Below are 144179 nucleotides of genomic sequence, written 5' to 3'. Positions count from 1 at the left end.
TGCATTTTGCAATAAAACTATCTTATTGCAAAGGTAGCAATGCATTTCAAAATGCAAGATAGACGTGCTTTTTACTAAATGTTGTAACTTTTGCAGCAATTCAGCTCACAAATAGTTCGTGAAATAATGACGATGCAAATTTTACTTTTAAAACCTGCGTCGTATTAAGTTGGCTATTTCGCAGTTAATACTGGTTGAATTTAGGTCCGATCACAAGTAATCAACTAGGTTCCGCTGGTGAAATAGAGATTAGAAATTTCAATTTTTATAGTTTCTGAGCATTTGATGAGCCTTCGCTTGATGTTTGGATATCCCACACATTAAAACTTTAAAAAAAAAAAAAAAAAAAAAAAAATTTTACCCTTTTTAAAATTTGCTAAACGAAAAATAATAATAATAATAATAGATTTTAAGGATTGCAAATAGTACTCTGACCGAAAGATAAACCATTGGTATTCTATGGGATGAGAATGATGAAATCTGCGAAAAGATTGCAAATCTTAAATAATCTATTATTGAACTAATATTATTAATACATATGTCATAGAACTAACTTTATTGTTTCCACACACACACACACACAAATCCAGTTACCCCCAAAATTAGTAGAGTCTTGCAAAAAATTGTTCATATGCTTTCAAAACGTGTTTTTTTTTTTTTTTTTTTTTTTTTTTTTTTTTTTTTACTAGAATTGCTTTTTTTTTTTTTTTTTTTTTTTAGAATTGCTTTTTTTTTTTTTTAATTCGCGAAGTATTGCAGTATAATTCAGTCATTATTTATCTTCCAATGCTTGTGTAAACATTGGAGAATGTGGTTTCAAATAGCTGCAGTGGGTTCCCTGAAACGTTCATCCATATTCTCTAATTAATGTACTTGTATATTATAAATCGCATGCAGTTTGCAAAAAATAGTAAAAATGCAGTTGCAAAAAATAGTATTAGTAAACTATCTTCGACGTTTTATTTTTTGGGATTAATGGCTGGGTTACGATTAATTCAATTGTACCAGAAAACCGAATAAGTGTTTTAGACACCTTTTTACCAACCAACTGAAACTGAAATTTGACAGAACTACAATTGTAGTCACAAATATATGAAATTTGGCATGTCATTTTAATTAATTGTGTATGAGTTATTATATTTTACTTTCTTATGAAAGGACAGACCAACAGAAAATTAACCCCTTGGCCTCAAATCCGATACATATGTGTACCAAATTTTATCTATTTAGCTCTCTTCGTTTTGTAGTTATCGTTGTTACTTATATTCGAGCAGCCATACAAAAACTTCTTCGCGATGAATTTCGCTCAAATCATAGAATTTGGTGTTAATTACAGGTACCAAATTCCATTCACAGACAGACTTCATTCCAAAAATTTGCTTTTAGAACTCTGAGAAGTCTGAAGATATGTCTGTTGAGATATGTCGAAATCTCGATTTCGATTTTTTTTTCTTTCCCCCACGATTACAGTATTTTCTTTTTGTATACGATAAAGTTAAAAAGGCTTCTCATTTCATTTGTTTTGTTATTAAAAATATATCTTTAATCATTTTAATGAACCAAATTAATGGTTGGTTATATGTTTAGCATTATAAAAATAATTATATTTAAATCCTCCCAGAATCAAATACTTCATAGATAATGCCCTTTTTTTTGTTTGTTTATAACAGAATTTAGAGACAAACCATTTTGGTCTTACGTTGAAGAATTAAAATGACAGAATCGTTTTATTCTGAGATACATAACTGAATAGGGATAGTTATATTTAAAAAAATTCTTACATTTAGTTATAGATGATTATATTCATATTCTAATTTCAGCTTAAACAAAACATTTGTTTTTATATTTTTGGGTAAATCTATAGAAAATATCACTGAAATTTATCTGAAAGCAAAGGAGAATATTCTAAGCTAAAAAACTTCAAAATAAATTAGTATTTCAATTTATAACCAATATTTTTTGAAAGAAATTATTATTATTTTTTTATGATGAAAGCTCCTTAAAAAAAATATATATATATATATATATATATATATATATATATATATATATATATATATATATATATATATATATATATATATATATATATATATATATATATATATATATATATATATTTCCCAACGCATTAACTAAAAATTCCAAAGAAATAAAACCTTTTTTTATTCGAAAGAAGCAGATCACTAACTTAAACGGACACTAGAAGATAGTTTTATTTCTCCGAATGAATCTCACTTTCTGAAATTAGAAAGCCTGTATAAAAGCTTCATAAACAATTCTTCAACAGATGACATTGATTTGTCCTTAAATTAAGGGGTCCCTACAGCAACAATGACTTATATTCTATTATTTATACTATCTAAACTTATATAATGGAATTTCGTTTATAAACTTGGTCTGAGATGGTTTTTCTATTTCTAATGTTATTGTTCTTTTATTATTTGCTGTTATTGTTTTTATTGTTCTTGTTACCATATATTTTCCTTTTCTGCTTCACCAATATAAATTTTGAGACTTGTTTTTTCATGTACTACCTATGTATTTGTTATACTGAATGTTGTTACCTGCTTGTCAATTCATTTCGTTTTTCTTGAAATATAAGTAATAAAAAGAATTTGTATAGATATTTGATCTTTAGCTTTTGCTAAACGATGTTGGTATTCATAATTGGATTCTGAATATTAAATTTTCATATTTTATCAAATTTTGGAGCTTATGCTGCACTGCTTTATACATTGACTGCTGCGTCACCCTAATTTAGGTGATAGCAAAAGTTCTTATTCAATGTAGAATTTGATGCGATAGAACACGCCTATGTTGAGTTTATATCTCCTTGTTTTGGCAAACTGTTCACTCTGTGAATCACTTCGATCGAGTGATCTACGGCCGTGTTTTTTTTTGGGGGGGGGAGGGGTGCTATTAATCATTGGCATACGATGAAGACAAGTACCGTAAAATTCTATGCATTTTGGATTTTTTTTTTTTTTTTTTTTTTTTAGATAGACTGAAATTAGAATTTGGCATAGAACTTTTGTAGACGCAAGACCACATACGAAATTTTATTTATTTAAGTTTTTTTCGTTTTTGACTTATTGTGTTAACATGTATGAGAGAGCACTGATAGATATTGCTCCAAATTCGATACGGGTCTACATTTGAAAAATTAACCTGCGTACCAAATTTCACCCATCTATCTTTCTACGTATCGGAATTATTTTTCTTATTTATTACAGGATGGTAAACTTTTAATTTGCTTTCTATCACTATAACTGAGGTACAGTGCACTGCAGAAGCATATGTAGGAGCATTGGATTTAATAACCGTGTTCAAAATTTCTTGACATAAATCTGGGGATATGGGTTTGAGGTGATCTGTCTTTTTGACCTCAAACATTTGACAAATCTGTCTTGAAATAAACGTCATCAAAATATCTTTCTGAAAATAGAATATTCCAGTCTTAATACGATAAATAAAATTTTCACAGTTCAAGGTAGTTTAGTATTGCAACTTTGGACAGAAACAATAGCTGTAACTGCCTCTACGTGTAGCATTGAAATATTAACTTTTAAAATCCTAGAATTTTCTTTAATAGTTAACATATTTCTTTCAGGATTGATATACTATTGTATTTTCAAAGACTTAGTTATGAAGCTGTTAAGAAAATTACGTATTCAATGTGCATTTCGTAGCCATTTTAATTGAAGTTATTTTACAAGTACCATCGAGCACTACCGGGTAGCACCCTATAGTGGAAATGAAATGTTTCTGTTTTCCGTTAAATGTATGGGGTCGGTTCTCGTTTCCCTGGTGAGTAGAGCTTTAAGATTGTGCTTCTTATATCCACTCTGATGACGGGATATACCTCCGCTGGGTTGATTTGCATGGTGACCTGTGATCGCCATTAGGACTCAAACAACGATCTCATCAGAGTGCTGTCTCGACGATGATGATCATTCAGCTTATTTCGGATTCAACTACGGCAAAACGAAGGAAACTACTTTTTTTTTTTTTTTTTTTTTTTTGTGGTTACAAGTTCCATCGTTTAACATCTAATTGACCCTAAAACTCGATTAAATTATGTGAAAAAATTGATAGTAGGTAAATAATAGGTCAATGGTATTTATTTATTTATTATTTTGGGCATTTATTAGAGCTAGGGGATTTTGTGAGAAATAATTTCCTTTGTATGCGAGTTGATAAGCTGTTAAATTAAATTTTCTTTATAGTAAAATAAATTACCTCAGCTATTCTAAGTACCTACTTGTATATATTACATTTAGAGCCCAGTTATTCACAGAATCAGACAATTGAGGTTTGCGAATGATAATGTGCATTAAAATGCCTCCAAATGCTCTCTAAGTTTTAATTTTAAATATAACAAAATTAGGATTATTTATTATTTACCAGGATCAATTGTATTTATTGATACAAAGGATGAAATTTAACTGTCTCTAAGCCAAGATTTCAATTAATTGTAATTTCTAATAAATTCTCTAGGTGGCCAAGGAAACTTAATCTTTAGTTTAAAGAACATCAATTTTCAATCCGATTTTCCAAAAGGACGCTATAAGAGTTCGAAATCTCGTAAGTTATCCTTAATGAACCAGCTTCAATTTCATATGAAATTATAGAATCGCAGTCTTCTATTACCATAGGTATCATCGTCTTATATAGACGCCATCCAACAATGAACTTTTTTTTTTGTTCCATATAATGTCGCTCACAACTTATTTATCTTATATTTCTGAGTTACAGATATAAATACAGAACATTCTGTAGCTCTAAATCATTGTATGGATTAGATAAACTTAATTGACAATATTTTTAAAAAATGAAAAGCCTCGTTCTCTTCCCAGGTTAAATAATCGACCTTCCTCGCAAAGAAGCAGGATGATTAAAAGAGCCTTAAAAATTGCAGTAAAATCGGCCGAGTTTATTAACCAATGAAAACGCTTCTATTTCCATCAGACTTTTCCCAAAATATTTCAGGATCAGATACTAAAGAAACTTAATTTTTATGTACTTTAACTAGACAACTCAAAAGTAATATATCGTAAATTAAAATATAATTCGATTATTCTAAGATCTATATTAAATTATTGAAATAAACTCATTTTACAGGCTTCAGGCAGTAAAGTCTAACGGGTTAAATGCTGTCTGAACTTAACCTTTCCGTTGAATTGTCCGCTATTACAGATCTGACAATGTACAGATCATTGACTTAGTTGTAATTAAATTACAATTAAATCATTCCGTAAAAGTAGACCAAGTAGACCAAATGCAATACCTAATATTTCAATATTCTAAAGTGGAATGAATGAAGAATGAGATGCAGCAACGCTGGTTGATACCCCGAAAAGAGGTTTTATGGTATGTGTAAAGTTTTTAGTTGCTCAAAGGGGCTAATGGTTTCCCGTCTAATTGAAATAGTTTCAAATTCTTTACTTGTAACGAGCGTTATTATGTTACTTGTGTTATTTAAAACCAAACAAATAGTTAGTTTTAATAATGTCCAAAATCTATTAAATATATTAACTATATATAAAAATGGACCAAAATATATAAATTTTATAAATGATCAACACTTATACGCCTTTGCCACGAAATTATACTGGTAGATTGTTTTTCCAAGAAGTTTCGCAGAGAATTCGTCAACAGATCGATAAATCCCGGGTTTTGTACCTCAAAATAATATACATCTAAATGGAAGCTTAAGTCGCCCACGTGCGCGGCACGTGTCGATCTCGATCAATAATTTCCAGATGCCGCTTATTTTTGAGAAATCAAAACTAACACCATCCCACGATCTGCAGATTGAGTTCCTATTGGCCGAAGGGTTGCCATAAGGAAACCTTTCCAATAGCCCGTTGGTTGTTCAACAGGGGGTAGAAATTGTTTTCGAGTGGAACTGCTCCAGTTTTTTTTTTTTTTTTTTTAGTTGTATTAATTTTTATTTTATTTAGTTTGTGCTGATCACTTTCTTGCGAAATTCAAAGATGGCTTCCTAAATCATTAATACATTGATGATGTTTTAGAAAGGAAAGCGCGTGGCACCCCCACAAATAGAATTTGTGGACAAAGCGTGTGGAATAAACAAGATATTTGATATAGTGTTGAATTTTACAAAGAAAAGAAGTACTAAAATTATCCAAAAAAAAAAAAAAAAACTGCTCACAATTAAATTGAAAAGATTAAAACAATTTTTTCCGTATCAAAGTACTGTGATATTAAGCAAACAAAACCTTAATAGTAATATCAAATTTCAGACTAACACATTCATTTGCGTACTGATAACTCCACACATTTATTAAGTTCATACGTCGCATGCAGATTTAATTCAATTTTTAAACCAAACGTAACATTTTTAAAAAGTAAAAATTTTTAATGCTTCGTTTAGATTTTCGTATTAACCTCAATTTACACAAAATAAGAATGCTAAAAAAAGCAACCATAAATATATGCTAAAAATACATATACATAAAAAATATATGCTAACTAAATATCTTAAGTTAATAAATCTTCATAATCAAAAATCAGAAAAAAAATTCTTTAAAACAAAATAAAATTATATCATCTTTTCAATTGTAAAACTTTCAACTGATCGACATAATTTTAAAACAATGATAGAAAAATAACGTTAGTTTTTTTCCAAATTGTGAAAATTATTACAATCAATAATTAAAACAAATTCTTAACTCTATAAGTAATGAAAGACCCCTAATATCCGTCAAACGAAACGACAGCAGACGTCAGAGATGCTTGAATATTACTGCAAAATCCTTGCCCTTTTTGTAAGTGTGATTGATTGAATAACCGAGATGCTTACTTTATTCGTTACTCGCCCAGATAATTTTAAGACGGTTAGGACTTCGGATAGCTCTCAAAATATGTCCAATCATTCGCTTAACAGCCATCAGTTAAGCGGGCCTTCTTTTGTATATCAACCCTTTATGAATAAGGGCTATCAATTCGGTTTTAAGGGAGGAGAAAAATTTTCCTTATCTTTGAAAGATGAAGTTCGGCATTCCAGTTCTCTGAGGAAAATGAATTCAAATGAAATTCGATTGGAGTGAAAGGATCAGTAATAGAACCTAACTAATTCTATATACTAATGAGCAGCTGCATTTTTAAATATTGCTTTTCTAACAATATGATTGAATTTCATATTATAAAGAGGCACTTATTGATTTTTTTTTTCACGTGTTAACCAGCGAAAGTGGTCTCCAAGAAACTTTCTCGCATACTCTCAAATAAATGTATTTGTGTAGTACGAAACACATGCAATTACCGAACAATAGTAATAAAGGACCTTATTAGCTATGATCTTACACGATTAATAGTTGGGATGTGGTTAATACACAAATACCAAAAAACCGGAATATATTCTCAATGATTTTTTTCCCGCCAGACTGAAATAAATTGACACAGAACGCAATTATAGTCACAAGATCACTTATCGAATTTCATTTAGTTAAGTTATTACGTTTTGGAGTTATCGCGCTAAAATGCATAAGAAAATACAGATTCACAGACAGTCAACCCCTTGCCGGATTTGATTCTAAATATAATACACATTTATATTTTAAATGCTTAACCAGTGTACCAAATTTTATCTATCTAGCTCTTTACATTTTATAGTTACCCTGTTCATTTGTATTAAGACTACTGGATGAACAGACTTACTCTGAATAAATTTTTTAAAAAAAATGTAGAAATCCCCAAAGTTGGTGTTAATTACATATACCAAATTTCACGTATCTAACTCAAGGCGTTCTCATGTTACCATGACCAGAGAAAGACAGGCATGGTTTCTAAAATGTACTTTTCTGACTCAGGAAGGTTTGAAACGCGGAGATTCTTCAAAATCTCGTGTTCGAATGTTCGAATCTCGTGTTCGTGTCTCGTGTTTGGCGATTACAATACTTTCTCTTTGTATATTTCGTATACGAGAAATTAAAAAGTTAATTCTATATCCTTTTAAACTTTAATCCACATGAGAAACCCATATAAAGAGATTACAATTCTTTTCAAAAATGATCTGTCTTAACTATTCCACCCCTTTATAAAATAATACTAATAGAGACTGGAAAAAAAACATCTACTTGACTGAGAAGAATAATTTATCAGACATATGAAAGATTACAGCATTTTTCTTTCGCTATATCAACGCAAAAAGGTAAAAATCTAAAGATAAGAAAAAAGGGGAGAATCTTTTAACGTGGGATGTCATCCTCGTTTTCATTTGCGTATTCAGCATTTTTAAAGAGCCACGGAATAATGTCTGACCCTGGCAACCGCTCTTAGTCAAAAACATTCCAAGAAGACTAAAATGAACCGAATCAAATTGCTGAATAGATCAACGAGAAAAAATATTCATCGCATTCTGATAACAATTTGCTAAAGCAGCATTTTAGTACGACTCACGCTACCACTTCAACCACGTGATTTATTTAATAGTCATAATAACATCAACAGCACAGCAGAGCACTGGAAGCAAGATGTAATTCTTTTAGTCCCGATCAAAATCAAGTAGAAATGGCGTACAGGGAGTGAGTGATATTGTATTGTTGAACTCTCATTATTATAGGTTATAGGTGCATTAAATTTTGTCGCCGTGGCGCCTCTTAAGCCATCTTCCAGGACAATCTGTACTTCCAGTTGCTTTGCCACTGAATAGCATGAAATGACTTGAATCGTTTACATGTTAAACGCTGAGAAATTAAGAACACTGATATATAAGTATTTACTGAAATGTTTTCTCCTAATCATACACAATTAATCTCATCTAATTGGGAATCTGCTAAATTCTTTGTATTATTTTTTAAAGATTTGAAATTTCATTTCTGCAGACTTTTATTAAATATTTTAAGTAGTATTTTTCATGTCTTACGAACCATTATAGTTAAACAATATTAAATGAAATAGTAGCAGAAATGGTACTGATAAGAGAAAATGGCTATTGACCTTCAAAAGATATTTAGCAATGTTAACACTGACAACAAAGGTCAACCATAGCAACATACTCTCTTTTATCCATCGTAAATGGAGCACATTTTATGACCGATACCACAGTCTGGCAGTTTAATGGAAGCAAAGTTACTGCTGATAGGAAACTCCAATATCTCTTAATATTTTCACAAACAAGGTGTCACGAGCTATCTGCACGCGTAAAAATAAATTGCTGTTGCTATGTATCCGCTTATCTTCTTTTTGCACCAATCTGTTTTGACCCAAGTCAGGTAATATTTTTTTAAAGATAAACGGGCTGTGAATTATTAATGCCATTCACACGCTAATTGCTCAGAAAATGAAGGTGTATTTTCAAGAAGCCAATTGCACCATCTTATTTTCCTTGTTCTAAGCAAACATAAATATATGCCAGTATTATCTGTGAAATATTCTGCCACTTATAAGAAGCAAATTGCAGTTGCTGAAGTCTTTTATATCGAAGTAGAGAATATACATCGGAAAAGAAGCATGTACATAAAATTATCGCCTGGTGAATGCATTCTGTTTTTTGCCAGGAGCAATTTCTTGAAAATACATTTTATACATTTTTTGAAATACATTTCTGAGAAATTAATGCAAGAGTTATATGAATTATTCATAGCCCATTCAACTTTAAAAAAGACCCCTCTCGATTTTGATCAAAACAGGCTGGTATAAGGAAAGTATGGAAATTCAGTGCAGCGGCAAATTTTTTCTATGCGTATAGATAGCTCTTGACACCTTGCTTTTATGAATCACTGGCAATTGCACTTTGCCATAACTCTACTTCCATTAAACTGCCAAATGATGATATCGGTCAAAACAATGCTTCATATATATATATATGCGTTCGTAATGCTTGCAGCAAGTTGAAATGGATTACCCTTTGTAGTCGGTAATAGTATTACTAATTTCTTTTGATGGCAGAAAATAATTTACTTATCTAGCTGTTTTCTCCAAAATTAATTTCACTTATATTGTTAAATTACTACGATTTATAAATTAGGCGGAAAAAACTGAAATGAATTTTTCTGAAATAAAACCGAATCTGGTCACTTAATCAGACCAGACAAAAAGCTGAAACAAACTCTGATGTTAAAGGATCGAAAGGAAGATCGATAATGAGTGCTTAATTTTCAACAAATTAGTGATGAATTCATTTCCTCACGCTTATTTTATGATTAATGTTTTTAGTGAGCTAAAAAAACTTTAAAAAAACCGAGCTGTTTCTACTCTCTCTCTCTCTCTCTCTCTCTCTCTATATATATATATATATATATATATATATTACTTTTTTAATTTCTGTATCTACTTCTAAGTAAATCAAGTGAGAGCTCTCCCTCTGTCATTTTCATTGCATATTTACTATAAGCACACATGCTAGACTCCTAAAATGAGTCATATTACAGTGATGTGAACATATTACAGTGATAATTCGTTCTGCTATAAAAAGCCTATACTTTTGTGTCAAGTGGAATATGTAATTTTTACACACATGCCTTTTTATCGCATTGGTCTAAATTTTAGCTAAAAATGTCTTTATTTAAAACATCAGCTTTTATTTTCAAACTTAAAATTAAAACTTCCTATTTTCATTTTAATTTGTTAATTTTTTTTCGATGTGTTTTAATAAAAAAATCAGAAAGAAGCAATTTTGAATTACTTGTATTTGAGAATTAGTTTTCAATTTAATTTTATCACTTTTTGGAGATTTTTTTTTTTCATCTTTTTAAAAAAATAAAATTTTAAAAATATGAACATAAAAAAAATGAAAAGAAATTGATGCGAAAGTACATTGATGATGAGTTTGTAATCTCTCAAATATATGCTGGCTATTCAGCCGCTTTGCCTCTCGAAAGCTCATTATTTACTTTCCGGTGAAGATTAGCAAGATGCTTGGAAGTTGCATTCGAACTCTAAAAGGTCAAAGCTCAGAATATAGTGATTGATTATCAAACAGATTAGTTGTTTTTGAAAAATTAAGTTCCTCATAATATTTGCTTTCGGCCGCAAATAAATAAAGCTGCATTCGTTGATAAAATTAATTCAATAGTTTTATAAACAAGACTGACTCTGTTACAGTCCGCAGATAAGTTAGGGACAGAGCGTCTGAGAACAAGTATCATTTACGAGAGCTTAAAAAAAGTATCTGCTGTTTTCCGTATCCATTTTTTTCTACATCGCTGACTTAGAGCTGCTTATAAAAAAGGTGAGATTATTGGTATTTTGTTGTGTCTTATCGTGATTTTTCTGATAATTTAATTTGACTTGTAAAATTGTTTTGTTAATAATAATCCAATCAGTTAAGAATGATTTTAAGTCGGTATGTTTCGTTTTGCCTCAATTAATAAACAGTACACAGAATTATGATACGAAAAAAGATGTCGTGGGAGATAAAAATTCTTATGCATCTCTTTTTAAGAATTTATACTATATTGTACAATTCTTAACATATACATTTTAATTTTAGCCCGGTAACAGCTTTTTTTTTTTTTTTTTTTTTTTTTATCGAACCTGCATTGTAAATGATGATTAAAAACATCAAAGTAAGTATTTCAGACACATATATGTACAATATATGTATGAATTTCTGCGCATATGTAGGTAAAGTCAAACTTTGAGGAAACAATATCTTAATTTATAACCTGCTTTGTTCAAGATCAAATTAAGGGTAATTTTAATTAAAAAAGTACTTATTATTAAATAATCTATTGAGTTATAAATAATTTAATAATTATAAGACTCTGATAGATGTCCAATTTGAATCATTAGATTACCAGTTAATTGTCTAAGATGCACCGAAATCAAGCACTGAAATAATTGCAGCCTTCATTTGCATTCTTGCGCGAACGAAATTAAATAAATATATTTTTTATACGTTTCAATGTCCTTTTATTTATTAACCAATAAATATAGACTAAAAAGTTTGTAAATGTTTTGGATGAAAAAATCTTTGAAATTTTAATTTTATTTATTTATTTATTATTATTATTTTTTTACTTAAATTGTATGCAGGCCATATTATCAAACAGGCAGTTGCCTATTTATCCCGTAAATTACAGGAACCCATTTTACCTGATTTTGGGGGTCCTGGAACCTTACCTTATTCTTATTATTGGGGACTCCAAAGCCTAACCGATTCTCACTTTTTTGGGGGGGAGGGGCAATCGAATTTTAGGTATTTTTTAATCTTATTTTACTCTTCTTTAACATTATTTTTCTCTAAAATTAAACCTTTTTTAACATTATTTTTTAGATAATTTAATTTAGTGCTTTTATATAATTTGTAAGAATTCGAATTTATTAAAATTAAAATTAAATATTTTAAAAAAAATTTCAATATAGACTTTATTTTTTTTTTATGTTTTCAGATTCGCGCGCAGATCAGTATTGTCCATCTTACGTTGGCTGACTGACTCAGTAGTTCAGGTAATTTTTATATTAGACTGAGATTGAGGAGGAATAAATGTAATGTTTAAAAATCAATTTTAAAATTTAAATCTCATTTTTATTTATGAACTATGGAAATCTAATCTCACGAATTAGCCCTGAATTAAATATTTTGTTATTTGAATTTGTCTTAATGTTTGTCATTTAAATTACTTATATAGAGATGGGATGGAAAATAATAAAAAAAATTATTTTATTCTCAAATTTGGGAAAGTAAGCTTATATGTCTTTAGACTCCTATATGTCTAAATCCTGTTCAGACTGTAGGCTATCTTAAATTTTCAAACCAACATATTTTATATGGACCAGTGTTTTTAAAAATATATCCATAATTTTCATTCTCAAAGATTTCACGTGGTTCATTTCTTGTACTAAATGATTAATATTTGTTTAGAAAAAATAACTTTAAAATCTTTTACAAATGTTTTATTTGGTGGATTTATATGCTAACAACATTTTTTTTTTGTTTGTTTCTGGATTATTACATGCTTCACAGAAATATTTTTATATATAGTCTTAGAATTTTTCTTATAAAGGATTTGAAGCTTCTAAAATGATAGCTTGATTTTGCAGCAATTAAATAAGAACTAAGCATGATCAGTGGTTTAGCGAAAGTAAGTGCAACCCGAGAAACATAGGACTTTTTCGACCCTAGTCACTATCATTGACTTAACTAGTGTAAATTGCAGTGGGACTAAGACATTATTTTTCCGTACCTGACGTATATGAACAAACTCCATATACATCCATTTTTTAAGTGACGTATATTTCTCCATGGAGCCCCGCTAAGACTGGATTTCGGGACGTCTATATCCCACTCTCCTTATCCCCGTTCTCTAAACTTCTGTTCGTGATGGATAAGCTTTTAAATTTCATTTTGACTTGGACTACATACTATATTGCTCTACTATATAAGTCTATTACATACTATACAAGTCTAAAACTGTTTTTTGATTTTCTTTTTTTTAATTTTTTTTAAAAATTTTATTTAGCAATGAGTGACGTCAAATTTCATCAGGAAAAAATAATTTTGAAAAAATTCTAAATGGGAATAATTCGAAAAACTGAAAGCGTAAGAGAGAAGTATATTTGCTAATTAATTATATTAGAAAAATTCGTATATTTGCTGTAGAATATCCGATTCCTTTAAAAAAGGAAAATTTCGGGAATGATATAAAAATTCAAATTACACTTATAGCTTGTCACTTAACAAGTAAGTCAATTCAATATGAAAGTCAAAAGTTCCTTGACATTTGCATAAAAACTTTCAATCTTGATATCCGATCTGTAACTTGCAAAAAATTGTTCTATTTCCCATAAGTTTCTCCCCAATGTTCGTTTATGGGTGAAGGATTTTCTACCCTACCCTGAAATGTTAAAAAGCCCCCTCCTCTTTTGTTCAGTTACCGGTAGCTGCCAACAATAGAAATGCAAATCCTTTATCCTCTTGTAGTCATGACATTCGATATTCCAACTTCATTTTATAAGCATTCTTATGGATGTATTTAGTTCCGTGTCTCTTTTTTGGTATATACTTTTTAAAGAATGGATCCTATTTTAGAAAAATGAAGACTGATGCGATTATATTACATCAAACCAATCTGTTATTATTATATTCGTACCACACGGCTAATAAACTTATCCTCACATTGACAAATTTGAATAAAATGTGAAAAATTCTGATTTTAATTTAGATAAGAACTTTCTATGTAGATTTATAATAATTTTTTTCTACAATTTCAAAAAAATGGCGCACTACAAGAAAGATAAATCTTTGTTTCACTTATTTAAAATTTATGTATAATTGTTCTTGATCTAATTGCAAAGTTTTGGAAAAGCACAGTTTCTGAAAGCAATAATAATTTTTTTTTTTTAAATGAAGTTTCCTTATTTTTCATAGTGCTATTATTCGAATATATGAACCGCAGCTTTTTAATTGGGAATATTCAAGTCAATCCACATAATATCCTGTGTTGTTGTTACTGTCATTTAAAGTTCTGACATATTACACGATAATTTAGTTACATTATATTTTTCATTTAGCTGACACTTTTATGCAAGACGAAAATCAGTCACAGTTATCACATTTCTATTGAATATAATACTTCATTTTGAAGGAATGGGATCAGATAATTGTTACATACATTTGAGTAAACTGTGTATGAATATGTTTAATTTAATTTCGCTTATTTAGCATAATCATACATATGATAAAATATTGCCAAAGAAAGGATAAAGTGAGATTTTTTGAGTAATGAGTTCCAACTCGAATTGGAGTAGACAAAACAATAGTAAATCTTACGATCGTGAAATTTTCATGCTAAGTGAAGGTAAATTCCAAATATATTTTAGTTTGAAAAATTTTATTCAGAATTTACATAAAATAATTTTTAGACTAATTTAATTTTTCTCAATATCAACTGGACCAAATTATGGAACATATAAAGTTGACAGCTGCCTAAGGACACAGCAACTTGAGTGGACTCCAAAGTCCGAAGATTTTTCTCGGCATTTACAGAATAAAATAAAAATTTATGTTCCGCATATGACTTAAAAGGGCAATGTATTCGAACATATTCACATTAAAATCAGTCATCGTTTAAATTTCAGAATATTACTGTAAAGAATTTTTTTAAATTTGTATTTTAACATTTAGAATAAATTTAAAAAGTAACTTTTTTAACTGAAAAGTTACTTTTAAAATTGGTAAAGTAACTTTTAACTGGAAATAGTTAAAATATTTAACTATTTCCAGTTAAATATTTTATATACTGGAAATAGACGCTCTTAAAAGCAACATACAATTAAATTTTTGTAATTTCTGTTTTTTAAAATCTGTTTATAATGATATCAAATTAAAACCAAGAAAATATTGAATTTGGAAGAGGAAACAAGTGGCATTGAATATTTCAAGGCCGAAAACTCCTCTAGAGTTTAATCCGGCCCTGAATATCACCGTGCATTTCACTCCCCTATTTTATTTATCTTTGATATATACTTTTTTCCATCTATATGGCCTAGAGATGTTCTTGCTGCTGAAAAAAGTCATTAGTAAAAATTAAATCCCTAAGTTAAAATTAAAAAAAAAAAAAAAAAACTTCAACAATTTTACTGAGAACTCTCTGAAAAAAATATTCAGTTTATAAAATGCAATCAATTTTATTGCTAGCATGAAGCATTTAGATCAAAGAAAGATTCATATGAATTTAACTTTTTAGGTGAAAATGTCGGAGCAGCAACCAAAAGCAAATACCACCGAAGGAAACACCGCACCACGTGGAGCAGAGGGAGGTGCAAGAGGAGCTGCAGATAACCAACAGACTCAACCTCGTCCCCTTAGAGAAGTTCACAGGAACCAAGCGCCTGCCCATTCTAGATACCAAAACTGTAATTTACTGAGAGATTTACTGGAGAAAGAGGAGTAATCCTTCAAACAGAAGAACTGTTTGAACAATGAGCCATCTTAAATGTCACATTTGTTACATAATTTTAAAATTATTTGGTTTGAAGGATTGAGAAAGCTCCTGATAAATTAATATCGTTTTTATTTTACATAAGTGTCATTTAATTATAAAAAAAAAAAAAAATGTGTTTCTAGCAAGAAAATTCAATATGTCACGCATGAATATATAAAAATAATAAATATCTAACTTTGCTGATGAAATTTATGTGATTTCTGAGAGGAATATAGGTACATTTAATTAGTTTCATGAATGAAATATTAAATACTAATATTCATGAATAAATCCGTTTATTATATATAATTTTTTTTTCTGAATAAGAACTATTAGTTTCTATTCCACACTTTCACCGAATCTAAATAAGTAGAAAAAGAAGAAATAGGAGCTCAAAAGAAAAAAAAAATATTAAAAAGGAAAGAAAATGGTATATACGTTTAAAACATTTTTAAGTATTTGCATACTATTTATAAGTGCTGCATTTGCCAAATAAACCAAAATTTTGAAAATAATTATTTCAATTTGTATCTGTTAAGTATGATTAATTATTTTGGGATATTTTTCATACCTTGGGAAATTAAATAATAATATTAACGAGCTACAGACTGTTTTTTAGGAAAAAGTCCAAATTTCTTCTATTCGTAATTCTCTTCCTCAGAAACGATAAATAAAACGATCGTTTTAGAAAAAATAGAAACTCAAGAGAAAAAAATAATTAAAAGGGAAGAAAATTATATATACATTTAAAACATTTTTAAGCATACAATTTACAAGTATTGCAATCAAATAAACAAACCAAGATTTTGGAAACAATTATTTAAATTTTTATCATATAAATACGGTTTATTATTTAGGTTTATTTTCATGTCGTGGTAGATTAAGTGATTATATTAACGAGCTTCAGTCTGTTCTTCAGGGAAAAGTCCAAACTGCTTCCATTCGTAATTCTTTTCCTCAGAAACAATAAAGAAAACAATTATTTTTGTCTTTTAAATTATTTTCTTCTTACAAATTATTAGTATTATAGGTTAGTAGAAAAAAATAACCTATAACCGTTGCTTAATAAATTAAAACAAAACATTTTAACTAAAAAATAAATTATTTTCCAAATATTACTGAACTGAATAATCGAGTAGGTGCGATTAAAGTTAAAATGATATTTTTTTGCGATTTTCTCATTTTATTGTATTTATTTTACCGATACCTATAAGGGATAAAATGCAACCTTTATTCAATATCTATTGGAAAATGTTGTACATATTGTAAATTGACTATGCATTGATATATGGGATTTTTTTTCTATTAGAGAAATGGTATTCTAAAACAATAAGAACACATTCACTCATTTTTTTCCCTTCGAGTTGATCAATTTTAGTAGTATATCAAAGAGATATTGATATCAAAATATCATATTTTCGTACTATGGAGGCAATAGTCATTTTGTTTCATATACATAGCGAATATTACTGATTGTAGAAGCATTTTTGTACATATATTGGGTAATCTAAGCCTCTATATATTTTATGCTTTTACTTAACGGATAATGCCCCCGAGAAATACGCGACAAATATTATAAACACAAAAACATTACTGCATTATCACGATTCGGAGCATGAAATACCCAGATAAATCAAATTAACTCCGCCCTTCAAAGCACACTAAGCAGAAAAAAAATGCTATTGTTCATAGCCACGTATCCCCGCAGGTAGGGGAGGGAGATATATCAAAAGTAACTCCAACCTGCAAAGCATACGGGGATGAAAAAAAAAAAAAAAAAAAAAAATGCTATTATCCATGTCGACGCAGCCCCACTGGTAGGGGGGCAGACATTAATAGCACAAGGTACCAACTGAATCATGTTCCTCGATCAATCAACCTCGATTGTTGAATCCCCCTGAACCGGCAACACAAACTAGATATCATGCAATCATTCCTTTGAAACGTCCTATTTCCACTCTGATCAAAAGACATAATATAGAAATCGTCCTCCAATTATTAACAAATTCCATCAGTACACAGCCAATAATATAATTAATAATCAATACAAATTAAGTTATACAAAGCACATCAATGCGATAAATAAATATAAAGTAAATACAATATACAATATACTAATAAAATATTCATAGTTTCCCAAACTTCTATACATACAATAAATTCATTTGAAATTAAATTAAATATTCATTGCAAATTTATATACTAACAATAAGTCACTACATAATCAAATAAATATGAGCAATAAAATACAATTAAACACTATACTTTTACATGCTAACAATAAATCATTGCATAATAATGTAGATATAAAATACAATAATGCCAAATTTAGAAACCGTTTCTATAAGAGCGGAATAACATTCTTCCCGAAAATATTAACTTTCAAGAGAAAATACTAATAATATGCTCTTGTCAAACTTGATCCATAATCCCAAAAATTTCACAATTCGACGGAAAATATTTAATAAATAACCGAAAATTTTGCAAGTCTTCACTATTAGAATACTAAAGATTTATCGAATCTCTGGTTAGTGATTGTTATAACATAATCTTCATCTTAAGACGATGTAATGGAGTGAAAGTAAAGTGCTCGGAAATTTTTTCCATAGTCGATAAAAACTGTAAGATACATTAGATATTTTAGAAGAAAAAAAAAAAATAGCAGCAACATCACGATACATACAATGCACATCTTTGCACATTTTAGAATAATTTTGATAAAAAAAAAATTAAGCAAATATTTTGGAATAAAAATTTCTGGCAACCGCTTATTATTTAAAATTAGAAGCATTGCTTGTTACATTTAAATTTGTTCTTCTTTCAAAATGTCACTTATTAACAAGTCATGGATTGAAGAATATGTTTTGGTCTTTTGAAATAGAAATATTCCTATTCTCAAATTAAAAAGTAATGAAATGTATGGTATTAAAATTTGTAAGGGCAAATTGAGCAACTTTATTAAACTATCAATCATTACATCAACATGGAAAGATGATTTTAAACGAATGCCCGAAAAAAGTATGTACTGTTTCAAATATTTCTAAAATGAAATTCTTCTGAAGCAGAAATGGATCTCAAAGTATTTAAATATATTAGTAACAAAAATAAATAAAATAATAAAAAAGATTTATAAGTTAAATAAGCTAAAAAAACATAATGTTCATTCAGTTTTCGCCAAATCATTTGACTCAAAGAGAACAGTTTGTAGAACCCTATGTGAACAATGTTTTAAAAGAGATAGATTGAAATACATTGTGATTCTTGAGAAGCGTAGGATTATTTAAATGACTGTAACCAAAATAGATCTATTTACTACCGAAAACGAAGAGAAAAAAACTGTGCAAATCTGGTTCCGACAATGCAAAAGAGGTTTCAATAAAGAGTTTATCGCTATCTTAGTATTCTATAAAATTGGAAATTAAAAGTACGAATAGTGGAAAAATGTTAAAATCAATTCAACGTACTGTCAAGAGAAATTTTATGTCCGTTATTAAAAGAAGAAATATTTTTATTATAATTTCATTTTTAATATTTCATATATAAAAGGTCAAGGAATCAAATGTAAAATTGTTACATTTCTAAACAGTCAGCAAGTTCAGATGCTTATAGAAAAACATTTTTTTGTGCTTGTATCTCTCAAAGATCATTTTTGGGTTTTTCCTTTAATGAAAGCAAGGATTCTTTTTTCTTTCGAAATACAGAGTCTGAAGCAATATACTCAGATAAAGTGCATATCGCTCATATCCGAAGCGTATAGCAATACATACAAAAACGAAGTATGTATATTAATACATACAAAGCGGAGTACGTATAGTAATACATACAAAAGCGAAGTATGTATTGCTTTAACAAAACGGCCCAAAACAATATATATATGATGTTTTATTTATTTAATTGATGCAAAATAGGGAAATTATTTCGAAAGAATAAAAAGACAAATATATCAATTAAAGATAAAATAAATGCTTGAGAACAGAAATAAGTTATCTTCATCTAACAATGCCGTAGAAGGGATTTTATTGATGTGTGATATTCTCAAAACAGTAGATGCGATTTAATTTGTAGTACATGAGAATTATACATAATTGTGGAGTCACATAATTAATAATAATTGAATAGAATTGTGGAGAAATTGAAATTGATGGAATTTATGATACCTAACAATTATTACAAAATTAATCTTTATGCATTTCCTCTTTGCACGAGCCAATAACTAATAAACGATAATAATCGAAATAATGGATAAAATCGAAATTTTTTCTGCCTTAAAAATTTTACTCATGAAAATTTTCGAAGGTATTTAAATGTTGAACTTCACAGGGCAAAGAAAAATTTTTTTTACAATCTCCGTGGAAATAGGAAATGTTAAAACGTTTCTTGAGAAAGTAAGATGAAATTGCAGAGCTTAGATATTCTGTAAATAATTGGATTTCAAACTAAACTTCTAAAAGAATGCCCGATTTAATATTTAAGGTAATTTTAAAATATACCTAATTGTATATGAAATATACCTAATATAAATGGTAATGAAAATGTACCTAAAATACGAAAGCAATGGTTTTTTTCTGAATTTCAAAAACACTTTAAAATCGAATTATACATAGAAAAACAGAAGAAAAAACAATCATAATACATCTAAATACACATCTACACATATATATATATTCTCATTTTATGTTTTTCATATCGTATATATATATATATATATGTATGTATGTATGTATACGCGCATGTGACAAGCAAATGCTGTAGAAGATAAAAATATGATATTAACTGTGGTTACTAGGTTTCTACATTCTGTACCTAAGTAAGGAATTCTTTAAAATGCAGAAGACCAAAAATTAATTTCAGATGAATCATCAACTCTTGAAATCGTGTAAAAAAATTTGAAATTTTAAAAAAATCGTGTTTCACGGATCATTTTTTAACTCATAAACATTGTGCAATTAATGACTGAAAATTAAATGTCATGAATGAATAAATATATGTTGTATCTAATTCTTTTTTCTCCTCAAAATAAATTAAAATTTAACAAAAATAATAGATTATTAATGCATATTATATAAAGGCATTTTATGTTTATTTAAAATGTTGCATAATCTTAGAAACATGTAACATTTATATAAGAGAAGTGTAAAAAAAGTGCATATTCATTGAAATATTTCTCCTGAATCTCTTTCTCTGCATCTTATTTGAAAATGAGGACTATCAATTAAATTTATAACTGAAATTATCATTTATTAAATTATTTTTAAATTCAGTTATTAAAGTTATCACTGAATTTAAAAATGAGTTCTCTGGAACCATTCTAAATTCTTGCTAGAATTGTTTTCTGTTTCTGAGGTTCATCAACTTTTGTTTGCGAGCTCATAAACAAGAAGTAAAAAGAGGAAGGGGGAAATAAAAAAACACAAATCGGTTTCTGACGATCATCCATTCAGCTGGGGTCTATTTCCTGGATATAATTTTTCCACCCTCTCCTTTGTGCGGGTTGACCAATGAAATTCTGTGGTAACCCTAAGACTGCAAGTTGCAGATGAAATTTCTTGGAATCATCAAAAGCGAGCAGCTCTTCGTACGCTATGAGAAATAGGGCAATGGGCGGAGATGTTTAATTTCAATCTGACAACCCTAAAATGAGAGGCTCACTTTTGAAATTATTTTATTGCTTTTCAGGCGATCTTTCATCGAATGTTTGAGTTTGTATTTTCGCAGTTCTCATTCGCATTTCTGGTATAGTTATGTGCATTTTGCTATTGCCTTGGAAATAAGGTCTTTAGAAATTTTCAAAGTATATAACGATTTGAATTGAATTAAATTTTCATTTTGCTCAAATAAAAGTTATAGTCTAATCAAGAATTAAATTTTCTTGATTGGGGGGAAAACGTTAGAAGATGTATTCATGAAACTAGAAGTTTTCTTTTTTGTTATTATTATGAATAAACTGATAACTAAATATAAAACAAGATTTTAAAGCTTGACTAAACCTCGGATGAGCAAATGTTTTCTCAATTTCATGAAGTAAATGATGAAAAGTAATTTGTTAACTTCTTGTGCAAAGAAATAAAAAATGCGTTATTTGCAGCTAATGATAAATTTAAAGAAAGTTATTATCATGAAACAACGCAAAATAAATAAATTTTTGTATGTGAAAAGAAATATTTTCTTTCTAGTGTACAGTGAATACACTAGAAAGTGTACAGTGAAATATACAGTGAGTACAGTGAATTAATGTGATGGTGTTTAATGCTATAATTCACTTTATATTATGAACTATCCTCTCTCCTGAACTGACGTATTCACATGTATAGAAAAATAATCTTTTTGCTTGATTACTACATCATTTAATGCTATTATTAATGCTTTAATTATTATTAATGCTTTATTTCCAACCAACGTTAATAATTGACTTCCGTAGAATTTCATGATTCACTTGAAAGGAAACATATGGGAATCAATTTTACGATATGATGGGCTTCACATTTTTTTATCGGGACTAGAGTGATCTGAATTGATTTAAATCGGCTTCTACGCTGTTAGGCCTGGATTGAAAACTGTTGAGCAGTCATAAACCATTGTTGCCTGCGTTTAAATTTAGAAAGCTAAAATGGATAAATAAGATCTAATTTGAATGTTAAAAACAAAAGTGAATTCTGAACAATTAATAATATCTTAACAAGCGTGGATGTTTACTAAAATATTTTAATATGACGTTTCTATTTACTCCAAAAACTTTAGAAACACAAGCTACAATCGAAATATTTCTCTAAAATAAACCCAGCGTTGTTTGGAATGAAATTATTTTCATTATTATTTCATTCAATGTTGTCACGTTATTATTTTTTGAGTAACAGCTATTCACCAAAGAATGTTTTTGTTTGTTTTTTAATTTTATGACATTTTTAGTTAAAAAAAAAAGTCGAAATTCAAAAAAAAAAAATTTATCAATAATTTCATTTAATATAACTGCATGAAAATCATTTTTATACCACTTTAAGATTCAAGAAATTAACTTTTTAGTGACACAAATTTTATTTCTGTGCATTTCGCAATTTTAATTTTTTTTAAATTAAGTTTAAACACTTATAACAATTCGAAGAAAGTTCTTTAAATCGAAGAAAACCTTCCTATATTTTGACCTTAACTACAAGAATGTTTAAAACCTTTATTTTAAACCTTCTTGTATTGCAAAGAAAATCTTTTAGACCAATACCATTATTTCATTAAATTTCCGTCATGTGTTTTTATCTCTAATAATGTCACGACTAATAATTTTTTTTTCTTTGGACCATATCTTTAAATCAGTATTTTTGGCTAATTATTTTAATGATAATTTTCTCTCTCTCTCTCTCTCTCTCTCTCTATATATATATATATATATATATATATATATATATTTGGAGTTTTCTCACGTGGTACAAAGAGAGCACCGAGTTTCTTAAAAATATCTCAATAGTTTATTTCTCCTGACTTTTCCTTTTCTTGAAGCATAAATCAGCAGTTACCATAGCTGCCTCTTCACTCCATTCAGTGTTGCCTTCATTCAATTTTTATTCTTAATGTTTCTAAGACTCCGTCTACAGTTTAACTAACAATGAATGCATTTCATGAGATCCAGTGATAAATATATGAAGAGTTGTAATAATGGATCAGACTGAAATTCGAAGGCTATATTATTTATTACACAGCTTGTGAAATTCTAAATTTGAATGCTTTGTCAAATTTGCAAAAAATTTGATACTTCTTTAATATATGTGTTTTGACCTTACATGTGTTAAGCGTAACTATATTTTATTTACTATATAATTAACATTTGCGTAACAAACTCCTATGTATTCTGTTTTTGTCACTATAAGCTACTTCCATACGTCTGTATATTAATTATCGAATTTAAAATTAACTTCTGAATTTTAAAGATCTCGAATAATGTTGCTTGTATTTATTTTTTTAACCATCTATGAAAATCTCGGAATATCGTTCTTGATTTTAAAGCTCGAATTAATAACTTTAGTGGTAGGCAGAAAAGCATGAGAATCATAGCAAACACGAATAGCCTGGTTCTCGGTAGTATAACTGATGAATCAGAATTTTTTTTTTTTTTTTTTTTTTTTAATTTTTCTAAATAGACAGGTACAACTGTACCTATAACGAGCTGGGATGTCACCCCCTCTTGACCCCTAATAATGCCACGAGCCAGTTCCTACACGTGTCATTACGGCAACCCTAGGTGGTTTCTATGGCAACTTGCCCCCGCAATTTGAGATCAACAGTGACGTCTCCTTTATCCCGGACCGTTTCCATGGTTCCAAACTGATACGCTTTACTGTGTTTTTCAGAATCTCGCATTTGAAGTTTATATGACGCTACAATTTTGGATTCGTGTATTTTTTTTTATTATTATTATTATTATCGCTTTAATCTGAATGGAAAATATCGCTATTGAATTTGAAGATTGAATTTTTAAACTTGCGGAAATTGAGAGAGATTGTTTCTTCACTTCTGTTTTTCCTGCTTTCAAATCTTTTAAAGCACTGTAGGACAAAATGAAACCAAATATTAAAACAAAACTCGCGGCTCAATTAGTATACTTTGTACATATCATAATTAAAAAGAGAAACCTTATTGCTAAATTTAGGATCTAGAGTTGCTGGCTGTAGCAGCTCAATATCGAGCAATTTATCTGAAGCAATTTATCAACAGCAACAATAGCCAAGCAATTTATCTGAATTGGTCAATATTAGTAAAATTACTTCCAACCTACCTTTACGGAAGTTGTGGCTTAAGACTAACGTATTTATTATTAACTCCCTTAAACTGATTAAACTGAAAAATAAAATGTCCTGGTTGTTTGACTTATTGGTGAGGGCTCATTCGAGGAAACAAGGTAAAAGATTACAGTAGAGACGGCTATTAAAACTCCCCCAGTTAAATTTCTGAAAATTAACAAGTTTTGTAAAGGTGGTATAATCGTTTAGGCAAAAGATGACGAATTTTTGGACAAATTGATAAAGGAATTAAAAAAAAAGATTGATAATTCAAATAAAGACGATGACTTTTCAAAGCCCCCCTCAATTTGAGACCACAATTGATAGTCATCGGGATCAATAAGGGTGTTTAGAAATAATTATCTGAGAGAGGGAAATAGAAGGCCTAATTTCGAACAAAGTTGGTAATTAACTGTAAATATCTCTTTTAGGGGATAAATAATAAATTATTGCGTCATTTCTATTAACTCTAAGGTTTATAAAGTGTTTAGAAAAAAAAATTTAAATTCGAATTTCATAAGATCCCCTCCCCCCGGTTTTTTGTTACTACTGACCAGTGTTTGCCTGATTTAATAACTCTTTCCTCTCTGATTCGCCATAGAAAATTTAGATTTTAACTGTAAAATTAAGTTTATTTTTTCTAAATATAAATTTGTTGGTGTAACTAGAGAACATTTTGGTCATGAATATGAGATCTACATTAATAGTCCAAGTTTATTGACAACGTTGGATTGTCTTTGTGCATTTTTAAAAGCAATATTTAAATTCAAATTTTTTTTTTGTTAAATCGGATTATTTTAATTCCATCTTCCAGGCCAATCAATTAATTTTGCTATCAACTGAGAGAAAAAAAAATGGAATTAGAATTTCTATTTTAAGCCATAGTCTTTAAAGGATTCAAAGAGTTATAAGACCTAATCGAATTTTATTACTAATATTAAAAAGATTATTGTAGCTTATAGGGATCTCGTCAGCAAAATCTTGTTGGAAGCTAGTGCTGATTATTAGGGACAATGAGCAGGCAGCTCACTATGCAGAAGCAGCTACAGTTGAAGGCGAATTTCTCAAATCCACTTCCTTCCTATTTTTTAATAAATTGTGACGTAAGAAAAATAAAATGAATTATTGGAATATTTTTTCGTCCAAATCCGCAAATATGAAACGAGTTAGGAAATGTATTCTCAATCCTAATTTAAAATCTCATAAATTTATTTTTTTAAAAATTAATCCTGATCGTTTTCTTTTTTATCTTTTCAGATTTAAAATCTTAGCTAATTATCTTTACGGTAGCTTCGGAGACGCAGATAATTTTTTTCCTTGAGAATTTACGGACAGTTTTCATTTGAACAAACCAAAAGATCGATTTAAATATTAGTAGATTATTAGTGTTTTAAATAACAAAATATCAATGAATAAATCAAAGGCGTGTATGGTGGTGGCTCGTGATATTCACGCTAATCTGATCTAGATTAGTGAAACTTAGTCTTTCTTTTGAGTTTTCCTAGTTTTTTTTTTTTTTTTTTTTTCCTTTCGGATTTATTTCTAGTAATATTTTATTTGTATGGATATTTCCTTTTCTTCCCTGCTGGGCGGATTCTTAATATTTTTCACTGATTTTTGATTCTAATTGTTATATGATCCTCTTTTATGATGCTGAGATTTATGCTTTGAAGATGAAAAATAAACTTTGCTTACTATACTAATAAGTCTGTCCGGGCATGTAAATCTGTAATTTATAATAAATATTTATTTGATTCCTTTACTGAGTGAAATGCAGTTAAAGATAATATTAAATAGCCTTTGAAAGTTCTTACTAAAAACGTTAAGCAAACGTTCAACGTTCAAATTTCAAAATAAAAAAAAAAACGTCTATAATAATTATTATAAATATGTAGATAACAAGAATGTGAATCAAAGCCGCTTAATCGCAATCGAAATTATAAATTTGTGTAAGTGGATTAAAAATAGATTTCTAAAATTGAATTCTGTTTAAATATTATTTTTAAATTATTGAAAATTATATATTTTTTTATTCTTCAAAAGGCTGAGAGTGGTTCTCTCAATTATATAAGAGATCATCATTGTGATAATTACATAAATACCATTAACAGACAAAATGAGGAAATATTTGTGCAAAACAATATTGAAGAATTGTTCAAAACAATTTTGAAGGATTGTGTATAATATATATAACAGCTAGACTATAAATTTCCAGCATTCTTTAGTACTTTAGTATGAGCATCTGAGCTAAAAAAAAAAAAAATGATGTTCCTTTTAATATACTTTCATTGTGAAATTTTTTTAAACACATTTTTAAATTTAAAGAGTTCTATTCACACAGTTACTGCCTCCATTATACTAAGAAACGCCTTATTTAAAAAAATATATATTTTTATATTTTATGAAAGCATTCACTGATAACTTAATAAAATAGATAAAAGATGGATAGTGTACATTTTCCCCAATGAAGTTTAAAGAAAATACATCAGTTAGGAAACTGAAATTTTGTGTTATGAATAGACATATGTATTGGTTTTAAATCGTAGTTTTATTGTTTCAAATGTTTAAACTAACAGAAAAGTTTCATTTAATTGAAAAACAAAATAATTATCGTACTCCTCAGAATTTTCTTTCGATAAGACTTCGTTTGCTTGAAAATTCTGTTGGGTATCTTAAAAAGAAGAATAGTTTGCTCTAGGGTTCATAGTTTCAAAAGGGAAAAAAAAGAAGCAAATCTTGCCATATTTGAGCAACTTAAACATTTTCTCTAATGTATAGTCATAGAGAAGCAATATTATTAAATCAAAAATAGCAAAATTTTTTGCAGTTCAGTTATTTTAAAAAAATGAAATACATTTTTTAAAAGAAATAAAAATTAAAACAGAAAAAAAACCAATATAGCATAATAAACCAGTAAGGAAACAATTAAAGAAACTGATTTCCAAAATTGCAAATCATTTTCTTTAAATTCAATAAAGCATAAGTACTTTTAATTTTTAAATTCGCATCAGCACACAACGTTTGAACTCAAGTTGAACATTTTTTAGCTGTATAATTTTTTTTAATAATTTTTTTATAATAATTTATTTATTATTCTTATTTTTATTTATTTATTTTGGCTGTTCGTCTGCTTTCTCACATAAGATACCAGGCTACATAACCTTAACTCCTGTTCTGTTTGATTTAATGTTTCATATCTTTAATGTTCCTTTATTGTGTTGTTTTGATATAGCATGCTCTATAATTTATGAGAAAAGTTATCATTTTTAATTTTAACCACTTTTGGGAAATTCGAATTATTTAATTTGACAAAAATTCAGACAGAAATTTGAAGGTGCGTCTTTTGTTTTTCAGTAGCACCACCTAGAGCGAAGAGTACGATTTAGCTACACACACGTCTCAACTCTTTTTACGGGCAGACTTCATTCATGCATTTCATTCACTTTATACGTGCGCCAGCCACCACACACACGAGAAGTCTTCGGCCGGCTGGTTTCGAACCTTAAAACATTTAGGGGATAAATTGCAAACTCGAATTCCAACTAGACCACAACATCACGTATCAGAGAAAGAAGTTAACAGTTTTCTTTTACATGAATAGCGTTCAATTTCCATAGAAAAATTCAAAAAAATTAGTCAACCTGCTAAATTTTTGCCATTATGTTGTAATTCTAATTTTTCTACATATTTCGTACTTTTTTATAATTCAATATATCAATTAGAAGTTTCAAATTTAAAAAAAAAACCCATAAAAAATCCTCATCATTATCTTATTTTAAAGAGCAACTGAAATTCAGCTGAAATTTCCATTTGAACTGTTTTGTATATCTGGTTTGAAACTATAAAAGAAAAAAATTGATACGTACACACAGTCGCAATTATAAATTATTTATCACAAACATTTATATTTTTCCTTAAATACAAAGTTCTATTTCGAATTTTAATATAACTTTGCAAGCACATTATCACATATTTTATTAGTTTCTTACAACACGGTTGATAACTATGCATTATAAGGGGGAAAAAAGCAGATAAATTTGCTACTTATTATAAAAAAAAGCTTTTACATAGTCCTCAATATACTTCTTGGTATTTTTACAGAAACTTCTATGAGTATTTTGCTTGGCAAAATAACCAATTGGTGAAAGTTACAAATAGTTATCGACCTTCTGTAAAACAGAGGGAATTCAATGAACTTTTTTTTTCATTCTTCAATTTTTGGTTGGTCCCCTTAAAAGCCTTTGTGATCGAATTTACCCAGTAAAATGCGATTTCAAGGTCGAAGTTCAAAAGCAGATCATTCAGCGTTTCTGAAAAAAATCGAAAAAAATGTGTAAAAGTGTTTTAATACGTTTGATAATGTATGAAAAGAGGGGTGGGAGATAATTCTTTACCTCTGACATCGTGTGTATTTACTAAATGACTCATAGCAAGAAAGGAAGGGGATTATAGTCAGGGAGTCATTTAGGGGGTGAGGCTTGTCGGAAAATCTAATACTTTTGGATTTATAAAATTGGTAATTATCCTCGCATTTTTTTAAAAAAAATCATTTATTGCTCATCAAAGATGTTTATAACAATATACATATGAGTTTATTTTCTATTTTTAATTATTATTTATAAAATATTTTCGCAATAAACTTCATCTTCTTCTACTGAGTGGATCACGAAGGGATCTTATCTTGTCATAAAGCATAAACATAAGCTGATTCATCATTTTTCTCTTCTGAATCTGCATGAGTGCAATAAACCAGTCATTTGCATTTCCAGCACCAAATGTTTCCACTCATTGTTTAGCAAAATGTGAATATAAAATAGCCACAGAAAAGACACTCAGCAGTATTGTTACCTCAAATTTATTCTGCCTTTTAAACTATTCCAGCAATGTCTTTTATGTATAAATCTGAACAATCCCCATTAATCTGCAAAGAAAGAAAATACAACCTAATAAGAACGGGGTAAATTGTTAATTACTTCATCCTGCCTCACAGAACAATCCCATCTTGGATTTTACCAAAAATATACCTATATATTTATAAAATATGCTTTATCTATAACTCATGCAAATTAATCTCTACAAACTGTACATTTTTACCAGTATTATATGACAGTATAAATATATATGTTATTCTCTTTATTCCGCAGCAACGTACAACGACGCAAATAAACTATTTGAAAGAAGACAGGTCATGTCTTAGAAAAGCTTTTAAACGAGCCAAGCGACCCAATAAAAATGGCTACTTTTTATATAATGTTTCTTTTCAATGTTTACTAATAGTACAAAAGTTTTGAATTTTATTGTAGCGCTAAGTGAAATTGTAGTTCAATTAGTTCGCCTTGCCTTTTGCCATATCTTGCCTGTCCTGTATTCATTGCACAAATGTATGCAATGCATTTGACACCTTTTTTGATATTTATAAACTATGGAATGAGAGTTTTGTGTGAATTTCCAAAAGAACAATCTTGCATTAAATTAGAGCAATTATGTTTCATTAATGATAATTGGTAACTGATGGAAATATAGTTAAAGAGTTAGTAGTAATTTTCATATTTAAAATTTTATCACTTTAATATATTCAAAAATTTACTTTTTTATTATTTTATTTATAAAGCTGCTATAATTTTACTCTAGTTACAAACAGTATATCTTTTCCAACAGATCTTAACGACTTTAGATAGAAAATTATGTATTTTAATTTTTAAATGCTCAGAAGGAAATCCTTTATTTGAAAAAAAAAATATATGAACAGATCAATTCAAATTCCCTCATCATTTAGCTTTGTTTTTCTAAAGCAAAACTTAAACTTCATCATTAATTTTAACAGAATTTTTATATATTTGAAAATTTGAAAAGCTAAAAATACCAGATGAGCAAATGTTACAGTTCGGCATCTGAAAGTTAAACAACCGGATATTTAATTTCTCTTTGAAATAAAAAATACAAGAAAAACATTGTAATTATAAGATGACCAGTTTTTAGCAGATTTCTTAAAAAGTATACAGGTTTATTTTTACGAAATTAATTCGAAGTTCAATATCCGGAGCTTGAAGAATCGGACATTTTGTTTTATGTTCAAGGAAAAAAAGATTAAAATTATAATAACCGAGCTTCTAGTGCTTAGCAGATGTTCGTAAAATATTCGAAGCAATAACCTGGATAAAGCTGAACTTCATGGTTCAACACCGTACTTTTAAAAATCCCCTAAAGATATTTTATTTCTTAATGCATTATAGATCTTTTTGAAAATAGAAAAGCTTATCTCACGTTCTTGAGACGGTTGCCGATAAATTCACAAGAGAAAATAGAGAGAAAAGATGCCTCTAAGACATGTTTATAATCAAGCAAGTATTAATGGATGCGTTCGAATATTCCATTTAGAATTTTTCCAAGAAATGTTTATTACAGTAGTATAATGGATATAAAACTTATTGATAAGGTTTCCCTAAATTACTAAGGGCATTTGAATGCAGATATTCGCCTTTTTTAAGTTATTAATTTACTTAATATTCAAGTTCCTTATACAGGCGTAGAATTTTCAAATGGATTTGCAGCTTTATTACTGATAGGTACTAAGAAAATCATTCTTTGCATATTTTTATCAATTATTGCAGGTTTCAATAGGCATACCACTTGGAGTTTCGAAATTACCATAATTTCTAAGAATTTAGTTTGCAATGATGAGTGTTGTAAAAAATAATGAAAGTATGGGATCTGCTAAAATTGAAGTTAAAATTACTATCCAGTAATAGTCTAATCCTCCTCCCCTCAGAGAATTATAGAATTATAGATGGTGATTACACAAAATGAATATAGAATATAGATATATAATTATAGATTTATTTTCAAAGATAAAAATATTGAACTTTGAACTACAATTGGTACATTAACACAACTTTATAGGCTTATTTTCAAATACATTTCATATCTGTAATTAATGTACTATACATTTTTGTTGACATCACTAGAATTTTTTTTTTATTTCTCTCCATGGGAATAAATGCGGAAAAATCAAATTCAGAGTTCCAACTTTTGTTGTTTTTACAAATATCTAACAACTATCTTAGTAGTTGTATATACATTCTAGTTTGGGGGTGTATGAGCGCACATGGAGTGGGTAAATTGCACATCATTGATGCAATTATGGATAACAAAAAGTACATTGACATTCTAAAAAGTAATTTGAATTCTAGCGCTTCACAAAGGGGGTCTTCAAACTAACTACATATTTCAACAAGACAAAGATCCTAAGCATACAGCTCATAATGCTAAGCTCTGGCTATTATATAACACTCCCGAAAGACTCAACACACCTCCACAATCACCAGACATGAATCCTATTGAACATTTGTAGAGTATTTTAGACGACAAAATCAAAAATCGACAAGTAAAAAATATAAATCAGCTGAAAACCGCCATATTGGAAGAGTGGGCATCAATTACACCAGATATCAAAAAGAAGTTAGTAGATTCAATGCCAAGTCGAATGAAAGCAATAATTAAGGCGAAGGGGCATCCTTCTAAGTATTAAAATGTGATAAATTATATAATTTTAGGGACATTTCTTAAATGTACGAATACTTTTGACACAAAAGTTTTGATAATTAATTTCTATTTTTTATATTTTTTTTTCTGTAATTATTTTACAAGAAAACTTTTTTTTGATGAAATTACTTAAAAATAAAGGATACAAGGCCTGGTATCTGTGTTTAATGGCGTAGTATAATAAATAAAATACTATGAAGCGATGACCACTTCAAAATTCGGTGTACGAATACTTTTGACTGCCACTGTAGATAAAGATGATACATTGATGATTGAATGTTTTAATGGGTTTGTTGATGCATGAGAGCGACGATGCTGCGTCAAGTATAATGTAAAAGATAAAAACCAAGCTTTAATTACGAAATGGGAAAGAAATTTTTAGCTCAAAAATATTTTTAAGCATGAGCACGTTTATGAGTAGAAAGGTAAGTAATGCTGACAAAAAATATTTAAGGAATGATTTGGAAATCGAGTTATAAACATGTATCATTTAACTTTCCAAAGATTAAACTGAAACACATTTCATAATTTCGTAAAAGGAAAAAAATGGTATATGTAAGCATTTTAGATACTCTGTAGGAGCCCGAATTTTTGCTTGAGAATTATGAGAAAATAGACGTATATGATAACGTTGTTTTTAGATACAATCTCTGATGCATCCACGACGTCTTGACTAATATGTGGAGTTTGTTGGATATAGAGTTTTAAAATGCAATTGTATTTCTCATTTAAAAAAAAAAAGAATTTTGTTTATTTCACAATCTCAACAGAAGTCAAAAAGACTGCGCATATATAGGCGTAGTTTGAGTACATATTGTTTTAAATGTTTAACTCTTTACTTTAAGTTTGTTTGCTTGATTTTTGAAACAAAGCATTATTTTAATTCTTTTTGTTTTGAATTATTTGTTAGTTCGAAGAGTTGATCTAAGAACTTTAACAAAATCCTGCCCAATATAATTGTACAAATAAAAATACAAATGCACAATATAATTGCATGAATCCTGCACAATTATATTGTGCATTTACAAACAAGACATGAAAATAAAAGGAACGTAGAAGCTTTTGTGAGTTATGATCCTTTATTGTGCAATAATTGAGAACCGTCATCGCATTTTTTTCCCAATACAATTTTTCCAGGATATTTCTAATGCTCTAATAAAAACCAATGTTTAATCATTTAATGAAAAAAAATCAACGCTGGATTTTGATACAAATCTGAATAACGCCATCATTGAATAAATAAATAATGTAGCTAATTCTCAATGCAATATAGAATATACAAAAATTTATTAAAATCTAAATAGTAATATTTAACTTTCACATTAATATTAATGTAATAAAAATTATAAATTTATTTTTACTAATTTCGTTTTGGCAAATTCGTTTTTCTATTCTTTTTGAAACACTGAATCCCAAAGAGAAAAAAAAAACCATTATATAAATGCTTGAGTCATTTTTTCTATCAGAAAAACTATTTATTAAATTTATTCTAAGTAAACAATAACTCTTATAAAAAGATAAAATGAATTTGCAGACAGATTACTAAAAATGATTAAATATGCTGAGCGTAATTTTTGATTCTACACTTTTGTTATAACAACATAAAATTTATATTTTCAATGTACGCAACTGCGGTTTATTATTATTTCTTCTGTGTTTAATTTTTCTGAACATGGATAAACAGGAAATAAACTTGACTATAAATCATGTTATAACGATGTATAAATCACTAGTCCCTCTAGATACTAATGAGGTAAGGGCCCACACTAATACTAGAAGGCCTAGCCATAGAATGGCCTGAGAGTCTAATCGTTTACGTCCTATTCTAAAGCAACACTAGGGATATTTTTGGACGGTTCTCGTAATTTTGGATTGCAGTGAGACAACAATGAGGACATATGAGCTAGCACCCCTCTCACCATTCTTCCGCACCACACCAACGGGAGGACATTTGGCCCTGATACATTTGACGTGCATCTTACAACAACTTACATTGTGATTTCTCGGTACAATCAAATATCGAACCTGCAACCCTGTCCTGATGGAGGACCCACCATCAGGTTACCACGACCTCCGGCATTAGGGAGTCTAGTGAATAGTTTTAAAAGAATAGTTATATCTTCGAAAAGATTAACACAAATGTAATCGTGAATGATGAAGTTCTCAGCACTTTTAGCATTCGAATCAGAGGAGGATATAATTATTTTCTTTTTTTTTCCTTTGATTTTCATAGTATTACATTCTCTACATTTAATACTTAATTTGTTTACATTAGGTCTCTTTCACATTAATATTAATGTAATAAAAACATAACTTTATTTTTACTAATTCCATTTCTGTAAATTCGTTTTTTTAAAATTATATTTGAAGCACTAAATTGCAAAGAAAAAAATCATTATATAAATGCTTGAGTCATTTTTCGTATCAGAGAAACTATTTATTAAACTTATTCTAAGTAAACAATAACTCTTGTAAAGATTTAATATAAATTTAATCGTGAATGAAAAAGTTCTTAGCGCTTTTAGTACTCGAATTTGAGGAGGATATGGTTATTTTCTTATTTTTCCTTTTTATATTCATAGTATTAATTTCTTTACCATTAATATTTAGCTAGTTTCCGTTAGGTCCTTTCTCTCTCTCCGGTTATTTTTTTTCCCTATCTCATTTACTTATTTTCTTCTTATTTCTTTACAAAAGAGTCTTAAAATCAGAGGTATAACTAAGCAGTATGAGTCCCCCTGAAAGTTTTTAGAATGGGAACGAATTTTTCAGTTCTGATGTGCAGAGCAGTAGCAATACCTTTGTGCCTTTTTCATTGTGACACCTTGGTTCGGGAGACCTGAAGAATGTGGACTTCAGATATTTCTACACTCCTTATATCTTATTAATCTTCCACTTCCATTGATATTACTAGTCCAGTAGTGATTATTTGACAAAGTAGAAATGCTGGCCTAACTTTGTATTAAAACTTCCCCAAACCCTAGTGCTCAGCTGTCCCAAATCAGTTTTTGAAACGGTTCAACAGGGTATCTTTAAATAACTTATTTAACAATAATTAAAAATTGAAATGGAATGAAATTAACGATAGTGCAATCTCCAAAGTGACTTAGTAATTTTAATTGTAATATAAAATTTCATTAGCGAGCCTTGCTTGAAACGAGTAGCTAGATATAGATATATTCAGTAAGATTCCTCCTTTCATGAATAGCTTCTTTTCTTAAAAGTTTTGGTACGGTTAATGATCTGATCGTTGCATAGAAAAGAAGACAGTCCCAATGTTGCCAATACGTGATTTGCAAACTCCCTATACCCGTGTTTTAAAAATATTTTCGGCGTGCTCAAATTACCCGTCAACCGCTTACTCCATCAATAATTTGAAGTTAACAAGTTATGCCATGAAAATAAATTTTTCAATATGAAATGTGCAATTAAAGTTCCCTTTTTCTATATAATAAGGCAGAAAAAAATGCCTTTCTTCCCCTACAATATTCATGATGAATCAATGAACGAATTTTCATCAATTACATACTTTTATTATTATTATTATTGTGAATGTTACAATACTGTAAGCATAAATAAATTATACCACAAAATTCCAACTTCATATTGAATTTAACATCATTCATCTACTAAACTCCAATAATTTCTTATGAGCTATTAAAGATGAGCCTTATTTTCCATTATCATAGAGAAACAAAGGTTTTCAAACGTTATAAATAACTAAAAATGCACATTACCTTTGTATTTCCATCCTCCCGCTGGTGTGGTGTGATGTGGAGAGGGGGTTGCCAGCTCAGGGGTCGTCCTCGTCATCTGACCGTGGTTCAAAATTACGAGGTCCGTCCCAAAATAGCCCTAGTATTGCTTTACAACTAAACTAAACCTTTGTATTTCCAACAAACTAATAGCTAATTTTTCTTTCAAGAATTTTAATTTTCGCCCTGGTTTACGCTGTTTGCTGTGTATGTACTCAAGAATTATATTGATATCATGATGAAAGATACATTTTGAAATAGCATTTACCTTTTGTTTTAAAATAGATCTTTTTAGATGTAAACTACATATTTGATTATCGGTATTTATTAAGTTTGTTTCAATTAATGTAGAACACAAATATTAAGCTTTTTAAAAAAATTCCAGCATTTGAAAATGTTTATCGATGGTTAAAAAATGAGAATTCTTCTAATCTCATGTTCTGATATGTAATAATTAGAAACGTTTTATCAATCATTTAGTCATCATCAGTTTGAGATTATTGACTGAAACATTGGTTTACCTTTTGTAAAAAGTGAGCAGAAAAAAAAAAAATGGTAAATCATTTTTTAAAAGCGAGACACACATTAACAATAACATAACCTCTATTAATCTCTTTGTGACCAACTACTCTCTTTCTTTCTTCCTTTTTTTTTTTTTTTTGAAAATAAAAGAATGAGATATAACGCTTTTTCCTCACTACGTTTACAAATCAACATTATACAGTTCTGAACAAAATTATACCCATTTTGCATTAAAAGTTAGGTTAAAGAACTATGTAAATAACGACAAATAAAATAAATCGAATGACTGACAAAAAGCATTTAAATAGCTGAACAGTAGTTTTAGAAAAACATGAATTATTTTTTCAGCAACTTAACATAATGTAAGGTAATATATAACGAATTCATGCATAGAATTGTAAACAAACGTGTTGCCAAATTTTTTCATATTTACAAATGAAAATAATTGAAAAAACATTCTCATTTTACATTTTTTCAGTAGTCAATTATTTTTTAATATTCATTCATAAAGCTCTATGATATTAATTATATGCTACAAATTATTTATAGCAATATATCCTGTATTTTCTCACTTGTATATTATTTTCTCTACAAAAAAAAAAAAAAAAAACGTTTCAGAATTTTTTTTTTATTGTGTAGTTTTCAAATTATAATTATAGCTGAAATAAAATAAGAGTATCTGATATTGATTAAAACAATTATCTTCTAAAATGACTGACCTTCATGTATATTTTGAAAAAGTATCAAGCACATTAGCAAAGAATTTCATATTAAACAATAACTGATATCACTCTGGCATATTGCTCTCAACTTGGGAATGTTGTAAGTCATTGAAATAATTAAAATGAAAACAGCTGTATATTTTGTTTCTAGAAGTTAAAAGAGGGAGAAATTTGCTCTGTAAATAAATTTAAGGTTGCATATGCCAACATAAAAATATTATTGTAACTCTAAGTAATTGAGGCTCTATAGGCACCAATCCCAATTGAGTTCATTATATTTTTGAGAGTTTATGTTTCTGTCTGATTTCATAACTAAGTAATAAAAAAAAATCGTTTTACTTCATTACAATTTTATCCATAACTGTATTAAATAAATGATTTCTGATTCTTACTTTAATTAATTATTTTTATTTTTTATATATATTTGGATGGATGAAGATTTTTCTTAAAACATCACAGAGGAAAATTGGCACCCACAGCATAAATTATTAAACAATGAAGATTTCATATTTTTATTGCATAAATGAAACCCTTTTTTAAAATTTTAAAAACCACTTAGTTTGAAAAGCCTTGAACCTCCATTTAAACTGTCATTATGAGGCTAAACAAGGGTCTGTACTTAGCCTTGGAGTTACCAAACTCATGACCTCTTTTATATATGAACATGTTATATCTCTATTTGTTCTTTAACCTCTGAGCAAAGGTCAAGGAGGCGCCGAAAAACATGATACAGCACTGCGCCTATTGGTGAACGAAAAGGTATATTACAGCAATTTCACTGAATGATAAGAAACAGAAGAGGCAAGACATTATTGAAAAAAACCATTTGCCATCTGGCATTGCAATGGATGACAATTTATTGTTGTTGAAACAACACGTGAGAGTGGCAGGCGTGTTTTCAAGAAGGTTAAAAGTTTTTTTTCTTTTCCTTTTTGTTAATCAAGTTTTTTTTAATTAGAGCAATAAAAAGAGATTTATTAAAATAAGATTCTCAAAATGTGATGAAATTAAAAATTTACATTCAAGCCAAATAAGTTTATTTCATAATGTCATTATCTAATAAGTATGTTACTTATCAAATTTATTAAATATATATAAAAATGATAAAATCATCATCCAAATGAAAGGTTTGCCTGAAAATTGTCTAAAAACAAAGGAGAAGGTAGGATAACGAAAAACTAAAGTGATCAGCTAGATATTTAATTCATAGTTTTCTTCAATATCTGATCGAATTTGCTTAGAATGAAATTAATGAATTAATGGAATTGTTTTCAATGATTTTATTAGGTATTCTGTTTTTTATCGTCTTTATTATTCAAGAACAGAGGGTCGGATTTTAGATATGCATTATTGTCATAGCTATGCCATATAAGCAAGTGTCAGTGTAGACTAAAATTATCGGATGCCAACTTCTTTCCCGTTACTGTGGCGTAGAATTTGGAAATAGATGGTACTGACTCAAATGTAGTTCTTGCCATCTGACAAGTGCAAAATTATGAGCACAATTCAAATATAGCATAAGGGTAGTTTCGAAATAGATCGTTGATCTTAATAAAAAAATTTTTTAAAAATTATTATTTTACCAGACTCTGCTTAGAAGAAATTAAATAATATTACAGTAAATAATAAGAGTTATATTTCAATGTGTATTGCTGTGATTTACGAACTGAAATAAAAAATATATATATATTGTTATTTTAATTAAATTAACGCCCTATTTTGAAGCGACATGGTTGGATGAATCTATGAGCGTTCAACTGTTGACGAGGGGGACCAATGAGGTGACACATTCTGCTCCACGCTAGAGAGCGAATATTTGATTATATTCGTGATCATTGAATGCTTTACCCGTATACTTTTGTGGAATCGGATCTGCCACTTGCCGGGATTGTAAAAGAGAGGTGGTTGGAGTTCTGAATATAAAATAATTTTTCATCCCTATCGTCATCAGGAATTAACAAAGCTAAAGAGCGCCTGAGGCATGGTATAATTTTTTCGCTCGCTTATCGTAATTGAAATTAAAATCTGGCGTTCACTGAAAGTGATGATGAAAGTGTCTCCTTCAGACTGCCATGCCATTGCCTGCTACTTTTCGATCGAATGTTTGACACGAGGCCAAAAAGGCCTCATAAAAAATGTAAACTATTTCAAAATTATTAGTTGTATTATCACACTGATGCATTCACTCTGCTTCCTAAAATTAGAGTTTATATTACATTATATTATATTTATTAGAGCTTATATTATATTATTACTTCCCCATCACTATGCCTCGTAGTTCATGTAAATTTTATTGCCTGTCTTAATTTTAGTGCCAGGCTAAAGATGTAAATTTCATTTCCTGTCATTTAGAGCTTCTGACAAGGCCGCGGTGGCCTGGTGGTAAGGTCTCAGCTTCGGAACCGAAGGACTTCATGTTCGAGACCCGATTCTACCAAAAATTCGACGAGTACGCTACCCTCATGAACACGAAATCAGTCGGGGAGAAACACATCTCTCCCTCTGGTGTGGTGAAAAAGTTTGAAGAAGGGGTGAAAGCTCTGGTGTCGCCATGACCAGGTCTGGTGATCTGACGTCGGTAAAAAAAATACCATGTCAATTAAGAAGTAACTCCAAGATTGTAACCAGGGCCGTTAACGTCACTGAACTGAACTAACATAAAGCTCCTGTCTTTTACCGTGTCTGCAGCTTATCTACAGGGTGGTTATGATTAAACCTCCCCTATAAACAGAATCATACAACACGAACGGATTACATCGAAATTTGTTTTATAAACTATACACTAAATTTACACTATACTATAAACTATACACTATATCGCTCACTAAATTTCGAAGAAACCTTTTAGTTCTAAAATGTCCACCAGAGGGCTGCTTTCACGGGAAAACATTAATTGGAGCACAATAAACGACCAAAACGGAATACAGAAACAATATTAACATTTATTGACTCATTTCTTATCAACTTGTCATCGACCCACATTAAGTAAAGGTAAGGAAAAAATAACAGTCGGCTGTTTGAGGAAAAAAAACAAAAAAAAACAATTCAAATTACAGAAAGAAGAACAGATTAGGACGAAATTGCACAAGAGGAGCAGTTGTTAATCGTGTCCAAGATGATGTAGGGAAAGGTGCTCCATGTGACCACCCTCATTCACCTACAAAATTTCAAGTCAATAGACAATGTATTCAACAGCAGATTGTAACTGATCAGTTGTGATGCTTAGCACATGAAGTGTTATGGAGTTCTTTAAGCCATTCAACGTCGCAACAAGATACCGTCATCATTAAAGCCTGAAACATCGACATAAAACATGACAATGACTGCAAACGTTTCTTACCCTAACCTGTTTTGAATAAAGCTTCCTCTTCTTCGCAAGCATGCAAATTTCGACTTTTTTTCTTAGAATTGACTGCTTTTCCCGGTTTTACATTTTATTACTCATAATTTAATATTCATATAATGCGTTTTGGTCGTTTATCGTGTTAAAATCATTGTTTTTTTCCGGAAAAGGCGCCCTCTGGTGCACATTTTGAAACTTAAAATGTTTTTTCCGGAAAAGGCGCCCTCTGGTGTACATTTTGAAACAAAAAATGTTTTTTTTTTCGAAATTCTGTGTATCCGTATTTATTCCGCATATCGTACATAGTCTATATACCAAATTTCGTTGAATCTATGCAACCGTTTGCGTTGTAGGATGCTGTTTATAGGGAAAGTTTAATTATAACCAGCGCCGTTAACGTCAATAAACTGAACTAACATAAAGCTCCTGTCTTTACCGTGTCTGTAGTTTATCTACAGGGTGGTTATAATTAAACTTCCCCTATAAATAGAATCATGCAACACAAACGGGTGAACGGATTACACCGAAATTTGTTTTATAAACTATACACGAGATCGCTCACGAAATTTCGAAGAAACCTTTTAGTTCTAAAATGTCCACCAGAGGGCTCCTTTCACGGGAAAACATTAATTGGAGCACAATAAACGACCAAAACGGAATACAGAAACAATATTAACATTTATTGACTCATTTCTTATCAACTTGTCATCGACCCGCATTAAGTAAATGTGAGGAAAAAATAACAGTAGGCTGTTTGAGGGGGGGGGGACAATTCAAGTTACGGAAACAAGAATAGATTAGGATGAAATTGCACAAGAAGAGCAGTTGTTAATCGTGTCCAAGATGATGTAGGGAAAGGTGCTCCATGTGACCACCCTCATTCACCTACAAAATTTCAAGTCAATAGACAATGTATTCAACAGCAGATTGTAACTGATCAGTTATGATGCTTAGCACATGAAGTGTTATGGAGTTCTTTAAGCCATTCAACGTCGCAACAAGATACCGTCATCATTAAAGCCGGAAACATCGACATAAAACATGACAATGACTGCAAACGTTTCTTACCCTAACCTGTTTTGCATAAAGCTTCCTCTTCTTCGCAAGCATGCAAATTTCGACATTTTTTCTTAGAATTGACTGCTTTTCCCGGTTTTACATTTTATTACTCATAATTCTTGTTTCTGATTATTATTATTGTTTATGTATTCCGTTTTGGTCGTTTATCGTGTTAAAATTATTGTTTTTTTCGCCCTCTTGTAAAGGCGCTCTCTTGTGTACATTTTGAAACTGTAAATGTTTTTTCCAGAAAAGGCGCCCTCTTGTGTACATTTTGAAACTAAAAATGTTTTTTCCGGAAACGGCACCCTCTGGTGTACATTTTGAAACTAAAAATGTTTTTTTCGAAATTCCGTGTATTCGTATTTATTCCGCATATCGTACATAGTCTATATACCAAATTTCGTTCAGTCCGTGCAACCGTTTGCGTTGTAGGATGCTGTTTATTGGGAAAGTTATAATTATAACCACCCTGTTTATATCTTTTGATATGGCTGACTTGCCCTTTATAGGTTTGTAAATTGCTTTACATTAGGTTACATCGTTGTACTAACTATTTTATTTCACATTTATTACATTAAAATCTATTATCAAACATAGATTGTTATCAAAACCTTATTTTTTAATATATAACAACTTCACCAAATATTGCGAAATAGTTTTGATTTTTCTAAACCATCAAAAATACCACTTTTTAACATTTCATTTTTTAATAACTTTTCTTCATTTTTATTGCGTATTTATTCGTAAAGCGTTGTTCTTTTATAGTTTTGCAAATGCATTATTCAGTTAAAACAATTTTAGGAAACTGCCATTTCATATTTGATTTTAAATATAATTTACCAAAAAGGCCTTTATACAAATATAATAAAGATATGGAATGTGATTGATTAATTTACAAAAATTCAAAGCAAAAATTCTTTTGCTATCAGTCTCGCCTAAATTTATAAATTAAAGGAGAAACGGTTTTTAAAATTATCCAGGATTTGAAATTTAAATCTCTTCGAAAAAAAGAGATAAATGCAATGATTTAGTCATACAATTATTTTCATAAATAAATATTAACCCCATTTTTTATTTATAATTGAACTGTGAAATGTTAGGAATAATTCCTAGTTTTACTTGCGAAATCTGATGATTTTGTAACAGTTAAAACTCGAATTCTGTCAAAACGCGAATTAACTATGTAAAACACGTTTGAACTAACAGCGAAACATTTTATTCGTGTTTTGACTGATTTGTTAAACAATATTATTTGGTATCTATCCAAAATTTCTGTATTAAACTATACTTAGTAAAACAATATTTGAGGGGGGGAAACCCTATCATTGAAGAAAAAATACTTTATTATTTACTTTTTAATTGTACTTTACTTACTTTTTTAATTTTACATTTTTAATCTTATTTTATCATACTTATTTATTTTTATTATTTCGAAAGCAACAAATCTAGATTCATATGTTTCTAACTGGACAAAACAGAAAATAACTAGAGAAAACTGGTTTTGTCGAGTGCTGTCATTTAAAATGCGATTTCCGTAGTGAATTCGGGTTCGCTTTAGCGCTGTTATTAAAACGTGTTTTGACTGATTTCGGGTTTTCTCTGTAACAATTATATAAACTAATATTAATTCAAAGTGTGTTTAACGGAGTATAGAAATAGACAAATTATTTTAATTTAGAGATTATTTAATGAATATATTTAAATTGTGAATGAGTAATCTTGTATTTTAAATTAGGAAGTTCCCTGTAAATGTTGGTTTCCCACTGCGAGAGTACTGTTGCAACAAAATACAATAGAAGGGTTACTAAGCATTCGCTAAAGGGTTAGTCGAAAAAGACGAATGGGTTGAAAGAAAATGCTTTGATAAATTTAATACTCAAAAAATCGATTTCAATTAAATTAGCAATAAGAACTTAAATCAGTTTCCCATCTTATTAGATGAGAAACAATGCTTTCAGCATTATATGGCCATTAGCCTTTGTCATATTAGTATTTAGTTCAGATTTTAAAAATCGAGTAATACTAATTTTGTTCACTGATGATGAATTTCAAAAACAAAAACTGATTTTTTTAATTAAAAATTATATATATATTTTCAAACCCTTCCTCAAAACTAAAAATTACAAGAAAACTTGTAATGATTATGATTGAGGATTTTTAAATTTTAGAGCGCTGAGTAAATAAAAAAATGATGTAAGAAATTTGTATTTTTATACATGGAATTTTTTGTAGTTAATTTGTGATAGTTAAACACATTGTTACCACTATTCAAAAATAAAAACCCCATTTGATAATCACCTTTTTATCTCAACTTTAGTTGTTCATAAACACAGTACAATAACGTATTTGATTTTTTTTTAAAAATCAAAGGAAACATTAATTATTGTAAAATTATACTATTTTCCAGAAGAATAATTTTAAATGATTTCATTTCGATCGTTATTTAATAATGGTATTAGATAGCACAGGAATCGCGAGTTTATAAGCTTTAAATATTCAAAAAAAAAAAAATTAAAAATTCACGATTTATCCTAAGAATTTTAAACTCAATAATGTATTTTGTTAACTTATTAAAAAATTTTCTAGCTTTTGATAGGATAAATTTTCTTATTAAATTATTCTAAATTCAAGAGAAATATTGATTTAAAAATGCAAGTCAGTCAGCAATCGATACATTGACTTTTGTGGCAGCCCATAGATGGCAGCATGTGTTCTATTTTCTCTTCAAATGCATGGTTGTGAATTTGGTTCTCCAGAGCAGATAGATGATGCTTTAACGAGTCTTAATTCATCAGAGATTATTAGGTAAGTTATCTTGTTTTAAAATTTTTAGTACATGAATCTAACCATTTTTTTATTATTATTATTAGGAATAGAAAATATTCTTAAACATTACATTGAGTACGTTGCAAATGCTTTCTCCTCAGAAATGGTATTGTTGAAATTTTCCCCTGTCATGTGAGCGTGGTCGTGAGAGTGAAAGTTATGGAAGTGGATATGTTTGTTTTATATGCATTTACTTTCAATTCATTCTAAACATTATATGAACTCATTTATTCTCATAATATCATAAATTGTTATTTTTTTATAATTTCATTCTAACTTCATAATGTCAGTTTTAAATCTGTTTTATATTGTCAAATATCCGACAAGCAAAAAAAGAATTTTGGGTGGACATTTTGAACAGCCAATCAGTAGTAGAGTAAACTAATTGGTGTATTCGTTATAAACATCGGATTAAAAAAGTAGCCAGTATCAATTCTGTTTAGAAGTTCAAATATTTTTTCTCATAATTATGGCATAATATATTACAATTATACTATTAGAATATAATTATGATATATTATTACACTGGAATTATATTTGCTGTGGATATGTTGTTTAAACTTTACATAATTGGAGAAAATTTCGAAAACCACATTTATGGGGGGGGGGATTTTCTGCGACACAAGTGTACTAAAGGTATATGAAGCTGTATTCCTTAAAAGGGGGGGGGAGGGTAGATTAGGATTTTGAAATATATAATTATTTCATATTTATATTTAATATATAAAAGATTCTCTCATATAATTTTCATCAGTATTCTTGATCATGAATATTTGTTTTGTGACGATTTTGGCAATTTATTAATTGATAAAAATTTAAAAACAAATTAAGTTTACTCAAATATTTTGTATAAATGAGTATATATTATATATAAAATTTTGTATATATTATATATAAATGAGAAAACTATTTAAATTATTTTGATCTAACTAATGCAAAATGCTTATTACTGATTATATCTGATAAGAAATTTCATGCATCATTGAATTTTGAATCGAATTATTGATTTATAAGGAATCCGAATAGAAATAGTGATTTGTATATTTCAAGACTATCTTTTATTTAACTTCCTTCGATGGAAGTTAATGCTCTTCTGCTACATTTTATAAAAATGCTTCATACTTGGCTTGTAATGATCGAACAATTTAATCTTTAGTATTCTGAAAAATAACAAAATCTCTTTGAAATAGAGATCAATTTATATTTTATATATTGATTTTGTGACTCTATTTTTTCAATGATATTATGCTGCAGAATTAAAGATTGATTTAGCTGCATGAGTTCAATCAATATGCTGTGATAATCTATATATTAAATTTTTTCAATTGCCATTCCAAGCTTCTCAGCTTTAATCTTCTTTATATAATTGATAATATTTTTGCTGCTGAGGATTTCTGTCACTTTTTATTTAGTCAAACGAAAGGTTTAAGGTAATAATTTAGTTTTAGTTCAATGCATGACCTTGAACTCATTTGAACCTTATTTTGTGGCAAACAAGAATAATAAAATAAATTTAAGTTCCTTTTTCCTTCCAGGTAGAATTCATTTTTTAGGAAAATTAAGTTTTATATTAATTATTTAATTAATAAATAGAAATAAAATAACAGCTCTTTATTATTTTACTATTATATTAACTTGTTTTGGAGCATACATAAAATTGTAAATTTCTGAAAGAATTTCCTTTTTTAGGAAAAAAAAATTCTTTAAAAAATTGATTAAGTTTATTTTGAATATTTGAAACATTGAGCTTAAAAGAATTTGAAGTATATATTTGGCGATAAAGGGAGAAAACGCCAATATCCCCCCCCCAAAAAAATGAAATATGAAAATTTAGTACAAAATGTAAGTAAAATATATAGTTCAAAATAGATGGTTTATACTTGGTTAAAATTAAATAAAAATGCGATTTATTTGTAAATCTTATGTTTCTTATTTAAAATGCTATTTCCGTAGCAATAGTAGTTGTAAGATTGCTGCAAGTTGTTCCAAAAATTCATAACTGCATATCATAACACTTTCTGGTTACACATAATTCAGATAAACTATCCTTTCCATTCATCTTTAGGCTATATCAAAGGGCTTCGAAGCAAATCTTTTAGGAAAAAATCAGTTGCAAGCATCAATAACATAATATAATTGATTTTTCATGTTACAAAAATATTTATTGTATATTTAGCATTTAATCGTAATTTAAGTATAAAACCGTCATAGCTGGGATATTTAATGGATCATCATTTCACAAGTGTGCTCAAAGCAATGAATTGAATATTGTAATTTACCTCTACAAAACGGGCTGATTTTTTTTTTTTTAAATTTCGTAGAAACAATCCCTAAAGTACATAAAAAATAGAAACTTGTTAGTTGACTGAATCTAAATAGTCTCCAAGCTGTAATATTGAAGCGTAGAAAAATAACGCCAACATATCAGCTTGGCGATAACATAGTGGCTTGGCGTTTTGTTAAAAGCTCCATTAAGGTTGCTAGAATTTGGCGATATCAGCTAGATTTTGGCGAAATCCGCTAAATTCTGTTCTATTGATCTGTTTTTCTGACTGAAACTTTTCCTATCCAACAGGTGTCTAAGCAGTTTACTCCTCGCAGCCTGTTTTGGGTTGAATCAAAATTCAGTGCTCTTATTTATGCAGCGGGAAAAAAATCACATTATATCAAAATTATATGAAGATAGAAAGATGAAATAAAGGATAAAGTATTGATGATGAATTAAAATTTAATTACTTAAATATGATTACCGCACAATCTGTTTTAAATCAAATAAATTTCGAATTTTGTTTCCCTTTACGAATAGGACCATTGTGAACTCGTGACAGTATATCGGTGAATTAAAAAAAGGCTTTGAAGCTGAAAAATAAGCTGTTGTCCTTATCATTTGACAAAAGTTTAAAATTTCCAACCCAATCAAGAATAAATCTCGTACAGTTTCAAGATGGGGGATCAGTGCACTCACAAGTTTTACTTGTAATAAAAATTCAGACAAATACAATCGGCTAGAGGTATTGAGACTATGAAAATCATTCACTGGAATTAACTTAAGATCGGACCTCAAAATGAAGAACCCCTCCATGGACGGTAAAGAATGCTCCATTTGCGCATGCGTTAGAAATGGTCCAGGAGGAAGGAGATGTTTTCGTAGCCACAGAGACTAATCATTTAAAAACGATCATAAATCAGGGGAAGCCACCATTGTATGAAAGACGGGACAGAGATTTTTGAAGTAAGAAATTCAATAGTTAAATTTTTCTTGAGTGTCTATTTCACTTTTGGTTTTGTTTAAAATGATTTTCTAGTTCTTAAAAATGTGAAAAGGATAGGGAAGATCTTTTTGTTTACATTTCAACACGTTTTCCATGGTTTCTGTTTGCCGGTTACCTCATTGTAATCGATAAACAGCTTGAGCGCGCCATTTTATCGGAGTGAAGAAAAGTGGGGTAGATTAAAGTGGAAAATAACAACTTAAGGCATGAAAATATCATTTAAGATAAAATAATTCAGGAAGAAAAATTCTAAATACGATCAAATAAATCTCTTTTTATTTTATTGCGATTGATATAAACCGATAGTTTTTAAATTTTTCATGGATAAAATATTAAAATTTCCAATTTGTTTAACAATATGGTGATAATCAGTATAATTAAGATCAATTACTGAATAAGCAATAGAAATAGTGTGAAGTTGGGGTATCAGTGTAACTATAATAAGCTTTACTTATATAGAAAAGAAGTAGCAAAGTGTATATTTCCAGGTATATTGCGAAGAGTCCTTAACTGAAATTAATTTAGGATCAGAACTCATTATTTAAGAAGTCTTTGCTTTTCTGGGTGATTGCAAAATAAAACTCCGTCTGCGCATTCGCCAGAAATTTTCCGGGATAGAAGTTATTTTTGTCATCCTGGGAGAAGGAAGATCTTTGAAACATAATTTCAGTGATCCCGGAATGGCAATGCGGCGTGACTGGAGGGCTAGATTATTTTTTTAATAAGAATTTAAAGACGTAAGTTTTTTACGAACATCATCTTTTTATTTGATTTCGTCAAAAATAATTTTGTAATTTTTAAAATTGTTATAAGGAAAGGAAAAATAATTTTTGAGAGCACCACGTTGTTAAAGTTTTCAATTGTTCTCCATGGCTTCCGAGTGCCGGATGGAGGATGGAGTGATTGGTAGGGGGTTGGGATGAGTCATTTTATTGGTGGAAAAAAAGTGGGGATTAAAGGATTAATTAACTTGATGGAAGCATTACTTAACGGTTTGGTTTGGTTATATTAACGTCCCGTTTGAAGCAACACTAGGGCTATTTTGGGACGGACCTCGTAATTTTGAACCGCGGTCAGATGACGACACCTGAGCTGGCACCCCCCCTCTCCACACCAGCGGGAGGACGTTTGGTTATGACGGTTTTAACGTGCAACAGACCCCCTTACACGACGGTTCTTCGGTGGAATCGGGTCACGAACCTGAAACCCTCCGGTTCCGAAGCCGAGACCTTACCACCAGGCCACCGCGAGCCGCATTACTTAACGGAAAATGAATAGTAAAGGAAAAATCTAAATGATATCAAAGAATTTATTTTTCTTCTCGTTTTAATATGATTGACCATAGTTGACTATTTAGAAAAAAAATTATGAATAAAAAATGACAATTTCAAATTTTTTTAAACCAAACTTTCTTTTTATTTATTTTATTGAGGAGGTTTTTTCTTTCAAAATCCTTTAACTAATTTTTTTTGATAATCAATTTAATTACTGCTCCAACTTTTAATTCTGCTGTCAGAGCATATTGCTATACAAAATAAAATAAGTTAAATAATATAAAATTACCCATTTTTGCTAAATAATGGTATTTTTTTACAATCTATACATATTTAAAAAAATTATTGACCATCAATTACAATTAAGTTCATTTTCTGAATAGAAAATGTAAATAAAGTAAAATTTGCCATATTCAGTTTTAATTTAAAGGAAACTACTGCATTAATAATTGTAAATCAGAAACCGGTTGAAAAATGCCTATATTTAAATTTCAAATGTAGATAATTTTACTGTATATAACTTTTCATAATTATTAAAACTTCCCGATGTTCTGGAAATAAAATATTCATGCGGATTCATTCAATATTTTATCATACTGTAATTTTAAAATTAAATAGAGAATATTAGATTTGAAGTAAAAACTAATTTGATGTGTTGTCAGAATTCTACATTTAATGAACTCAAATAGATTGTTTTGTTGAGAGTGAATAAAAGGAAATTTAATTTGAGCAAAAATCGTAATAAATTTTTCTGTTGAATAGCACCAGAATACGTGGTATGTCAACTTATTGATTGAAATTTTAAGCAGAAGAAAATAGATTTTAGCGAAGATATGTATTTGCAATGTGATGCTTTTATGGACATCTTTAATGAACTGTATTTACAGAGTGTTAAATACATTAAATGTTAATACCTTTTCTAATATTGTTGTATGATATTTTGAACTTAGAAATTTAATTTAATTATTGAATTATTAATATTTTATTAAAGCGAAATAATGAAATCTAATAATTAATTGTGTCCTATCAAAGGTAAAATTTACCTCAATTTCTTAACAAAATTCGTATAAAGCATGGTTTACGAAACAAAGAAAAAAAATACCAACATTTCCAGCAATATTTTAAAATATGCTTTGAAATTTAAAGAGTTATTTTATTAATAATTGTTGCATAATTAATCGAATTTCATATTATTTTTCACGTGTTCTGTGTTTCTCTTAATGAAAAAAATGTAATAATTTCAATAAAAGTGACGTCTAATTACTGCACACCAAAATACGTATAGATCTAGTAGTAAGCGAATCCTTCAGTCTTCCTTTCTTTATTTTCGCAATTTTTGTTTATGACCAAAATTTTAACAAAAAATTCTTTGTTTTAGTTGCAAGCATGCAAAATTATAATTGATAATTCTTGAAATTAAATTTTTGTGGATTCAAAAATTTAAATTTAAATTCTTTGGTATTTCTTATTCATATCTGTAAATTGGAATTTTTATTGTTCTTAGGACTCACCGGCTTGTGACCTATCTCAGAAGATTGAAATCTATTTGAAAAGAAGTCGAAGAAATTGATTGCTTCGTAAGTAATGTTTATATTCTTTTTTAGAGTAATCTTGCTTTTGATGTTTTAAGAATTAAATAAACAGTTTACTTTATACTTTCCAAATGCTAAAGATGAAATTCATTTAACGGATTATTCCTTTAAATTTGACACTTCTACTGTGGGAAAGTTTAGGAATCATCAATCTGCTAAATCAAATTTAAAATACCCTAAAAGGGAATATTCCCCAAAAATGACTGAATTTAACAAATTACAGTTGCAGTTTCATCCATAATATGCACTTATAAGTTTGATTCGTTGTATGCTGATTCAAAATTTAAACTATTGAAAAACTAGTTTATTTTTAGGGAGAATGAGATATCAGAAATCAGCAAATGTCTTTTTAACCCTTTAAAGGGCCATTTTTTTTCTAGTCATATTATGTTTAAATATTTTTAGGCTTGAAATTAGAATAAGAAAAGGGATTCATTTAGCTTATCAGATAAATTTAATTTTATTAATTAATTAATTTGGTTAATTAATAATTAAGTAACAAATCATCATTTTGTGTAAAATAAAAAAAACTGAAGTATCTTAGTTTTTGTTTTACTAAAAAAATTTGTCAGAACTTATGCCAAACTACATAATTTCATACAAAGATTGATAAATTTGGTGGGAAGCATACTTACCACGGCCCTAGAAAGGGTAAATACAGTTTCTCTTTTATATATTGTTATTTGTTTATGCTTTAAGTAAAAAACAGCAAAATTTAACCAGAATTCCTTAAAGGTAATTAAAATGTTTTCCTTTGCTTGCCCTGTTTTCACGTGATATAAAAATTTAATTAAATATTCTCCTGAAAATATTAATCTTTCTCTTAATAATTTGGTGATTACAAAGTATAATAATAATAGCACTCTGATATAAGTTCACCAATGAAATGCATTACCAATTATTATTATTGTTTAGAGATTATAAAACTCCAATATCCAACACTGAAAAAAGAAGGTTGGAATAAATTTACCTGTGAAATTTTTCAAGGACACAAAAATCTAGAAGTGTTTCTTATTATCATATTATTTAACTAACTTAATTTTATCTAATAAGGCAGCTGAATTTATTTTCTTAAATTATTCATAATTTCGAAAATATGTTAATGTAGGATCAATACTTTTTTCCACATTAATTTATTAAATAGCCTTTCATAATTACTGCACAATTCGTAATTACTTCAGTATGCCCCTAATTACCCCAGAAAATATGAAGTGACTCAGGACACATATTTTGGTTTCTGATCATAATAACGAACTGATTTGAAAAGAATATATTGTTTCTTACTTTAATATGATGATTTATTATTATTATTGTTTATTTTATATATTGAATGATTAATATTATTATTCTGTATATAAATCTTTTTTAAAAGGAAAAATGCGCAAAGCCCCATTTTCATTTTAAAAGCTCTATTTTTCTTTGAGCATATCAATTCTTGAAAATAAATTCAAATTGTGATAGTGGTGAACTAAAATTAAAATGGAAATAAATAATTTAATTTTAGAAGAAAATAATTCCCGACTAAAAAACATCCTAGTAACTTTCTTACTAAAAATGGTAGATTTTACTCTTGAATTTAAGTGAAGCACAAATAAAAGTTCGTTTGGAAATGGGATTCATTTAATTTGCTGTAAATATCTTTAATTTAATTTAATTATATTTGTATTCTGTTTCGAAGTAAAGCAATTACTATTTCGCAACTGACCTCAAAATTTGAACTGAATTCGGATGGTGATTGTACCCCTTTGGTCCATGCCAACAAAAGGGCATTCTGTTCCACCCCATTTTGTATGCCTATACCCGCTAAGAAAGAGACTCTCCGGTGAGCATACCCTTGAGATTTTTTGCTTCTCAACTCCAAAGACAGACATTTTTTCACTAGGCCAATGCAGTTTGTTTTTAAATTTTTTATTTATTATCATGTAAAAAAAAAACTTTTGTGCTTGACGACAATAATATATATGCAGCGTAAGTAATAAAATGTAGAAATAAACGATCAAAAAATTATTCTAATTTTGAATTCACAAATCTAATTTACTGAAAAAATGAAATTAATTTGAGAGTGTTAAAAGGGTCAGAAATAGGATAGCAAAAATATTAGCAGATTCTTTCAGTTTTTTAAATAATAATTAAAACAATCCTTAAAATTTTAACAAGTATGAATTTTTATTTCCTTTTCTGATAAAGCTTTATCCTTTTTTCCTCTCCGATTCCTTTTGGATACAAAAAAATTCTTCTACGCTGACTTCAGATGAAAAAATAAGTTTATGATTGCAAAAAAAAAAAAAAAAAAAAAAAGCAAGAATAGAAGCAAAAAGAAAGTTCGAAAGAAAGTTTCTCGAAAGTGCTTAAAATGAAATTAACCAATTAGGTCTACTTTCATTGCATGTAATGAAAAAATCGAAAAAAAAATAGAAGTGTTTTTAAATTTTCATAAATCATCTTCCCAAGCAATCCACTAAAGAGCCGCTGATTTATTCAACAAAGTTTAATATATTTAACTGTAATTTTGAAATAATTTAATTTGACAAAGTGCATTGATAATATGGTAATTGGAATGATGGAAGTAAAATACTTTTTATGAATCGGCAAAAAATGAATGAAAATATCCCTTCTTTACTGCGGCTTTTTTTAAAAGAGGCATCCATTTTCACCCTGTGAGGGGAAGGGTTGCCGATTTTTATTCAGGAATCATTCGCTTGTTAGAAAGTTTCCTAGATTTGGCTTTATTTGGCGCTATAACTTTTTTTGAAACTCATCCTTTCCGCTTTTAATTGAATGACTTGCACCCTTTGAAATACCTATTTTGTTGTTATGAGATTTGTACATTTTGTAATATGCAAGATTTTTTTTTCTTTTAAAGTAAATTTTCAAATATAAAAATAATTTTCTTAGAATTTTAAGCACAGAATTTCAGATTCCAAAAGATAATAATTTCAACATTTCCCCTACATAATAATTTAGTAGAAATCATATTTAAATGAAAGAGCTTATATTTACAATTTTTATTGGCTTTATTCATGTTTTTTTTTTTCCTCCACAAATTACTTAATATAACTTATTTCGAAGTTATTTACGATACCAATTGTTTAAATATATGAAAAGTATTAAAAAAATTGATAATTCATCTCAAGCTTATTATTTTTGTGTTCAAACAATTTTAACATTTTTTTTTTATAATCAACTCTTAATTTGTCAAATGTTTTTATGTTCTTTATGAAACTAAAAATAATTAATTAGTATTAAATAATAAGAAATTTATCATAGCAAAAGTGCTGCATTGTGTAAATTAACATTTAAAGGAAAGAGACAGTTATACCTTATTACTAAAATGCTTTCTAGGAATGAATGCATAAAAAGAACATTTCAGTGTGTCGAATGTCAAATCAGAACTTTCTGTAACTACGCGGTTAAACATCTCCAAAAAATCAGTGTTTTAGTTCTGAAAAAATTTCCCAAATTTTTCCCCCAAAATATTTGCCACCGATCTCTACCTGTTTCCATGAAAATAAATTTTCTATTTTCTCAATGAATTTCACTGACGCATATAAATCTATCCTTTTATTCCTAAATGCTATTTTTTAACTTTTTCTCACACTCAATCACCATCATCAAAATTTTATTCATTTAAATACGTCACCAAATTCTCAATTTCCATTTACATGAGATTATAAGAAATGAACTAGAAATTTGCAAAATTTGTCTGTTATGAGCGACATGAAATTGCCGAATGGAGTATTTCAGTATTGAAATTGTTATTTCTATGCGTAACCAGTCATCTGGAATGCGCACACAACTGATAACATTGGCGAAAACTTCCCCTACTCTATTATGGACAATCCCCCGCTAGGTCAGGACCTCCGAGGAAGAATGCCCTTTGTCACTCTGCTCTTTCTCGGTACAGCAAATGTGCAGCAACCGTAGTAAAGTAAAAAAAAAGGGGGGGGGAAGGGAAAGGAATGGGAGAAATGGTTTTGCTTTCACTCTTCACTGAGACTCGTTTACAAAGTTTACGGTAACTGCCTTGTAGAAATGATAGTATTGACGGACAGATAGTCAGCAGGTGTTTTTATTTCCGAAACCAGGACCCACAGATGTGACGCTCCTTGAGGGTGCGTCTCCAATCTCCTGGGAAGTGATAAAAATCATCCCCCTCAAGTAAGTCTTGACACATGAAGGGGGGGGGGGGACTAAAGAGAAACAAATTCTTGCCGGTAGAGTGCGTTGGGTGAGAGAAAGTAAAATGATCAGGCCTTTATTATTTTTTTTCTCCTTTTTTTTTTTAAATCTGAGTGGAACGAATCGCGTTGTCGGTCAGAAGTGGTTTTTTCCCCTTTCAAAACGGATTTTCAGATATTATTAATATCGAAATGGAAACTGTAAGTTATTTTCAAATAAATCCATTTACTCTGCATTTATGTATTTTGTACTGTACAATGTTCTCAGTAAATAGCACTGTTTCCATAATCATATAATTTTAGAGTCGCTTCTATACTCAATGTGAAAGTAAAGAGAATTATATTGTAAATATTGCGGGGTTTTTTTCTCAATTATTTTTTATTTATTTTGAAAATTTAGAAAATAATTTTGTAGAAAAGAGTTTTCAAATACTCTAATATATTTTTTTTAAATCTTTTTTGATAAGAACTATACATATTCATTCTTACTTAAATCTGCTCGTAAACCTTTTATGATATATCGCGAAAAAATTTAATGGCCAGGGAAGAATTTTCAAATTGCTAATAAATCTGAAATTAAAAGTGAAAAAAAAAACGAGTTTAAAAAAAAATAAACAGTACTATAAGCTTGAAACAAATATTTTATGATGTTCTTAACAAAAAAAAAAAAAAAAAAAAAAAAAGATTGAGAAATTTGAAGTCAATAATCTTAAAGATTTTCGCTGGTCTCATTCCTCATTTTTAAGATGAATTGAAATCTCTAAGACTGACATAAGATCTGTGTTATACAGGAAATAAATGCGGTGTGTGAATATGCTTAAAAGGAGAGTAGATGATTGAAAATATTGTATAGCATAGGAAGTCGTTAAAATTAGACATTAGCCCATTAGAAAATGAATAGACTTGAGCTTTCAAAAATGAATGAAACCTCAGGGACCAAGAATGTGGAGAAGAAGAGGGGACAATCATGCACGATTTTAGCTGATGCTCCCCTTCTTGTTAATGCCTATCTTGAAGACTAAGGAAATCAAAACAGAAAGCCACCACCCACGATGTTCTGAAAAATTCTTTGATTGCTGATATATTTTTGCTTCAGTGGAGTTGTAATGGCGGAAGTGAGTGATCACAAGAAAGGGTATTTTTCAGGCGGTGTTCTTTTACTTTTTTTACTCCAAATTGCAGGCATCCACTTTTTCAGTTATAAAAATAAATATCCTAACCAATTGTTTTATTGTTATATGCAATTTTTATTATTTTATTTTTTCAAAATTTATCTTTTATTACTGGATTTATACAATATTATTTGATTTCTTATCAACTGGCAATGAATCCAATATCCATCTTATGAAGAACCCATTCTGAAATTCAAAATATTTCAGCTTTTAAAAGCATCCACAAAAGAAACGTGTATTTTTATTTAAAAATAATTATGTGCTCATTGAAAATAAATAGCTGTTCACCTCTATTTGATCGAATGTCATACATTATGTTGACATATCATTTCAAAATTATCTTAATTTCAAATTCTGCAATGTTTTTAAGTCAAAGTTGTTAAAAAGCATGTGACAGAGGAATTAAAAATAATATTTTAGAATAAAATGTATACTAATTATTTTTTGTTATTTCTCGAATTTAAATTCTGATTTTCAGGAATACGTTTAGATTTTATTCATTTAATGAAAATCCTACTTAGATTAATTCTCATGAAGGCTGCTTTATTGATTATATAAAGCCTTATTTTCCTTGGTTTTTTTTATTTTAATTAATAAAATTTGAATTCATTAGGATTGAATAGAAATATTATTCAATAGAATAGAAATTTTAAATAATACAATTTCATTATTTTTTTTCATAATCTGTTTTATAGAAGATGTTAATGTATTATCCATTTGATATATATAATATATATTCCTCCAATTTATTAGCTTTGATTAATTTTTCTAATCTGAGTCAAATTTACTCTTCATGTTGAATATAAATTTTCTAATGACAAAGGTGATGATAAAATATTCTTTCAATAAAATATAGAAGTGATCTTTTAAGAAATTCTTTTAATGGTTAAGCATTTCTTAGATATTGAAATTCAACCCAAAATATTAATTTTCTAATGATTTAGAAACAAAAAACAATGAAACTAATTTAAAATTGATATCTTTAGGTGAAAAAATTGTTCAAAGCTAGAAAAAGAAACTTTATGTTGACGTTTCAAAATTGAATTTGCTTAAAACATAAAATTGTCCAAATTATTTTATCAAATAAATCTTAAAAGCGATAAATTTCACATTTTAATTTGTTATATGAAGATTAATGTGCTGACCGATATATAAGTCTACGTTTAATAATAATATTAATCATCGAAGTATATTCTTGATGTAATGCTTATATCAGCCAAGACTCATAGAGTATCTTTCGAAATGTTGTGATAAAAGAGCTGTATTTTATCTCGCGCGCATAGTTCTCAGAGTCACTGAATATTTTATCGTAAAAATTTAGTGAATCTTCGACAGGACACACTTTTTAACCTAGATAATTCAATTTTATAAGGATCATTTTTTTTTTCATGACTACGATTTTTTTAGTAGTATGAAAAAATTTCTAGAAATAGAGTCAACGTTACATATATTTAAATTACATTTTTTTTTTTCATTTGTGATCCTGAATATTTTAGGTGTTTTTTAAAAAATATTATAACTTAATTCATTCTTTTCTATGAAAAGTTTACCTAGATTAATTTTCATAAAAGCTATTTTTTCTATTGGAAATCAGTTTTATAAGGAAATTTTCTTTCAATGTATCAGCTTTGATTAAATTTTCTGATATATATATATATATATATATATATATATATATATATATCTTAGATGTGAATAAGTTTTCCTTAGATAGTGAAAGTAAACTCTAATTCTTAATTTTCTATCGATTTCAATTTGAACACAACGCGAAATTAATTTAAAGTTCACCGCTGCAAGTGAAAAAAAAATTAGTCACAGAAATAGATTTGATTTTAGCGATTTCTCAAGATTTAGTTATTTTATGAGGATTTATTCTTCTTTTAATTAGTTAGCTTTGACAAATTTTTCTTGCATGTTTTAAATTCTCACTATTGTATTAACATAATCTTTCAGTAACAAAGCTGATGCCAGCGTATATCGTCAATAAAATATAAAAGCAATTATATTATAACTTCTTGAGTATGAATAACTGTTTTCTTGCATTATGAAATATGTTGAAATTAAAATAAGAATTTCATCCTTATATTAATTACAAGCATAACAAAACTATGCACTATTTTTAAAGTTCAAGGCATTTGATGAAAAACTCTTTCGATTTAGACAAATAGACTTCATTCTTTCGTTACAAAATTGCGTTATTATCTTAATCTTTAAAAACATTAAACATTAATAGGACAAATGCTAAAAGTTAAATATATTTCTCCTTGAGTTTTAATTCCTTAAAATAGATCAATGCGCTAACAGATATATAAATTTACCTTCAGTAAGAGCAACCATCAAACCATTTATTTTATATTCAATGTATATTTTGTCCACGCACCTGCAATGGAAGCAAATTTCTAACGATTTTTGTAAGATTAACAATAAAAGGATTGTATTTTAGTCCGTGTCCGCGTTTACTGTAGTACTTCTTTGCCGATTATTTTATCTTCAAAAAGCTAATCTTTATTCCACAGAAGTCAAAATATCTTATAGAACACTGGTCTTGGCGATTACGAATTCGCTGCTTATACTATTAGATTACAACAATTTAGAATTAGGTTGGCAAGACTTAATTTGTAAATTACTACTACTCGCGCTAAAATATATCAAAATAAGCGAATTAGAAATTTAATTTATTTTATGTTTAATTTCATTTAGTTTTAGTTTATTAGTTTCCACATTTAGTTCTATTAGTTTCTAGATATTTGTTTTGACATAAAAAAATGATTATTTCTGATATCTTTTTCTGTAACATTTTTTTTTTTAAATTTTTGATATCTAATTCAGGAAATGAAAGTCTATTTCTCTGAGATTTTTCTTCTTATTTTTCATAGGAATCTGTTTTTCCTAGTAATCTGTAATATCTCAGTTTTCCTATTCTGTAATATTTCGTTCTAGAAAAGTAAGATCAATCTGAAAATAGATTCTTCCTGTTTAAAAGAAAAATCGGAGGAGAATGAATTTGTTATTAATTTTCTATGCTTACTTTTTTTCTGAAAAATCGATCATTTTGATGTATAACAAAGTTCATATATGTATATTCTCATTAATGCACTTTTAAAACTTTCAGTCGCTTTAACAAAATTTCATCAATTTCCGCTAATATTAACGATCATTCGCTTAAATATTATCTCACAAACCAAAAATTAGAGATTTTTTTATGTCTTTGATTATTTAATTTCGTTTTAAAGTTGAAACTTTTAACGATGTTTTAAAAATGTAATCCATTAATTGAATCTTATCTGTTCTCAAATTTTAATTCTTTATGCATATATTAGATCCATGAATTTACTATCATTCATGCTTCCCCTAAAAGAATATTTTATATATGATGAGGATATTATTTCTTTTCAAATACTGAAGAATCATAGGTTATATTCATAAGTCGAAGAACTTTTCAATATTCATACATACTTTTTCAAAATATCTGTATCTTTTGGTTTCGAACATTAAAAGCTCTCATCATTGAATGTTAGAAACTCACTATTACAACCCCTCAACCTTGAAGTCTAAGACAGACAGCTTAAAATTTGCTTTAAATAGGATAGAAAAGATAAAAAAAAAAATAATGTATGTTACAACTCTTGCCGGGGATTACTTGTTTACTTTAGTGTGGCACCGGTTATTTTCATCAAAATGGAATATTTGATCATATATTACTAGTCATTATGATAATCTTTATCATGCATTTTTTTCACATGAATAATCCGTTGAAATCCCGACATCTTTATAACGTATACATGGCAACTTAACGAAAGAGGAAGAAGCCCCTAGAGCATTCAATCTGTGAAAAAATCCAAATCACTTATGTGTGGTGATTTCTTTCAAAAAAGTTTTGTTCGAATGTCGAAATGCTCCTCATATTCCTTGGGAAATGGGAATCGCCGATATATCTATGATTTTTTTCAACCTTATTGGCGAAATTTCTATCCCTTCAAATGAAAGATCTTATGAAAGATGTCTTTTGATATGTAAACAATACAAAAACAGACAAATTGAGTCATGAACTAGGAAACAAACATAGTCTTTAAGGAAACTTTGCCATTCTATTTATTTAATTAAATTTTTGGTAACAGACCTTATTCAAAAAAATGTGCAGATGTTAAACATAAATGATTCATTTCTTTTTAATAATATTATTTCGAATATGTTAGCAAATACATCCGAGATGTGAATTGTCTAGGATTCATATATATATATATATATATATATATATATATATATATATATATATATATATATATATATATCACTAAACATAGTCGTATTTATAAGAAACAACTTTTATTTGATGAACACTGAATTCTAGACAATTCACATCTCTGATGTATTTGCTAACATATTCGAAATAATATTATTAAAAAGAAATGAATCATTTATGTTTAACATCTGCACATTTTTCCGAATAAGGTCTGTTACCAAAAAATTAATTCAATAAATAAAATGGAAAAGTTTCCTTAAAGACTATGTTTGTTTCCAAGTTCATGACTCAATTTGTCTGTTTTTGTATTGAGGACAAATCAAAAGACATCTTTGTTAAGATCTTTCATTTTAAGGGATAAAAATTTCGCCAATAAGGTTGACAAAATCATAGATATATTGGGGAATCCCATTTCCCAAGGAATATGAGGAGCATTTCGACATTCCAATAAAACGTTTTTGAAAGAAATCACCAAACATAAGTGATTTGGGTTTTTTTTTTCACAGATTGAATGTTCTAGGGGCTTGTTCCTCTTTCTTTAAAGTGGCATGTATACGTTAGAAAGATTTCGGGATTTCAACGCATTATTCATGTGAAAAAAATGCATGATAAAAATTATCATGATGACTAGTAATATATGATCGAATATTCCATTTTGATGAAAATAATCGGTGCCACACTAAAGTTAACAAGCAATCACCGGCAAGAGTTGTACATACATTATTTTTTTTATCTTTTCTATCCTATTTAAAGCAAATTTTAAGCTGTCTGTCTAAGACTTCATGGCTGAGGAATTGTAATCGTGAGTTTCTAACATTCAGTGATGAGAACTTTTAATGTTCGAAACCAAAAGATACAGATATTTTGAAAAGTATTTATGAATATTGAGAAGTTATTTGACTTGTGAATATAACCTATGAATTCTTCAGCATATGAAAATAATTAATAACCTCATCATATATAAAATATTCTTTTATGTGAAGCATGAATGATAGTAAATTCATAGATCTAATATATGCATATAGAATTAAAACTTGAGAACAGATAAGATTCAATTAATTCATTACATTTTTAAAATATCTTCAAAAGTTTCAACTTTAAAACGAAATTAACTAATCAAAGACATAAAAAAAATCTCTAATTTTTGTTTTGTGAGGTTATATTTAGGCGAATGATCGTTAATATTAGCGGAAATTGATGAAATTTTGTTAAAGCGATTGAAAGTTTTAGATGTGTATGAATGAGAATATACAGAGGTGAATTTCGTTATACATCAAAATGATCGATTTTTCGGAAAAGAAGTAAACATCGAAAATTAATAACAAATTCTTTCTCCTCGGATTTTTCTCTTAAACCGGAAGAATCTCTTTTCGGATTGATCTTACTTTTCTAGAACGAAATATTACAGAATAGGAAAACTGGGATATTACAGATTTCTGGGAAAAATAGAATCCTGTTAAAAGTAAGAAGAAAAACTCTCCGAGCAATAAACTTTCATTTCTTGGATTAGATATCAAAAATTTAAAAAATAGAAAATGTTACAGAAAAAAAAATCGGAAATAATCATTTTTTTTATGTCGAATCAAATATCTAGAAACTAATAAAACTAAATGTGAAAACTAATAAACTAAAACTAAATGAAATTAAACATAAAATAAATTAAATTTCTAATTAGCTTATTTTGATATATGTCAGCACGAGTAATATATTATAAATTTTGTCTTGCCAACCTAATTCTAATTTATTATAAACTAATACTATAGGCAGGGATTTCGTAATCGCCAAGACCAGTGTTCGATAAGACATTTTAACTTCTTTGGCATAAAGATTAGCTTTTTGAAGATAAAATAATCGGCAAGGAAGTACTCCAGTAAACGCAGACACGGAGTAATATGCAATCCTTTTATTGTTAATCATACAAAAATCGTTAGTAATTTGCTTCCAGTGAAAGTTCGGGACAAAATATGCATTGAATATAAAATAAATGATTTGGTGGTTGCTATTCCTGTAGGTAATTTACATATCTGTTAGCGCATTGATCTATTTTAAGGAATTAATTCTTGAGGAGTAATATATTTAACTTTTAACATTTGTCCTATTAAAGTTTAAAATTTTTAAAGATTAAGATAATAACGCAATTTTGTAACGAAAGAATGAAGTCTATTTCTCTAAGTCGAAAGAATTTTTCATCAAATGCCTTGATTTTTAAAAATAGTGCATAGTTTTGTTATGCTTTTAATTAATAGAAGGCTGAAATTCTTATTTTAATTTCAACAGATTTCATAATGCAAGAAAACACTTATTCATACTCAAGAAGTTATAATATAATTGTATTTATATTTTGTTAACGATATACGCTGTCATCAGCTTTGTTACTGAAAGATTATGTTAATACAATAGTGAGAATTTAAATCATGCAAGAAAAGTTAGTCAAAGATAATAAATTAGAAGAAACATAAATCCTCATAAAATAACTAAATCTTCAGAAATCGCTAAAATGAAATCTTTTTCTCTAACTAATTTTTTTCTTTTTCTTTTCTCTTGTAGCGGTGAACTTAAAATTAATTTCGCATTGTGTTGATATTGAAATAGACAGAAAATTAAGAATTTGAGTTTACTTTCATTATCAAAGGAAAACTTATTCACATCTGAAACACACACACACACACACACACACACACACACACATATATATATATATATATATATATATATATATATATATATATATATATATATATATATATATATATATATATGCAAAGAGTTAATTTGAATCAGGTCAGAAAATTTAATAAAAGCTGATACATTGAAAGAAAATTGATTTCAAATAGAAAAAAATAGCTTTTATGACAATTAATCTGTGTAAACTTTTTATAAAAGTAGAAAAGAATGAATTAAGTTATAATAATTTTTGAAAAACACATGAAAAATATTTACGATCACAAAGGAAAAAAAAATGGAATTTAAATATATGAAATGTTAACTCTTTTTCTAGAAATTTTTTCATATTGCTGAAAAAATTCGAAGTCAGGAAAAAAAAGAGTACTTATAAAATTGAATTATCTAGGTTAAAAAGTGTGTCCTGTCGAAGATTCACTAAATTTTTACGATAAAATATTCAGCGACTCTGAGAACTATGTTCGCGAGATAACAGCTATTTTATCATAACCTTTCGAAAGATAGTCTCTATGAGTGTTGGCTGATATAAGCATTATTACATCAAGAATATACTTCGATGATTGATATTATTATTGAACGTAGACTTCAATAACATTAATCTTCATTAATCTTCATTTAAGAAATTAAAATGTGAGAGGTATCGCTTTTAAGATTTATATGATTAAATAATTTGGACAATTTTAAGCTTTAAAAAAATTTAATTTTGTAACGTCATCATACAGTTTATTTTTCCAGCTTTGAACAATTTTTTCATCTAAAGGTATCAATTTTAAATTACTTTCATTCTTTTTTGTTTGTAAATTATTAGAAAATTAATATTTTGGGTTCAATTTCAATATCTAAGAAATGCTTAACTATTAATAGAATTTCTTAAAAGATCACTTCTATATTTTATTGAAGGAATATTTCATCATCACCTTTGTCATTGGAAAATTTGTATTCAACATGAAGAGTAAATTTGACTCAGATTAGAAAAATTAATCAAAGCTAATAAATTGGAGGAATATATATATATTATTCATATCAAATGGATAAAATATTAACATTTTCTATAAAACACATTATGAAACAAAAAATAATGAAATTGTATTATTTAAAATTTCTATTCTATTGAATAATATTTCTATTCAATCCTATTGAATTCAAATTTTATCAAAGTATTAAAATAAATAAAAAACCCAGGAAAATAATGCCTTATATAATCAATAAAGCAGCTTTCATGAGAATTATTCTAAGTAGAATTTTCATTAAATGAATAAAATTTAAACGTGTTCCTGAAAAGCAGAATTGAAATTTGAGAAGTAGCAAAAAATAATAAGTAGTCATTTTATTCTGAAAAATATCTAAGTTCCAAAAATTAGAAAAACACTGAAAAAAATCTTGAAAGTCCGAAAAGAAAGATAAATCTTATCTGTCTTCGAAAGCGTTGTTTAGGGGAGGGATGAGTTGCGGGGAAGATGTTTCGCTATCATCCATTTCAGCTGGGGGTCAAAGGTCACTTTGGCCCAGAACTCTCCTTTTGTCCCTACTTATATATTATAATTTTATGATGTAAATTTACTGAACAGAAACAAGATTTTACATAGTGAACAAAGACCTCAAAATGTATTTTCAATACATTTTTAGATTGTTCAGTAAGGAACTGCACTAAATAAACGGAAGCTTGATGAACAAACTAATGTTCTGTTTTGAGCTGAAAGATTTATGAAAAAAAATAGGCATTAAAATATGAATCAATGATTTTAAATAAAGGGAATAATGTTTGCAAGTCCTACATTATCTACTGATTTTTGCCCAATGAAATTCTCATACGCCTGCATGATGTAAAAATAATTTGATGTAGAAACAATTATTTTTTTCCTATAAATTAAAAAAAAACAATTACTTATCGTTTTTTCAGATTGATGTTGAAAAAAAATATCGAATCATTCTACATGCAAATTGCATAGAAAAACAACTTTCGCAATTAAAAATCTTTACTTTCAAAATCAAATTCCTTCGTTTGAAACATATTCTTCCTATCTTCACTAGATTGTTATAACCTTGGCAATTACTACGAAGTGAATGGAGATTTTACACGGCAGTGGTGCAACAATTTATAAAAAAATCTAGTACATTATCTTCCAAAGAAACATCCCTCCCTTCTACATCCATTTTTTGTGGCGGCCCCTGCGCCTATTGGTACTAATTCTTAACTGTCAGAATATCTACACTAAAAGTAGTGGGCTCAAATATGCCTTCAAGGATACCATTGCTTTCAAAATCCGATATTTCAAAGAAAAATGGCATTCTTTTAAAATTTATTTTTAAGTTTTTATAGCTATCAATACAAAGGATATTTATGCCAAAGAATTCTTAACAATTACAGAACTAAGTGATAGTGAAAAAGCCTTTCTAAAAGCAAGATGGAATTGGCATTTGAAGTCATATGATATAAATAATAACATGCATTAATTTTTTTTCACTGTCATGCCATCATTTAAACTATCGAGTTATCTCTAAGGTGTCTTTAGTTAAGATAGTAATAGATTCGATTAGATCTTTCTCTCTTTGATAGATTCGATTAGATCTTTCTCTCTTCGATAGATTCGATTAGATCTTTATCGTCTCCTTCTTCAATAAATGCTGAAATAACTGAGGAAATGAGCATGCTGTTATCAACCCTTGACTTTTTACGGTGTCTGAATTTGCTTATTTTAATCAATCTCTGAAGTGTCTAGCCACTAATAGGATTATATTAACCTGCATCGCCTAGTGATACACAAATAAACGTAAAACGAGTCTTCAAAACCTCCCATAATTTTTGAAAGTACAATTAATGAAATTTTTAAATTCAACATTTACATATAATGAAAGGTTCTTGATTCGGAGCTATGCTATTAAATCGATAAATGGGCTGTAGTTCAAGGTCACCGATCAACCATTTAGTATACCGCTTTTCTTTTCTTTTTGGAGCAAAAATTTATTAAATTGTAATATCAAATATGTTAAATGCAAAAATATGGTCAATACTCAGGACTAGATAGTCATCTATATTCTAATGATACATGTATATCGATTCGAAAATATTCAAGCACAGAAAATCAATGAGAAAATTCTAATCTATGAATTAATGAAATTGCCTTCTTAATCACAGATAAGTAAGTTGCTGCAAGTATATGCCTAGTATCACGAGACAAAGGATGAGAAAAATGGATGTAAAACATATACGGACCAGTCCCTGTTTCATTATCGTCTTCTATTTCCTTAAAATGCCATTTTCGACCACAAATTTCCGTAATAAGATATACTTATTTCTCATCGTTGTGCATATCTCTAGCTTCGTACAAGAAACTTGACAGTCTCTATGAATATACAATCACTTTTTCCCAGAATTTACAAGCTTTTCTTCAATTTCTACAAAAATTATAAAATAAATTAATTCTAAAATTATTATGATATACAACTTGAAAAGACTTCGTGTTCAGTGGAGTACCGAAAGCCTAACAATCAGCAAAGAGAAACGTTAAAAAAACGGAATAATTCATGATAACACTAATTACTGATTTCTTACCATTCATAACAGAGAACTGCAATACATTAGATTTTTATACTTAAATATTACGTTTAATTCATCAATGTCAATTTAAACGCATTTAAAATATTTTCAGCATTTAAATAGTCTGAATATCTAATTATGTATTTAAATGAGATACTGTAAAGGTTTCTTTCTTACTGCATGGCTTTTACTGCATGAAAATTTAACATAAAGGGTTGAATGCATATAATAATTGGAATAGATTTAAATCGCGATATTTTAAGCTTCTTCCTTGGAGGCAAAGAGAGTGGGATGTTGAAAACGAGAACAAGCTTCATGGAATTAAAATAAACTAGCGTGTCGAGATTTTAAAGTTTTATTATGTTGGGTACCATCACATGTTGGGATCGTGGGCAACGAGAGAGCCGACAGAGCTGCCAAATTGGCGACTGCCACAAAAAATACTACTATACCTTTGACAGACTTGAAAAAGCACATAAAAATATTTCTTTTAAACAAATGGCAAAGAGAGTGGGATGTTGAAAACGAGAACAAGCTTCATGGAATTAAACCTACCATCGAACTTTGGCCTTCTCAAATGAACAGAAAAGCGGATACGGTTCTCACTAGATTACGAGTGGGTCACACTCGATATACTCATCGTCATCTGCTGTTAGGAGAACAAGCTCCGATGTGTTCTCGGTGTAACTGTATTATGTCCATCCAACATATACTTTCTGAATGCCCAAATTTTTACACACAGCGTTTACACTTTTTAAAATCTAATAACATATTTTTATCTACTTTACTTGGAAAAAATCCACATGATAACCTTTTACTCTTTTTAAAATCAATTGGTTTTTATTCACATATTTAGTCTACTGTCCTTTCTGTTTTGAAACAATTAATTAGTTTCTGTTACTATTAATTTTTATTTCACGCTGTCTCCTATACCAAAGAATTTCAAATTTTAACTTGAAATAATTTTACGTAGTCTGGCGCAGCATGGCCAAATCTATGGCCCTTGTGCCAAAAAACCAAACCAAACCAAACCAAATCTTCCTTGGAGGAAAATATGTGTATGCTTGAGACAAATTAATGCCGAAATGTCCTTGAATCAGCCTTACATAAGAAAAGTGGTGTAATAATTATACAAAGTAATTAAATTCACAATGAGCTTTCTAAATACAAGATATCGACACATGAATAAAAAGAAATTTTAACAGCATATAGTTTTTATTACAAATACAGTTATTTATAAAACAAGTATTTTTTCATACAAGACCAATTAACATACTTTGTAATTTATCAATAAATGAGGTCTTTGAATTAATTTTTTTCCATTTTAAGATGATAAGTGAATGAAGTAAAATATTTCTAGTTATTTTTTTCAATGATTATAATTTATTGAACTTCAGAAAGGATAGCAAAAGACGATTTGAAGGATTACAAAACACGCATGTAATGTATTTAAGGCATGAAAATTATTTTGCTATCATTTTACTATACCTTTTATTTCATCGTTTGATATCCTTAATTCGTTAATAAATAGTGCTATTATCAAAATTTGTATAATAGTTTCAAGGGAAAAAAATTTCCTTTCATTAACATTTTTTAAATCATTTTTTTTATGAAAAATAGAATATGAAAAATAAACAGAATTTCAGAAATTCAAATATTAAAATTTAAATTCTCAGATATCAACATATTCCATCGTGAAGTTAAATAACTTACTTAAACATAAAGTAATTAATATAATATAAGAATTTAGCCCATTTTAATGAAGCTTAAATTAACGCTCAGTTTAAAGCTTCTTTAAGTCCTTCAGGAAAGGCTTTGTCTTGTTGAAATTTGCCTGTGGTGAGAATCACATTCGATTCCTCATCTCGCTCTTTAAATTTCTGTATTACACTAACGAGAAAAAAATAAGTCTTCTATGGCTCATAGTATATTCAAATAAATCATGGCTTTTTTTAATCATTTTCTACACTTACTGATGAAGATTTAACAGTAATTTCAGGTCTTATTTGATTGAATTCAAAGCAAATAAATCGGCAGCATTTATTTGTATAAATATTTAAATTATTTATTATAGAGTTTTTATTTGTACATTTCTTTAATTATTTAATCAAAATATAATTTGTACATTAAGGTAGAATTTCGTATTTAAAATAAATAAAAAAGCATTGAATATTTTCAAATTATGAGGAGTATTTTTCTTTCAGCTCTCTCATACACTTCCACAACATGGTGCGGTTTGTATTTAGCTTCGTCGTAAAGTGTAATTTGATATCCCACCACTTACCGCTGACCTATTAAATCAGAAACTCGATACAAATCCATAATTTCACTTTAAAGCAGAAGCCCCAGTTTCCTTCCCTTAACTCAATCTACAGTGATTTTATATTTACGAATAGATAGACTGTTAAACATTCAAACATTCCACAATTTATTCCAAGTATTGATAGAATATTGCAATTTTTATGTTAAGAAACTCAATGTGTTTCATTGATCTAGATTTCAATTATCGTTTTTTCGAACAAATAGCTAAACAGACAGATAGAAAAATGGATAAGCATAATTCCAAAAATGCGTTTTTTGAAATCTTAATTTAAAGAATAAAAAATCTAAAGCTTGAGTTTTTTGCAAGATTATATAGTTTTTATTTGCTTCCTATAAACGAAAGTAAAAATGTTTTGAAATTCTATGATCAGCGATTCTTAATTCTTCGATCAAAAAAATCTCTATTAACAATGTCTGGAATACAAACAGAATTTTCTAATTTCCAAACGTAGTAGATATTAAAAATTAAGACCAGAAATCTATCTTTTTATTAATAATTCATTGAAACTAAAAACATCTGCTACATTCCTTAGCATTTGCTTACATCAAAAGTTATAACAAAGCGCTTTCATTCCTTATGAGTGATAACAGAAAGCTCTTCGATAAAAGAATTCTTTTATCACTTTCTTCTCAAAATACTCTATTTTTTCCCGTTTCCGACCGAAACAAGCAAAATATTTAAATTTTCACTGAAATTTTTTTGGTATTTTTTATAGCGAAGCTACGTTGAATACTTCGAATTAACAATAATTTACAGCCAAAAATTTATTTTCTTTTACTTTTTAAATTCATACACTAAATTGTAATCGATTGCACACAGATCTCACCTTCAAATTTAATTAATTAAAACTGTGAAATTGGTGATAAATTCTGATAGAGTAACGAAATACAATCAAGCTTGTCATTCTCTAGCTCTTTCTGGTCTGGAGAAGAAGAATTCATATTTACTTCTCTCGCCCTTAACTTTTAGCCCACCCAATAGGCTATAGACTCACAGCGTGCGGAAACGTCTAATAGACATACTAGGTAGACAGATTGATACAATAATAAATAATGTAATTGTATTTTCTCTCTATTAAGTTTCTATTTTAAATTTGGCAGTGTGTCCCTTTTTGATTAGTAACAGTATGCATTTTTATGTTTTAAAAATTCATTCCATTTAAATGAATTTAGGACGGAAGACCCCAATAGTCTAGACGTTTCCAAAGACCCCATGTACACATCAGTTCTAAAGTCATAATCATTGACGTAAAAGCGGAGTTTAAATTTTTTAGTTTTTACTTAGTTTTCCAATTTTGTATTTCGTGAAATTTGTTGGCTCCAAACCTTGCATTTCACACTTTTTTTTTTTTTTTTTTTTTTACAGAAAATGATGAAATTTGTTTGTACGACAAATGAAATCATAACAATAGAGCAGGACGGGACTTCTGAAATACTTGTAGAGCACCATATAAAAAAGGTGAGTAATTCTCTCATTATTGCTAAAAATAAAACAATCAACAAATTCATAAAAATCTCATTCTTAAAGAACATGACAAATTATTTTAAATATTTCTATTAAATATCAATAAAGGATTTCCTAAAGAATGACAATTCTTTTATTTTATAATTTTTTTCCCAGAACTATCTCGTATTTAACAACATAAACATACAATACAGATGGAATAGATATTTAAAAAAAGACAATTGCCTCAATCGACGCCTATGTCCAATAAATTCAAAAATAGCTAATATTTTAATAAGTTTTAAATTGTAGGCAGCAGACGCGTCTTTGTAGTGTTTGGGCTGGAAATTCCATTTCAAGTACTTCAAATGAATGACGACGATGACGCCGCCTGAGGTGCTATCCAAAACTTCACTCAAACTAGGGGCTTAAAACGAATTAACAAATCATTTGCTTTAAAAAAAAGAATATCTGGTTATAATTTCAAAAAATTTCATCTTACATTTTATTTGGTGTTTAAACTATTTTAAATTCGAAAACAAAGAATGTTAGATTCTTCTTTCTTTGGACTAGATTCTTCTTCTTGGACTAGATTTTCATTTTACCGATAAATTCATTTGGTTAAAAAATTTTTGACATGATTACTCTTGTTTGGTTGATTTTCATTTAATAATACCATTTCAAAAACTAAATTAAGAATTTATATGACTTTTATTACGCCTGTTCTGCTCTATGCAAGTGAAACTTGACTCTTAACTTGGACATCCAGCCTTCTCTGAACATGTTCAAGTGAAAGATCTTTAGAACTACCTTTAGCCCAGTACTAGAGAGAGGATGTTGGCAAACTAGATTCAATTTTGAATTATACAAACTCTGTAGGCAACCACAGATAACACTGGTTATCCGGAGCCCTAGGTAAAGATGGCTCGGCCATATCTGGAGAAGTCTTGAAAACCGCGCCCTCAAAATATCCACTTTTAAAACTCCTCTGGGATCTGGGCTAGAGGAAGACTTACAACTCTATGGCTAGATGATGTGGAAAGAGACCTGAGTGTTCTGAGGATAAGAAACTGGAGGAGAATTGCGGGGGATAGAAAGCGTTGGAAAGTGAGCGTGGTTGAGGCAGTCAAATCCTGCAAGGAGCTGTTGTGCTCGTGAAGAAGAAGAAGAATACCATTTAAAACCGAAAACATAAAACTAAGTTTTTGTTTTATTTGCTCAAAAGATAGAAAAAAGAAACAAAAAAGAAAAAAAGAATATCATTTTATTTTCCAAAATTTATTCCTTTCCTTTAAAATGATCTTCTCCGACTGCAATTTCCAACCTATTTCCAATCGTCAAAGTATACCGCATGTCGTTTTCGTGAAGCCCATCTGAATTTGTTGCGAATTTTCTTTTATCGAATCAATGAACTAGAAATGATGTTTTCTTGGTGCATGTCAGGCCATTTTTGATGAATTGCTTCACGTAAAACACCCAATAATAATGTTTATTGCCTGTTTAGCCAGTTCGTGGTAATTCATTATACACTACACCACGGTAGTCAAAGAAAACAATAAAAATTATCTTGAGTTTTCAGCAACTTTGACGGTATAGTTTCGAGTTTCCCCGAGTTTAATTCATTTGATGGTTGAACTGTTTTCATATCAAAACCGTGTATTCAGTTACATCACTTCTAATAATACCTTTCAGGAAAGAATCATCTCATTGAGAAAGTTTTTCTTGGGCCACTTGAGCACTTTGTCGTTTTTAGAGCAAATTCAGAGTTCTTGGAATAATTCGAGAATCGATACTCTTTAACTCTTAAGTGATTTTGTCAACTTCCTTTTTAGGAACCAAATGATACAGGAACTAAAAAATAATCAATGATACCTCTTATGGTTAAAAGGCGATCACCAAACGCCATTTCTCTGATGTTGTCGTATTGTAATCATTCATAGAGGTGGATGGTCCACCATATTCCTGATTATCAGCGACGGATTCTCTAACACCTTCAATATTTTTATACTGATCAATTACTGCTGTTTTTGGCAAATCATCAAACAATCATTTATAAAAAAAATTTTCAACAATTCAGAGCTTTTTTAGCCTAAATTTCTTTTCTATAACAAAGTTTGATGCCATTTATCTAACAAAGTTTAAGTCTTTCCTTAGTTACATTCATTATTTCGGAAAACAAACAGAGGGGAAATTCTTATCTCATTAAAAAATTATTTTCAGACGATAAAATTAAAAATAATTTTCTGACTGTATCCAAATTTTTTTTACAGAAATTGTAAAAATATTTGATAAAAATTTGAAGCAATGTTACTAACTTTTACAATAGATTTATTTTAAATGAGGCATTTCAGATATTTTCTGTTAACAATAGTATGAATGTTAAAAATGAAAAAGTGATAAAAGCAATGAGGAATTTTTTCATCATAAGCAAAAACATGATACATCTAGAATGTCATAAAGGTTTAACTCTTTCAATAGGAGACAATTTTATATTCCATTAAAAATCTGGAAATTGTTTTCTAGAAGCTGATAGTTTTATTATCTTTAAAAAATTGGGAGCATTCTTCCCTTTATTTTTTCTTATTTAAAAATATAAAGACTGAACTCCTATTGAATATACCTTTAAAAAATCGTTTGCTTAGCTAATACTTTTAATGTGTTTGAAACTACAGACAGATAACGAAACGGCTTTTCCCATCTCAAAATATCCACTGCAGAATGAAAGTAGGTATTGGCTTCAAAGCGCTTTAACGCACATTCGGCCGAAATTTTTAACGTGATTGGGTTCCAACCCATATTTCAAGCACATTATGCGAACGATTATAATTTAGACTCAGCATGTGAGTTAAATAAAGTTAGGCTCACGTCTCGTTTTTAAACAATATGAGAACAGATTTAAAATGAAAAATGTAATTGTGAAATGATGTTAGATGAAGAAGACGCTACTAGAGCTGTTGTCCAAATTTTTAACCACATTTAAAAGGACAAAGATTTAACACATCATTAATGTTAATATTTTCAATGAAAAGCATGTGACTAATTTTGATTTCAGAAAATTTGATCTTACATTCCATTTGGCCTATAAATAATTTGGAATATGTAAACAAAAATACCGTATTCTTTTCTATGCTGGCACAGATATATATTTTTTATCATTTAACTGAATAACTTTCATTTTATGATGCTATTAACAAGCATATTTTACAACATAATTCCTTTTTTTAATTTATCTTAAATTTTAATTATACATTCCTTTTAATTTGTTTCTAAATTTTTTTATTCTTCTGAAATATTTTGTACCATTTCGTTAAATTCGGTGATGTTTTGTAGAACTTTAATGCATAAACGAAATTCGACATTAATGGTAGGATGCAATTTTCCTTTCATGATTTTCCTTTAAAAGCTATGTAATCACGAATGTTTATTTGTTATTTTCTTTTCGCTTCAAAATGAAAGAATTTTTAGGTATAAAAATTTCTAATAATCTGCTTCTCCCAGTACATTCCTTCTTTCTTTCAGGTCCAACCTACGCTGTTAGTGAAACTCGAGAATTTAGACTTACAAATTCGTTTGGAATGCACAAAAGAGGAGTTTCTTGAGGAATTGTCAATGCACCTTGGGCGCCTTAAATGTTCCACTGACGAAATAAATTTTTTCCTTTTTAACGATTTTACCAATGCTATCCAAGTGGAAGATCTGTACGAGGATATATTCGCTGAAGCTCGCCGTGTAACTGAAAAGTAAGTGAGCACTGTCAGCTTTATTAACGACGCGATGTTTTGATTTTTGTTTCCAGTAATATAATAAATACATTTTTATAAGTAAAATATTTTCAAGTATTGTAAATTAATTTTTACTTAGAAATACGTCATATCGTGTGTATGTTGTAAATAATCACTTATTTTATATATAAAAGAATGAATTTACGAATAAGAATGAATTTACCACTTGAGATTCATACAATGTTATATTCCATAACGCAACAAGCAAGTTAATTTGCAGGCAAATGCGACACTATTCACTTCATTCCATTGAAAATGTTCAAGTAGTAATAAAAAGAGCAGATGTAAGGCTATTAATAAATACAGCTTAAATACTAGTCACAATTTGAGGTTTAAAAATCCTTCATTGGCAACCTTTCATTTTCATTCATAAGAGAAGCAACTGAAACAGACACAACTAAAATTCACAGAGAACCAACTGATCATCCCAGCTGGTTAATATCAATATAAAATGGAAGGCCTCTATAATTCTAAAAATGATTTAGGATATTATAAATATTCATATATGTTTATATTTTTAGATACTATGATTCAGCTCATTTCGATAAAAATTTTCTTTGCAGATCGTGAAACTTGAATCCCTACATTCAAACTATAAACATTTTTTTAAAAAGCAAAATATATGAAATTTATGTTTTATGGTAAGATTAAATGTGAAAGCTCTAAACCAAAGATTCGCGAACGTTCGCATTCACAAATTTATTGTAATTTCAGACAGTTTTCAGCACACAATTTTTGTCAAAATAATTTTTCAGTTGTATCAAATATACATATGATTCGAGAAGTAAATGAATCATCAACAAATAAAGAATATAAATGATCCTTTTAAAAGCTATAGCTTGGAACATTTTAATAAAGCATTTCTCATTTTGTTTGTTAAGCTACATTGGTTAATTTATTACAAGCTCTTGTTTGTTTAATACATAATATGCGATCTCAAGCAAGCGCTAATATATATCATAGCCGTATATCTGGATTTTAGCTGAAGGCTTGTATAGTGATGCAGATATGGCTTGCTATAGTCTAGCCATATTAGCTAGGTTTAGTCTAGCCATATTAAAATGCAGCTTTGAAGATAATTTTGGTAATTTTTAATTCTCGTCAAAAGATAAGCCACAGACCAATGATGGCAGCCCACTTCCCAAACATATAATTCAAAACAAAAGAGGTTGTTTAGGCCGTCACTTTAGATTGAATATGCAGAATAAACCCATACCTCAAATTAGAAAATCGTGATTTGTACAAGGACAAATTAAAGAGAAGAAGCAATGTGCATGTGCAATTCTTCAAATTCTAGAAATTTAATGGAGATTCAAATGATCTCGCATTGGTACAGTGTAGAAATATAAGGGCGGGTCAAATGAAACAAAAACAGGACTCACGGGAGAAATGGCAGAGCTTATTTTTATAAATAATGAACAAAATTACATAAGCATTTGTATTATATACTTACTAAGCGGTGGATATTTTGTTCGTAGAAGTTGTTTGGCACAGATTTAAAGCAATTTCGAGCAATATCCTTGACTTTGCTATCCCAGTAGAAAAGGCGACGTTTCAATGAATTTTTCAGCAATCAATCTGTACCAATACCTCACCAATTTGTTCAGTGTACGAAAAGCTATTCATTGTATCGATGCAAATCCTCTGCAGAAAATGCGGGAACGCTTCTGTTAATCCTATAAATGAGTCGATGACAGTGAATGTTTTCTGGTACGTCCCCATTCGTCGATGCAATTTTCGAAATCTAACATTTTCTGCCACTAAAAATCGAATAACACCACTTTGCTCTGTTTTAAAGTTAAGTATGATGCAAAGTGGATGAAATGCCTGCTGGAGGAATCCTGTAGACTGATTGTCAGTGCAATCCTGCGATTCCACCATGGTCAAGAGTTAAATTTTTTATCTCCCGCTCTACTTCTACACACTGTTTCCTTTACATTTAATCAAAAATTCAAGAATTTTTGTGCACTATTCCATTTACATTTGATGTGTCAAGTGGGATTTCGTCCTCACATTTAAAGCATGTTGTAGAAAGCTGGGATATTCTGCAAGAAAATTTTCGCAAGTCATAAAAATGCATAGTTATATATAAATTAATTGTCGCGTTGTTCCAATCAGAATTTTAGGATGAAATTTTAATCTGGAATTTGAGATCACGACCTAAAGTGAATTTAACCGAAGTAGATTGAAATATTCATACAATTTGTCTATAGCAAAATAAGCGTTTATTTTCAGAATTATTTGTCATTTACAAAAATGAAAATTTCTGTATGTAACGTCATGTGTTTGTCTTGATTACTGTTGTTTCGTTAAAAGATGAAGTCATAATGATTTATATGTTTTCAAGTTTCAAAGCCTTTTCAATTATTTTTCAAAGAACTTAAAATAAATTTTCATAAAATATTTAATTTGTTATTAAATATAATACAATATGAAAATAATGAAGCTTTTTATTTTTTTTATTTCAAAAAATCAATTTGGTTTTTAGATTGTAGCAAATGTTTTAATTTTACAAAAATTTGTAACGTATAAAAATTGAGTTGAAAGGCTTTTTAGAAGCTCTTTGTGATCCAATCTCTCCTTTTTAAGGGTGATACAGCAAAAAGATTTTAACAACTATGTTAGAAAAATGAGAGTATGTAGACATGAGATAAAGTACCTCTATAGCATATGGACGCGATATGATTTAAAGTAAGTATTCTTTAGCTATTTATGTCCTACATGTCTTTAAAATAGCACAAAAAATCAATAAATGCCACCATAAAAAAATTCATTATGTCATGTGAAACAATTTCTTTTATATGTAAAATGTAGCATTTCAGTTCAGTTTGTAAATATTTTAAAAATTAAGAATTTATCAGATTTTTAAAAGCATGTATAAAAGGTGTCCCTGAATTCAAAGGCCATACTTTAAGGATAGATAAAATATGTATAATGAAGCATTTTTTGAATGGCAATATGGGTCGGAAATGAAAAGTATAAGCGAAACAACTATGTGTAAGTAAGTACAAGCCAAGCAGAAAAACGCAGTATCTACGAGACTTCAATATCTACGAGGATTTTATTGCAGAACTTTCAATCGTTGATGCAACTTTTTGTGAAACACCAGGCGTCTTCGAAGGAGTACATCAATTACTTGTTAGACGCTACCAGGCCTGTATCGATGTTAGTGGTGGCGCAATTGTGCACTTACTGAAATATTTTCACAGTAGTACTGTTGTAAAGAGTTTTCTTTTCATTTTTTTCAGCAGTTTTTTTTAAGCCAACACTTTTTATTTCCAACCCCACACTACTATACAAAAACTGCTTCTTTATAAGCATTTTATCTACCCTTAAAATTAGGCCCTTGAATTTAGGGACACCCTGTATATATTATATGCATAGTCGAGATATTTCAATACATAAATATTGTGCCTATTTAATATTAATTCAACACATCAGTTTTGTAATAACAGAAATTAAAGAAATTTGTTTCTTTAACCTTTTGATGAACCAATATTCCACAAATTGTTTTTTGATACGATACTTATCGTTTTTTCCATGCGTTTTAGTAATGAGGAGCAGTGGAACAGTATAGTTGAAGTACTGAAGGATTTAGACACTCTTGCAACTAGCTTCGAAAAGAAAGGGAAATCATCAGGACCATTGATATATACCAAGTATGACAATTCAAAGCTTTCCGACATGTAAGTATTTATTATTTTTTGCCACTTAAGTCTTTTTTTACAAAAAAAAAAAAAAAAAAAAAAAAAAAAACGATTTTAACAAAAGATAATTGGATTGAAAATATTAAAATGAGCTGCAGTTTTCCAAATTATTTCGTTTATGCATTACTAATCGAACACTTTCTATCCATATTTATTAGCTGAGAAACAGGAAATCTTTCCCAGATTATTTAAAAGTTATAAATCTGAAAGGTGGTAGTATGATTGATCTTCGAATTCACGTGTTTTAAGTTTTCTGAAAGAAAGATTTTTTTTTTTTTTTTTATCATTCCGATTGATCTAAAAATTTCGAAGTAGATAACCTGTTGACTCTCTTGTTTCTTCGTTGAAAGATTGAAGCCCCCAAAACGAAATTTCACTGAAAGTGCGTAGGGTATGAAAGCCCTGAAAAATGTAAAATCTGTCAATCTGACTTCGCATTCGTACATTTTAGATAATTGAGTACTAAAATATTAGCTTTTCCGTCATCTCTTTTGGTTCATTATTCTTAGTCTGCGTGGAAAATTATCATATGTGTATCAAATGAAAATAGAAGTATTGATCTAATAAATTAAGATGAATATTTATCTAAGAAATTAAGATGAATATTTATCTAATGCATCAAATAAAGTTTATTTCTCCTTCTTCTCATATAAAACACTGACACGCTTTATTACTGAGTCTGTCTTAAAGATATATGATTAAGGTCGGCAGTTATTAAAGTATAATTTTCGTAAAACAAGAGTTTTCAATTTTTATTACTAATTAACTATTTTTCCTGGTTTTGTTTAATTTTTTTAAATAAAAAAATTAAAATGACTTTTGGAAATTAATTTTTCATGGTGCTGTTTGAATAAATGAGAAGGGGTCAAAAGTTTGAATATCGCGAGTACACAAGGACAGCATGCTAGGCTTGAAGCAGATAGTTCTCATCAAGTTTGTGGGTTAGGTATCTTTTTGAGAAATCATTTCAATCTTTAGAATATTGGAGTTTCTTTTATTATTTTTTTAATTAATTTTTTACTCCATTTTGAATGAAATAAAGAAAAGATTAATCATTAAGAAAAAAAGAATCAATTTTTACAGATATAAACAAAAAAATTATACTTATGCAAAAAATTATGTTTTTCATTAATTTCTGTAGTTTTTTTTTCCTTTGTCGTTTTTATGAGACTAAGTAAATCAACTTTCTGCTTCTAAAGGATAAAATCTACTTTCTCTCATATTTACCTTAAATCAAGGAAAAATAAGGGGACGTTGGAATTCAATTTTTAAAATACATATATGTTCCTTCTTAAAGTTAAGCAGTCTTAAAACTATTCCAGATGTCTTAAATTTTCAGAAAATGGCTTTAAATTTAGAAGAAAGATTCTTTATAAACATTAATCTAAAACTAGGTAAGTATTTTATGTTTTGAGTTTTTTTAGACTGTTGAATTTGTGAATTGCAGATGTTTACAACGTAAATTTTCAAAAATTGGAAGAGTTGAATTTCTTCTGACTTGGAAAAAATGGCATATTATTCAAGTGATAATAGTCAAAAATGGTAAAAATGAAAAGAAGAATTTTTTTATTAAAGTAATTTAAAAAAATTAATTCTATGTAAAGAGCTATTTAACTTCCGTTCAACATTTATTACTGTAATTGTTTTTATTATTATGTTTTGTAGAAAAAACTTGAAGGCCATGAGCAACTCAGATCAGATTTCTACGTTTAAAAGGTAAAATCTGTTTGATTGTTAAATCAAAGTAAAAATATTGATATGTCAGAATTTTATTTTTTCATTACATACATGACACTTCTTAATGTCACGTTATCATAAACCTCTTCTAGGTGTTCTAAATTAAAAAAAAAATTCTTTATGACATTAAAATAAAACTTGATATATATTTTAAATTGAGATGTTTTCAAGTAGTTAAATTTGTGTATAACAGATTTTAACAACGAAAACTTTCAAACAATAGAACAAGTGAATTTCTTTTGATTAAAATAAATGGCATATTATTTCAGTGAAGAAAATAATCATAAAAGGTTAAAATAAAATGAGGAAGGGGTCTTAATTAATATAAATAAATAAATTGAGCGTATGCAGAAAATTTGTTTGAACATTTTTTTCTGTAATTATTATTATTATTATTTGCAGAGGAATTTTCTAAAATAACTAAAAAATGTTCAACAAATTAAATATTCAATGGCTTCAAAGTATTAAGTAATTGTTTAACAATTTTTCTCAAAATAAAATTATTATGCGATTGAAATATTTTTAAAATTCTATAAGTGAGCTAATTTTTGAAAAATTACAAAAAAAAGTTAGTTTTTAAATATTAAAATGAAATTATGTATTCATTTTATGATTCCAGTTATTTTAGATAGTGAAATCCGTGGGTTGCAAATTTGTTCAAAGAAATATTTCAAAGATTGAAACAATTGAATTTCTTTTGTCTTTTTTAAATGAATTTTACTCCAGTGAAAAAAATAGTAAAAAGAGAATAAAATAAAAAGAAAATGATGTTTTTATCGATAAAAAGTACAAATTAAGCTTAGAAACAGCATTTTTATTTTTTTTCTAGTTATTGCAATGTTTCTGAAGATGTCTCTTTCAGAAGAAATATAAAATCTGTTAGCTAGAATGGTTATCTTAAGTCAAACAACACGCAATATTATTATTTCTTTCTCTTTCTCTCTTTCTTTTTTTAAATAATTATATGTTCTTTCTCACTTTCAAGCAGTCATAATCCTATTTTGCAATTAATATTTTTCTTAATCTCATGCAGATCTGAAGGCAAAAGTTGATAATTTTTATTATTTTTACAATTTAAAAATCTCTTTTTAACACGAGAAGAAATTTTTTGTTGATAAAATATTTTTATTTTAAAATCAATCTGTAATGAGATATTTTTATAAAACCTTTTATTGGAAATTCTTTGTCCTTTGAGTGACTCATTGATAATGCTTTTCTGTAAAATGTGAGTTTGTGCGCGTGTTCTTAGAATATAAAATATCTCACCAAAATAACTATTAAGTTTAAATGATTGAATATCTTTTCTTTTCAAAAAAATCAGCCATTTTATGCAAATGTTGGAGAGTAAATTAAATAAGTGAGCTTTCGAAAAATACTTTGCCATTTTTCAATTGCAACAAAATACTTCAACAATTTCAAAAAACGAAAAATACTTCGGTTTTTGCCCACATGCATGACATCTCAGGTCATTGAAAGTAAGTCTAGACCAGCGTAGTCATGCTACGAGGTTATGAAATATATATGCATTAAAAAAAAAAAAAAAAAAAAAAAAAATTAGATTTTTTTTTGTCACGTTAATGTTTAGGAATAAATTAATTCCATTATTATTTATATATAGTCATGCAACTATTTCTTTTTTTAGTCTTTTTATACAAACTGAAGAACTTGATTGTGAACCTGCTGTCAGGTAATAAAACCTTTTATACATTAATGCCTCATGTATACAATGTTTCTCAAATGTAGCATAGTTTCGATTCAACGTTTTGTTTTACTTTCGTTAACTGGAAACTAATTAGTTATTTAATCTGATATTTCCTTTTGAGTGAAGCTAAGAAGTATTTCCTATGTACGCTTTGTAAGTTATACGCAGTTAAATCTTTCATGTTCAAAGTTTTATGACTGAATATTTTTGTATATAATTACCGCACGACGCATAGATATCTAATCGTGTCGAAGATAAACTTTGTAAGCATGTCTAGACATGCACATTGCTCTATACATGGTTATACATGTCTGTTGTACACTGTAGGCGTGTGGGGAGGAATTTAAACATTCTCCGTTCACTGCTATATGTAGCATGTTAACTTATGCGGGAAATGAATAAAAGAGCAGTCTAAGAGGTCTTTGGTTTAAAATTACAAAGCACATTTTGGAATATGCCTACTGCCTCTTTATAATTTGTGCTAAATAAATAATCAAATAATCAGCTTGTTTGACGTGCTTGTGAGAACAAGCACCCCGTGCGTTCAATATAAGTCTGAGTAATTGTGTTCTTGGTCATCTAAAGACAAGGGATAAAAAAATTCTTGCCCGCACTCTGGAAAACGAATGAAGATTCCTGAAGTTCGGAGATACAAAGAAAACTAATATCTACAAAACTGTAATTTTTAAATCGAAATTCCTGATTATCGGATATGAGAAGTTTTATAGGGAAGGGAAGCAATTGTAAATGATCAGAGATATCCCTGCAAGACTAGGTTAGAAAGTATTCGAATGGAAATATTGAAAATAAATTTTTTTAAATTCCTTTTTAATGTATAACAAGTGTCGAATTCGGTATAATAGTTTATGTAATATGAATTGTTTTTCTATTTTCAATAGTAAAGATTTAATGGTAAAAAAAAAGATTCATTTTCCATTCCTCCGCCATTTCCACCCTTTTTCAGTAGGATGACCAACCCACGTACTAGATTCACACATCCTACATACATCCCTCGCTGATTAAAGTTTTAAAAGTACTGCTTGAGCGGATATATGCTAGACAACTTGTTAGGAGATCTATTGCAGGAAGCAGTGTTTTTACTTGAAAAAGCCCGAAATATTTGCAGAGTAGTAAAGCGGAAATTCCATAAACCATCTTCCTCTTACGTGTGAAAACTTCATGCTATATTGTTTATCAAAAGTCACAGAAATGAAAAAAAATAATTAAATATCGTGAATTTTCTTTACTAAAAAGGCTGAACACCACAGATGAATTACCTTGCCAAACTCTGTTCTTTGATTGCATTCTTTGCCCCGAAATATAAATAGATGAAATACAGACACATCAGCACGTTTGAATGTAACTTATTTTTAGCGCGTGGAAAATGTTATATTTTCTTTCGATTTTTTTTGTTAATTACTAATGCATTTGCGTTTCGTATTTGCAAATAACATAGTATAAATACAGAAGATTTTTTATGCATTAAAGTAAAGGGAAGTATAAAAAGATGGCAAGATTTATTTTTTATTTTGAAAGAATACCTAATGTGTATGTAATTCTATAACTTCCAATGAGTTTTTCAAATGCAACGAACTTCAATTAAGTTAAAATTTTTGTAATAAAACAATTTATCTGTTTCTCTTAGGTACTTGAAAAAGAAAGTAAAACAAAGCTGTTGGTTTTTAAACAGGTAATTTTTTTTTTTTTTTTTTTTTGCAATATTTCATTATAGTAGTACAGGATAATTTCGAGAAAAATTCTGCTTTATTAATCACTTTGTTTTAGTTCCTTATTGCTTCTCTTCATCTTGGCTGTTTAATTTTTTAATGAGAGGGCGGGGGGATGACTTATTTCATATCCTTGCAAAATTTTCACTTCATGAGAATTAATTGTATATATATATATATATATATATATATATATATATATATATATATATATACATATATATACATATATATATATATAAACATATTTTTTTGGTTTAAGAGACATGATATTTTTAATTTCGTTTTAATATCCATTTCGGGAAAGCATAATCATTAACAAGAAGATGCAGCGCGGCACAAACATAGAAGTAAGAAAGGGCCGAATAAATGATCGCTTGTCTTATATAACATAGGATTTCGGCCAGGCGCAAAGGAATACATGTGTTGACCTTTGACACCTTTTCATGAGTGCAAAAGTATCACTTTCATTTGATACGTACTACTGATGTGGCATTATTTTTACAGAGGAATTAATTAAACCGAAACTGGAATTGGGTCACGAAATAAGAGAATATTTTGGAATGAAGTTACGATGGGCTAAAAATCAAGATAAAGTTTTGGAAATTAATATGGATTAAATTAAGAGATTAATATATATATATATATATATATATATATATATATATATATATATATATATATATATATATATATATATATATATATATATATATATATATATATATATATATATGTATATAAGTAGATCATGTGTATTTCCCATACTTTGAAGACAAAATGTCTTTTATTCTCCGTCTACTTAGAAACCAGTTCAATTTTCACATTTAAGAGGATAATTAATCATTTTTAAATTAGTCTTTTTACCTCTGGAATACATTAATTTACATAAGCGTGATTTTTAAACAAATAATTTCTTAATATTTTATTGGAAATTTTCTGTCTTCTTAGAAAAAACGCCTCTCTGTCAATATTATTGAGTAAAATGTAAATGTTTAAATGTGTGGGTTCATTGAATATCAAAAAAATCCTAAACTATTCGCCAAGAGTAACTCGAAATCATCAATTATGAAGTTAAAATATATGATCTTATATGAAAAATTATGAAGTTAAATTATGATGAAAATATATGAACATGAAATATATGATATATGAAAATTTATTATTTTACAGAAATGAGGGAACGTTAAATAATTTGAAACGTAACATAAATGTAGCGTTATTGAAAAGTTAAGTAAAATTATAAAATGAGTTTTCAACCTTGATGTCAGAAGAACTAAAATATTTCGTCAAAAAATACATGGTATTAAATTTTAGTTTCACAGCTATTAGTTGATAATGGCTTTTTAAATGAAATAAAATGTCATTATCAAACAAGTAATTACGTCAAACAATGTTTCGTTTTATAGAATGAAAACAAAAAATTTCCACTATCGTGTAACCTCAATAAAGTATAAAGTAATAGGAAAATATTTAAAAGATTAATTTCTTAACATAATATTTGAGCTAGTACTATTTTATCCAAAAAAATTTATCTTTTTTGGAAATAGAGTCTATGCAAAAGTTTGTGTTTTATCACTTAGCTTTGTATTTTTTTTTTTTCCCTTAGAAGAGATGTCGCAGCGAAGAACGACTCAGAAAATGAGCCTTCATTTGCAGAGAGGTAAAAACTGTCTTCTAGCAAGTTACGAAGTAATAATGAGCCATTAGTATATTTTCTTATGTCAAACTAAAGACAAGGGATAAAAAATTCTTGTCCGCGCTCTGGAAAACGAATGTAGATTCTTGCAGTTCGGACATACAAAGAAAACTAATTTCTACCCTTCTGTAATTTTTAAATCGCAAGGGAAGCAATTGTAAATGATCAGAGATATCCCTGCAAGACTAGGTTAGAAAGTAATCGAATGAAAATATTGAAAATTAATTTTTATAAATTCCTTTTTAATGTATAACAAGTGTCGAATTCGGTATAATAGTTTATGCAATATGAATTGTTTTTCTATTTTCAATAGTAAAGATTTAATGGTTAAAAAAAAAAAAGATTCATTTTCCATTCCTCCGCCATTTCCACCCTTTTTCGGTAGGATGACCAACCCACGTACTAGATTCACACATCCTACATATATCCCTCGCTGATTAAAGTTTTAAAAGAACTGCTTGAGCGGATATATGCTGGACAACTTGTTAGGAGATCTATTGCAGGAAGCAGTGTTTTTATTTGAAAAAGCCCGAAATATTTGCAGAGTAGTAAAGCGGAAATTCCATAAACCATCTTCCTCTTACGTGTGAAAACTTCATGCTATATTGTTTATCAAAAGTCACAGAAATGAAAAAGAATAATTAAATATCGTGAATTTTCTTTACTAAAAAGGCTGAACACCACAGATGAATTACCTTGCCAAACTCTGTTCTTTGATTGCATTCTTTGCCCCGAAATATAAATAGATTAAATACAGACACATCAGCACGTTTGAATGTAACTTATTTTTAGCGCGTGGAAAATGTTATATTTTCTTTCGATTTTTTTGTTAATTACTAATGCATTTGCGTTTCGTATTTGCAAATAACATAGTATAAATACATAAGATTTTTTATGTATTAAAGTAAAGGGAAGTATAAAAAGCTGGCAAGATTTTTTTTTAATTTTTTTTTTTTTGAAAGAATAAGTAATGAGTATGTAATTCTATAATTCCAATGAGTTTTTCAAATGCAACGAACTTCAATTAAGTGAAAATTTTTGTAATAAAACAATTAATATGTTTTTCTTAGGTACATGAAGATAAGAAAACAAAGGCGTTCATTTTTAAAGAGGTAAATATATATATATATATTTTTTTTTGCAATATTTCATTATAGTAGCACAGGATAATTTCTAAAAAAAAATATGCTTTATTAATCGCTTTGTTTTAGTTCCTTATTGCTTCTCTTTATCTTGGCTGTTTAATTTTTTAATGAGAGGGGGGGATGACTTATTTCATATCCTTGCAAAAATTTCACTTCATGAGAATTAATTGTTATATATATATATATATATATATATGTAACATATTTGGGGGTGGGGTGGGGATGATTTATTTCATATCCTTGCAAAATTTTCACAACAGTGAAAATTTTGCAAAGATGGTGGGAATGAGATTAATTGTTATATATATATATATATATATATATATATATATATATATATATATATATATATATATATTGTTTGCACACTGATGATGTATAGAGGAGAAAAATCGTATTGTGTCCCAGGCGCTATTTATTTCCGCTACACTTTTGCTTAACTGAAGATTATAGGACTTTTCTTACTCTTCGAAAAATCATTCTACTTATTTTGCATATAAGACTGCGTTTTATATAATGAGGACCTGTAACTGTAAAATTGTACGTTAAATCTGCTTCGATTAAACCTCTTCTTTCAGATGAGATTTTTCACTTATGGAGATTTTGAAACGAAGAGCTATCTACTGAAAATTCAGAAATTCAATGCTAGAATAGAATTGGTATAGCGTGAAATTTCTGGATGCATGTTCCGATACTTATTTACTTAATATATAGCTGTAAGCTTTATTGAACTGCTGCTATATATATATATATAGAGAGAGAGAGAGAGAGAGATCGTGCATTTCCTTTGCTTTTAATATAAAATGTCCCACTTTTTACATCTTATTGCTAACTATTCAAATTCTATACCTAATTAAATAATTTTCTGTTATATCGTTAATTTACAACTCTATTTTCAGCCTGTACATTATATTTATTTCTATAGCTATTATAATGATATATATCATATAATTGAGGAAAAATTCCTTTATTAAAGAAAATATCTTCTGTTTTTACAACATATCAAAATCTTGAGATATATGTTTAAAAAAAATAGTAGAATTTTTAGCAGGATATATTGGACAACTAAATTTCGTTATAAATAACTCTATTCTTCTAATCGATTCAAATCCTATTACTCATTTTTCTTATTTGGGCAAGATCAGCCAAGAAAAGTGCTCAGTTAAATAATTTTTATCCCAAAATAATAATCCCTTTTATATGTATGCATTTCAGAACAGTGAAACCTTCGAAAAACTATAAATCTTTCTTTCCGTTTTTTCGCTTCGATTCCATATCTCACGATTTTTTTTTTTTTTTTTCATTTCGTCTGTTCTTGCTAATGAGTCCTTGTCCAATAATTTTTACATAGGTGCAATGGCTGTGAAATTCGTGGGGCAAGAGGATATAGATGTCGCTGGTGCGGTGTGGAAGTTTGGATGGGGGTTACCAACTCCGGTGTCGCCCTCGTCTTTTGACCGCGGTTGAAAATTACGAGGTCCGTCCCGAAATCCCTAGTGTTGCTTTATAACGAAACGTTAATATAACTAAACAAACTTAATTAAGCCGGTATATGTGGCATTAAGTAGACAAAACATTACGCTTTAAAATAATTTTTTGAGAAAAATATAATGAAAAGGAGAAATAAAAATACCAAGCTTCAGGTTACTGTTTACACTGTGTACGCCTTTGTAGTTTCACAGGGGCGACAAAAATAATACTGTTTCCCGGGCGCTACTTATAATCGCTTCGCTTTGATGCAAACAAAGATTAATGGAATTTCCTTACTCTCCAAAAAATCATTCTACTTACTACCCATATAGGAGTGCCCATTAAACAAGTAGCACTTACTACTGTGAAAGTGTATGTTGAAACTACTTCGATTAAACCTCTTCTTTCGGATAAAGTTTCACGCATTAGGAAATTTAGAAAGGTACTGATATCTCGTCGTTCCCTATTAAGAATTCAGAGTTTCATTTAATGAGTTAAAGGTTAAATCTCCAGCTTGTCGATACTTGTTTTTATAATACACAGCTGAATGCCTGGTTGAACTAAAAAAAAAAAAAAATATTTAAAATGAGATCTCGTGCATCTCACTTTTTGCAACCTGTTCGAATTCAATACCTGAGATGCTAATAAGTATTTTTCTATTAAATCTGCAAGTTAAAGTTCTATCTTTTAATATCTAGAATATATTTATTTCTATAAGCTATTCTAATATATTTCATACAAATGAGTAAAAAATTAATTTATTAAATAGGAATATCGTCCATTCTTCAAAAATATCGTAATTTTTACATAAATGCTTAAAAATAAAAGAATTTTTTGTGAGGCACTTTGGAAAAATAAATTTTGTTCTAAATAACTCTTTTTTTTTCGGCGATTGAAATCTCATAAAAATGCTTCTTTGATAGATCGTCAACATCAGCCAAGAAAATTGACCAATAAAAGGATTTTTACCCCCAAGTAATAATTCCTTTTGTATGTTTATATTTCAGAACGGTGAAGTTCCTGAAAAGTTATATATTTTTAATACCAATTCTTATTTTCAATTTCGTTTCTCGGGATTATTTTAAAATTTCGTTTCTTCTTGCCTATGGATCCTTGACCAATAATTTTCATTTAGGTACAATATTGATGAAGATTGAGGGTAAACGGGAAAAAGATACCGGTATTATGCGGCATTAAGAAAACAAAACATTACTCTCTATTCACATTTTTTAATGAAAAATATTATAAAAAGGCGAAATAATAATTGGAAGCCCCGGGTTTCGGTTTGCACATTGATGATGTATATAGTAGAGAAATGACTGGGCGCCAGGCGCTCATTGAAGATTAAATTCTTTTCTTACTCTCCAAAAAATCCTTCTACTTACTACCAATATAGGAGGGAATATTATACAACTAGCAACTACAATGTAAAAGTTTATGATGAAATTACTTCCATTAAATCTCTTCTTTCGGATGAAATTTCTCGAATAAGGAAATTTCGAAAGGCACTGCTATCTCATTTCTACCCATTGAAAATTTATAGTTTCATTTCCCAAATTGTAGCTTGAAATTCCTAGAAATATATATATATCAGCACATCATGTGTATTTCATATATTTTCAAGGTAAAATGTCTCTCTTTCGCCGTCTACTTAGAAAACAGTTCAATTTTCACATTTAAGAGGATAATTAATCATTTTTTAATTAGTCTTTTTACCTCTGGAATACATTTATTTACATAAGCGTGATTTTTAAACAGATAATTTCTTAATATTTTGTTGGGAATTTTTTGTCTTCTTAGAAAAAACGTCTCTCTGCCAATATTATTGAGAACAATGTAAATGTCTAAACTTGTGGGTTCGAAGAATATAAAAAAAAATAAAACTATTCGCCAAGATTAAGTACGAGAAGTCATCAATTATGAAGTTAAAATAAATGATCTTTTTGGGAAAATTTATTATTTTACAGAAATGAGGAAACTTTAAATGAATTGAAACGTAACATAAATGTAGCAGTATTGAAAATTTAAGTAAAATTATAAAAGAAAGTTTTCAACCTTCATGTCAGAAGAACTAAAGTATGTCGCCAAAAAATAAACGGTATTCAATTTTAATTTCACAGGTATTAGTTGGTAATGGTTTTTTAAATGAAATAAAATGTCATTATCAAACAAGTAATTACGTCAACCAATGTTTCATTTTATGGAATGAAAACAAAACTTTTCCACTATCGTGTTACCTCTATAAAGTATGAAGTAATAGGAAAAGATTTAAAAAATTAATTTCTTAACATAATATTTCAGCTAATACTATTTTATCCAAAAAAAATTTATCTTTTTGGAAATAGAGCCTATGCAAAATTTTGTGTTTTATCACTTAGCTTTTTTTTTTTTTTTTTTTTTTACAGAAGGAATGTCGGAGCGAAGAACTACTTAGAAGATGAGGTTTTAACAAAAAGAAACAGGTAAAAACTGTTTTCTATCAAGTTAACGAAGTAATAATGAACCATTAGTATTTAATATTTTCTGATGTAAAAGTTTATTTTTTCATAAACTATAAGTCTCTATATAATTTGAAGCAAAAGTAACCGTATTTTGATATTAATTCATTTCAGCTTTATACATGGAATGAAATAAAAGATGATAATTTCAGTTAATTTCTGTAAAAACAATTCTTAAGGGCTGTGATTCTCCATGATATAAGAGGAGCAGAAAATTTTTAAGGGTACACTAATTAAATTTTAAAATAAATTCTCAATTAAACATTTTTTATCTGAAAATTGTAATTCGCTTGAGAGAGTGTTTCTCATTGCATTGAAGATTTGTTTAAAATAATTCTTAGTACATTTCTGTTTCCTAAGAAAATAAAACATGTTACTGCTAAAATTCCTAAAATTATAACTATCCATTATAATAGAACTGAGCTATTATAAAGTGAAGATGTACTTCTTATTTAAAAAGTATTTAAAAAAATATAAGAAGAATACAAAAAATGAAAAGAGTAAAAATTACATTAAAAATAAGTAAATTAATTCTACAATAATATATATATATATATATATATATATATATATATATATATATATATATATATATAGTAGCAAAGCATGCCTCGTGCATACATAAATTGTAGATGGGGGAGGAGGAAATCAAACATTCTGCGGTTATGTGTGGAATGCAAATTTACGCAAAAGATGAATTTAAGAATGAGGGCCTTTGGTTTAAAATTACAAAGGCCATCTTGGAATATGCAATCTGCTGTTTTCTGATTTGAGATAATACAATAATCAAACAACTCGGCTATTCGAAGTTCTGGTATTCGTATGTTTAATATAATTCTGAGGATTTTTATTTTTGATAATCCAAAGATAAGGCATAAAACATCCTTGTGAGAAGTATGTAAAACGAAGGTAGATTCCTGAAATTCGGAGGAAAAATGAAAATTTTTTGCCTGGATGCCAAGTTAAATCGACTTTCCCGAGGCAATGAGGATGATGAGGAAGAGATGTCAGAATTTAATTTTTACAATGATGCATATTAGTTCTTAAATTTAAGATGTTTTTTCCAAAAATGGTTTTAACTCGAAAACAATGATTCTTTTTAAACATGAAAATAAATCTGGGAACGTATTTTAAGTTTCGATTTTTAGGTAGTCATACTTGTGGGTTTCAGATGTTGTCAGCGAGAAATGTCAAACATTAAAAAAACTAAATTTTTCTGATTTTTAAAAAAGGGCATTTATTTATATTGTAAAAATAAAAAGACAGAAAAAAGATTATAATAATAAGTTATACTTGTCGGTTTCAGATGTTGCCAGCAAGTAATGTCAAACATTGAGACAACTAAATTTTTCTGATTTTTAAAAAATCGCATTTTATTTCAGTAAAAATAAAAATAGATAAAAAGGATTAAAATAAAAAGAAATGAAATTTTTAATTAAATTAAGTTTTAGAAAATTGAATATATGCAAAGACATTTGTTTCAACATATAATACTTAAATTATTTTTCTTTTGCAGTGGATCCTCTGAATATGCCAAAACAGAAGAAGATCAGCCTTCTACATCTATAGAGTAAAATCTATTTGATATCAAGTTTATCTCTATTAAAAAAACGTTAACATGACGCACTTTAATTTTTATTATATCAGAATTTAATTTTTGAACTATACGCATGTTACTTCTTATAGTAAGACGGTCTTAAGCCTCTTCCAGATGAGGTATTTTTTGAGAAAATTTAATTGAATTTAGAAGAAACCTTTTTATAAACATTAAAATTAAACAATGCGCTTTATATTTCGAGGCTTTTCAAACATTCTTTGTTCGCTTCTATGTGTGACATGTAATCTTTTGCAGAAGAGGAATTTAAGAATGATGACGTTTGGTTTAAAATTTCAAAGCCTATCTAGACTATGCAAACTGATGCTTTCTAATTGGAGATAATCACATAATCCAACAAGTAGGCTGTTCGACTTGTCGGTATTCATAATTTTAATATGATTCCGAGTACTTTTATTTTTGATCATTCAAAGACAAGGAATAAAAGATCCTTATCGGCAGTCTGGAAAAGGGTGGTAGATTCCTGATGTCCGGGGTTAGAATGATTTTTTTTCTTTTCTTGGATGCCATTGTTAAATCGACATTCCTGAGAATTGGATATAATGTCGATGACAAAGAAGTGAAGTAAATACAATCGATAAGAGATATCTCATGAAAGAATTTAAAAGATTGTATTCTTAACATAATTTTTGAAATTGTACTATTTTCTTAAAAAATTAATTTTTCCGGAAATTTAGCCTATGCTAAAGTTTGGTTTTATCACTTAGCTCTGTATTTTTTATTTTTTATTTTTTTTTTACGTAGACCAAGTGTTATAACAATCGAAGACTCAGAAGATGAGGTTTCATCAGCAGAGAGGTAAAAATTGTTTTCTAGCATGTTATATCAATGTAGAAATAATGAGACATTTCTATTTAACATTTTCTTATGTCGAAGTTTATTTTTTCATAAAATGTAAGTGGCTTCCTCATTTGAAGCAGTCGTAATCGAATTTTGAAATTAATTCTTTTCAGCTTTATACGCGCTCTAAAATAAATGTTGATAATTTCACTTAATTTTATCATAATAATTCTTAATTTTCCATGTTATAAGAGGAGAAGAAAATTTTAAAAACAATTTTCAATTAAACATTTTATAAACTGAAAATTATGATTCGTTTGAGAAAGTATTTCTCAATGCATTTTAGATTTATTTAAAATTTTTATGCGTATATTTGTGTTTCCTAAGAAAAGAAAATTAATTACACCTGAAATTCCTAAAACAGTAATTGTCCATTATAATTGAAGTCAGCTGAAAATGTAGTTTTTATACAAAAAGTATTTTATAAAAAAATATTATATGAATAAATAAAAATGAAAAGAGTAAAATGTACACAAAAAATAATTAAATTAATTCTTCAATAATTGATATATAGTCGCAAAGCAACCTTTCCTTTCTTTAGTCTTAATGATTCTATTTCAAATGTGAATCTTCATTGAGATGTTTGTTCTGGCATCAGGTAATAAATCGTTTTGGACATTAATGCTTCGTAACTATAATATAGTTCAATAGCAACGTAATTCTGATTCAACGTATTGTTTTCATCAATTGGTAATAAATTAGATGTTTAATATGATATATCATTTTAACCTTTCAAAAGGCCGTTTTTTCCTTATGATCCTTTAAATATTTTTAGAATTGCGACTGGCTTAAAAAAATGTTTTATAAAAATCTTCAATAAATTTAATTTTATAAATGAATTAATATGTTAAATTAATAACTTAATTAACAAATAAATACACACCATTTTGCAAGAAACAAGGAACAGAAGCATATTAAGTTCCGATCTTGCTGAAAAATTTGTCAGAATTTTTGAGAACACAGATTGATAAATTTGTGGGATGCATATTTCCCTTGGCCTTAGAAAGAGTCTGAGTACAGCTAAGAAATATTTCTATGAACAAGTTTATTAATTTATATCTAATTAAATCTTTCATGATCAAATTTTTATGACTGAATATTTTTGTACATATTTGCCCCACGACGCACTGATATCTTTTTCTGTCGAAGATCAGCCTCGTAAGCATGTCTAATGCATACAAAAATTGTAGGTAGCTGGGGGGAATTCAAACATTCTGTTTTCGCTGTTATGTGTAAGATGTAAATTTACTCAGAAGATGAATTTAAGAATGAGGGCTTTTGGTTTCAATTTACAAAGGCTATCTTAGAATAGGCAATCTGCTGCTTTCTAATTTGAAATAATATAATAATCAAAGAACCAGGCTATTCGTATGTTTAATATGATTCTGAGTATTTTTGTTTATGATCATCTAAAGCAAACGAGAAAACGCATAAAAAATCCTTTTCTTGAGTTTGTGAAACGATCGTAGATTCCTAAATTTCGGTGGTAAAATGAGTTTTTTCTTTTTTTTGCTTGGATGCCATTGTTATATTGACATTCTTGTGGGTTGGATGTAATGAGGATGGCAAAGAAGTGAAGTAAATGCAAATGATAACAAATATCTCATGAAGATATTTAAAAGATTAATTTCTTCACATAATTTAAGAAATAGTACTATTTTCTTAAAAAAATAATTTTGTTGGAAATAGAGCCTATGATAAAGTTTGGTTTTATCTCTTATATCTGTATTTTCTTTATGTAGAACAAGTGACGATAAGTCAGAAGACCAGGGTTCATCAGCAGAGAGGTAAAAATTGTTTTCTAGCATGTTATATCAACTTAGTAATAATGAGACTTTTGTATTTAACATTTTTTTAAGTCGAAGTTTATTTTTTCATAAAATGTAAGTAAAATGTAAAATGTAAGTTCCTAATTTGAAGAAGTCGTCATCGAATTTTGAAATTAATCCTTTTCAGCTTCATACGTGCCCTAAAATAAAATGTGGTAATTTCAGTTAATTTCTGTACTAATATTTCTTACGGACTACAATTCTCCATGTTATAATAGGAGAAGAAAAATTTTAATGGTGCACTAATTAAATTTCAAAAACAATTTTCAATTAAACATTTTTTAAACTGAAAATTATGATTCGTTTGAGAGAGTATTTCTCATTGCATTGAAGATTTATTTAAAACGTTTATGCGTATATTTGTGTTTCCTAAGAAAATAAAAAATGTTACTCTGAAATTTCCTAAAACTGCAACCTTCCATTGTGACTGAAGTCAGCTATTATAAAGTGAGAATGTACTTTTTATTAAAAAAAAATAAGATGAATACAGAAAAAAGAAAAGAGTAAAAATTACATTAAAAATAATTTCTAAATTGGATGTTCAGTGCTCACAACACTAAGGGAGTCTTAGTACAAGGCTTGAAAATCTTGTTTTACAGTTAATAGCTGGATGTAATATTTTCTACTAAATATATGAAGCAAGATATCTTTTTAAAAAATCAAGGAAAATATCACCAATAAATAAGCCATTCATCAAACAATGATCTAAAAAGATTAATTTTTAGAGTAATATTGAAATTGGCACAGGATAACTTCTATTCGGTTTTGAAAAATAATTTTGCATTTAGCAATGTTCCTTTCTTACTGCCATGCATGTTATCTCACACATTTTAAAGTTTATCTTGATCAGCGTAGTCATACTACGAGGTAACAATTTATACATTTAAAAAAAAAAAATGAGACTATTCTTTTATCAGGTGAATGTTTAGAAGTAAATTAATTCTACAATAATTTATATTCAGTTGCAAACCAACCTTTTCTTTCTTTAGTCTTATTGACTCTCTTTCTAACAGAAATCATTATTCTGAATTTATTTCTCCCATCACTGTATTAAATCTTTTTGGACACTAATGCTTCGTCACTATAATGTATGTCAAAAGTAACATAATTCTGATTCAACGTATTGTTTTCATTAATTTATAATTAATTCGATGTTTAATCTAATATATCCATTAAATCTTTCAAAAGACCGTTTTTTCCATGTCATGATACTATTTAAAGTTTTTGGGATTGAGACTGGCTAAGAAAATGTTTCATTTAGTTTATTAAATAAATTTAATTTTATAAATGAATTAATTTGTTTAACTAATAACTAAGTAACAAATCAAGACACACCATTTAGTACAAAATATTAACTAAAGCATCTAAGTTCAGATCTTACTGAAAAATTTGTCACAATTTTTGCGAACACAGATTGATAAATTTGTGGGATGCATATTTCCCTTGGCTTTAGAAAGAGTTTGAGTACAGTTAAGAAATATTTCTACGACAGGTTTTTAATGTTATATCTAATAAAATCTTTCAAGATCAAAGTTTTATGATTGAATGTTTTTGGACATATTTGCCCAACGACGCATTGATATCTGTTTCTGTCGAAAATCAGACTTGTAAGCATGCCTAATGCACATAAATTGTAGGTGGCAAGGGGGATTAAACATTCTGTTTTCGCTGTTATGTGTGACATGTAAATTTACGCAAAAGATGAATTTAGGAATGAGGGCCTTTGGTTTAAAACTAGAAAGGTCATCTTAGAGTATGCAATCTGCTGCTTTCTAATTTGAGAAAATATAATAATCCAACAATTAGGCGAGTGGTATTCGTATGTTTTGCATGATTCTGAGAAATTTTGTTTTTGATCATCCAAAAATAAGGCATAAAACCTCCTTGTCCGAAACCTGGAAAAGGAAAGTAGATTCCAGAAGTTCGGAGGATCAATTTTTTTTTTTTTTTTTTTTTTTGCTTGAATGCCCTTTTAAATCCACATTGTTGAGGGCAGGAGGTAATGAGGATGATAGAGAGAGATATCAGAATTTAATTTTTACAATAAGAGCATAATTCGTCTTAAATTTAAAAGGTTATTAAAAATGGCTTTAACTTGAAAAGAAAGATTTTTTTAAACATTCAAATAAATCTGGGAACGCATTTTAAGGTATGATTTTTTAGGTAGTTATACTTGCGGGTTACAGATATTGCCAGCGAGAAATGCCAACCTTTGAAACAACTAATTTTTTTTAAATGTTTTTTTTTCAGCAATAAAAATAGAGAGAAAAATGCTAAAATAAAAAGAAAAGAAATTTTCTAAATAAATTAAGTTTTATAAAATTGAATGAATGCAAAGAAATGTTTTCGACATTTAATACTTCAATTATTTTTCTTTTGTAGGGGATCCTCACCAGTTACCCTAATGGAAGAAGATCAACCTTCTACATCTACAGGGTAAATTCTGTTTGATTGCATGTTCATCTCTATTAAAAAACATTTACTTGCCGTATTTAATTTTTCTTATATCAGAATTTAATTTTTGCACTATACGTATGTTACTTTTTACATTAAGGCAATCTTAATACTTTTTCTGATGAGGAAATTTTTGAGAAAATTGAATTCAGTTTCGAAGAAACATTTATATAAACATTAAAATTAAGCAATGCGCTTTATATTTCCAGACTTTTGAAGCATTCTTTGTTCGCTGTTATGTCTGACATGTAAATTTACAAGAAGATGAATTTACGATTGTGTGCCTTAGGTTAAAAATTACAAAGGTCATTTTGGAATATGCAATCTTCTGTTTCCTAATTTTAGATAATATCATAATTAAACAACTAAGCTAATCGACATGCCAGTATTTGTATGTTTAATATAATTCTGAGTATTTTTGTTTTTGATTACCCTAAGATAAGGCACAAAAAATCCTTGTCGGAAAACTGGCAAACGAACGTAGATTCCTGAAGTTCGGAGGTGGAATGAAATTTTTTCTTGCCTGGATGCCATTGTTGAATCGACATTCTTGAGGGTTGGAAGTAATGAGGAAGGCAAAGAAGCGAAGTAAAAACAAATGATAAGAGATGACCCGTGAAAATATTGAAAAGATTAATTTCTTATCATAATTTTTAAAATAGTACTATTTCTAGAAAAAATAAATTTTTTTGGAAGTACAGAATATGCTAAATTTTGTTTTTATGACTTAGCCCAGTACTGTTTTCTTTCCGTGAAAGAAATGTTCCAGAAACGGACGAAAGAGAATATCTGGTTTTTCCAGCAGAAAGGTAAAAAATGTTTTTTAGCCAGTTTATCTTTAATAAAGAGAAGTCATCGCAAATAATAACAAATATCCCATGAAAATATTTAAAAGATTAATTTCTTGACATAATTTTAGAATTAGTACTATTTTCTTAAAAAATCAAATTTTTTAGAAAAAGAGCCTATGCTAAAGTTTGGTTTTAACACTTATCTCTGTATTTTTTTTTTTTTTTTTTTAGTAGAACAAATGTTGTAGCGACCGAATACTCGGATGATCAGGTTTCATCAGCAGAGAGGTAAAAATTGTTTTCTAGCATGTTATATCAATTTAGTAATAATGAGACATTTGTATTTAACATTTTCTTATGTCGAAGTTTAGTTTTTCATAAAATGTAAGTGGCTTCCCAATTTGAAGCAGTCGTAATCGAATTTTGAAATTAATTCTTTTCAGCTTTATACGTGCTCTAAAATAAATTTTGATAATTTCACTTAATTTTTTCATAAGAATTCTTAAGGGCTGTAATTCTCCATGTTATAATAGGAGAAGAAAATTTTTAATGGTACACTAATTAATTTTCAATTAAACATTTTATAAACTGAAAATTATGATTCGTTTGAGAGAGTATTTCTCAATGCATTAAAGATTTATTTAAAATTTTTATGCGTATATTTGTGTTTCCTAAGAAAAGAAAATTTGTTACTCCTAAAATTCCTAAAACAGTAATTCTCCATTGTAATTGAAGTCAACTGAAATAAAGTGAAAATGTACTTTTTATACAAAAAGTATTTTATAAAAAAATATAATTTGAATAAATAAAAATGAAAAGAGTAAAATGTACACAAAAAAAAATTAAATTAATTCTTCAATAATTGATATACAGTCGCAAAGCAACCTTTCCTTTCTTTAGTCTTAATGATTCTATTTCAAATGTGAATCTTCATTGAGATGTTTGTTCTGGCATCAGGTAATAAATCGTTTTGGACATTAATTCTTCGTAACTATAATATAGTTCAATAGTAACGTAATTCTGATTCAACATATTGTTTTCATCAATTGGTAATAAATTAGATGTTTAATATGATATATCATTTTAACCTTTCAAGAGGCCGTTTTTTCCTTATGATACTTTAAATATTTTTAGAATTGCGACTGGCTTAAGAAAATGTTTTATAAAATTATTCAATAAATTTAATTTTATAAATGAATTAATATGTTAAATTAATAACTTAAGTAACAAATAAAGACACACCATTTTGCAAGAAACAAGGAACAGAAGCATATAAGTTCCGATCTTGCTGAAAAATCTGTCAGAATTTTTGAGAACACAGATTGATAAATATGTGGGATGCATATTTCCCTTTGCCTTAGAAAGAGTCTGAGTACAGCTAAGAAATATTTCTATAAACACGTTTTTTAATTTATATCTAATTAAATCTTTCATGATCAAATTTTTATGACTGAATATTTTTGTACATATTTGCCCCACGACGCATTGATATCTTTTTCTGTCCAAGATCAGCCTTTAAGCATGCGTAATGCATACAAAAATTGTAGGTAGCTGGGGGGGGGGGATTCAAACATTCTGTTTTCACTGTTATGTGTAAGATGTAAATTTACTCAGAAGACGAATATAAAAATGAGGGCCTTTGGTTTCAATTTACAAAAGCTATCTTAGAATAGGCAATCTGCTGCTTTCTAATTTGAGATAATATAATAATCAAGGAACCAGGCTATTCGACGTGTCGGTATTCGTATGTTTAATATGATTCTGAGTATTTTTGTTTATGATCATCTAAAGAAAACGAGAAAACGCATAAAAAACCTTTTCTTGAGTTTGGGAAACGATCGTAGATTCCTGAATTTCGGTGGTTAAATGAGTTTTTTTTTTTTTTTTTTTGCTTGTATGGCATTGTTATATCCACATTCTTGTGGGTTGGATGTAATGAGGATGGCAAAGAAGTGAAGTAAATGCAAATGATAACAAATATCTCATGAAGATATTTAAAAGATTAATTTCTTCACATAATTTAAGAAATAGTACTATTTTCTTAAAAAAATAATTTTGTCAGAAATAGAGCCTATGATAAAGTTTGGTTTTATCTCTTATATCTGTATTTTCTTTATGTAGAACAAGTGACGATAAGTCAGAAGACAAGAGTTCATCAGCAGAGAGGTAAAAATTGTTTTCTAGCATGTTATGTCAACGTAGTAATAATGAGACATTTGTATTTAACATTTTCTTATGTCGAAGTTTATTTTTCATAAAATGTAAGTAGCTTCCTAATATGAAGAAGTCGTCATCGAATTTTGAAATTAATCCTTTTCATCTTCATACGTGCCCTAAATTAAAATCTGGTAATTTCAGTTAATTTCTGTACTAATATTTCTAACGGACAGCAATTCTCCATGTTATAATAGGAGAAGAAAATTTTTAATGGTACACTAATTAAATTTTAAAAACAATTTTTAATTTTTAATAAATCTGGGAAAGTATTTTAAGGTATGATTTTTTAGGTAGTTAAACTTGCTGGTTACAGATATTGCCAGCGAGAAATGCCAATCATTGAAACAACTAATTTTTTTTAATTTTATTTTTAAAAAAATGTCCTTTTTTTCAGGCATAAAAATAGAGATAAAAAGGCTAAAATAAAAAGAAAAGAAATTTTCTAAATAAATTAAGTTTTATAAAATTGAATGAATGCAAAGAAATGTTTTCGACATTTAATACTTCAATTATTTTTCTTTTGTAGGGGATCCTCACCAGTTACAGTAATGGAAGAAGATCAACCTTCTGCATCTACAGGGTAAAATCTGTTTGATAGCATGTTCATCTCTATTAAAAAAACATTTACTTGCTGCAATTACATTTTTCTTATATCAGAATTTATTTTTCGCACTATACGTATGTTACTTTTTACAGAAAGGCAATCTTATTACTTTTGATGATGAGGAAATTTTTGAGAAAATTGAATTCAGTTTCGAAGAAACATTTATATAAACATTAAAATAAAGCAATGCGCTTTATATTTCCTGACTTTTGAAACATTCTTTGTTCGCTGTTATGTCTGACATGTAAATTTACAAGAAGATGAATTTAAGATTGTGTGCCTTAGGTTAAAAATTACAAAGGTCATCTTGGAATATGCAATCTTCTGTTTCCTAATTTTAAACAATATCATAATTAAACAGCTAAGCTAATCGACGTGCCAGTATTTGTATGTTTAATATGATTCTGAGTATTTTTGTTTTTGATACCCTAAGAAAAGGCACAAAAAATCCTTGTCGGCAGACTGGCAAACGAACGTATATTCCTGAAGTTCGGAGGTAGAATGAAATTTTTTCTTGCCTGGATGCCATTGTTGAATCGACATTCTTGAGGGTTGGATGTAATGAGGAAGGCAAAGAAGCAAAGTAAAAACAAATGATAAGAGATGACCCGTGAAAATATTGAAAAGATTAATTTCTTATCATAATTTTTGAAATAGTACTATTTCTATAAAAATTAAATTTTTTTGGAAGTACAGAATATGCTAAATTTTGTTTTTATGACTTAACCGCGTACTGATTTCTTTCTGTGAAAGAAATGTTCCAGAAAAGGACGAAAGAGAATATCTGGTTTTTCCAGCAGAAAGGTAAAAAATATTTTCTAGCCAGTTTATCTTTAATAAAGAGAAGTAATCGCAAATAATAACAAATATCCCATGAAAATATTTAAAAGATTAATTTCTTGACATAATTTTAGAATTAGTACTATTTTCTTAAAAAATCAAATTTTTTAGAAAAAGAGCCTATGCTAAAGTTTGGTTTTAACACTTATCTCTGTATTTTTTTTTTTTTTTTTTTTAGTAGAACAAATGTTGTAGCGACCGAATACTCGGATGATCAGGTTTCATCAGCAGAGAGGTAAAAATTGTTTTCTAGCATGTTATATCAACGTAGTAATAATGAGACATTTGTATTTAACATTTTCTTATGTCGAAGTTTATTTTTTCATAAAATGTAAGTAGCTTCCTAATTTGAAGAAGTCGTCATCGAATTTTGAAATTAATCCTTTTCACCTTCATACGTGCCCTAAAATAAAATCTGGTAATTTCAGTTAATTTCTGTACTAATATTTCTTACGGACTGCAATTCTCAATGTTATAATAGGAGAAGAAAATTTTTAATGGTACACTAATTAAATTTTAAAAACAATTTTTAATTTTTAATAAATCTGGGAAAGTATTTTAAGGTATGATTTTTTAGGTAGTTATACTTGCGGGTTACAGATATTGCCAGCGAGAAATGCCAACCATTGAAACAACTAATTTTTTTTTTAAATGTCCTTTTTTTCAGGAATAAAAATAGAGATAAAAAGGCTAAAATAAAAAGAAAAGAAATTTTCAAAATAAATTAAGTTTTATAAAATTGAATGAATGCAAAGAAATGTTTTCGACATTTAATACTTCAATTATTTTTCTTTTGTAGGGGATCCTCACCAGTTACAGTAATGGAAGAAGATCAACCTTCTGCATCTACAGGGTAAAATCTGTTTGATAGCATGTTCATCTCTATTAAAAAAACATTTACTTGCTGCAATTACATTTTTCTTATATCAGAATTTATTTTTCGCACAATACGTATGTTACTTTTTACAGAAAGACAATCTTATTACTTTTGCTGATGAGGAAATTTTTGAGAAAATTGAATTCAGTTTCGAAGAAACATTTATATAAACATTAAAATTAAGCAATGCGCTTTATATTTCCAGACTTTTGAAACATTCTTTGTTCGCTGTTATGTCTGACATGTAAATTTACAAGAAGATGAATTTAAGATTGTGTGCCTTAGGTTAAAAATTGCAAAGGTCATCTTGGAATATGCAATCTTCTGTTTCCTAATTTTAGACAATATCATAATTAAACAACTAAGCTAATCGACGTGCCAGTATTTGTATGTTTAATATGATTCTGAGTATTTTTGTTTTTGATACCCTAAGAAAAGGCACAAAAAATCCTTGTCGGTAGACTGGCAAACGAACGTATATTCCTGAAGTTCGGAGGTAGAATGAAATTTTTTCTTGCATGGATGCCATTGTTGAATCGACATTCTTGAGGGTTGGAAGTAATGAGGAAGGCAAAGAAGCGAAGTAAAAACCAATTATAAGAGATGACCCGTGAAAATATTGAAAAGATTAATTTCTTATCATAATTTTTGAAATAGTACTATTTCTATAAAAATTAAATTTTTTTGGAAGTATAGAATATGCTAAATTTTGTTTTTATGATTTAACCGCGTACTGTTTTCTTTCCGTGAAAGAAATGTTCCAGAAAAGGACGAAAGAGAATATCTGGTTTTTCCAGCAGAAAGGTAAAAAATGTTTTCTAGCCAGTTTATATTTAATAAAGAGAAGTAATCGCAAATAATAACAAATATCCCATGAAAATATTTAAAAGATTAATTTCTTGACATAATTTTAGAATTAGTACTATTTTCATAAAAAATCAAATTTTTTAGAAAAAGAGCCTATGCTAAAGTTTTGTTTTAACACTTATCTCTGTATTTTTTTTTTTTTTTGGTAGAACAAATGTTGTAGCGACCGAATACTCCGATGATCAGGTTTCATCAGCAGAGAGGTAAAAATTGTTTTCTAGCATGTTATATCAATTTAGTAAAAATGAGACATTTGTATTTAACATTTTCTTATGTCGAAGTTTATTTTTTCATAAAATGTAAGTGGCTTCCTAATTTGAAGCAGTCGTAATCGAATTTTGAAATTAATTCTTTTCAGCTTTATACGTGCTCTAAAATAAATTTTGATAATTTCACTTAATTTTGTCATAAGAATTCTTAAGGGCTGTAATTCTCCATGTTATAATAGGAGAAGAAAATTTTTAATGGTACACTAATTAATTTTCAATTAAACATTTTATAAACTGAAAATTATGATTCGTTTGAGAGAGTATTTCTCAATGCATTAAAGATTTATTTAAAATTTTTATGCGTATATTTGTGTTTCCTAAGAAAAGAAAATTTGTTACTCCTAAAATTCCTAAAACAGTAATTGTCCATTGGAATTGAAGTCAACTGAAATAAAGTGAAAATGTACTTTTTATACAAAAAGTATTTTATAAAAAAATATAATTTGAATAAATAAAAATGAAAAGAGTAAAATGTACACAAAAAATAATTAAATTAATTCTTCAATAATTGATATATAGTCGCAAAGCAACCTTTCCTTTCTTTAGTCTTAATGATTCTATTTCAAATGTGAATCTTCATTGAGATGTTTGTTCTGGCATCAGGTAATAAATCGTCTTGGACATTAATGCTTCGTAACTATAATATAGTTCAATAGTAATGTAATTCTGATTCAACATATTAATTTCATCAATTGGTAATAAATTAGATGTTTAATATGATATATCATTTTAACCTTTCAAGAGGCCGTTTTTTCCTTATGATACTTTAAATATTTTTAGAATTGCGACTGGCTTAAGAAAATGTTTTATAAAAATCTTCAATAAATTTAATTTTATAAATGAATTAATTTGTTTAACTAATAACTAAGTAACAAATCAAGACACACCATTTTGCAAGAAACAAGGAACAGAAGCATATAAGTTCCGATCTTGCTGAAAAATCTGTCAGAATTTTTGAGAACACAGATTGATAAATTTGTGGGATGCATATTTCCCTTGGCCTTAGAAAGAGTCTGAGTACAGCTAAGCAATATTTCTATAAACAAGTTTTTTAATTTATATCTAATTAAATCTTTCATGATCAAATTTTTATGACTGAATATTTTTGTACATATTTGCAACACGACGCATTGATATGTTTTTCTGTCCAAGATCAGCCTTGTAAGCATGCGTAATGCATACAAAAATTGTAGTTAGCTGGGGGGGGGGGTTCAAACATTCTGTTTTCGCTGTTATGTGTAAGATGTAAATTTACTCAGAAGATGAATTTAAGAATGAGGGCCTTTGGTTTAAATTTACAAAGGCTATCTTGGAATATGCAATCTGCTGCTTTCTAATTTGAGATAATATAATAATCAAAGAACCAGGCTATTCGACGTGTCGGTATTCGTATGTTTAATATGATTCTGAGTATTTTTGTTTATGATCATCTAAAGAAAACGAGAAAACGCATAAAAAATCCTTTTCTTGAGTTTGGGAAACGATCGTAGATTCCTGAATTTCGGTGGTAAAATGAGTTTTTTTTTTTTTTTTTTTTTTTTTGCTTGGATGCCATTGTTATATCCACATTCTTGTGGGTTGGATGTAATGAGGATGGCAAAGAAGTGAAGTAAATGCAAATGATAACAAATATCTCATGAAAATATTTAAAAGATTAATTTCTTCACATAATTTAAGAAATAGTACTATTTTCTTAAAAAAATAATTTTGTCGGAAATAGAGCCTATGATAAAGTTTGGTTTTATCTCTTATATCTGTATTTTCTTTATGTAGAACAAGTGACGATAAGTCCGAAGACCAGGGGTCATCAGCAGAGAGGTAAAAATAGTTTTCTAGCCTGTTATATCAACGTAGTAATAATGAGACATTTGTATTTAACATTTTCTTATGTCGAAGTTTATTTTTTCATAAAATGTAAGTAGCTTCCTAATTTGAAGAAGTCGTCATCGAATTTTGAAATTAATCCTTTTCACCTTCATACGTGCCCTAAAATAAAATCTGGTAATTTCAGTTAATTTCTGTACTAATATTTCTTACGGACTGCAATTCTCAATGTTATAATAGGAGAAGAAAATTTTTAATGGTACACTAATTAAATTTTAAAAACAATTTTTAATTTTTAATAAATCTGGGAAAGTATTTTAAGGTATGATTTTTTAGGTAGTTATACTTGCGGGTTACAGATATTGCCAGCGAGAAATGCCAACCATTGAAACAACTAATTTTTTTTTTATTTTTAAAAAATGTCCTTTTTTTCCAGGCATAAAAATAGAGATAAAAAGGCTAAAATAAAAAGAAAAGAAATTTTCAAAATAAATTAAGTTTTATAAAATTGAATGAATGCAAAGAAATGTTTTCGACATTTAATACTTCAATTATTTTTCTTTTGTAGGGGATCCTCACCAGTTACAGTAATGGAAGAAGATCAACCTTCTGCATCTACAGGGTAAAATCTGTTTGATAGCATGTTCATCTCTATTAAAAAAACATTTACTTGCTGCAATTACATTTTTCTTATATCAGAATTTAATTTTCGCACAATACGTATGTTACTTTTTACAGAAAGACAATCTTATTACTTTTGCTGATGAGGAAATTTTTGAGAAAATTGAATTCAGTTTCGAAGAAACATTTATATAAACATTAAAATTAAGCAATGCGCTTTATATTTCCAGACTTTTGAAACATTCTTTGTTCGCTGTTATGTCTGACATGTAAATTTACAAGAAGATGAATTTAAGATTGTGTGCCTTAGGTTAAAAATTGCAAAGGTCATCTTGGAATATGCAATCTTCTGTTTCCTAATTTTAGACAATATCATAATTAAACAACTAAGCTAATCGACGTGCCAGTATTTGTATGTTTAATATGATTCTGAGTATTTTTGTTTTTGATACCCTAAGAAAAGGCACAAAAAATCCTTGTCGGTAGACTGGCAAACGAACGTATATTCCTGAAGTTCGGAGGTAGAATGAAATTTTTTCTTGCCTGGATGCCATTGTTGAATCGACATTCTTGAGGGTTGGAAGTAATGAGGAAGGCAAAGAAGCGAAGTAAAAACAAATTATAAGAGATGACCCGGGAAAATATTGAAAAGATTAATTTCTTATCATAATTTTTGAAATAGTACTATTTCTATAAAAATTAAATTTTTTTGGAAGTATAGAATATGCTAAATTTTGTTTTTATGACTTAACCGCGTACTGTTTTCTTTCCGTGAAAGAAATGTTCCAGAAAAGGACGAAAGAGAATATCTGGTTTTTCCAGCAGAAAGGTAAAAAATGTTTTCTAGCCAGTTTATATTTAATAAAGAGAAGTAATCGCAAATAATAACAAATATCCCATGAAAATATTTAAAAGATTAATTTCTTGACATAATTTTAGAATTAGTACTATTTTCTTAAAAAATCAAATTTTTTGGAAAAAGAGCCTATGCTAAAGTTTGGTTTTAACACTTATCTCTGTATTTTTTTTTTTTTTTTTTTTTTTTTTTAGTAGAACAAATGTTGTAGCGACCGAATACTCGGATGATCAGGTTTCATCAGCAGAGAGGTAAAAATTGTTTTGTAGCATGTTATATCAATTTAGTAATAATGAGACATTTGCATTTAACATTTTCTTATTTCGAAGTTTATTTTTTCATAAAATGTAAGTGGCTTCCTAATTTGAAGCAGTCGTAATCGAATTTTGAAATTAATTCTTTTCAGCTTTATACGTGCTCTAAAATAAATTTTGATAATTTCACTTAATTTTGTCATAAGAATTCTTAAGGGCTGTAATTCTCCATGTTATAATAGGAGAAGAAAATTTTTAATGGTACACTAATTAATTTTCAATTAAGCATTTTATAAACTGAAAATTATGATTCGTTTGAGAGAGTATTTCTCAATGCATTAAAGATTTATTTAAAATTTTTATGCGTATATTTGTCTTTCCTAAGAAAAGAAAATTAATTACTCCTAAAATTCCTGAAACAGTAATTGTCCATTATAATTGAAGTCAGCTGAAATAAAGTGAAAATTTTCTTTTTATACAAAAAGTATTTTACAAAAAAATATAATTTGAATAAATAAAAATGAAAAGAGTAACATGTACACAAAAAAAAATTAAATTAATTCTTCAATAATTGATATATAGTCGCAAAGCAACCTTTCCTTTCTTTAGTCTTAATGATTCTATTTCAAATATGAATCTTCATTGAGATGTTTGTTCTGGCATCAGGTAATAAATCGTTTTGGACATTAATGCTTCGTAACTATAATATAGTTCAATAGTAACGTAATTCTGATTCAACGTATTGTTTTCATCAATTGGTAATAAATTAGATGTTTAATATGATATATCATTTTAACCTTTCAAAAGGCCTTTTTTTCTTGTCATGATACTTTCAATATTTTTAGGATTGCGACTGGCTTAAGAAAATATTTTATAAAATTATTCAATAAATTTAATTTTATAAATGAATTAATATGTTAAATTATAACTTAAGTAACATATAAAGACACACCATTTTGTACTAAACAAGGAACAGAAGCATATAAGTTCCGATCTTGCTAAAAAATTTGTCAGAATTTTTGCGAACACAGATTGATAAATTTGTGGGATGCATATTTCCCTTGGCCTTAGAAAGAGTCTGAATACAGCTAAGAAATATTTCTATGAACAAGTTTTTAAATTTATATCTAATTAAATCTTTCAAGATCAAATTTTTATGACTGAATATTTTTGTACATATTTGCCCCACGACGCATTGATATCTTTTTCTGTCGAAGATCAGCCTTGTAAGCATGCCTAATGCATACAAAATTTGTAGGTAGCTGGGGGGAATTCAAACATTCTGTTTTCGCTGTTATGTGTAAGATGTAAATTTACTCAGAAGATGAATTTAAGAATGAGGGCCTTTGGTTTAAATTTACAAAGGCTATCTTGGAATATGCAATCTGCTGCTTTCTAATTTGAGACAATATAATAATCAAAGAACCAGGGTATTCGACGTGTCGGTAATCGTATGTTTAATAAGATTCCGAGTATTTTTTTTTTTTTTATCATCTAAAGAAAACGCATAAAAAATATTTTTCTTGGGAAACGATCGTAGATTCCTAAATATCGGTGGTAGAATAAAAGTTTTTTTTTTTTTTTTTTGTTTTGTTGTTGCTTGGATGGCATTGTTATGTCGACATTCTTGTGGGTTGGATGTAATGAGGATGGCAAAGAAGTGAAGTAAATGCAAATGATAACAGATATCTCATGAAGATATTTAAAAGATTAATTTCTTCACATAATTTAAGAAATAGTACTATTTTCTTAAAAAAAGAATTTTGTCGGAAATAGAGCCTATGATAAAGTTTGGTTTTATCTCTTATATCTGTATTTTCTTTATGTAGAACAAGTAACGAAGACTCAGAAGGCAAGGGTTCTTCAGCAGAGAGGTAAAAATAGTTTTCTAGCATGTTATATCAACGTAGTAATAATGAGACATTTGTATTTAACATTTTCTTATGTCGAAGTTTATTTTTTCGTCATCGAATTTTGAAATTAATCCTTTTCAGCTACATACGTGCCCTAAAATAAAAGCTGGTAATTTCAGTTAATTTCTGTACTAATATTTCTTACGGACTGCAGTTCTCCATGTTATAATAGGAGAAGAAAATTTTTAATGGTGCACTAATTAAATTTTAAAAACAATTTTTAATTTTTAATAAATCTGAGAAAGTATTTTAAGGTATGATTTTTTAGGTAGTTATACTTGCGGGTTACAGATATTGCCAGCGAGAAATGCCAACCATTGAAACAACTAATTTTTTTTTTAAATGTCCTTTTTTTCAGGAATAAAAATAGAGATAAAAAGGCTAAAATAAAAAGAAAAGAAATTTTGAAAATAAATTAAGTTTTATAAAATTGAATGAATGCAAAGAAATGTTTTCGCCATTTAATACTTAAATTATTTTTCTTTTGTAGGGGATCCTCACCAGTTACAGTAATGGAAGAAGATCAACCTTCTGCATCTACAGGGTAAAATCTGTTTGATAGCATGTTCATCTCTATTAAAAAAACATTTACTTGCTGCAATTTCATTTTTCTTATATCAGAATTTAATTTTCGCACTATACGTATGTTTCTTTTTACAGAAAGGCAATATTATTACTTTTCCTGATGAGGAAATTTTTGAGAAAATTGAATTCAGTTTCGAAGAAACATTTATATAAACATTAAAATTAAGCAATGCGCTTTATATTTCCAGACTTTTGAAACATTCTTTGTTCGCTGTTATGTCTGACATGTAAATTTACAAGAAGATGAATTTAAGATTGTGTGGCTTAGGTTAAAAATTACAAAGGTCATCTTGGAATATGCAATCTTCTGTTTCCTAATTTTAGATAATATCATAATTAAACAACTAAGCTAATCGACGTGCCAGTATTTGTATGTTTAATATGATTCTGAGTATTTTTGTTTTTGATACCCTAAGATAAGGCACAAAAATTATTGTCGGCAGTCTGGAAAACGAACGTAGATTCCTGAAGTTCGAAGGTACAATGAAATTTTTTTTGCATTAATACAATTGTTAAATCGACGTTCTTGTGGGTTGGAAGTAATGAGGAAGGCAAAGAAGTCATGTAAATGCAAATAATAAGAGATGACCCGTGAAAATATTGAAAAGATTAATTTCTGATCATAATTTTTGAAATAGTACTATTTCTATAAAAAATAAATTTTTTTCGAAGTATAGAATATGCTAAATTTAGATTTTATGACTTAGCTCCGTATTTTTTTTTTCTTTTTTCGTGGAAGTAATGTTGCATAGACTGACGAATCATAAGATCCGGTTTTATCAGCAGAAAAGTAAAAATTGTTTTCTAGCCTGTTTATCTTAATTAAAGAGAAGTAAATGCAAATGAAAACAGATATCTCATGAAGAAATTTAAATTATTAATTTCTTAACATAATTTTAGAAACAGTACTATTTTCTTAAAAAGTTAATTATTTTGGAAATAGAGACTATGCTAAAAATTGGTTTTAACACTTATCTCTGTATTATTTTTTTTTTTACGTAGAACAACTGTCGTAGCGACCGAATACTCGGAAGATCATGTTTCATCAACAGAGAGGTAAAAATTTTTTTCTAGCATGTTATATCAATATAGTAATAATGAGACATTTGTATTTAACATTTTTATATGTCGAAGTTTATTTTTTCATAAAATGTAAGTGGCTTCCTAATTTGAAGCAGTCGTAATCGAATTTTGAGATTAATTCTTTTCAGCTTTATACGTGCTCTATAATAAATTTTGATAATTTCACTTAATTTCGTCATAAGAATTCTTAAGGGCTGTAATTCTCCATGTTATAATAGGAGAAGAAAATTTTTAATGTTACATTAATTAATTTTCAATTAATCATTTTATAAACTGAAAATTATGATTCGTTTGAGAGAGTATTTCTTAATGCATTAAAGATTTATTTAAAATTTTAATGCGTATTTTTGTGTTTCCTAAGAAAATAAAATATGTTACTCCCAAAATTCCTAAAATTGTAACTGTCCATTGTGATTGAAGTCGGCTATTATAAAGTGAAAATGTTCTTTAAAAAAACATATAAGATAAATACAGAAAATGAAAAGAGTAAAAATTGCATTAAATATAAGTTCTAAATTAAAAGTTCAGTGCTCAGAACACTAAAGGAGTTGAAATAGAAGGCTTGAAAATCTTGTTTTACAGTTAATAACTGGATATAATACATTCAAATAAATATATGAAGCAAGATATCTTTTTAAAAAAATCAAGAAATATCTCACCAATAAATAAACCACTAATCAAACAATGATTTCAAAAGATTAATTTTTAGAGTAATATTAAAATTGGTACAGGAAGACTTCTTTTCGTTTTTGAAAAATAATTTTGAATTTAGCAATGTTCCTTTCTTACTGGCATGCATGATATCTCACACGTTTTAAAGTTTATCTTGATCAGCGTAGTCATACTACGAGGTATCAATTTATACATTTAAAAAAAATGAGACTATTCTTTTGTCAGGTGAATGTTTAGGAGTAAATTAATTCTACAATAATTTATATTCAGTCGCAAAGCAACCGTTTCTTTCTTTAATCTTATTGACTCTCTTTCTAACGGAAATCTTCATTGTGAATTTATTTCTACCATAACCGTATTAAATCGTTTTGGACACTAATGCTTCGTCACTATAATGTATATCAAAAGTAACATAATTCCGATTGAACGTTTTTTTTTCATTAATTTATAATTAATTAGATGTTTTACCTAATATATCAATTTAAATTTTCAAGAGACCTTTTCTTCTTAGTCATGATACTTTTTAATGTTTTTGGGATTGAAACTGGTTAAGAAAATGTTTCATTTAGCTTATTAAATAAATTTAATTTTAAAAATGAATTAATTTGTTTAACTAATAACAAAGTAACAAATCAAGACATACCATTTAGTACAAAATAATTAACTGAAGCATCTAAGTTCAGATCTTACTGAAAAATTTGTCAGAATTTTTGCGAACACAGATTGATAAATGTGTGGGATGCATATTTCCCTTGGCCTTAGAAAGAGTTTGAGTACAGCTAAGAAAGATTTCTATGAACAAGTTTTTAAAGTTATATCTAATTAAATCTTTCAAGATCAAAGTTTTATGACTGAATATTTTTGTACATATTTGCCCCACGACGCATTGATATCTTTTTCTGTCGAAGATAAGCCTTGTAAGCATGCCTAATGCATACATAAATTGTAGTTGGCTGGGGGGATTAAACATTCGGTTTTCGCTGTTATGTGTGACATGTAAATTTACGGAAAAAAAGAATTTAGGAATGAGGGCCTTTGGTTTAAAATTAGAAAGGTCATCTAGGAGTATGCAATCTGCTGCTTTCTAATTTGAGAAAATATAATAATCCAACAACTAGGCGATTGGTTTTCGTATGTTTTCCATAGGAAGTATTGTATTTGGTCATCCAAAAATAAGGCACAAAATCTGCTTGTCCGCAGGCTGGAAAAAGAAAGTAGATTCCTGAAGTTCGGAGGGTCAATATTTTTTTTTGCTTGCATGCCCTTTTAAATCGACATTCTTGAGGGTAGGAGGTAATGAGGATGATAGAGAGATATCAGAATTTAATTTTTACAATGAGAGCATAATTCTTCTGAAATTTAAAAGGTTTTTAAAAATGGCTTTATCTTCAAAAGAAAGATTCTTTTTAAACATTCAATAAATCTGGGTACTTATTTTAAGGTATAATTTTTTAGGTAGTTATACTTGCAGGTAACAGATGTTGCAAGCGAGAAATGCCAACCATTGAAACCACTACATTTTTTCTGATTTTTAAAAAAATATCGTTTTATTTCAGGAATAAAAATAGAGAGAAAGAGGCTAAAATAAAAAGAAAAGAAATTTTCTAAATAAATTAAATTTTATAAAATTGAAGAAATGCAAAGAAATGTTTTCGACATTTAATGCTTAATTTTTTTTTCTTTTGTAGAGTATCCTCAACTGTTACCCTAATGGAAGAAGCTCAACCTTCTACATCGAAAGGGTATAATCTGTTTGATAGCATGTTCGTCTCTATTAAAAAAAATTTACTTGCCGCAATTTAATTTTTCTTATATCAGAATTTATTTTTTGCACTATACGTATGTTACTTTTTACAGAAAGACAATCTTATTACTTTTGCTGATGAGGAAATTTTTGAGAAAATTGAATTCAGTTTCGAAGAAACATTTATATAAACATTAAAATTAAGCAATGCGCTTTATATTTCCAGACTTTTGAAACATTCTTTGTTCGCTGTTATGTCTGACATGTAAATTTACAAGAAGATGAATTTAAGATTGTGTGCCTTAGGTTAAAAATTACAAAGGTCATCTTGGAATATGCAATCTTCTGTTTCCTAATTTTAGATAATATAATAATTAAACAACTAAGCTAATCCACGTTCCGGTATTCGAATATTTAATATGATTTTGAGGATTTTTATATTTGATCATCCTAAGATAAGGCACAAAAAATATTGTCGGTAGTCTGGAAAACGAACGTAAATTCCTGATGTTCGAAGGTACAATGAAATTTTTTTTGCATTAATACAATTGTTAAATCGACGTTCTTGAGGGTTGGAAGTAATGAGGAATGCAAAGAAGTCATGTAAATGCAAATAATAAGAGATGATCCGTGAAAATATTGAAAAGATTAATTTCTTATCATAATTTTGGAAATAGTACTTTCTTTTTTTTCTTTTTTGTTTTCTAGCCTGTTTATCTTAATTAAAGAGAAGTAAATGCAAATGAAATGAGATATCTCATAAAGAAATTTAAATTATTAATTTCTTAACATAATTTTAGAAACAGTACTATTTTCTTAAAAAGTTTATTATTTTGGAAATAGAGTCTATGCTAAAGTTTGGTTTTAACAATTATCTCTGTATTGCTTTTTTTTTTTTTTTTTTTTACGTAGAACAACTGTTGTAGCGGCCGAATACTCGGAAGATCATGTTTCATCAACAGAGAGGTAAATAAATTTTTCTAGCATGTTATATCAACATAGTAATAATGAGACATTTGTATTTAACATTTTCTTATGTAGAAGTTTATTGTTTCATAAAATGTAGGTGCATTCCTAATTTGAAGCAGTCGTAATCGAATTTAGAAATTAATTCTTTTCAGCTTTATACGTGCTCTAAAATAAATTTTGATAATTTCACTTAATTTTGTCATAAGAATTCTTAAGGGCTGTAATTCTCCATGTTATAATAGGAGAAGAAAATTTTTAATGTTACATTAATTAATTTTCAATTAAACATTTTATAAACTGAAAATTATGATTCGTTTGAGAGAGTATTTCTCAATGCATTAAAGATTTATTTAAAATGTTAATGCGTATTTTTGTGGTTCCTAAGAAAAGAAAATATGTTACTCCTAAAATTCCTAAAATTATAACTATCCATTATAATGGAAGTCAGCTATTATAAAACGAAGAGCTACTTCTTATGTAATAAGTATTTTATGAAAAAAAATATAAGATGAAAACAGAAAATGAAAAGAGTAAAAAGTACATTAGGAATAAGTAAATTAATTCTACAATAATATATATATATATATATATATAGTCGCAAAGCATGCCTCGTGCATACATAAATTGTAGATGGGTGAGGAGGAATTCAAACATTTTCTGATCGCGGTTATGTGTAGAATGTAAATTTAAACGAAATATAAATTGAAGAATGAGGGCCTTTGGTTTAAAATTACAAAGCCCATCTTGGAATATGCAATCTCCTGTTTTCTGATTTGAGATAATACAATAATCAAACACGGCTATTTGAAGTTCTGGTATTCGTATATTTAATATAATTCTGAGGATTTTTATTTTTCATCATCCAAAGATAAGGCATAAAAAATCCTTGTCAGAAGTATGGAAAACGAAGGTAGATTCCTGAAGTTCGGAAGAACAAAGAAATTTTTTTGCTTGGATGCCAAATTAAATCGACATTCCAGAGGCAATGAGGATGATGAGGATGAGATGTCAGAATTTAATTTTTACAATGATGCATATTCCTTCTTAAATTTAAAAGGTTTTTAAAAAAATAGTTTTCACTTGAAAAGAAAGATTCTTTTAAACAAAATAATCTGGGAACAATAAATCTCGGAACGTATTTTAAGATTCGATTTTTAGGTAGTTATACTTGTGGGTTTCAGATGTTGCCAGCGAGTAATGTCAAACATTGAAACAACTAAATTTTTCTGATTTTTTAAAAAATGGCATTTTATTTCAGTAAAAATAAAAATAGATAAAAAGGATTAAAATAAAAAGAAATGGAATTTTTAATTAAATTAAGTATTAGAAAATTGAATATATGCAAATGAATTTGTTTCGACATTTAATACTTAAATTATTTGTCTTTTGCAGTGGAACCTTTGAATATGCCAATACAGAAGAAGATCAACCTTTTACATCTATAGAGTAAAATCTATTTGATATCATGTTTATCTCTATTAAAAAAACGTTAACATGCCGCACTTTAATTTTTATTATATCAAAATTTAATTTTTTCACTATACGTATGTTACTTCATATACTAAGGCAGTCTTAAGCCTCTTCCAGATCAGGTATTTTTTGAGAAAATTTAATTGAATTTAGAAGAAACCTTTTTATAAACATTAAAATTAAACAATGCGCTTTATATTTCGAAACTTTTCGAGCATTCTTTGTTCGCTTCTATGTGTGACATGTAATTTTATGCAGAAGATGAATCTAAGAATGAAGACGTTTGGTTTAAAATTTCAAAGCCCATCTAGACTATGCAAACTGATGCATTTTAATTGGAGATAATCAAATAATCCAACAAGTAGGCTATTCGACTTGTCGGTATTCATAATTTTAATATGATTCCGAGTACTTTTATTTTTGATCATTCAAAGACAAGGAATAAAAGATCCTTATCGGCAGTCTGGAAAAGGGTGGTAGATTCCTGATGTCCGGGGTTAGAATGATTTTTTTTCTTTTCTTGGATGCCATTGTTAAATCGACATTCCTGAGAATTGGATATAATGTCGATGACAAAGAAGTGAAGTAAATACAATCGATAAGAGATATCTCATGAAAGAATTTAAAAGATTGTATTCTTAACATAATTTTTGAAATTGTACTATTTTCTTAAAAAATTAGTTTTTTTGGAAATACAGCCTACGCTAAAGTTTGGTTTTATCACTTAGCTCTGTATTTCTTTTTTTTTTTTTAAGTATAACAAGTGTTGTAGCGAACGAAGACTCAGAAGATCAGGTTTCATCAACAGAGATTTAAAAATTGTTTTCTAGCATGTTATATCAACGTAGTAATAATGAAACATTTGTGTTTAACATTTTCTTATGTCAAAGTTTATTTTTTCATAAAATGAAAGTGGCTTCCTAATTTGAAGCATTCGTCATAGAATTTTGAAATTTATTCTTTTCAGCTTTATACGTGCTCTAAAATATAAGTTGATAATTTCACTTAATTTTGAAATAATAATTCTTTAGGGCTGTAATTCTCCATGTTATAGTAGGAGAAGAAAATGTTTAATGGTACACTAATTAAATTTTAAAAACAATTTTTAATCAATCATTTTATAAATTGAAAATTATGATTCGTTTGAGAGAGTGTTTCTCATTGCATTGAAGATTTGTTTAAAATAATTATTAGTACATTTGTGCTTCCTAAGAAAAATGTTTTTCCTCCTAAAATTCCTAAAATTATAAGTATCCATTATAATTGAAGTCAGCTATTATAAAGTGAAGAGCTACTTCTTATGTAATAAGTATTTTATGAAGAAAAAAAAAATAAGATGAATACAGAAAAGGAAAAGAGTAAAAAGTACATTAAAAATAAGTAAATTAATTCTACAATAATATATCTATATATATATAGTCGCAAAGCATGCCTCGTGCATACATAAATTGTAGATGGGTGAGGAGGAATTCAAACATTTTCTGTTCGCGGTTATGTGTAGAATGTAAATTTAAACGAAATATGAATTGAAGAATGAGGGACTTTGGTTTAAAATTACAAAGCCCATCTTGGAATATGCAATCTCCTGTTTTCTGATTTGAGATAATACAATAATCAAACTCGGCTAATTGAAGTTCTGGTATTCGTATGTTTAATATAATTCTGAGAATTTTTATTTTTCATCATCCTAAGATAAACATAAAAAATACTTGTCAGAAGTATGTAAAACGAAGGTAGATTCCTGAAGTTCGGAGGAATAATGAAAATTTTTTGCCTGAATGCCAAGTTAAATCGAGGCAATGAGGATGATGAGGAAGAGATGTCAGAATTTAATTTTTACAATGATGCATATTCCTTCTTAAATTTAAAAGGTTTTCCAAAAAAAGGGTTTTAACTTGAAAAGAAAGATTCTTTTAAACAAAATAATCTGGGAACGTATTTTAGGATGCGATTTTTAGGTAGTTATACTTGTCGGTTTCAGATGTTGCCAGCGAGTAATGCCAAACATTGAAACAACTAAAGTTTTCTGATTTTTAAAAAATCGCATTTTATTTCAGTAAAAATAAAAATAGATAAAAAGGATTAAAATAAAAAGAAATGGAATTTTTAATTAAATTAAGTTTTAGAAAATTGAATATATGCAAAGACATTTATTTCGACATTTAATATTTAAATTATTTGTCTTTTGCAGTGGATCCACTGAATATGCCAATACAGAAGAAGATCAACCTTCTACATATATAGAGTAAAGTCTATTTGATATCAAGTTTATCTCTATTAAAAAAACATTAACATGCCGCACTTTAATTTTTATTATATCAGAATTTAATTTTTTCACTATACGTTTGTTATTTCTTATAGTAAGGCAGTCTTAAGCCTCTTCCAGATGAGGTATTTTTTGAGAAAATTTAATTGAATTTAGAAGAAACCTTTTTATAAACATTAAAATTAAACAATCCGCTTTATATTTCGAGACTTTTCAAATATTCTTTGTTCGCTACTATGTGTGACATGTAATCTTATGCAGAAGATGAATCTAAGAATGAAGACATTTGGTTTAAAATTTGAAAGCCCATCTAGACTATGCAAACTGATGCATTTTAATTGGAGATAATCAAATAATCCAACAAGTAGGCTATTCGACTTGTCGGTATTCATAATTTTAATATGATTCCGAGTACTTTTATTTTTGATCATTCAAAGACAAGGAATAAAAGATCCTTATCGGCAGTCTGGAAAAGGGTGGTAGATTCCTGATGTCAGGTGTTAGAATGAGTTTTTTTCTTTTCTTGGATGCCATTGTTAAATCGACATTCCTGAGAATTGGATATAATGTGGATGACAAAGAAGTGAAATAAATACAATCGATAAGAGATATTTCATGAAAGTATTTAAAAGATTGTGTTCTTAACATAATTTTTAAAATTGTACTATTTTCTTAAAAAATTAATTTTTTTGGAAATACAGCCTACGCTAAAGTTTGGTTTTATCACTTAGCTCTGTATTTTTTTTTTTTTTAAGTAGAACAAGTGTTGTAGCGAACGAAGACTCAGAAGATCACGTTTCATCAGCAGAGATTTAAAAATTGTTTTTTAGCATGTTATATCAACGTAGTAATAATGAAACATTTGTGTTTAACATTTTCATATGTCGAAGTTTATTTTTTCATAAAATGATAGTGGCTTCCTAATTTGAAGCAGTCGTCATCGAATTTTGAAATTAATGATTCTCTAAAATAAATTTTCATAATTTCACTTAATTTTGTCATAAGAATTCTTAAGGGTTGTAATTCTCCAGGTTATAATAGGAGAAGAAAATTTTTAATGGTACACTAATTAATTTTCAATTAAACATTTTATAAACTGAAAATTATGATTCCTTTGAGAGAGTATTTCTCAATGCATTAAAGATTTATTTAAAATGTTAATGCGTATTTTTGTGTTTCCTAAGAAAATAAAATATGTTACTACTAAAATTCCTAAAATTATAACTATCCATTATAATTGAAGTCAGCTATTATAAAGTGAAGAGCTACTTCTTATGTAATAAGTATTTTATGAAAAAAAAATATATATAAGATGAATACAGAAAATGAAAAGAGTAAAAAGTACATTAAAAATAAGTAAATTAATTCTACAATAATATATATATATATATAGTCGCAAAGCATGCCTCGTGCATACATAAATTGTTGATGGGTGAGGAGGAATTCAAACATTTTCTATTCGTGGTTATGTGTAGAATGTAAATTTAAACGAAATATGAATTTAAGAATGAGGGCCTTTGGTTTAAAATTACAAAGCCCATCTTGGAATATGCAATCTCCTGTTTTCTGATTTGAGATAATACAATAATCAAACTAGGCTATTTGAAGTTCTGGTATTCGTATGTTTAATATAATTCTGAGAATTTTTATTTTTCATCATCCAAAGATAAGTCATAAAAATTCCATGTCAGAAGTATTGAAAACGAAGGTAGCTTCCTGAAGTTCGGAGGAACAATGAAAATTTTTTGCCTGGATGCCAAGTTAAATCGAGGCAATGAGGATGATGAGGAAGAGATGTCAGAATTTAATTTTTACAATGATGCATATTCCTTCCTAAATTTAAAAGGTTTTCCAAAAAAGGGTTTTAACTTGAAAAGAAAGATTCTTTTAAACAAAATAATCTAGGAACGTATTTTATTATGCGATTTTTAGGTAGTTATACTTGTCGGTTTCAGATGTTGCCAGCAAGTAATGTCAAACATTGAAACAACTAAATTTTTCTGATTTTTAAAAAATCGCATTTTATTTCAGTAAAAATAAAAATAGATCAAAAGGATTAAAATAAAAAGAAATGGAATTTTTAATTAAATTAAGTTTTTGAAAATTGAATATATGCAAAGACATTTGTTTCGACATTAATACTTAAATTATTTGTCTTTTGCAGTGGATCCTCTGAATATGCCAATACAGAAGAAGATCAACCTTATACATATATAGAGTAAAGTCTATTTGATATCAAGTTTATCTCTATTACAAAAACGTTAACATGCCGCACTTTAATTTTTATTAAATATTTTATTTTTAATGGTACACTAATTAAATTTTAAAAACAATTTTCAATTAAACATTTTATAAACAGAAAATTATGATTCGTTTCAATGAGTATTTCCCAATGCAATGAAGATTTATTTGAAATGTTTAAGCGTATATTTGTGTTTCCTAAGAAAAAAAAAATATGTTACTCCTAAAATTCCTAAAATTGTAACTGTCCATTGTGACGGAAATCAGCTATTATAAAGTGAAAATGTACTTTTTATAAAAAAAAACATATATTATGAATACAGAAAAATGAAAAGAGTAAAAAGTACATTAAATTAAGTTCTAAATTGGAAGTTCAGTGCTATATACAAGGCTTGAAAATCTTGTCTTACAGTTTATAGCTGGATATAAAATTTGCTAATAAATATATGAAGCAAGATATCTTTTTAAAATATCACGGAATATCTCACCAATAAATAAGTCACTCATCAAACAATGATTTAAGAAGATTAATTTTTAGAGTAATATTAAAATTGGTACAGGAAGACTTCTTTTCGCTTTCGAAAAATATTTTTTTATTTAGCAATGTTCCTTTCTTACTGGCATCCATGATATCTCAAACATTTTAAAGCTGGTCAGCGTAGTCATACTACGAGGTAACAATTTATACATTTTTAAAAAAATGAGACTATTCTTTTATATGGTGAATATTTAGGTGTAAATTAATTCTGCAATAATTTATATTCAGCCGCAAAGCAACATTTTCTTTCTTTAGTCTTATTGATTCTCTTTCTAACGGAAATCTTCATTGTGAATTTATTGCTCCCATCACTGTATTAAATCGTTTTGGACACTAATGTTTCGTAACTATAATGTATTTCAAAAGTAACATATTTCCGATTGAACATATTGTTTTCATTAATTTATAATTAATAAGATGTTTCATCCAATATATCACTTTAAACTTTCAAAGGAACGTTTTTTCCTAGTCATGATACTTTTTAATGTTTTTGGGATTGAGACAGGTTAAGAAAATGTTTCATTTAGCTTCTTAAATAAATTTAATTTTAAAAATGAATTAATTTGTTTAACTAATAACAAAGTAACAAATCAAGACATACCATTTAGTACAAAATAATTAACTGAAGCATCTAAGTTCAGATCTTACTGAAAAATTTGTCAGAATTTTTGAGAACACAGATTGATAAATGTGTGGGATGCATATTTCCCTTGGCCTTAGAAAGAGTTTGAGTACAGCTAAGAAATATTTCTATGAACAAGTTTTTAAAGTTATATCTAATTAAATCTTTCAAGATCAAAGTTTTATGACTGAATATTTTTGTACATATTTGCCCCACGACGCATTGATATCTTTTTCTGTCGAAGATCAGCCTTGTAAGCGTGCAATGCATACATAAATTTTTGGTGGCTTAGGGAAATTCAAATATTCTTTATTCGATGTTATGTGTGACATGTAAATTTACTCAGAAGATGAATTTAAGAATGAGGGCCTTTTGTTTAATTTTACAAAGTCCATCTTGGAATATGCAATCTGCTGCTTTCTAATTTGAGAAAATATAATAATCAAAGAAGCAGGCTATTCGACGTGCCGGTATTCGTATGTTTAATATGATTCTGAGAATTTTTGTCTTTCATCATTCAAAGCTAAATCATAAAAAATGCTTGTCTTCAATCTATAAAACGAAGGTAGATTCCTAAAGCTCAGAGGTAGAATGAAATTCTTTTGCCTGGGTGCCATTGGTAAATAGACAGTCCTAAGGGTTGGAGGTAATGAGCATGATAAAGAAGACATGTCAGAATTTATTTTTATAATGAAGCATAATCCTTCTTAAATTTAAGAGGTTTTTTAAAAAAATGGCTTGAACTTGAAAAGAAAGATTCTTTTTAAATACTGAAATAAATCTGGGTTTTAAGTTTTGATTTTTTAGGTAGTTTTACTTGTGGGTTACAGATGTTGCCAGCTAGAAATGTCAAATATTGAAACAATAGAATTTTTCTGGATTTTAAAAAACGGCATTGTATTTCAGGAATAAAAATAAAGTAAACAGGTTAAAATAAAAAGAAAAGAAATTTTTTAATTTAATTAAGTTTCAGAAAATTGAATAAATGCAAAGAAATTTGTTTCAATTTTTAATACTTAAATTATTTTTCTTTTGTAGAGAAACCTCAAATAATTATATGATGGAAGAAGATCAACCTTCTACATCTACAGGGTAAAATCTTTTTGATAGCATATTTATTTTAATCAGAAAAAACTTTTCATTTTCTTCGCATTTTAATTTTTCTTATATCAGAATTTAATTTTTTCACAATACATATGTTACTCCTTTCATTTAGGCAGTCGTAAGCGGCTTCCAGGTGTGGTAATTTTTGTGAAAATTGAATTCAATTTAGAAGAAACATTCTTCATAAATATTAAAATAAAAAGATGTATTTTATATTTCGAGATTTTCAAACATTCTTTTTTCGCTGTTCTGTGTGACATGTAATCTTACACAGAAGATGAATTTAAGAATGAGGGCCTTAGGTTTAAAATTACAAGGGCCATCTTGGAATAGGCAATCTGCTGCTGTCTAATTTGATATAATATAATAATTAAACAACTAAGATATTCGACGTGTCGGTATTCGTATGTTTAATATGATTCTTAATATTTTTTTGTTTTTGATCATCCGAAGAAAACGCATCAAAAAACCTTTTCTTGAGTTTGTGAAATGATCGTAGATTCCTGAAGTTCGGAGGTACAATGAAAGTTTTTTGGCCTGAATGCCATTATTATATCGACATTCTTGAGGGTTGGATGTAATGAGGATGGCAAAGAAGTGAAGTAAATGCAAATGATAAGAGATGCCCCGTGAAAATACTGAAAAGATTAATTTCTTAACATAATTTTTGAAACAGTACAATTTTCTAGAAAAAATAAAAAATTTTTTAAGTAGTGCCTATGCTAAATTTTGTTTTTACTACTTAGCTCAGTATTTTTTTTTTTTTTCTTTTTCCGTAGAATTAATGTTGCAGCTACCTACGACTCAGAATGTGAGATTTTACCAGAAGAAAGGTGAAAACTGTTTTCTAGCTTGTTTATCTTAAATCAATGTAGTAATAATGAGACAATAGTATTTAATTTCTTCTTATGTCAAAGTTTATTTTTTTCATAAAATGAAAGTGGCTTCGTTATTTGAAGCATAGTAACCATATTCTGAAATTAATTCTTTTCAGCCTTATACGTGCTCTAAAATAAAAGCTAATAATTTCTGTTAATTACAAGAGCTGTAATTATCCATGTTATAATAGAAGAAATATTTTAATTGTACACTAATTTAATTATTATAACAATTTAAATTAAATATTTGTTAACCTTTTTTTACAAATTCTGATTTGTTTGAGAGAGCGATTTCTCATTGCATTGAAGATTTGTTTAAAATCTATATGTGTATATTTCTGTGTCCTTAGAAATTAAAATTTTTTTTAATTAATTACTAAGATTAAATTTCTGAAGACATCTTATATAAAAAGAATTTTTTTTAATTAATCAGCTTTTCAACAGATATTAATTGAAAAATAAAGTGAATACAATTACAAGTTAAATAAAATGAAAATAAGTTCTAATCTAGCAGCCTAGTGCTCGCAATACCAAGCGAGACGACATTTGGAATCCTTGTTTTATGGTGATTAGTCGACAATGATTTTTCAATTAAATATATAAACAAAATTTCTTTTTATAGAATTAAAAAAAAGACATTGCCATTGAAAAAATTTTAATAAGTTGTAATAATGATTTCATTTTTTAAAATATTATATAAGACGATAAAGGAACTATGATTTCGCTTAAGGATATTATGGAATGCAGCAATTTCTTCTTTTTTTTAGAACATATGAAACTCCGGAAAACTCGGAATCTGCAAATGCTCCAATTGCAGGGTAAATTTTTTTTTATTTTGATGAATAAATGCATAAACGAACTATTCTTTCTTTTGATGATGCATGAAATGATTTTTTTTTTCTTTTTTTTTTTTTTTTATAATCAGAGAGGAAGTCCTTGTTGACCCCGTCGAAGAGATGCTCCTATCCGTGGTGACTGATACAGTTGATCCGGAAAGGTAAATCTCTTTCTTTAGGTTATTAGTGAAGGAAATAGTGTACTACCCGATGATAGCCATTTCGTAATTGTCCACAGTATTCATGCTGCGTTTGTTGAAAACCCGATCAATCAATATACCCGGTCATTGAGGTAGGATAATGATGATTCATTTAAAGTTATGAGGATTGTGGATTTTCAAATACGGGAAAAAAATGACCAAAATGTGTAATTTCTTTTGAGGGATTCAGCACCAAAATATATGCTTAAATGTAATTTAAATGGAACTATTAAACACACTGTTAAATAATGTAAACATAGAGCAATTCAGACGGATAAATTATACATTCGATGCTTTTCCTCAAAACGAAACTATTATTGACTATAAATAATTTGTGACGAATTTACATAAATATTTATAAAAAATTGCAATAAAAAATACCAAATGCCAAAATATGACATTTCTTTTTAAAGTCTCATCTCAAAAGTAAATGTTTATATGAATACTGAATGGGATATGAGGAGTGTGGATTTTCAAATACGAGAAAAAAATGACCAAAATGTGTAATTTATTTTGAGGGATTCAGCACCAAAATATATGCTTAAATGCAATTTAAATGGAACTATTAAACACATTGTTAAATAAAGGGAACATAGAGCAATTCAGACGGATAAATTATACATTCGATGCTTTTTCTCAAAACTGACTATAAATAATTTTTGACAAATTTACATAAATATTTATAAAAAATTGCAATAAAAAATACGAAATGCCAAAATATGATATTTCTTTTTAAAGTCTCATCTCAAAAGTAAATGTTTATATGAATACTGAATGGGACGGGAATATTGAAATGAATATTAAAATGGTTATTGAGTGGGTTCAGAGGGACTAAGTATATCTTTAATTCTTTTTCTCAAAACGAAGTTATTACGATTTAAAAATCTGTGAAATGTTCCTGCTAAATTAATTTTTGAAGAAATTTCATAAAAATCACAAAAAATTATAATAAATATTGAAATAAAACTAAGTACGCATTTCGTATTTTGAATTATTTTGGATAGTTAAATTTGTATGCTGCAAAGTTTTCAATGAATCTTTTCAAATAAAAGAAAAATTGAATTTCTTTTGCTTAAAAAATATTTTACTCCAGGAAAAATAAAGGTAAAAAAAACTAAAATAAAATGAAAATTTATTAGTTTTTTGGGATGTAAAATTGAAATTGTATCTATAAAAAAAAGTAAAAGATGAAAATTATTCCTTAGAGATATTAATTTTTTTTTTAAATTACTATTTTTAATGTTTTCATAGCATATTATTAATCCGGAATTGGATTAAAATATACACTATGTCCAAGATTCACAGGGCGTATGGCAGATGGAATGTTTTGGCAATATATTTGTGTTTTGTTCTTTGAACTGAAACCTTTCACATTACTAATACAAAAACGACAATGGTCACGATGATTTTTTTTTTATTATTATTCTTTCGAAATAATTGGAACCCGAAACCGAAAATATTATTATTTTTTTACCTTCAATCCATTGCCTTCATTATTCTAACAACAAAATTAGTATGGAGCCCAAAACTTGTCTTTATCATTAAATGTCATGCTGAAATTAACGTAATCGATATTTTTTTTTTTTTAAATCTGAATTTTTTTTTTGTTTTGTTTTGTTTTGTTTTTTCACTGTAGTTACATCAAATATAACAAAAAATTCGATTAATTATTATATCCCTTGGAAGCAACTAATCACTAATGGAACAAAAAAAAAGAAAGAAAATTGTAATTAACAATAGCTTACATGTCTATATACAGCGCAGAGCACACAAAGACACTGACTGAGGAGTAGTGTTAAGGTTAATGAAAAGGGGCGTCAGAGACAAGCACAAGGATAAGATGTATCCGGTTTCAAATAATTTCATCTGTCTTCAATATTGTGTTTAATGAAGAAGTTACGGAAGGGGAAAATTTTGTATTGAAATTTGTTCTTATTAAGTAGCTTAATCCATCAGTTTACTGTTTCAAGTCTAAAAATATGCTTATCAAACTAATATAAATAATACTTTTTTGATCGAAAATAGACTAAATTCGTAAAAAAATGATTAAAAATGAAAAAAAAAAATGAATGAAAAAACGAAATTTCGTAAAAAATTTCGTGCTTTGTGATATGATTGTATGTGATGGAATTTCTTCATTGATTTTCAAATAATCAGCTCGGAATAACAAATAAATAATCCAAAAATATTGTTAACGCAAATTTGCTATATTAAAAAATTATTTGGATCTTTCGGTTCATTCTTTATATCTATATATGTGCGCTTAATATAATATTTATAAGTAAGCAAATCATGTAAATCATATCAATACCATAAATGCTATTTAACACTTTAAAACGAAATAGAAATCTTAAGTGAGAATTCTTTGACTTAGACTGCCTAAAGATTAACAAAATTTGTAAAGAAAACGTATATGGGAGAACGTATATTTAAAACACTTTAGTAACAGCTTAATGCATTTTTATGAAATTTAAAATACATTATTAGAAACTGCTTATTAAATGGTAGACCAGAAATTAAGAAAAATGTGGATGTAGTTTTGAATTGCAATCAAATTTAAACGCCACGAACAAGAAAAAAAAGTACGCTTTCGAAATAAATTTATTTAAAATGTAGAATGTTCCTGACATATGAAAGAAATGAATGATTGATGTCAGAGTTTCTTGGTACAGACTAGAAATAAATAAGTTTCTAGTCTGTAGATTTCTATTCAGGAGTAGATTTCTATTCAGTTACCATTCTCCGCATGGAATTATATTTATTTAAAGAATTAGCTTTTAATTTAAAAAAAAGACTTTAAAGAAGGAAAAATTGAATTTTTTTTAATTGTTCAATTTAAAATATCGAAGAGAATAAACACTACTTTTTCTTATTAAGGATTTTAAGCAAAGAATGCGGCTGAATTATGAAATGAGTGACTAAAAGAAGGCGAGACAATTTTGGAGCAAGATTGTGACGCGAAGCTGAGAGAATGGATTTCGGTTCAGATGCCTTTCGTAGCATGGGATTAAGCTCCGCAGTTCCGGTTTTATACCAGCTTGAACTTTACAATATTGTGCTTTCAAAATGGGAAGTTAAATAAAAAATCGAATAAACAACAAATGCTAATTTTGAATCAAATCCGAGTCATTTTATTAATAGACACATATACATAATTTCAAAGAGCTGATAAAAGAGTTTTATAAAAATTGTACTTTCATCAGGGTAATATAAGGTATAATATTCTACATAAATTATTATTTTTTGAGAATAAAATTTGTATTACCTTAATTGGAACTTTATATTACCTTAAATAATTCCTTAAAGTAAAATAAGCCTTAATAATCCGGTAGCACCACACTCATGGAAACAAAATTGAATCTAATAAATGGGTTACTGGTAATAAAATTCATAGAATATTAAAATAACATAACATCTACAAGATAGCCCTAGTGTTGCTTTACAACGGGACGTTAATATAACTAAACTAAAATAAACCAAAGCAAGAATACAGACACTTACAAGATTTTAGAATTCTGACTCACCAAGAAATGAGTGAAAATTTGATTACAAAATTTCACTTTCGCATATATGAAATAAATTAAGATAAATAAAAGAGTGCAGGATGTTTTGAAGTACCCAGTTATCTTTTATATGAGACCTTTAATTTTTATTTATTCAATTATTTTGCAGTATCCCAGATCCAGAGCCAGAAGAAGAGCCGGTCCTTATTGATTTAACCGAATCAGATTAACTATATAGTTATTATTAAGTGTGCAGTTGTAGCCACACATTTAGTTGTAGTAATGTAGCAACTGTAGTTACTGTATTTGTAATAATCATGCATCTATGGATAAATAAATTGTAAAATGATGGATGTTTGGAATCTTTTCTGCTATCTTTTTATAGTACATGAAATAAGTCTAGGACACACGATACAAATACATGAGAAAATAAATCAAAAATATTACATAGTATGTGTGATAAATTCAGATTTGGCTGTTATGTATGAGATTCAATCTCAATCTTTTAACAGAAGAAAAAAAAATGTAGTCAATGAATACCTGATTCATGATTATAAATCTTCAATGTCATTTTTATATATAGTTTGAGAACAACATTAAATTATGAAACGATAAGCTTTTTAAACCTGAATAAATTGATAAAGAAATATTTTTTTCATTAGTTTATGAATTTGTTTCTTAAAAATTGTTTAAAAATTCAAAAACAATGTATTAATTGAATCTACGAGTCCCGAATGTATTAATTGAATCTCGTATGTAAACAATAGAAGGATACAACATTTTTTAGAATGGTGTCATCTAAAATACCAAATTTGTAAAAAATAAAGGGAAACCATTCATATTTTTAGTTTATAATTTAAATTTAAAATTTCAAAAAAGATTGCGTCTTTATAAAAAATATCTATTGATGTTAAAAATACATTTCTTTTCACCAAGATCTTTCTCGCGTTGTATATTTCCAGTAGAATTCTTATCGAATTAACTGAGTAACAATTATCTTTACTTCAAATTAGAGAATCTGAGAATACAGAAATTTTATAAAATACTGCAGAAAAAGATTTAATGATATTTAGATGCTCTGGATTATTAGTTAAAAAAAATGTTCAATTTTGAAGATGCAAGAGTATTCTAATTTGAAGCTATTGTTAATGGATCTTTCCATTCCATCAGTGATCAGATCAGGAGCATAAAATATAGTCATTAACCTGTTTTCAAATTCCTATTCAAAGACAAAGAGTGGAAAAATTATTTAATCACATATTTAGAGTGAATTTGTGTCTCATTCACTTCTCATCTTCGAATTAATTAAAAATCCCAAGTGACCCTCCTTAACCATAATTACGTCATACACTCGATGGGAAGTGATTATACCTCGTTAAATAATATTGTTACATTAATTTATATACATAAAGAAACATTTCTAATTCGAATTCCGTTTTGACTATGGGTATTTAATAATTTTGATGATCCCATTTTCTTCATCTTGTTCCATTTCAGTTTGAAATTTTTTTTTTAACGGAATGTTAATCCTAACTCAAAATAACTGCTCGATAAATGGCAAAAAAGTCGTGAACATAAAACCAAGCACAAATAACATATGTACATGGTATTGCAAAAGCAACATATGCTTTATTTAGAGGCCTCTATACCGGTGTAGTAGAAACCCGCAGTACAGGTGATTTCCAGGGAAAAAATTTTTATGATCAAAACATACTTTTTCAAGCAGCGAAGTAGTAATTATTTTCAGGTGGCACTTACAGAAACCGTAAAAATCATGAGCCATTATGCATCATGATGACAACAAAATTTTAGCATTAGCGTTCGGCAGGATATTGGTAGGCTCACAACTGCTGTTAAAATGTTCGACAAACGAACTATATGAATAAAATTGACTCGTCATGGTTTTCAAGGCAGACGTTTTTGGTGTCCGTTTTCATCCTGGACCAGGGTCAAAGCGGCAATAACAGCCTCGTAGCGGGAACCATAGTATTCCACTGATTCCAGAAATCCCAGTGACACCTACGAAAGAAAGGGAGGATCCTGGGACCACCCCCTTGACTAGATTACCCACAATTCATAGAGCCGTTCTAGTGCCAAAGGAGGAGGGAAGGGAACAAAGACTGCCACAAGCGTCAGGGCTGTCAGTGGCCTTCTAGTTTATGATATTGTGATGTGCTGATGGACACTTGCCACCCTCTTTCGGAAGCAGTGAATTCGCGCTTGGCCGCCGTCCCACGACCAGAGGAACTTCACAGATGTGGTCATAAAACTGTCACCCTTCCTTCGTGGTGCCACCCCCGCCTGTGGCAGCGAACCCACGACCGGAGAAATCTTCAGACGGCACGCGTTCCCCTTTCGACCGCTCAAAACCCTCAGTTTCTTTGACCCCCTCCCCCCCATAGCCCAAACAAATTTTCCGGCTCTTTGATGTTTATCCATCTACCGACATTTTGCGGGAAGCTACAGGCGTACCACGGGCGACGGGGGAGTGTGGTCCCCCAGTGGGCCGAATGTCAGATTTATGACCAAATCCATGAGGTGGCAGGTCGTTGGACCGCCGCTAGTTTCCTTCCTTTCTTTTTTTTCCCCCTCTTGTTTCTGTGCGGATGCAACATCCCGTTCGGTGTTTTGGGAATCACCGGTTCTTGTGGAAAGCCGTCTCAACTTTGTATGCCTGACCTTCAAGTAAATTATTTTCTAGCAAATTTTTATTATTCTTCATTGCACTTCCTGTAGCTTTTTGCTATTAACCCTCCCGATTCCAGCGGGGCGGTTTGAGAATTTACCCTATAACATCCACGTAGGTCGGTTTGGGGCGGCTGCTAGCCGTTTTAGGGGAGATGGGTATTAAAAGCAGCTACTCTACTGAACACTGCAGGAGGTCCTCGTTATCTTCGACAATCGCGGCTTTTTCACAGTAGTTTCCCCTGCGCCTTAGGGCGGTAGGGGTTGAGGAGGAATTCACTAAATAGGTTGTTGGCGTATATTTTGTATTTTGAAAGGGTTTTAGTTTCTATTTTCACGTGTTGTTAGCTCAAAATTGGAAAGATTTTATGGCCATTTATAAAAGAAATTTTCCACTGAAGTTCTCTGGTAACGATGAATGATATATAAGGATACCGACACGTTGTTTATTTTTTGGATAAGCATCAGAAGCTATTTTCAGTATCTATTGTAATGATATAAAGACAAACCACTGCATTGTCAATGCGGCCTATTCACATCGCAGTTTTCTCACAAAATGTGTAGCGACTCTTGTTACTGTAGATGGAAGTCGTTTTACACTCCAAGCGTCTTATTCTGTCATCAAAGGACTGTGAAATTTCTGAGGTCAAGTACAAACTTCCGCTTTCAAAATAGCAAGAAAAAGATTGGGAGTATTCTTTATTGCCCCCTTCACAGAGTGAAGTAAGTTATATAAATACTGAGCTCCTTTTTCAAATGCCATTCTAAAAATTTCTCTTAAGTTGTGAATTTCTACACTTTATTTTACGTACTGTGAATATGGTTTTTGGATTATAAGAGTAATTTTTGTATTGAAACGCTTTTTTTTTTTTATTATGAGTAAAAGAAATCGTAAACATATTGAAGAAGAAATTAAAGCAATTTTACTTGCTTCTGATGAAAGTGACTGTGATCTATGAGCGAAGATGATGGTTGGCCAAAAAATGATACTTTAGCTCAGCTCTCGTTTATTCTAAATAAAGAAGCATTAGATGAAACTAATGAGGATCAGATAAACGAGAGAGATGGAGATCAGGAGTCAAAAAATGTTATATAATTTACTTATTATCAAAAATTTGCAAATGATTCCCACATGTGCAGATTCATGAAAATTTAATATGAAAATTTCTTTCAAAATTTTATCTTAACTTAATAATATAGAAAACTTCACATAACGTTTTAAAAGCAGATTTTCAACATGACAGTTTATACTAAAAAAGTAATATTTATGATGAATGGAATTTTAAATGTGTTAAATCTTCATATTTAGTTTATGCAGAATGTAATGTATTAGTAAAATGTTCGGGCTGAAAACTGAAGTAATGTATTAAATGAAGTTTTAAAAATATGTTATCTCATCTATCGAAACGATTCGATAGATGAGATATATAACGTTTGACGTAATATATTCCCTTGGTTAGAAAAAAATTTTAATAGTTATATTTTAAAAGATTAGTAAAAATGAGTGGCAAAATAAAGATATTTTTGGAATTTATATTTACTCTACATTCTTTTTCGATTATTTAATGTAAAAGCAAGAATGCGTAAGGTTTTGGAAAAAAAAATGTGAAAATTTCTTTAAAAATTTAATTAAAGTTCTAAAACTTTTCTCTTAGTATTACTATCGAAAATGCAAAATAATATTTTATATTTAAAAATTCAATAAAGATAATCGTTTATACTAAAAAAAAAAATGCTAAAGACAATAAAAAAAAATCTTAGCTGAGTGTTGAAAGAACATATTATTTTCGAAACATCTTTCAAAAAGAGCAATAACATTTTTTTTATCCAACGATTTTTTTTATTTCGGTATTAAATGAAGATTTAAAACATTATCTTGTTTATCACTGAAAAGCATTGACATCTATACTATGTAAAAAAAAAAAGTAGTAATTGCATTGATATATGTATAATGAATGTTTTACATTACTATGTAAAAATTTTTTACATGGTAATATATGACATATTATTTAATTTTGGAAACAAAAAAAATGTAAAAGCTTATTGAGAATTAAATGAAACATAAAGATGTTTTTGAAATTGCTAGTAAAGCCAGTTTTTATTTAAATGGTTTGGAAGCCTAACATAAAACTTACGAAAAAAAAACAAACTATTTTCTAAATTATAGAATAAATTTCAAATTTTTTTGTAAAAAAAAAAAAATACCCTATAAAGATGATGAGCGAAACACTTCACACTAAAAAATATAAATACATTAGAATAAAACTCATAAGCCGATGGAAAATGAATCTCGTTGTCGAAAACCGCAAGGCAATTATTCAAGGTAGAGCATCGACAGTTTTATTGCTTCAGAGTGCGGGGGGGGGGGGTAACTGCCCCTCAGCTAAATTCATAAAATATAAGGTAGGGCATAAAAAGGAGAATACACATAACAATTTTATTTTTGTACAATTTTTGAAGCTGTTGTAACTCTGTAAGATCTCAGCTTCGGTACCAGATTCAGGAAACCGATTCCGTCGAAGAACGATAGTGAAAGTAGGTCAAAAATACATTAATTTTGCTGAAGTAAGGTTTTCGTTATCTGAACAAGTTTAAAACAACAAGATTCATCCCAAAATGGCCCACACATTTCTTCGGAAAGGGGGGTAAATATAACTAAATTAATTTTATTAATTGTACTGTTTTAATTTCCTGCTTTATGTAACAATTCTCAAAGGTATTGTTTTTTAATTCATTTATTGTCTAAAAACAAAAGTAAATTGGTTTGCTAAGATCTTTGAAATGAGCAATTTTGGTAAATATTAGCCAAACCAAATAATTCCAATCAAAGGTCACTATGTTGTCATTTTCAAAGCTATTAAGCAGGAAATATTGAAAAACCATGAAATATCTGCGTATTCTAAAGGGGAGAAAAGCAAAAAGTCTAAATGGTTTTCATACTCTCTTTGAAGAATGTCAGCTTATATTTGATAAAATAAAGTCTACAATTTTAATTTAAATTCAGCATTCCAAATTTTATTTCTTAACTTGTATCATGTTATCCAATTCACAGGCAAATATATATTTTTTTTTATCAGAAATAGTTTTATGGAAATTAGGGATGTTTTAAACATAAAACTTTATCAAAACTTGATGCTGAATTTTTTGAAGATTAGACAATACATTTTGTATGTATAAATTACAGCAAAGTACAAGTATTGAGTGACAAAAATCACAAGAGTTTTCAAACAATGAATAATTTAACCAGAATATTGCGTTGTGAAATTGTGAAAACGTTTAAGCATAAGCATAACCGATATATCACCGATGGAGAGGAGATATACAATATTTCTCTAATTTTGTCCCTCAAAGTAATTATTTCATATTTATATGAAGTTAATAATTCATTATTTGCAAAAAAACTATTTATATGGCGTTTGGAAAATAAGAATTGTACGGCCGAACAACGAGTAATAATATAAAGTAAAGATTCTTCTGCAATGCCTTTAATGAAATCTTTTATTGAAGAGTTATTAAGGACAAGTCTTATATCGTCTTTTCTCATGAACCATCTCACTTTTGTTATTTGTCTAAGGATTATATTTTGGCACCTGTCTATGATATTTATGTTGGATTTTGCTGCGTATGCCCAAACTGGTGAAGCATACTTTAGGACTGGTCTTAACATGGCTGTATAAATAAGCAACTTATTTTCCCTAGTCATTTTTGAATTCCGAGCAATTAGAGGATATAATTTATGGGCGTTATCTCGGAATTTTTGTTTAACATAGTTAAGATGTGGATTCCAAGTTAGGTTTTGTCTAATATTACTCCGAGGGATTTAGCTTCCTGAGATCATGGGATTTTAACTTAATTAATTTTAATTAGGTTTTGGATAGTTTTCCTTTTCTTTGCAAAAAGCACTGTTATTGTTTTTGAGGCATTCATTACGATTCTCCACTTTGAGAATCAGATTTCTAGTTCTTGGATGTGTTTGTTTAATGCGTGAGTGATGAATTTTTTTTCGGTTTTTGGACAGTATAGCTGTGTTATCTGTGAAAATGTATAATTTGGTATTGCATTTCTGAGGTATGTTACTAATAAATATTGAGTATAAGGTGGGGGATAATTTAACTCCTTGCGGTACACCTGCTTTTATGAAGCGAAGTTTGGAGAATGGGGCGTTAACGCGTACTGTGAAATTTCAGTTAAAAAGGAAGGTGGGAATTAATTTTACTAGAGGAGGAGGAGTTTTGTAAGAGATAAATTTATAAATGAGTCCTTCCAACCACACTCTATCGAATGTTTTTTTTTAATATCGAGGAAAACCGCTCCCGTGTTTTCTCTATTTTCGAAGCCTGCAGTGACATATTCAACGTCTCTAAGGGGTTTGTGGGTGGTAGACAATTTGGGTTTAAAGCCGAATTGCATGGGGATTAGAATGTTATTATTGAACACGTGCTTTTAAGATTTTTTAGTAAAAAGTGTTCTGTTATTTTGCTGAAATTTGTAAGGAGTGATATTGGTCTATAGCTGATGGGATTAGTAGAATTTACAGGCTTCTTTCACAGGCTTTAAAATAGAAATCACGACAGATGTTTTCCAAGAATAAGGGGAAGAATTTAAATTTGAAAAAGAGTGTGATTATTAAGTAGAGTTTGAATTTGGTGTTGTGTGGGAGAATTTTGATAATTTTATTTGATACACCGTCTATCCCTGGAGCTTTTTTTATATTTAATTTATTTAAGTACTGGAAAAGTTCCATAGGGGTTGGTGGCTCTATTTCGGAGTCGATTGGAGTTTTGAAAATTTTCTAGAGTGTTATTTACTTTGTTTTCTGTGTCAGTGACATGCATGTATTCAAGTTGAGTTGCTGCTCCAAGCTATCAGCTAAAGTTTCGGCTTTATCAGTGTTTGAAATAGCAGCACTGGCCTGGCCTTTAAGGGCGAAAATTTTTGTGTGTGTTTTCCTCATGTGTTTTGCTGCGTTTCAGAGTGAATTATCGCTGTATTGAAGTGCTAATATTTTGTTTTCCAGTCTTCTTGCGACACTCGTTTTCTAGCTTTTTTCTATCTCTCTGTTTAATCTGTTTAGGTCTTTTTTATCAGATGGGTCTCTAGTTCTTTGCCATTTATGACGCACGCTATTTCTTCTACTTAACAATATTTTTAGTTCGTTGTTTACATACTTGGTGGCGGGGTCTATTTCTTTGGAGTTCGCGCGAAAAGTTGTAGTGATTGAGTTTGTAAAATTTGTGACTAGAGTATCTAGGTCGTCTGTTGAATTAACATTAATATTTAAGTCGGTGTTGTAGAGCATGTTTGTTTTAAATTTAGTCTTTTTTTAAATTTATTGCTGTGCTTGGGGGTTTTAAAGGTGAAGTAAAATTTAAAACAAAAAAACAAAAAAAAAAAAAACCGGGGTTGTGGCCTGAGCTTGGTTCCTGGACCGAGGATATGTCGCATGGATGTAGAATTTGTTTTGTTATTGCTAGGTATATGAAAGATGCAGTGTAGTTCCGTAGCGGGTGAGGCGATGATTTCTAGTCAAGCGCAGTTCGCAAATGACTTTAAAATATTACCTCTAGTAGTGTTTTTGTTCGAGCCCCAGCTAATGTGGTGAGCATTAAAATCACTTCCCAAAATGCATAGGTTACATAAATGCATTAGAATATTCCGAAGTAAGCCGGTTTGTGTCAGATGAGGGGGGAATGTAAATTGATGAAAATTACTATTGGGTCCGAATTAAGAATGTTTAAGCTGACACTGGTTGATTCAATATGGGTGATTGGGAGAGAGAGGGTTTCATGGTGGGGAAGTGAATTACTATGGCCGTGCCACCGCTTGCTTTATGTACGTCTTGGTTGAATCTATAGTTTAAGTAAGAGTTGTAGTTGGCTATTTTAATAGTTTCGGGAGGTCCCAGATGGGTTTCTTGCAGTAAGATAACATCTGGGTTGTGCTTGTTTATAAAGTCACGGAGCTCTATTATCCGAATTTTAATGCCGTTGGCATTTCAGAACTCAATCCTTAGACTAGGTGAAGAACTAATTATTAATTGTAGGTATAGCTGCTTCAAGAACAATTTCGACTATTTGCTCAGGACTATTAATTTTAAAATTTTTTACAAAGCTGAGTTTGCGATCAGGGCTTTTCTCAGATTAATCAGTGCTTGGAGTAACTCAATCAGTTAGTTAAAATCTAGATTTTTTTGTCCGGTGTTTGTTTTGGTGAGGAGTGGCGACATCTGTTGGAAGTCGTCAAAGTTATAAGTTTACTGCGCTGGTTGCTGGGTTGGAGCCGGTTTATTTGAAGTAACATCTGCGAAGCTTCTGTTAGATCTATAGGCGCTGTTGTAATTTGAGCTGGCATTGCTGGGGCGGGGGATGGTGGGCGTAACTGGTTTTGGTTTGGGGAAGAATCTCGCAACCCCTCCACGAAGCGGCGTGGCCTGTTTTGTGGCAGTTGATGCAGGAGGGGTCGATAATTTTTCCTTGATTGTGCATTCTGATGTTCGATGGTTTTCTCCACATTTTAAGCATCTAGTTTGTCAACCGCATGTCAATGAGCTGTGGTGGGGAAAGTTACAGTTCCAGCACTGTGTATAACCTGAGGGCTTCTGAAAGCTTTCTATTTTAATTTGTAAGTATTGTAATTTATTTAAGCAAATTATCAGGTGTGGGAAACGGAGAACGTTACAGTACTTACTATGATGTAATAATAATTTTCATTAAATATTTCAAACGATGCTGGTGCAAGAAACCTCAAATGCCATGGGTCAAGTGATTCGCTATCTACTAATCCAAAAACGAATAAAACGCCTATTTATATTTGTTTTTTTATATAATAGATAGAAAAGTAAACTTCTCTAAAGATTGTTTGCGGTTCTTGTGGTTTTTCACTAATCCAATGTCTCAGCTACAATATTAGTGTTAATCACTAATTGAGTTAAAGATGCAAAAAGCTATCTTTTAATATGAACTTGTGATTAATTTATAGATGCTGGAAAAAGCTCGAAATCATTTAACAAGAAAAGCGAGAATATTTCTTGTTTTCATTTCCCGAAGAATAATGTACCCTAGCCATATGTCCATCGAATGTTAGGTTGTAAGAGGAGTTACTTTCATTTTTGCTTCTATTTTGCAACACTTCTTTTCCTTCTACAGCATTATCTCTGTAAAAAGCGGGAAAGTCAACTTTAAAAAATTCACTACACATAAAATGAAATATAGACAAAAGAAAAATGATAAAAAATTGCAATAAACTCTTTTTGCATATATCTTATATTTTTTTATGTTTAATATTTTAACTCATCCTAAACGTGAAATCCTTTTTCTCCTTTAAGTAAAAAAAGTTTATTCACTTAATACCACCAAAGTCATCAAAATTGCATTCAGTAGCGTTCATACTACAATATAGCTAACAGATAGTGAAAATAATGATCAAATATTGATGGCACTAATTTCTCGCACTTGTATCTTTCATTTTTGCAACAATGTTGAGGTAGATCATAAAATTCAATTATTCAAAATTCTTATATTGTTTGGTCTCGAATATCTCCTGTATAGCTGAATCCGTCTCTTCACCTTAAACGGATGGGTTTGTCATATAATTCAGAAAAATAAAGGTGTGACATTTTTCTTGCTTTCTTGAATATGAAATATATAGGTGGAATAGTCAAAAGATTCAATCTCGGTATCTTAATAAATCTCCTCTAATATGCACAGGTGGTTATCAAAAGAAAGGAAACACCATACACAAATAAAAGAATTGTTATTAATAAGGGGAAGGGCCACTTTTAACATATAATACAACTTGGATTCACCTGGGAATCTAATCATCAAATTTCTAAATAGTGATTAGAGGAATACTGTACCATTCATCATGGAAATATTGTGAAAGTTCCGGGAGAGATGCGGTTGGATGATGTCGATTCCGGATTGCGCCCTCTAAACTAGACCTTAATGATTCGATTATATTGAGGTCGGGGGACTGTAAGGTCCAAGACAGACATTTCATTTCATCCCCGTGTTCATCAAATCGTGATTGGAGAAAAGCCGCTGCATAAATAGGAACATTATCATCTTGGAAAATTACATCTCCTGCAGGAAACTAAGTTATCGTCACTGTAGATGATATTTGGTATTAATATTTGAGACAAGTGACTTAGGAATTGCTGCTCTGCCGTAAATCTTCTGCTTATGAAGTTGCATCCTAGCTGTAACTTTCGACACTAGAGAACCCAGATGCTGATTGGACACTGCTGTCACTTTAACTGCCTTTTTTTTTAGACCTTAGAATTCACTTCAGTACCCGTCTTTCTCTATCACTCATCTTCTCCTTCAGTCAACTATGTTGATTTGCAAAGCTTTTATTGCCGCATTGTGTGTATGTTGCACACAATGACTTTAGACTCGAAAAATGATGGACATCTTGGAAGTAATTTAATAAATATCACAGAAGAATTTATTACAGCAAGAAAAATTATTTAATATTTAAAACCCCTGAAAGAGAAATTCTGATAATTAATTCTTGATTAACTGAATTCTCTAAGATGTAACAGCATTTTTCAACCGAAGAAAACCAAACGACTTAGATGAATTCATGAAATAAGTTCATCTAAGTCGCTTAACTGTTAACTTAAATTAACTTTACTGTTAACTTAAATTTCAACAATGATAACTACTGCTGCAAATCATGTCCAAATAATTTTCACACTTTTGTTAAAACTAGATAAAAATTGCGTGATGAATTAAGGCATAAAAAATAGCTTCCAGATGGATGTTTTAACTCTTCGAAGTACATCTAGAATTAATTTTTAATAAATTCAAGTCAAATGTTTTGCTAAATAAGGCACTAATAAATAGTGCCTTATTTAGTGAATTCTTGTATAGAATCCGCATTGTAAGCGATTTTACTTAGTATATTTCCTGTTTGTACGGTAGATAATTTCTTACTTCATCAAGTGCAAATATTCTGAAATTTTGTTTTTATTGGTTGCTTTCAAGGAAAATAGAATATTTTAATAATTTTCGAGCTTTTAATTATCACTTAAAATGTTATTTTAGTTAAAACTGCTTTCACAGAAGGGGCATCATTTGAATATAAATTTAAGAAACTTTAATTTTTAATTTCCCTAATGTTGGTAACCATGAATTGTGAAATATATTAAAGCCTAAAATGTGGAAATTAATAATAATTTCTAATATTATAGAAACAATTTTATTAATAAAGTAAAAAGTGGGGAATAGAAAAAGTTTCCTTAATCGAAAAGTAAGCAATATTATAAAGAAATAAGACACAATACATACGTATGAAATGAATTCTTGTATAATCATTGAAAATTAAAATTCATTATAAATGTGATTAAAATTCCAGTTTACTTAGTATTTCTATGAATTTTATACTTTAACCTTTTTTTTATGACATACATATTTTTTATAAAAAATAATTAAAGTAAGATATAGCTATTATAAAAAGATAAGAATTAACCATATAATTCTTTTAATTAGAATAATACTGATGAGAACAAAAATCTCTATATATAAAACGCTAAAGTAGATGGCACAGAAATCGCTTCTATTACTAATTATCGAATGCAACAGTCAAATGTAAAAGGTCGACGTAAAAATGCTTAAGACTGGTTCAATTGAAAACTCTTACATCTGCATTTAATTCAACGCATTGCTCAGATAATCAGTAGCACTGCAAAATATGATTAGAAATGCAAGGTAGAGGGCTCACTACGTCACCAAAAATATTTAGTCAGATGTTAGAGGATGCAAAAGAAATCAAAATAGTAGGAAAATGCGTCAAATAGAGCCTTTAATCGAGTGTGAATATAGGCGTAACCGGTACTAGAAGGGTAATCGCTGCTTGCTTAAGTTAATTTGATGCTCATATCTTGAAAAATTATTATCTTACAAAAATAGTGCTTGCATTATATTAAATTTTTAAAATATCATTTTAATGATATCAATTTCAATTATTTACAATTTTTCTTAATTAAAAAAAAAAATCTTTTAAATTTAAATTTGATACACATTCTGTAATATTGTTTTAAATATTACGATAAAATTTCTCATATAAAACATTGAATCGCAGGGTTTTGACAGTGTTAAAATTAAGATTGAAAAAAAAAAAAAAACTTCCTTCTTTGGGCCATATATCTAATGTGGGATTTTCACTTCCATTTTTATTTTCCAGTATATACACTTTTTAACTTGCACATGCAGTAATATATAGTAGACTGATTCAATTAAATTGATGTTTTTCAGTAATATGAAGTAAAAACAAAAAATGTTCGGAAAAAATTGCATTCCACGCTGACCTTTTAATATCCTAAGAAATTTTACTATCAGAAAGAGCAATTTGGTCACCATAGATCTCTAATATTTTTTATTCCCCTAAAATATTAAATATATATATTTCACACATCTGGAAAACTAGAATGTTAATAGAAGGCAAATTTCTTAACGATGAATTTTAAATGACTGTTTCGAATATAAATAAAAGTTTAAAGCCTGTCTATATATTTTTATAGTGGTTTGTGTAGGATGCTGCAGATGAAGCGTGACTGCATTTCATTTCCGTACAAGACTAGCATTTTATTCACTTTTTTGAGAAACATTGAATATCATAAAAAATAATGATTAGAGCCTAGAAAATAATAAATATAAAAAAAAAAACTTTTTAACATTGTATTAGGAAGGTTAAATATTTATTTGATCCAAAATCTGGTGGTCAAAGCAAAAATCGTAAAAGCGTGGCACGCAAAAAACAGCTGTAAAGCAATAACGTATTTCGTAAGAAATTAAAAAATCCCAATGAATCAAAATATAAAAATTAAGATATACTTTAAATGCACTAACGATTAAAATTTACTTAGAATATTTATCTCTTTAGGAATTTCGCTTTGACCTATAGATTTTTAATTTAATTTTTTTATGTAATTTTAGATAAATGCTTTTTAATGTGTTTTTGTATTTATTTTTTTCCTGAGACTTTATCCTAAGGACTATAAAGATTAAAAGTGCAATTATACTAAAAATAATGTTAATATACAATATATTTTTTAACTAATATCATTTACTTTTTACACATGACACATTAATGGGAATTATATAGGGACAGTTTATTAATCTATAAGGTATTATAAAAATATTCAAAAGTCAAATTTTATGAAATCATTTTGAAAGTTTTTATAAGAATTGCGCTAAATTTAAAAAAAGAAAAGATTTTTTTTATTCTTGTATTGTCTCTTAAACAAGTGTGGCAGTTCTCTGTGCGTGCATCTATTTACATCACTCATAAAGCCATTAAAGCATTCATAAACGTTGTAATACGAAATAAATAATTCTTGTAATACAAAAAACTATGAGTTCCCAAACCTCTCTCTCTCTTTATATATATATATATAAGTTACAAGTAGCTATTTTAGTTTTTTAATTACAGATAACAAGTGAGTAGCTCTATTACTTTTTGTTTTGCTGCAATCTACAAATTGAAAAAATTTAGTTTGTTAGTTAAGTAGATTAACATCTCATTTTGAAGAGACGCGAAGGTTATCTTAGATCAAATTCAAGAGTATTTAAATGTTGACAAGAGCGACAAAAGAGGCAGCACATTCAGCTTCACACTAGCGGGCAGATTTTGATTCTAAGAGTCATTATAGAATACCTGACCAGTACATAGGATAGCTCTTCTGTAGAATTAGACATCCCACCTGCCACACTGGAGGAAAGAAGGTGAACAACTTTTTGAACATAAAACAGTTTCTCATCCCGAATTGTTTCCAGGAATTTATGAATTCTAAATAGCGCTAATTTTTTTTTTTTTATTCTTTTTGCCTACTCATCATAATTGATGCTAAAAACTGGCGCTCACTAAAAATTGTGACTCTCTTTCTTCTTCGGTCGCGAAGTCGGACTCTTTCCACGAGCTCAAAATGACCCACAAAGATTGTAAATTTATTGAGAATTATTAATATTAGTGTCACGTTGCTGCTATTTATAATAATTACTCAGATAAGTACTTCCTTTGCCTCACTCATCCCTTCACAATGCCTCGGAGTTTATCCTTCTTTAAAAGATAGTCTTATTGCGCATCTTTTAGAGTTTCTGCCTCTTATCGGGGCTTTAACTTATCAAGAAATCTTTTGATATAAATAACATGTCTTTTGAAGGGGAGGTGGAGAAACAGATCTTATAAATTACTTTATATTCTGATGTACTTATTACTTCGCATTAATTACTTGAAAAATAATTAGCCTCAATAGTTCGTTATTAAACAAGCATAACTTTTTTTTCAATATCAAACGTATCAAATTTTATTAAATAATTTTCAAATTATTTTAAGATATTAAATTATTATTATTATTATTATTTTCCTATAATTTTATTCATTTTTATTATGTATTTATTCGTTGCTTGATATTTGTTCACACTAAACTCGTTCAGGACTATGATCACATGTATGTGATCACACGATTCTCCCTTCACTCTCCATGGTATCATATATGAGACGAGCCTTTCCATTTTTATCTACCCACGATCACGTCGGTGTAATTTCTGTTTGGAACGTTTTATTTAAATTTTTAAGTAACACTAGATAGACTCCGTTATAAATTTGAAGTATATCTTTCAGAGTTTTGACCTTCAATATACACTTTTGATTCTGAGCACTTTTTTTTTTTTTACTTGATTCAGTGTATTTAAGCATAGATTAGTCGTTTTCAGTTTCGGGTTCGCTACTTAGTATTTCGTATGTTTTTTATCCGTTCTGTTTTGCCTTCCCATTACGAAAAGAGTGAAATACTTAACAAATTATATATGGCATTTGAGCTTCGTATGCGGGCAGCCATTGGTCTTTGTTCTGCGTTTCTAGAATTGACATATTTATTGGTATAAACAAACGGCTCTCTAAAAGTGCACTTTTGATTTAAAGGGGGGCACTGTCGTTCTTGTCGATTGCTTAGGTTTTCTTCGTTAGGAGAATATCGGAAAGTGCGTTCACATGACTGTCGCTGGGGGTGAGAGGGAAATATTATACAATTTTTATATTTATAACTTTGTTTTAATGTGTAATAGTTAAAAGTTGAGTGTTTTACTTATTTCATTCATTTCTATTAATGTTATAGTCTTTATATTCATATTAAGCAATAGTTTATTACAAATTTTACTTGTAAAATTGAAGTCATTACATTAAAATGATGATTTTATATGAATTTTACTATAAAATTAGGCTTAACTGCGAAAACTGAGTGGGCCTGTGAAGCTTTCGGTCCTGTGAGAGCGCTTCGTTTTCCGCACGCTAGTCCTGAAGGGGTTTTAAGCAAATATATTGCTCAATTAAAAAAAAATTAAAAAATTGATGTTCGATATTTATTTTCAAGTATATATAGACCAAATAGGCAATTACATAAATCTAAAGAAAATACAGAGAGGGTTTATAATTTACAATCAGGCAAGACAAAAATTTATTTGCTATCAGTCTCAGAAAAGTGACAAACTGTATTTAAAATTATTCGGGATTTGAAGTTTAAATCTCTTCAAATAACAGAGAAATCTGAGATGATTTATTTAAAATTTAACTTCATAAATGAACGCTAATTGCATTCATTATTTGAAACTGAATAATTAAAATACTTAGAACCATTCCTAGTTTTAATTGCGAAATGATGATGATCACATGAACTAATATTAATTACTACTTAATATCAAGTAACAGAATAGAAAGAGAAAAATCTGTTTACATATTATTTAATGAATATTGTAATGATAGATTATTACAAACAGAACAGCAGAAATTTTTATCAGTTCTATTTATTAAGAGATACACAAATTAATGAAACCTTGTTTATTGAATACCAACATGCATGAATTTGTAGACGAACTCTTATGACACTGAATGAGTGATTAAATTAGGAAGCTTCTTGTAAATGCTGGTTTCCCTTTACAGAAGTTGTGTTGCAACAAAATACAATTGAAGGATTATTAAGCATACTTAAAGGGTTACTCGAAAATCATTAAAAGTTTAAAATAAAAAGTTTTGATGAATTTATTCATCAAAAAGAGAGAGAGAGAGAGAGATTTCAAATATATTATAGGAAGGAATTCGAATCGGTTTTCTATATTATTACATAAGAAGTGATGCTTTCAGCAAGCTATGGCAGTTGGCTTCTTTTGTATTATCGCGGATTCTAAAAATCTAGTTTCATTTATTCTTATCACTTTTGAGGAATTAAAAAAGAAAAAAGAAAAAAATGTAAGAGTTAAAAAGTCATTTTCAAAAGCCCTTTATACTTAAGCATTACATGAAAACTTTAATGATTGTGTTTGAGGATTTTTAAATATTTGATTTATTTTGTTCAAATCACAAAATGTTTTAAGGAATTTCTACCTGTTTTTCAAGGAAATTTTTGTAATTAAATGCTGATAATTGAATTTAATAATAATAACACTCAAAAACTCAAACCCATTTTATTTTCGCAATTTTTTCCTCAAGTTTCACTTTTT

General features: G+C 28.5%; 2 protein-coding genes and 1 long non-coding RNA gene across 17 annotated transcripts in view; all 3 read left to right on the top strand.

Moving 5' to 3' along the window:
• The window catches only part of LOC129960548 (uncharacterized), a 17633-nt gene extending 17520 nt beyond the window's left edge, over nucleotides 1-113 (top strand). The window contains exon 3 of the mRNA XM_056074036.1: nucleotides 1-113. This exon is cut by the window's left edge and continues 1794 nt beyond it. The gene's annotated coding sequence lies outside the window, so the exon portion shown is untranslated.
• Nucleotides 114-11000: 10887 nt separating this feature from the next.
• On the top strand, nucleotides 11001-16150 carry LOC129960549 (uncharacterized). Its single transcript, XR_008783622.1, has 3 exons — nucleotides 11001-11200; nucleotides 12363-12420; nucleotides 15660-16150. It is a non-coding gene; the product is annotated as an uncharacterized LOC129960549 (long non-coding RNA).
• Nucleotides 16151-44344: 28194 nt separating this feature from the next.
• Nucleotides 44345-127345, top strand: LOC129960843 (uncharacterized). Of its 15 annotated transcripts, none has more exons than XM_056074522.1 (39): nucleotides 44345-44412; nucleotides 50484-50556; nucleotides 70073-70165; nucleotides 73670-73890; nucleotides 76522-76623; nucleotides 77484-77618; nucleotides 79305-79355; nucleotides 81019-81063; nucleotides 82724-82768; nucleotides 84415-84468; nucleotides 85575-85616; nucleotides 89525-89581; nucleotides 91134-91187; nucleotides 91977-92030; nucleotides 93815-93859; nucleotides 96284-96337; nucleotides 97087-97164; nucleotides 97378-97434; nucleotides 99268-99312; nucleotides 99890-99943; nucleotides 100986-101042; nucleotides 101607-101660; nucleotides 102698-102754; nucleotides 104594-104638; nucleotides 105213-105266; nucleotides 106316-106372; nucleotides 108205-108249; nucleotides 108779-108832; nucleotides 109876-109929; nucleotides 112317-112370; nucleotides 113285-113338; nucleotides 114734-114787; nucleotides 117003-117056; nucleotides 119242-119295; nucleotides 121517-121570; nucleotides 122362-122415; nucleotides 123228-123278; nucleotides 123386-123457; nucleotides 127169-127345. In XM_056074522.1, exons 3-39 carry the CDS (start codon nucleotides 70076-70078, stop codon nucleotides 127227-127229), a joined length of 2322 nt encoding a protein of 773 aa, XP_055930497.1. In that variant the 5' UTR covers nucleotides 44345-44412; nucleotides 50484-50556; nucleotides 70073-70075; the 3' UTR covers nucleotides 127230-127345. The 15 variants fall into 15 exon arrangements, with proteins under 15 accessions (XP_055930497.1, XP_055930498.1, XP_055930496.1 ...); XM_056074523.1 differs by lacking the exon at nucleotides 44345-44412 and adding an exon at nucleotides 47575-47665; XM_056074521.1 differs by lacking the exons at nucleotides 44345-44412; nucleotides 50484-50556 and adding an exon at nucleotides 54879-54950 and having other exon boundaries at nucleotides 97381-97434.
• The last annotated feature ends 16834 nt before the right edge of the window (nucleotides 127346-144179 follow it).

Source organism: Argiope bruennichi, chromosome X2 (assembly GCF_947563725.1).
Source record: "Argiope bruennichi chromosome X2, qqArgBrue1.1, whole genome shotgun sequence".
In the NCBI taxonomy this organism is placed as follows: domain Eukaryota; kingdom Metazoa; phylum Arthropoda; class Arachnida; order Araneae; family Araneidae; genus Argiope; species Argiope bruennichi.
Note: the sequence above shows the minus strand (reverse complement) of the source record. Positions and strands in the feature narration are given on the sequence as shown.

What these genes read in the sequence shown, in the direction of transcription:
- LOC129960843 (XM_056074517.1), top strand. An exon ending in CAACCTTCTGCATCTACAGG is followed by an intron (nt 99,944 to 100,985) that starts GTAAAATCTGTT and finishes TTTTTTTTTTAG; the next exon opens with TAGAACAAATGTTGTAGCGA. An exon ending in AAGGGTTCTTCAGCAGAGAG is followed by an intron (nt 108,250 to 108,778) that starts GTAAAAATAGTT and finishes TTTCTTTTGTAG; the next exon opens with GGGATCCTCACCAGTTACAG.